Source organism: Sarcophilus harrisii, chromosome 2 (assembly GCF_902635505.1).
Source record: "Sarcophilus harrisii chromosome 2, mSarHar1.11, whole genome shotgun sequence".
Classification (NCBI taxonomy): domain Eukaryota; kingdom Metazoa; phylum Chordata; class Mammalia; order Dasyuromorphia; family Dasyuridae; genus Sarcophilus; species Sarcophilus harrisii.
In genome coordinates, this window is record NC_045427.1 from 526856551 (window position 1) to 527000729 (window position 144179).

At 36.1% G+C, this 144179-nt stretch overlaps 3 protein-coding genes across 8 annotated transcripts; 2 read left to right on the top strand and 1 right to left on the bottom strand.

Moving 5' to 3' along the window:
* Positions 1-29488: 29488 nt before the first annotated feature.
* BNIP2 (BCL2 interacting protein 2) lies at positions 29489-53559 on the top strand. 3 transcript variants are annotated; one of them, XM_003755607.4, is made up of 11 exons: positions 29489-29735; positions 35213-35319; positions 36116-36168; positions 41576-41752; positions 43205-43381; positions 44558-44660; positions 45065-45196; positions 45782-45868; positions 45963-46061; positions 46677-46712; positions 49318-53559. In XM_003755607.4, the coding sequence occupies exons 1-11, from the start codon at positions 29529-29531 to the stop codon at positions 49364-49366; spliced, it is 1227 nt and encodes a 408-aa protein (XP_003755655.3). In that variant the 5' UTR covers positions 29489-29528; the 3' UTR covers positions 49367-53559. The 3 variants fall into 3 exon arrangements, with proteins under 3 accessions (XP_003755655.3, XP_023353386.2, XP_012398414.2); XM_023497618.2 differs by lacking the exon at positions 46677-46712 and having other exon boundaries at positions 29495-29735; positions 49315-53559; XM_012542960.3 differs by lacking the exon at positions 46677-46712 and having other exon boundaries at positions 29495-29735.
* Positions 53560-62982: 9423 nt separating this feature from the next.
* GTF2A2 (general transcription factor IIA subunit 2) lies at positions 62983-77395 on the top strand. Of its 4 annotated transcripts, XM_023497635.2 has the most exons (6): positions 62993-63142; positions 63496-63609; positions 67539-67688; positions 70485-70589; positions 74144-74270; positions 77100-77395. In XM_023497635.2, the coding sequence occupies exons 3-6, from the start codon at positions 67617-67619 to the stop codon at positions 77123-77125; spliced, it is 330 nt and encodes a 109-aa protein (XP_023353403.1). In that variant the 5' UTR covers positions 62993-63142; positions 63496-63609; positions 67539-67616; the 3' UTR covers positions 77126-77395. The 4 variants fall into 4 exon arrangements, with proteins under 4 accessions (XP_031811316.1, XP_023353403.1, XP_003755654.1 ...); XM_031955456.1 differs by lacking the exons at positions 63496-63609; positions 77100-77395 and adding an exon at positions 74956-76756 and having other exon boundaries at positions 62983-63142; XM_003755606.4 differs by lacking the exon at positions 63496-63609.
* Positions 77396-127140: 49745 nt separating this feature from the next.
* GCNT3 (glucosaminyl (N-acetyl) transferase 3, mucin type) lies at positions 127141-129746 on the bottom strand. Its single transcript, XM_012542942.3, has one exon. The coding sequence runs from the start codon at positions 129110-129112 to the stop codon at positions 127796-127798; it is 1317 nt and encodes a 438-aa protein (XP_012398396.1). The 5' UTR covers positions 129113-129746; the 3' UTR covers positions 127141-127795.
* Between the last annotated feature and the right edge of the window lie 14433 nt (positions 129747-144179).

Here is a 144179-nt window from a genome sequence, read left to right on the forward strand (position 1 = left end):
GTATATATAGTGCATTAAGGTTTGCAGAGCATTTTCCTCACAAAAATGCTTAGTGGTAGATATTACAAATGTTGTATTTTATTGAGGGTAAGCAACTCGCCAGTGGTCATATTGCTAGTAAGTGTCAGAACTGAAATCTGGCACAAGTTTTCCTGATTTCAAATATTTATATACAACATACAATTACTATTATCTTCATTTTACCAATGGAAAAAAAAAAGTTTGAGAGAGGATAAGTGTAATGAGCTGAAGCTCGAGTTGATGCACTGAGGTCCCAAGCATGTGAAGCTAAATAGTAATTGGACCATACTCCATTAATATATATGCTTGGAGAAAGAATGGCCCCCGACTTTGTGCAAGTCCTGATGTGTTGTATAGGAAATGACGATTTTGGTGGGTGGAGGCAGAGGGGCAGGAAGAGAGGCGGGGAGAGACTGCTGGCTGGCTTCTTGTTGCAGCTGCTCAAATTGCTATCATGATCCCCCTTCACCTCCACTAAGAATAAAGATCGAAGATTTTCCCCTAACCTGAATTCCTGACTCTGGCTGATTTTAAATACGCGGTCATCACAGATAAGTGACTTATCTGAGATCATACAACTAAGTGGTAGAATCAGAATCTGAACTTAGGCTTTCTGAGTTCAGGTCCAGGATTCTTTTTGCTTTCTGTGCTGCCTTTCACAGGAGGGGCAGATTATTGTTGTCAGGCAGAGGTTGTATTTATCATTTGTTTTCAAAAAGGATCATAACATCAGGGAGGTGATGCCATGACATGCTAGTTGGAAAAATAGGTAAAGAAGGAGTACTGCCAAATTCCTTCTATGACACAAATATTGTACTGATACCTAACCAGAAGAATCAAAACAGAGAAAGAAAATTACAGACCAATCTCCCTAATGAATATTGATACAAAAATTTTAAATAAAATGTTAGCAAAGAAATTACAGCAACTAATTAGCAGGATAATACACTATGACTAAGTGAAATAAAACTATTAATGGTAATATCAATAACAAAACCAACATATCAAGCCATATATATAGGCCATATCAATAACAAAACCAACAGAAATCATATGATAATCTCAATGAATGCAGAAAAAGCTTTTGACAAAATACAGTACCCATTCTTATTAAAAAAAAAAAAACACTAGAGAGCATAGAGATAAAGGGAGCTTTCCTTAAAATAATAAGCAGCATCTATTTAAGTTAAGGTCTTCAACTGGATTCAGTTTGACTGAGGCCGCAGTCATTCAGTGATTAAGGCTAGATAGCAATTGAGCAACTCTTTCCTAGATGACACATTTTTGTATCATGAATCCTTTTGATAGTTTGGGGAAACCTATGCACCTCTCTTCGGGATAATCTTTTTAATGCATAAAATACATGGGATTATAAAAAAAATAATATTGAAATAGTTGTCAAAATATATTTTATAAGTTCAAAACCCCAAGGTTAAGATCCCTACTATATAGGGTTTTTGTATTAACTATATGGACTAGGTAGTTCTGGTATTCCTTTCCTTCTACCCATTGCCTTGTAACTGCAAGTCCAAAGAAATATGACCCTTTCCACCATCTGAAAGAACAAGGCAATTGTTTCAGTTTTCCATATTCTGGCACTCTGGTATTCTTTGCCTACATCCCTAAATAATTACATGGGATGAATCAAGCCTTAGGAAACCTTACAACAACATCTTTGTTAATATATTTTTATTCATATGAGATAGAGACACAATTATTTACATGGATTCAGAGCCTTATTTTCCTTCTTCCCAAAGATGCAATGGACTATTACAAGGCCAGCATTTATGCTTAGAGGAAAAGGAAAGAACTATCCCTATTCTTGTCTTCTAATTCTATGCACAGAACAAATGGACCTCTGAAATTGTAGTGTGTCCCCTTGAATATTTAGATGGCAAAGCACAGAAGATGAGAACTGAAAAGAACCCATGATGTAAAGACTTTATTTCCATTTTGAAGGGGGTAGAAAGTAGAGGGTGAAATCTAATGTGTCCTTTGAGCATATATTAGAAATTAAAGGCACTTCAGAGAGAGTACTGTAGGGACTGAATGTGGATCACAGCATAGTATTTTCACCTCTTTTTTGTTGTTTGCTTGCTTGTTTTTTTCTTTCTCATTTTTTCCCCTTTTCATCTGATTTTTCTTGTACAGCATGAAGAATGTGGAAATATGTTTAGAAGAATTCCACATTTAATTTATAATGGATTACTTCTATCAAGAATGAGGGGAGGGGAAGGAAGAAAGAAAAATTTGGAATAAAAGATTTTGCAAGGATGAATGTTGAAAACTATTTTTGCATGTATTTTGAAAAGTAAAAACCTATTATTTTTTTAAAAGAAGTTAAAGGCACAAATTCTCCAGTTTAAAGTGATGTTATCTGATACATCTAGAAATATTCAGACCTTTTAAAATGTATTAGCTATCTTGAGTTTTAGCTTTAAATTCAATGCTGGCCATAAGTCAGATAAATTTTATCCCCTTTCCATGTAGAAGAATTCAAAGATGAAATCACCAGTATTACCAATTTGCTAAAAGTTGAATGCATTCCATGTTCAATATTTTTTTAATAACTACAGTAAATAATAGGCCATCCTGAAGTATAATAAATGATCACTTCTAAATTTTAATGATAACTAGGCTTAGTTATGACTCTTCCAATAGCAATAGCCAATTAAAAAAAAGATCATACTTTCAATATATACATATAATTTTTAAGATGATAAAGTTCTGGATTGAGTCCATTCATTTAATTTATGGAAGTATGAAAGCCATTCTTGGTAATTTTTTATGATTTTTATGATTCTGATTCTCAAGAACTATACTGTGTTTTTTTCATTATCCCCATCTCCCAATTTCCATTTCTGAATGTGCTATAATATTTTCTTTTATTTATTTCATTATCGACCAGTTTTTTAAGTAAATTCACCTGTTGAAGAACCCCAGATAGAAATATAATTTTCATCTATCAAATAACCTTCCAACTCAGAGATTATAAAATCACTCTATTTCAGATGATAACCCTATTTACTTCAAAGTTACTAATGAGAATAAATCATTAAGTGACCTTTAAAAAGTAATAGCTATGGAAATGACATACTTAGAATTCTGATTGTGTTGCTTTTCTGTTATTTGCATACTATAAAGTCATTTGCATTCTGGTATGGAATTTTGAAAATTCCTATAATAAGATTCCTCCTTTTTTTTTTCTATTTCCAATATTGTTTTTACATTGTAAATAAAAATGTGCATTTTATTTGTAGTCTAAATATGTATCTTATCTTTTATGCAAAAGAATATGTAGAAATATCATCAGCCAACATTTGGAAGAAAATCTCTAGACAGTATATTATTAGCACCTGCTTGGTTCCTTTATGTTTTCTCATTATAATTGTCTTAATAAATCAGAGAGAAATTTTCAGACACAGCATTTGCAACTCACTGTCTATATATATATATATATATATATATATATATATATGTTGGTTCACTGGCTAAGTCACTTAGGAAAAAGAAATCTATTTTAGTCATCTTTTTGTACCTGTAGGAAAATTGTCAATGCCTTGAATTTTGGAAGAGGATATAAAAAAGAATATGATTTATTTTTATAACAAACATCATGTTGAGAAAAAAAATGACATAGTAGATAGGGAGCCAGATTTGGACTCATAAGATCATAGATATAGTGCTGAAAGGGATGTTATATCTAATCCAACTTCCTCATTTATAGATAACAAATCTTGTTGTACCACAGTTTCCTTTTATTGTCCTGCCTCAGTTTCCCTAAATTGTTCTGTCTCAGCTCCTTGAATTGTTCTGCCTTAAGCCCCATGGTTGCAACCCTCCTTTCCTGTTCATTAGGACTGAGATAATTAGGGTTGTGAAATCTGGCCACTTTGATATTCCAAAAGAATCATGAATTGTAAATGTATAATCTCATAAGGAATGATCTTCTAGTTTAGATATACTGGCTAATAAGTCCTCCTAAGTTATCAGAATTTATGATCTTCACCCCCCCACCCTGTTAGAACCATTTTTGATGGTCTGTTTCTGGAAATTCCTGTTGTGGGTCAGAACTCTGAACTTGAAACAAAGGATTTTTACAAGGTACTAAGTCAGTGAATTGACGGAGACAATAGTTATCTAATTTAGCATGGTTCAGTATGATTGATTTAATCCTACAAAGAGATGTTATGGGCCAGAACTTGAAACAAGGTACTAAGTGGAATTACTAAGTGGAATTGAGGAGACAATGGTTAAATCTAGTTTAGCATTGATTTAATCCTACAACAAATAACGGTTTCCTAGTGATATAATGATTGGTGTATACTCAGTGTATAGCATATAAGCAAGAAGCTCTCAGGGCCAGGAGGCACAAGTGCACTAGAAGCTCTCAGAGGCCGAGACAGATTCATTCCATCGTCCACCTTTGTGATGGCTAGAGGCTGAAGCACAAAACTTTGGAGTTGGGGAGATTCAGAAGCCAGAGTAGGCAGATGGGAACTCAAGCTCTCAGAACCAAGGAGAGAGATAGGCCTCCAGAAAAACTAGCCAAGCCCCAAGTGAAGGAGACAAGACTTTGAAGGAGACAATAAAGGATTTGGACTTTAACCCCTGGCTACTCATGTGGGGATTACTGAACTGAAATGAAGGCTGCTCCCAGAGACCCCAAGAAAACTTTAACAGAGAACAATACATTATAGAGAGAACATTAAAAATTGCCTTACTCACCAATGCTCGGACTCCATCCTTTGCCTTTGTCTTCTCTGATCTTGGAGCCACATAAATAAAAATCATTGGAATCTTACATTCGCTGCTAAATGATTTGAAACATCAGCCCTGGGACAAAAATGGATCCCAGGTCCCAGAAAATCTCTCCCTCTTAGAAATCCAAATAAAATATTAAAAACTCTCTAATCTCTATCTTGCCTCAGTTTCTCCAGCATTACAATTTGAGGTTTAGAGAAATGAAATGTCTTTCCTAAAGTCACAGAGGTTGTAAGTGATAGATCAGAGACTCAAATCCAGGTTCTGAAATTTCAAAGCCAACACTCTTCCCACACTCTTTTATACCATGATGTTCCCTCAAGAGTCAAAAAGATCTGATTTCAAGTCCATCTTCTGATACATACTAGCTGTCTAACTACTGATGAGTCACTTAACCTCTTAGTTGAGAAAAGAAAAACTCAGGAAGAACATGCTACCTGCAAGTACAGACAGTTCTCACTTTATGTAAATTTGCATTACACAAAATTCAGCTTTATATAAAGAATTTTAAAAGGCATGGGAAGATAGAAGAGTAACATATATGAAGAGAGTTTGGGGGGAAAAACAAGTGCCCACAGTTCATTCCCAGATTTTTGTGGATTTTATAAAGGGAAGACTTCAAAAAGTAAGTTAAAGAGATTGCAAATAAGCAGAAGCAGAACTAGAAATGGATGAGAATGATATGGAAGAGTTGATTAAGTCTCACGAAAAGAATTGTCAAATGAGGATCTTATTGAGCTGTTTATTGCAAAGATTGCAGGAAAAAAAAGGGAAATTTCAGAACCCCAGCTTAAACCAAAAAGATTCAGAACAAAACAGTTGACAAAAGCACTCCCTCATTTGAATGAATTTTTTTCTTATATTGAAAAGATAGATCCAAACACTTTAAGTTCAAGAACTAATTGAGAATGATATTGCCAGCTATCATCAGATTATATGAAGGGGAAAAGAAAGCCACTATCCAAACATCTCTTAATAGTTTCATTTTTTAAAAAAATTGCACAGCCAATCACCAGTGAAAAAAGTTAGGTGCAGTGGGTGGGAAAGGGGCAACATACTGCACATCTAAGTTAACTTTATTGTTTACTGTTATCATTAATTTTACTTTTCATTTCATAATTCCATTTATTATCATGGCATATCATGGCATGGCATTATCAACATTTCAGTTCATTTTATGTTTTAAAGAAAGGTATTATTTTGTGTATGCCTTTGTTTTATAGGCTAAGTGAAAGGAGTTGGTAGGAACAATTTTGCATTACATAAAAGTAGGGACAAAGAAAGAATCACTTACGTTAAAGTAAGAACTGTGTGTAATAATAGCAAAATACAAATATGATTTTGTTTTGAGCCTTACAAAGACCCTAGGAGGTAGAGGTTATTATTATCCTTATTTTATTGATTAAAAAGGAAGACAGAAGCTAAGTGTCTAGTCCAAAGTAACACAACTAGTATCAGAGGGAGGAATGAAGCTTAGGTCTATTTTACACTAAACTTAGTACTCAATTCTTTAAACCACATGTATTTGAAGAACTGTTATGTAGAAAGAAATGATACTTGTTCTTTTTAGCTCAAAGAGTGTCAGCAGCATAGGGACAACAGGTGAAAGTTGCAGAAATGATTTATTTAGGTTTGATGCCTAGAAAAAGCTTTCTACCACTTAAAGCTACCCTTCTCCCTCAATAGAATGGGCTTCCTCAAGAGATAGTGCCTTTACTCTCCTTGGATATCTTTAAGAACTGACTACTTTCTAGGAGTGCCATAACAAGGATGCTTCTCAGGACAGGATACCTCTCAACTATTATTGTAATAATCATGATACTTTTTCAGCTTATAAAATCTTGACCAACTCTAAAATTCTATTATTCTGTGATTCTCGATGCCCTAGGAAACTCTCTCAGGCTGCAAGTTACAGAAAAGTTGTTGATTTGCATCTGTAACAGTAGCTTCCATACCAATGACTTCACAAGTCCAGAGCAAAAAAAAAAAAAATCTTTTTGAGGAAAATTAGTGTACTGATATACAAAAGTTGGGTATGTTTTGGAATCATTTTCTACCATTAGTTGCATTCAGTTACTAAACTTTGCTATTCCAGTGCCTTATTTTTGTACAAGGTACAAAAGGTAGGTAACCTTAGGTTCTCAAAGTCATGGCAGCCAAACATAAATTCTAATAGGTTTTACCATTCTAGAAAGATCCAGATAACAAAGTCTGCTGTCCAGGGCCAACATTACTAAAGAGTAAGAGAGACTATGTTGGCCATTAGGTAATAAATTATGTGCACAGGACAAAGTTGGGAAAAGTGGCTAGACTAAATCAAAAAGACCAAGGAAATCTCTGCAAGAATCCACAAAATTGTGAAACTACTGAAGGATCATTTACTAGGATTTTTTTTTGATTGGTAATTAATATTTATATAGTGATCAAGGTCTGTGCAACAATTTATACACATTACATAAACTCCATAGCAATTTAGGAGGTAGGTACTACAGGTATTGTCACCATTTTATATATTTTATAGATAAGGAAACTGAGTATTTAAATAACATGCCCACCCATTATCACAAAATATCAGACAGTCTTTCTGATTCCAAGTACAGCACTCTATCCACTCTATCAATTCACAAAGTACAAGTAATCAAAGAGGAAAATAGAGAATGTGATGCAAGAAGAAATATTTAATCTCATACATATTAGTGACACTTGATGGGATGGTAGTCAGGCACTAAAGTTTGATGATGACATCTTCAACTCCTTCCTCTTCCTCACCTTACCAATTCAATTAGTAATCAAGTCTTGTCAACTATTCCTCCACAACATCTCACAAATGTTTCCTTCTCTTTCTTTGCACAGCCACTACCATCGTCCTGGTCTTTATTGTTTCTTGCCTGGGCTATTATTGCATTACTTTCCTAACTGTGTCCCTCTGTAGTTTCTGTCCTCTACAATCTATTCTTAACTATCATCAAAATGGTATCATATAGCATAGCTCTGACCACACCATTCTGCCGTTCAAAAAGCTCCAAGGGCTCCACATTACCTCTGGAATCAAATACAAATTCTTTTATATGATATTTAAAGTCTTTTACAACTTGTACCCAATCTACCTTTCTAATCTCATTAATCCCCTTCATATATTCTATGGACTAATCAAATTGCTCTTATTTCTGTTCTTCATCCATGACATATTCTTTTTGGTCTTTGCACCTTTGTATACACTGTTCCCCCATGTACTCCCTCCTTATCTCTGGCTCTCAGAATGCTGAGTATTTCTCAGGCTCAGCTCAAATGAATTCTTCTATGCAAGGCCTTATCATTTTTTCTTTGGTTGTTTTTTTCTTTTAGCTTTTTATTGACAGAACATATGCATGGGTAATTTTTCAACATTGTCCCTTGCACTCATTTCTGTAATAGAATTTCTTAAGGAAGAATAAAAATCAAGAGAATGGGGGGAAATCTCAGATGATATTGCTACCTAAATCTAAGGAATATTAAAAACTATTGATCCATATACTCACTTTATCTTTATGAAGTCTCTATAAGGATGATATACTTATCAAGTTGTCCCTGAAGAAATTATAAGAAGGAAATAAATAGGCTTTTGCAAATAATTCTCAATAGTATTTCACATATATACAGTCACATAATTGAATAAAAGGTTAAAAGAATATAAGATCTCACTGAGTTTGTTGTTTGCAAATTACAAAAGAGTATTGAGACAAATCAGTTTGAAAGGCTCTGTTCCAACAAGTCTTTTATGCTTAGATTACAGTCATACAAGTTTTTTTAATCTGCCATTTTGTATGGCATTGTATGCCATTTTTGTAATGGCTCTCTAATTATTAAAAATAAAATGATATATAAAGTAGGAATAAATATGCATGCCAAAGATATTTTCTATTTCTATCTTGAGCAAGGTCTAAATGGAAAAGAAATTCCTTATACATCAGGTAACCTTAACATTTGTGTCATGGACCCTTTTCAGAATAAATTCATTTTAACTGCATAAAATACTATACGTAAGACAAGGGAAACCAATTATATTGAAAGGCAGTTATCAAAAAAAATTTAAATAAATTCACAGATCCTAGATTAAAACCCCTATTATTGATGGTGGGATGCTATACATGCTTCTGTAAGTAGGTAATATTGTGCTGCTTGTGTCCAACTACAAAATATTATGGACTTCAGAGCTATAATTATTTAAAAGATAGTTACACCTAGCAATCCATGCAAGAGAAACTAAACAGACAAAAAATGTCCATTAAGCAGATGATTACATGCAATTGGATAGTTGGTTCATTGATTTTGTACATTAGTATATGAATTTAGTACAGACAATACAAAGGAACAATGAATTAGACTTAGTTGTGAATAGAAGGAACAGAGTAGGGGGGTTGATTTTGGAAAAATTAAGTACTTTTATGAATCCTAAGTGTGTATTTCAAAGACCCATCTTTTCTATGCAAATATCCTTCAAGTTATTCTCCATGATTGTGTATCTTAGAATACTACAGTTCCTGTGGTCTTAAAGATGAAGGTGGTAATGGAGAGGGAGAAACATGGTAGATACAAATAAATAGAACCCTATTTCCAATTGTGACCTACTCTAAAAATGATATAAAAATATCAGTGTAGAAATGTATGACTAGAAAGTGGAGTGGGTCCATCTGGGGCAACTGAGGTAACTGAGGGATAATAGAATACCCCACTGGGACTCTTAAAATGGAAAATACCTAGAAGACGACTTTCTGGCACCTATGGAGGACCTAGGAAAAATCATGGACAAAAATTATGCAGGATGAGAAAGTTTTAGATAAACACTGACAGTGGGACTACGCACAATCTTTTAGAACTTGATGTATTATTGTATTGCCTTCTAGACTTTAAAAAGTGATGGAGAAAACATGAAGATTAAATTTAAAAGTATATTTTGTAAACATTTTTTCTCAGAGTTGTTAAACATTTATCAACACACTCCTGTGATCTGATATGTTGACTGACATATGTCAATGTGATGTGGATTACTTCAACTTATTGTGTATATTATGTATAGGAACTATCTTGGTGCACTATATCTCTGAAGTCTGGATATTATACAATTTTCATCTGCTTTGTTTTTCTAGTCTACAAACTTAAACTAATCCTTTTCACATTTGTAACCGGAATTTTTAGCTATATCTGGTGCATTCTTTATCTCTTTGTATATGTAGAAGGAGAACACTAATTGCTGGAGAGAATGATAACCTTGGTGAAAGGCAGAGTTGATGCATGGTACTCTTTGAGCCAAAATTTCTTGGCAGGAGACATTTGTGATTGCATACATTCTTCAAGATAGACTCTAAGGGCAGGGAGATGAGAGGGGAGAGGAAGAAAAGGAAAAGTAGAGGAAGGAAGTAAACAAGAAGGGAAGGAAGAGGAGGGAAGGAAAGAAAAAGGGAAAGATTTTGAAAACTGAAGATATAGAAACAGTCAATTCTATATGTTGCTCGATTGCCTGTTTGTCTTTCTAGAGACTTTGGATAAATAATTTCCCCTTGAGTAAAATCAAGGTCTCAGTCTCTCTCTCTCTCTCTCTCTCTCTCTCTGTCTCTCTGCTTCTCTCTCTCTTTCTCTCTCTCTCAATTTGAGTTGAGATCTTAGATTGCTTCCATTAGAACAATTCATTCATTCTCAATGAATCTTCATTAACTACTTCAATTTCTGATTATTTTTAATTAGAAAAATAAATTTATTCACTTTTTTTCGCTATTTGTGATATTTTTAAATAAAAACTGTATATGGCAAAAGGACCAAATCCTCAAATTTTGATAGAGTTTTTACCAGTTTTAGTCTGTGGAAAGTGGGAAGGATGCCAGAACAGGCTTGAGTTGGCTATATTACCATGGAATGTGAAATATCCCAACATGTCAATTAGGTTTTTGTCCCTAAGATTGCTTTGAGGCCCCCTCCATCTAGGCCAAAGTTATTCCACATGGAAGAATCTAGCACCTTCATAACTTAAGACCTATGGAGAAGCATCCAAACAAGCAGACCTTTGCAGCCAACATTAAAAGAAGTTATTTCTTGTGGAGAAGGGATTTATTATTCCCACCAACAACCACCATCAATTAAATACTGCAGATAGGTAGGTAAATTCAAGAGTCCTAGGACCAGCAGAACCCCTAAGACTATCAGGGCCTCCTTCTGTCCTGTCTCCCATAGCCAGAGATATAGTGAGACTCAAATGAAACAACAGATATAGAACCCTTTGCAAATATTTAAGTACTAAATAAATATTAATCATTATTATTATTACTATTAGTCTACACCTAACTAGGCCTTGGTGATGACTTCATTCCCTAAACCTTTTGCTGTGCTCTTGCTGAGTTCAAAGAATATTTATAGAATAATACAGAAATATGCTGATAAATCATTTAACACTCATACTCTCCAGAACAAGAAAAAAAAAAGTATACCTGAAAACCGTTACATTTAATCTGTATTGTTTGCATTTTCATAAGTCAAGACAATCAACAAAACAAATCAAAGATTGATTTTTGTGGATTTCTGAGGGCAAATGCATACAGAAAAACAATAGATACTTGGAAGACAGAGCATACTACAATACTAGGCCATACTAATAGTCCAAAGAAGAAATCCTTATGCATTTGCAACCTGACTACTTCTTCCCTACTAGTATAACATTCTTATCGATCTTAGCTGTTACAGCTACTAAAGATCTAAAAATTAAGGTTCTCAGTGTCAAAGTCCCTCATGTTGATAAATAGTTCAACATCAGAAATAAATGACTTTATTAAATAAATTAATTATTAATTAAAGATGTTTTACTATATGACTTTTCATTGTACCTTAAAGTCCACAAAACTTTTTCAGCTTATTTGCAGCTTCTTAGAATCAATTCCCTGAGATCAGAGATTATATTATTTTTCTCTTTGGATGCCTACTGTTTAGATAGCAGAGAGGATACACATAGGCAGGAAACAAACTTAGTAAAATATAGTAAATATTTAGTAAACATAGCAAAAGCTTAGTAAACTCATAGTAAATATATAGTAAACATTTAATAAAGGATTTTTCATTCATTTCATTTATCTATTCATGAATGAGAAGGGGAAAAAAAATCCACCTCTTTATTTGTTTATCCAAAGAGAACCTGTGAGATATCCTTTCATTACTTCACTTCCTTTTGTCTTCTGGTTTAATTTATATTGAGAATTTCAAATTGAGATTGAGATTGATATTATTCAGTTCCTACGGTAAAATGCCCATCTATTACTCAACTGGGAAAGAACCTTATTGTTAAGAAAGCCATACTGAAGTTAATTTTTATATTAAAAATGTTTTAATTTTTTGTTCCTTTTTAAACCATTCTATCATCATAAATGCAGAATATATTCTAAAGCATAGCAATATCAAAGAGGTAAATAATCTTAGCCAAATGTGTTCCCTAAACAAGTGTCTCACTGCTATTTTACTTCATTTATGACTACTGTACTCATGGATATTATATTTATGAAAGAAGGCATCCTTAGGGGAGGATTATTTTGTAGCTACTTTTCTTACTATATCATCTTGATAAATGCCCATGCAAAGAGCTAATTTTATCTGCTGACTGAGGGGGGAGAGGACTCATGACCTATAGTTTTAGCCCAAAGGACCTGAAAGCAGCAGCTACCCTTTTCTACACAATCTATGTCTAAATGCAAACTGGAGGAAATGATCCATAGGAAATGCTATAACTATAAAGAAAATCTGTTTCTTTTCGTATCAATTTGTTGTCCTTTCAGTTCATCCACAAAAGTATCAGAATGATCTGGTTTAACTATACCTTTTATTCTTTATAAATTTCTTTTCTTCCCAGTTTTTTTCCTTAAACCAAAACTATATATTAAAGTTAGACTAATTATATTCATGCAGCTAGTGAATCTAAGAATTGTGAATTCTTAAGCACCTTATAATCCCATTACTGTCACTTTACTATTTTCAATGTGGTGGCAAGAAGAAATTACAGAAAACTAAATAGAATATTTGTGTCCATTTCAAACTGGTGTGACCACAATTCCCTCTTTTACCTTCCCTTCCTTCAATCAATCAATCATTAATTAGTAGCCAGTCTTCTGATGAAAAATTTCTTTGTTATTTAGCTAAGTTGGTCCTAAGAAATCAGACATTTAATCAAAGACTTTGCACTTTAGTAATGCTTAAGACTGATTTAGATAACTACCATAACTTTTGAAGAATCAATGTTATCTCCATGCAGTTCCACTAATGAAACATTGGTGTGGTACTTTTCTGGGAGAAACATTTTGTTATGTTGGGGGGGGAAAGAATGGAAATTATTTTTAACTAAAATAAGAACCCAGAGAAGCTGTGTTCGGCATTGGGTAATAGAGTTTTAATGTATTTCTCCTGTCGGGTTAGTGTATTTGTGTGATAATTTTATGTGACAGTGTAATTAAATTGTAAAACAATTCCCATTTCCTATGTATTTTATCTATTTATCATAATTTATTTCTTTACTTTTTTCTGCAATAAATATTATTGTAAGGAGAGTTAAATAAGTTAAACCAATGCAATTACTTTTACCAGCTAAAATTAACTTCATATATCAATTTATACTGCTTTATACAAAGTACCTACTACTTTCCCTGTACAAATAAATGTGTTTGTTGTGGTATATTTATGATGTCACAGTGGTTTCTGTGTTTGCATTCCTTTTGAATAATGATCTGTATTTTAAAACTTGACATTTTAACAGTATTTTCAAACAATTTCATTCATTATCAAATAACCATTTATTACAAGACGGCAATTTCATACCATTTACTGAACCTTTTAGACATTCCTAAACAATGATTTATCAACCAATGTACAGATTTTAATGCTTATCACAGCAAATGTAGAAAGTAACATTAAGTAGTGATTTGACAACAGATAACTAAATTATTTTTCTTTTTTAATCTTGATGAGTCATGGTCAGTAATAGCTGGTTTGTCAGTTTATAAATGCACTAGAAATTAAGAAAAGTAGATTAGATTGCAGTTATCTTCATATATTTTTTTTAAAGTTAATTATAAAATCCACAGGGATATAAACCACATAACTCAAAGTGGTATTTTTAAAATGTTTTCACTGTTTGAATGCTGGCCTACTAGCATTTCTTTCCCAGTTTCCCCAAAGGTGGTGGGGAGTAGGGCTAGAGGAAAATTCTAATAAAAAATTACTTATCTGGATAGCAAAGCTGGGGCTGTCATTTTTTCCCCTGAACCAGACAGAACGTGTGGTATGAAAAGACTAGCTACTTATCATAATCCTATCATCTTGCAACAAGCAGTTTATTTTAATCCACATGAGGTATAACTATCACATTTTCATAAGAATACAGCACAAAAGATTCAGTCTTAGGTAGTTTTATTGGAGGAAAAATCTGAATTTCTCCTTTAAATGGAATGTTCCATAGCATGATAGGATTGCACACTTGATTAAGTCATATAGACCTCATATAAAATTATATTGAGTGAAACCTGATGTCTAAAACCAAAACCAAAACAATACCGCCCTTCCTTTTGCTCAAAACACCAAACCTTTGAAAGTATCATTGATGAGGTTTAGATTTAGGGAACCAAAATGAAATTAGGGTTTCTGGTGGTCAGGGAGTTAAATGATAAGGTCTAGGGGCAAGTTCGGGGTTCAAGGAACCAAGTGGAGAGCTTTGGCTCCCCTGAAACCCCTTGGGATTCGGCACAACAGTACGGAGTTTGGGGGAACTCCTTTCTGGTAGCGCAGAAGTTCTCTGTAAAAGAATTTATAGACCCAAAAACCTAGACTGATAAAAGAGTTTACTATGGGGATTGGAAGCAAGGTTAGAAATCCTGACAAAGAGGCATAAAGTCTGGTTAGGGAAATAGGTGAGGATAAGGAGAGGATGACACTGGAAAAGAGTATTTCAGTGGAGAGAGGCCCTTGACATCCTAAGCATGGCATAGCTGGCATGTTTGGAACCTCTGCAAAGAAAGGATTTTAGTTTGGCTCTTTTTATAATGAGGGCTTTAACTAAAGGGGGCCCATGAGTGGAGTCCCAAGTTGGCTCCTTGCTGGGTTTCAGCTAGAGCTAGAATTTGAATTGAATTCAATGAGTTTCAACACTGAGCCAACCCCACCCAGATGAAACTGTTTGTCCTTGGGGCAGGGTCCCTTACTGAGGCAGAGCTGAAGGAGATTTTCTCCTTTAAGAATTTTCAGAGTTTTGGGGTCCCTCTTCACTTTTTTAGAAATTTGTTCTTTTATAAAAGAAGAGGCCAACAAAATGAGCTTTCTTTCAATAAGCCCAATGTTAATCTCAATAAAAGTTTTTGTCAAGATATAGAAGCTTTTTTGCTTCTGCTATGATACCTCCAAAATGGAGAATTTGATACTAATTAATAGAAAAATTAAATTTATACACACTCTCTAAGACTACTGTTTGTCCATTAAGATTCACAGAGAATATGAAATTGAATTTCTTTTCTAGATAAAAGAATTTTAAATGAAACACGTTAACTGGAACCAAAAAACTCCCTACATAATGTAACAGTCTTCCAAAATAATAAGTGAATCAAGAGTCTCATGATGAATTTAATTAATATACCCTTTTCAATATATATTGTACTTATTTATAAATATATGTATTTATACTACTATATTAATAAGTATGTGCCTTATAAATATTTCACAGAAATAGAAAATGAAGATGGAATAATATTTGATCCTGGAATCAATAGTCATTGGAATTTAATGAGTTAGAGAGTGATAAGGTCAAACCTATGCATTAGGAAAATCACTCTACTTTGTGGAGGATGGATTGAAGAAAGGAGAAACCAAGGCAAGAAGACAAATTAGGAAATTATTGCAATAGACTAGAAAGTAGGTAATGAGGACCTAAGTTAGAACAACAATAATAGAGAGGAGACAATTAATAGATATTGTAGGGGGCAGTGACAAGATTGTTTATATATGAGATGAATGGAAAAGAAAAGAGTTAAAAAACTTTGAGGTAGAGAACATGATTAACTGGGAAGGTGATAGTATCTTTCCTTGGGAATAACAGAGAAGTTCAGCAGGATAGATTTTGAGAAAAGAATAATATAAAGAGGTCTGGGACATCTATCACAACTCACCCATTTTTGCTCATCCTTTGAGATGAATTCTATACTATTCAAAATGAATAAGGCAAGGGTTGGGGGTTTTATTCACTGGTTGCTGCCCCAAAGCACACTGTCCAGCATGCAAGAGGCACAATTATCAGGGGGAAGCGAGCTATGCTTAAGAGAGAAGAAAAATCCTATTCTATGCAGCTAATGCTGTATACTCAGTATTCTAAAGTTATAGTTACTCTGGAGGAAGCACATCTGACTCAAAAAGTGAGAGTTGGAAACTTGCATAGCAAAGAGGGTAGGGAAAAATAGAGGAATGTTGGAGGATAAAGTTAGGTGTGGTTGTGTTAGAAAGAAATGCCATAATAGGGACAATGAGATGTAACTCATCTTCCAAGGACTTCCATCTATTGGGATCATGCCGGACAACTCACTTTGGATACTACTGATCTAGATCATTCCCCTCATTTTATACATGAGAAAAATGAAAAAATAAAGTTGTGTGATTTGTTCAAGGTTCTAAAGCCAACGGGTTAATGGAAGAGTCAAGACTACAAACCCAAATTTTCTTACTCCTATTCAAGTGTTCTTCCCATGTTAACATGCAGATTTGATGAGTTTTTGGAAATCTATGAATTCTCAATTTTATTCTAACAGTTCATTACCTTACAAAATAATGTTTATCCATTTGGACTAGCTATCATAAAGTCCTGATGAAGATTATAATCTCTATGTTCTGATGAGACATCAGTTCCTGAACTGGGTATACTCACCAGTAAAATCACACATCCTTAAAGCATTAAATTATTAAAGTATCTTTGTCGAGAGTTCTATTACATGCTAGACTATGCTTACCAATTTCCAGATATTTTATACCTAAAAGAATCAATAAAACTCTTAATAAGTTCCTATATTTTAAGTACTGCATTTGAATAAGAATCAAGGCCTTTAGCTAAGATAATGAAGTTGTCATTAGAGAAGGAATTTTTTCTAAAATTCCTAAAATCATACTACATCATAGATAGTCCCATGAGTAGTAACTATCTGGTCACTTATTCAAATTAATCTCAGCAAAATTAGAGGTCACATTGAGATGAAACCTAACTTCTTTACTACTAAACAAGGATCTGCTAGTGCTTTAGTACTCCCAGTAAGAATGGGAATTTGTTGTCCTGTATCTGGTATTACTTTGTCAGTAAAACATCTTCTGAAAACAGGAACTTATGCTAAAGTTTTAGAAGTAGAATAATAGAGTTGAAATGTATATTTAAGATCATATAGTCCAACCCTTTCATTTAAGAGATGAAGAAAATGAAGATGAGGAAAGTGAGGCAGGCAGGGATAAGTGATTTGCTCAGGATTACACAGCTCAGGAAGATGAAACTTTGATTCCAGGACATATACTTGACTCACTGCACCATCCAGCTGATTGCTGGAACTATGTTTCTAAGTACATCTAAAACTGAATACATATCATTCTAATGAATGTAAACCTATATACATATAAATAAACCCTAATTTTAGTAGCATTTCCACTCTATATAATAGCCTAAGTACATTCACTATCACTTATTTGATGTTTTGTTAATTCAGCTAGGAGAAAAAAACCCATTCACATAATAACTCAAAAAAAATTTCCCTTTTTATACTCAAAATACTAAGTGCGATGCAAATAGGATATTTCAAAACTTTTTAGCATTCCTAAATCAGCTGCTATTATGTTACTATTCTGTGAGTTCTCACTGGATTAAAACATTTATCAACACCAAGATGATCCCAGTGCATAAATTACTTTTTGGGATTGGGGCACTTTTGGAAGTGCATTAACTCTTTCAGACCCTTGTGGAGCATTTAATCTGTTACAAGAGTGCACTAAATGATACTAATTACTAATTTTTATATTTTCATCAAATTTATTCATTTGCCAATGATTTGTTTTGTTAAATATCACAATAGGATTCCTAATTGCTCACCATTTGCTAATTTGCTTTGTGTGCTTTTGGAATGCTATACTAAAACAAATAAGAATTTGTTTTTACTTGTAGGGGAAGAATGAATGATTAATGAAATGGTAAATGACTGTGTCACACTTAGCTTTATGCTGATCTGGATGAGAGAGTTTTTAACAAACTGAAGAACTGTTTACCTGAGTTGATTAGGTTTCATTTTAAATTTCCCAGAAGAAGAAGACAGAAAAAATCTGTAGTATTTTTGCGGGGCAGGAAAAAAGACCCAAATTCTATATTTTTTATAATTCAGAGGTTCTAATTTTAGGGTTCATGATTTTTTAAATATATTTTGATAACTTCATTTCAATATAATGTTTTTCTTTGTAATCTTTTGCATTCTATTTTATGCACTTAAAAGTTTTATTCTGAGAAGGGATTTATAGGCTTAACCAGATTGCCAAAGTTGTTTATGACACACATAAGGAAGCCAAGAATCTCTGTTCTAATGGAAAAACTTTATTTAATTGATATTTGCCTAATATAGGTAATCATATTAACCTGTCCTAATAATACTTCAAAAAATTTTTGTCCAGAAGGCTAATATTTGTTTCTGTTTTTTAAAAATTAATCTTAATAAGTCCAATATCATTCTGAAGCACTAATCTACTTGTAAGAGTTTATCAAGGTCAGGTAATGAAGTAAAATAAAAAAAGAAATGGCCTCTTTTCTCTTATAGAATATTGTAAAAATCTCTATTTTGAAATATCTAATTATATGATTCTAACCAAGTTGTTCCTTACTGTATAGATCTTTATGCCCAATTATCATCTCTATTCCAAGAGGTATTCATAACTTCTACTTTGTTTGCTATTATAGTTCTATTTCTCTTCCTAGTTTTCATTTTTCCCCATATGTGTTACCAAATAACTTACTAACAATCACTTTGCCATCTATAGCCAATGTATTTGAATTTGACCTCTAATATGTTTCCATAATTTTAGGGCTTCAAACATAAAAATAAGATAGTATTCTTTTTTCAACCTAGAAGTGAGATGAGAAATTAATTTGGAGTGAGAAGAGCTGACAATTTCCCCCTGTGTACTCCATGAGATATATATGTTATGACGAAATAAGTAATAACTATATGCAGCCCAACTTCGCTAGCTGAATTGAAAAAAAAAAAAAAAAAAAAGATGGATTTTCTCTGTAACAATTCCTTTGACTGGTTCATTGTAGAAGGGAAACTTGTCACAGTGCCAAGGATAAAAGTGCTGGCGGGCTTAGTTTTGAATTTTATAAAGTGAATAAGTGAAAAATGTATACACATTCACTTCAGACTCAAGTTATGAATAATTAAGTGAATATATAATTGTATCCAGTTTTGCCCTCAAGCTCAACCAGCAAAGACATCTTCAGTCCATGTAAAAGGAGTACTTCATGTTTTTTTCAAAAATTATGAGTGAACTGCCAAATATCACTGAATTTATATGCTTGCCAGTAAGAATAACAAGCTTATGATTAAATTATACAGCAGAGTGAAACAACATGCAACAGTTTTGTTTAATGTACCTTATGGCTTTTAAATTTTGAATTTACACAAGTATTGCTTACAGTGCTGTCTGAAATATCTTATTCTTAATCATTTCCCCCTAACTTTCAATTTAAGGTGAGGACAGACAGAATATCATCAAGTCATGTGTGTGAATACATAAATAAAATAATATTCTATATTTAGGACCACCTGTTCAGACATTTTGTTATTCTAATCTAGACAAAAAACAACTGAGTTCATCTCACAGCTTTTCTTGTGACTCTGTTTGACAGACTTGGGACAAATAATTTAACACTGCTAAATCTTGATTTTGCGTGGTAACATTCATATTTATGTTTATAGATTTAGAATTGGAAAAAAACCTTAAAGGTCATCTAGTCCAACCCCTTTATCTTACAGTTAAGGAACTGAGGCCCAGAGTTAAAAATGATTTGCTCAATATACACACATCAAATAGCAAAGTTGGGATTCAGATTCAGAGCTTCCTTCCAAATCTTATTACTTTCCATTGTGTCATGCTACCTCCTATCAACTTCAGTGATGATTAATTATAAAATAGTTTGAACAATTTCAAGTAAAAGATATCTGTAAAGATAAATTCAAATCTCTTGAATGCAAATGTGATTTAGGTGCTTTGGGAAATGCATTAACAAAATACAGATCAATTAAGTACTTTTTCTCTTATAAGTAGTGGACTAAATTGTCCCCTAATATTTCAACTTAGTCTCAAGGAAGGACTACTAAAGGACCAAAACACCTTATTTTAGTCCAACGTCCTCTTGAACCTATCTACAGAATGACAATATTTCAGAGTTGGTAATTGACCATTTAATTCTAAGCATGACTAAAAAAAGAATCTCCTCTACAATCCACCTGACAGATGATCATCCATCTTTTATCTTAAAAAAGTTCAATGAAGGGAAAGGAATTACGCCCAAGGAGGATTTTTGGATGACTGTAATTGTAAGGAATGTTTTCCTTATGGCAAGTCTAAATTGGCCTTTTGATAACTTCTACCCATTATTTTTAGTTCTTAAATCATCTTTGGGATAATACCTCTAGTTCCTTCAATATTTGCATGTAGTATGGACTCAAGAACCCTTCACCATTCTTGCTGCTTTCTTCTAAAGACAATGCAACTCATTAATGTTTTTTAAATTATTATTATAGCTTTTTATTTACAAAACATATGCATGGGTAATTTTTCAACCTTGACCTTTGCAAAACCTTCTGTTCCAACTTTTCCCCTGCTTCCCATCACCCTCTCCCCTAGATGGCAGGTAGTCCAATACATTTTAAATATGTTAAAGTATATGTTAAATCCAATAAATGTATACATATGTATACAGTTATCTTGTTGCATAAGGAAAACTGGATCCAGAAAGAAAGAAAAAAACCTGAGAAGGAAAACAAAAATGCAAGCAAACAAGAGAAAGAGTGGAAATGCTATGCTGTGGTCCACACTCATTTCCCATAGTTCTCTCTCTGGGCGTAGCTGATTCTCTTCGTTACTGAACAATTGGAACTGTTTTGAATCACCTCATTTTTGAAGAAGGCCATAATCGTTTGTTTTTTAATGTAGTGGCCAGAACTGAATGTAATACTATAGATGTAATCTGGCCAAAGCAGAGAATAGCAGAACTATCACTTCCTTCTTTCTAGAAGTTGCATCTCACTTAATGAAGCTTATAATCATGCTAGCTTTTGAGGTTGTCATTTCACCTCAGCTAAGTCACTTTATCTTGTTTGCCTCAGTTTTCTCATCTGCAAAATGAGATGAAGAAGGAAAAGGCAAACCACTCCTGTACCTTTGCCAAGAAAACCTAAAAAAGAGATCACAAAGAGTTGGTCGTGACTGAAAAGAAATAAAAATAATATATCGCACTGTTAAATTATGTTGAGCTCACAATCTATTAAAATCCCCAGATATTTTTCAAATAAATTATTGTTAAACTTTACCTCCATTTAAAATAATTACAAAATTAAGTTCTCAAGCTCAAAAGCAAAACTTTATATTTATCTCTAGCAAATTTTTTCTTATTAAATTCAGCCCAATTTTCTGGCATATTAAATTTTTAAAATTCTGTCTTCATCATCTACTATGTTAGACATTCCAGCTTTATGTCACCTACAAATTTGATAAGGATATTGTGCTGATAAGTTATATCTATTAAGTCTGACATATAGCCAATCTAAAAAGTCAAGGAAACAGTCTTTGAGATTTAACTGAATCATGGGACTAAGATTCAAACTGCTGATGTAGTATCTGTCACATAAAGTATTTAAAAAAAAAAAAAAGCCCCATACTTGTGTAGCTGGTGTGGATGAAACTTGCTTCATGTATCCCACTGCCTTCTAAATAAACACATCACTCTGACTGGGTGTACCACTGTAGAAAATGAGAAAGGGAGGGGAACTGCACTTAATTGAATCAGTGTTGTATCCTTGCATGTTCTTACATGCCATTATTAAGTAGCCTTTTAAAATTAAATTTTCCATGTTTCTAAAGTGATTCATTTCATTCCAATCCCAAGCCTGAACCCATATATGCCTTGGTCCAAATGACTGCAAAGAAAAATATTAATTAGCATATGACCAAGCTCAGATCCATAAAGCATTCAACTAGAGATTCCTTTCCAAAGTGACAAAAAAATTATTGACTATTGTTTTGAGTCCAGACATTCAACTTTTTAGCTGAATCCAGCCACGTTTCTATATTTAGACATTGCAGTATTTGAGGTGGAGTTAATAGGGGACAGAAAATGGAAGGATAATCTACAAATTTTTATACAAAATAATGTGCGACTCCCAAATGAGGCCAATTAACTTCTCTATAGTTAGAGTTACTGGCACTTTGCATTTGCTACTTCTGTATAATTTACTCTGTTTTCAGCAAGTGAATCATTGATTGGTCTTTTTTCTGTATACTATAGAATGTCCACTCAACATCTATTAAGCTAGTCTTTCTTAATGGCTTCTATTAGATTTAATTATCTTAAACCTAGAATCACTGAAACACAGATAAATGCTAAAGATACTGGATTTCCAGCCAAACTCTTTCATGATGTCTCTTCATTCATTCTATACCTTAAACTAACAAGAGTAAACACAGGATAAAACTCCTTCCTGCAAGTTTCATGTCCCAGTTACATATTTTAATTATCATTCATCTTCTTTGTGGTCCATATAATTAAGTCTATACGTCTTCTTCTTCTTCATCATCTGATTCACAGTCATCTATTGAATTCCAGGCTTTTATAGAGGATATATTAATGCTTGTACCTGATATGCTTACTTCATAGTTTTTGAGACCCATATCTATAATATTGGAAAATTAAGTTGAGTATTCATATGAATAACATCTTATTACTCATTTGATTATAATTTATAATCTGAATATTAATCTCATTTCACTAAAAAGATTTGACTATAATTAATAATGTTTTCTAATACATTGATTTCTACATGTTAAATTCAATTATCTTTGGCATGTTTCTATTTGTGAACCATTCCATCTTTTATTTTTACATTTATTTTTACTTTTGAATTTGCATTATCAGAAAACATTTTATGATTTTAAATGATCTTCTGCCACCCTGTGGGCAACATTATTTACTGCAGATAATTAAAAAAAAAAAAATTACCAGAATCATACAACTAGTTAAGTGTCTGGAGTCAAATTTGAATTCAGGAAGCTGAGTTTTCCTAAATCCAGGCCCAGTGCTCTATCCACTGTGCCACCTATCTGTCCCCATTCCTAATATTCCCTTCCCTTTCTAATATTTTACAGTCTTGGAAAGTTCCTTGGAAGCATCCTTTAAATGCTAGAAATGGAAGGGAACTTAAGCCCAATGCTCTCATTTTATAGATAAAGAAACTTAGGTACAGAGAAATCACTTTGATAATATAGAAAAACCTTAATTACTTCAGCTATGATCCAGACCTCTCAATATTCCTGTTTAGCCAAACTCCTGCCTTTCAACTTGCTTGTGATTCATTATTTCTAAGCCTATTCTTCTTCACTGTAAATTCCACTAACTTTACCTTTCTCTCCCTCTTCTCTCAGTCCATTATTCCTTCTCTGACCTGTTAACTTAATAATATTGATCTTTTTGTTTTTAGTTCTTTATTAGAATATCAAGTAAATTTTGATATTAAACTGACATGAGAGAAAGGGACTGGTGATCTCCACTGTATCCTTCTGTATCCCCAAAAGCTTTGGGGAATTTCCCTTTGTGGATGAGATCTGGGACTCTCTCTTGATTGAGCTGTTTCTTCAATTCCAATGGAGAGTTACTTCTTTTTTTTATTGTGTGATATTTTTTCATATATATATTTTCTCTGACTTCTGTTTTGCTATCAACTTGGAAAAAGGGATTTCTTTGCTAAAAATGACATCAAATATCAAAGTTAGAAGACTATTTCTGTAATAAATTAATAACTCTACAGACATGGTATCATTTAAGGAAGGTATTCTAATTTAAATTTCTTGATTCTATAATTAACAGCTAAACTATTCTATTAGTTTCTTTGTATCCTTGTCTTTTTGCTGCCTAGTTGTGTAAAACTCCAAATCTTCCTCCACTCCATATCCATTTCCTCTTTTCTTTCATTACTAAATACTATTGAAGAAAAATCATACAACTATGCTAATTGGGCCCAAGATAAATTTATGTTTTTTAATCACAACTGGGTTTTCACTGCTATATGAAAATACTTTTATTCTTCCATAATTGATTCTTTATTACTCTCCTCACAAGAATGTTTCCAAACATTCTTTTTTTCTCCAGAAGTCTCTTGCAGCCTTCCTTAGGCCCTCTTCCTCAACAAAATAAGCAAACCAACAACCATTTGTTAAGCTACTTCCACATACCAAATACTATAGTAATAATTAGGGATAAAAGAAAACACGAAAAGTAGTAATTTCTGTGCAAAGTAGCTAATATTTTAAAAGAATATACACACACATACATATATGGTTAGATGGAGACACGTAATCACAGATTATATAGAATAAATACATTTATAGAATAAATAAATAATGTTTAATAAAAACATTAAAATGCATTTAAATATAAACACAAGAGAGTCAAATAGGAGACTAGAAGTTGGGGAATCAGTAAAGTCTTGGTGTAGAAGATAGCCCTTAAATTGTGTCTTGAAAGAAATGAAGGATTTGATGGGACAGAAGTAAACATGTGAACTAGAGACAGCCAGAGAAAAGGCACAGACATGGGAAATGGAGTGCCATGAAGAGAGGTTAATTTGGCTAGACTCATAAGATTCAGGAAAGAGGGAAATAATAGATAATGAGACTAAAAAAGATAGATTGGGACCAGATTGTAAATAGCCTTTTAAAACATATATATTTAATATATATAATATTTTTAAAATATACTAGAATCAATAGGGAGCCACTTATATTTATTGAAAAGGAGAATGACTTGATTAGGTCTGTGCTTAAGGAAATCACTTTGACAATCATACAATGCATTAGAATAAAGACTTGAGGCAAGCATACTAATTAGAAGGCCATTGTAATGGTCCAGGGAGGCTTAAAGAGAAGAGTAGTTTAGTAGAGGTCATAGAATCTTTTTTTTTTTTTAAAGCTTTTTATTTTCAAAACAAATGCATAAATAATTTTTCAACATTGACCTTGGGATAGCCTTGTGTTTCAGATTTTCCCCTCCTTCCCCTCATTCCTTCCCCTAGATGGCAAGCAATCCAATATATGTTATACATGTTAAAATATATGTAAAATCCAATATGTGTAAACATATTTATATAATTCTCTTGCTGCACAAGAAAAAATCAGATCAAAAAGGAAAGAACATGGGTAAGAAAACAAAATGCAAGCGAACAACAAAAAGAGTAAGAATGTCATGTTGTGATCCACATTCAGTTCCCACAGTCCTCTCTCTGGGTGTAGATGTCTCTTTTCATCACAAGATCATTGGAACTGACCTCAATCATCTCATTGTTGGGAAGAATCACATTTATCAGAATTAATTGTCATATAATAACTGTGTACAATGATGTCCTGGTTCTGCTCATTTCACTTAGCAGGTAATAGAATCTTTTGATTCAATCTTCCTACAGCTCCACAGGAGTCAAAGGACTAGTAAACTGTCATTCCCTTCACAATATTCAATGCTGATTGTAAATCACAAAGAGATTGAAAGTAGGGTGGAGTAAGCTGGGTGTAACCAATGCCAATATCTAGTTTCTGGTTTTACTCACAGTCAAGACAAAGCTGAGTCAAGTACTGAGGCACAGTAGTTTTAAGAAAAGAAAAGCTCATTCTCCAATTGATAAAATGGTCAGATGAAGAAATTAAAGCCATTTGTTGTCATATGAAAAAATGCTCTAAATCATTATTGATCAGAGAAATTCAAATTAAGACAACTCAGAGTTACCACTACACACCTCTCAGATTGGCTTAGATAATTGGATAATAATTGGAAAAGATAATGATGAATATTGGAGGGGATGTGGGAAAACTGGGGCATTAATACATTGTTAGTGAAGTTGTGAACTGATGCAACCATTCTGGAGAGCAATTTAGAACTATGCCCAAAAGGCTATCAAAATGTGCATACCCTTTGGTCCAGCAGTGTTTCTCCTGGGCTTGTATCCCAAAGAAATCATAAAGAGAGGAGGGAAAGAGAACTACATGTACAAAAATATTAGTAGCAGCCCTTTTTTGTAATAGTAAGAAACTGGAAACTGAGTGGATGCCCATCAATTGGAGAATGGCTGAATAAATTGTAGTATATAAATGTCATGGAATATTATTGTTCTATAAGAAATGATCAGCAGGATGATTTCAAAAAAGCCTATAGAGATTTACATGAGCTGATGCCAAGTGAAGTGGGCAGAACCAGGAAATCATTGTACATGGCAACAACAAGATTATAAGATTTTCAGTTCTGATGGATGTAGCTCTTTTCAACACTGAGGTGATTTAAGTCAATTCCAATGGTCTTGTGATGGAGAGAGTCATCTGAACCCAGAGAGAGAGAGAGAACTGTGGGGACTGAGTTTGGATCAAAACACAGTATTTTCACTTTTTTACTGCTGTTTGCTTGCTTTTTGTTTTCCTTTTTGATCTGATTTTTCTTGTGTAGCATGATAATTGGAAATATGTATAGAAGAATTGCGCATGTTTAACATATTGGATTACCTGCCATCTAAGGGAGAGAGTTAGGGGAAGGAAAAGAGAGGAAAATATGGAACATAAGGTTTTGCAAAGATAAATGTTTAAAATTATCTAGATATATACATATTGAAAACAAAAAGCTTTCACCAAAAATAAAAAGTAAAGAAAAGAAAGGCTCTTTTGAGTTATTTATCCCTAGATAGAGGTAGCTTTGAGATGTTCTCACCCATGAATGTGTAGTAGGTGTGAGTTTTGCTGATGATTGGGCTGAGATTAGTTGAGTTTTCATTCAGGTATTGGTGGTTTATGAGAGAAGAGATTTGGCAGAGCGAATTTATCAATGGGGCTCTGACATCAAGAAGAGGCTATTCTCTCTCAATCTTTAAAAAACAAACAAATCTAAAAAAAATTTTTTCCTTCCTTCCTTTCTTTAAAACAAACACCCAAAACAAAACAAAACAAAATAAAACACACCACCTGAATCCTCTCAGTAGCAATTTTTAGACTGTAAGATTGCGAATAGTAGGAATTTATATTAGTTTATACTTTCTTAAGCACCTAAGTATAAGAGTTTGAGCTCAGTGATTTTTTCAATAAAAATTTTTGAGTAACATGACCTTATGAGTGACAGCTTATTTGTGTAGCAATATTAAAAATATATAGTGTAGTAGAATTAAAAAGTATTGTATCTATATTATTCCATTTAAACCTCAAATCACCTAAGAAAAGGTCAGTTCATGGATTTAACAGACTTAACTTAAAGGACATATAGTTCAACTCTACATTTTTTACATACACACACACAAACTCAACAAGATTAAGCAATTTGTAAATAACAGCTAGAAAGTCTTTTGATCTATGTATGAGAAGCAATGAGCAGGCAGGTTTCAGAAAAATTTGGACAGACTTACATGAACTGATGCCGAGTGAAGTGAGCAGAACCAAGAGAACATTGTATACTGTAACAGCAACATTGTATGATGATCAACTATGATAGACTGAGCTCTCCTTAGCAATACAGTGATCTAAGACAATTTCAAGACTTATGATGAAAAATGCCATTTGCATCCAAAGAACTATGGCGACTGCATGCAGATGGAAGCATATTTTCACTTTTCCCCCTTTTTTTTTCCCTTGAGGTTTTTCCCTTTTGTTCTGATTTTTCTTTTCTAACATGACTAATATGGAAATGTTTTAAATGATTGTACATGTATAACCTACATCAGATTGCTTGTTGCCTTGGGGAAGGGGGAGAGAAGGGAGGAGAGAAAAATTTGGAACTCAAAATCTTACAAAAATGAATGTTGAAAACTATCTTTACTTGTAATTTGAAAAAAAAAAGTATTAAATGAAAAAGAAAAGAAAGAGGGGGTAGAGAAAGGAAGAGAGTAAGAAAGTAAAGAAAAGAAGGGAGGAGGGAAGGAAAGAAGGGGGGAGAGAGAGAGAGAGAGAGAAGAAATGAAGGAGGAAGGAAAGAAGGAAGAAAGGAAAGGAAAGGAAAAAGAAAAGGAAAGGAAAAAGGAAAGGAAAGGAAAGGAAAGGAAAAAGGAAAGGGAAAGGAAAGGAAAGGAAAGGAAAGGAAAGGAAAGGAAAGGAAAGGAAAGGAAAGGGAAAGGAAAAAAGGAAAGGGAAAAGGAAAGGGAAAGGAAAGGGAAAGGGGGGAAAGAAAGGAAAGGAAAGGGGGGGGGAAAGGGAAAGGGGAAAGGGGGGGGGGAAAGGGGGGGGGAAAGGGAAAGGGGGGAAAAGGAAAGGAAAAAGGAAAGGAAAAGGTGAAAGGAAAGGGAAAGAAAAAGGGGAAAGGGGAAAAGGAAAGAAAGGAAAAAGGAAAGGAAAGGGGAAAGGAAAAAGGAAAGGAAAGGAAAAGGAAAGGAAAGAAAAAAGGAAGGAAAGAAAAGGAAAAAGGAAAGGAAAGGGAAAGGAAAAGGAAAGGAAAGAAAAAGGAAAAGGAAAAAGGGAAAAAGGAAAGGAAAGAAAGGAAAAGGAAAGGAAAAGGAAAGGGGAAAAGGAAAGAAAAGGAAAGGGAAAAGGAAAGGAAAAGGAAAGGAAAAGGAAAAGGAAAAAAGGGGAAAAGGAAAAAAGGGGAAAAAGGGAAAAAAAAAAGGGGAAAGGGGAAATAAAAAAAGGGAAAAAAAAAAGGAAAGGGGTTTTAAAAGGAGCGGGAAAGGAAAAAAAGGAAAGGAAAGGAAAGGAAAGAAAAGGGGAAAGGGGAAAAGGGGAAAGAAAAAAAAGGGGGGGGGGAAAGGGAAAGGAAAGGAAAAGGGAAAAGGGAAAGGAAAGGAAAAGGGGAAAAGGAAAAGCGTCTGGTGTGGGGGGAAAAGGGGGGGGAGGGGGGGAAAGGGGGTTGGGGGGGGGGGGGGGAAAAGGGAAAGGAAAGGGGGGAAAGGAAAGAAAGGGGAAAAGGGGGGGGGGGGGGAAAGGGAAAAGGGGAAAGGGGGGGGGGAAAGGAAAAGGGAAAGGAAAGGGGGGAAAGGGGGGAAAGGAAAAGGGGGGGGAAAAGGGGAAAAGGGGGGGAAAGGGGAAAGGAAAGGAAAAAAGAAAGGAAAGGAAAAAGGAAAGGAAAGGAAAGGAAAAAGGAAAGGAAAGGAAGGAAGGGAAGGAAGAAAGGGAAGGAAGGAAGGAAGATCTTCCTAAAGAGATGGTATTTAAAATGGGCTTTGAAAATTGAAAAAGAAATAAGGAAGTCAATCAATCAATAAACTTTGTCTTGCGAAAGCTTCAACAAGAGCAAGCGCACTTTCATAAATGCGCGTGCGCGGACCCTTCTCTACTACCTGGGCGACGGGACCAGAATGCCGAGCTTCGGTGTTAACAGCGCATGCGTAGCCCCTGGGAGGGCGTTGCAAAGGTGGAGTTTCCTCTCACTTCCTTCCTTCCTTCCTTTAAATCGGGCGGCAACGCTTCTGTCGCCTAGCTCGCCTCACTCCACCCCAGACAAGGGAAGCGGAGCGATGTCGTCACTTCCGCCGAGGGCTTCATCTACATCCAGGTCAGCGCTCTTGCCGCTGCCACTGCGGCTGGGGGACCTGGCTGGGGTCTCCGCCGCCGCCTCAGGGGCTCTGGTGGAGTCCCGCGTAGGACCTCGCTCCGGGCCGGTCGGCCCGGCTTCGCCGGCCTGGAGGGACGAAGAGGCCGGGGAGGCGGAGGCTTCCTCTCGGGTAAGTGCGGGCTGGGCCGGATTGAGTTGCGGGCTCTGTGCTCGGCGGGGTGGGGAGGAGTTGGCCAAACCGGCATCTTCGGACGGGGCTGGGCCCGGGAGCTGGACGGCAGGATCGGGCCGGTTCGGAATTGCCTCTGAGGCCAAGGGTCTGGATGATTGCAGCCCAGACCCTTCGGTTCCTGTTTGCTGTTGAGGCTGGGGTTAGGGGCCGCCGCCGAGGGAGGAGGGAGCACGTCCTTTCTCAGCATCCCGAGTCTTAGGTGGACTCTGTCGCATATTAACAAGATGGGTTTGGCTCCATAGTTTCCCAGAAGCCTCTTGGGGAATAGCATCCGAAGAGGCGTTTATAATCGGTCTCATTAGCTTACGTCGGATAAACGGGAGCTGTACATAATACTTTTTAGGAGCTTACTTTGCTACCGCCTTTGTTGCTTCCATGTCCTTAAGGAAAATGATGACCCATGTTCCCAAGATGAGTGACGTTCCTCTTTTAGAAAGTTTTAGACAAGCAGAGTCAAGCAGAGACACATCTGTGCCGGAAGGCTTGGACACTGAATCTGCCCTTATTATGTCAGTCTTAGTTCCTGTAAGATTACGTTTTAAACTTGAGTAAATCAGTTACAGTAAAAGCTACCCATTTTCCCTGCTTTCTTTGAGGCAAGTGGTGACTCGTGGATGGAACTTGCCCTAGTGTCAGAAAGATCCGAGTTCAAATTCTGATTCATACATTTAGTAGCTGTGGGTGACCCTAGGCACGTTCAACTTCTGTTTGCCGCAGTTTCAATCGTAAAAATAAGGATAATATAAGCACCTACCTCCGAGGGTTGTTAGAGTCTAATGAGACTTACTTAGGAAAAAGTTTAGTTCAGTGCCTGGCATAGTAGGTGCTGTAACTTATTTAGTTGAAAAACTCCCAGATAACTCAGTTTTGCAGATATTACAGTAATTAGTACTTGACTATGATGAATGCAAATCTATTTTATTTCTACTAGCACATGTACAAAAGTGTTTTATTTTACATCCAGAATATTTGCAATTTCAATTGCATAACCAAATGTTAGAAAAGTAATTGCTAAAAGTTATTTTTTTATGCATATCAGCAGTAGGGCCTTTTAAGTCCTGTTGTAGATAATTGTACTGTTTTTAGAAATACCTATAGATCAACAGTTAAGTGACCTCTTTGACTTTTCTGATTAGTTTCTGATTAGAAACTCCCTAATTTCCGTTTCAAATCTTTTTGACTTTTTACTGCTGTTTCCTTGCTTTATAAGTGGCACATTATAATAGGCAAGCATTTAAGATTTATCTTGGTGATTAGGTGATAGTTTGGGAGATGATTTAGGTAATGTTACCAAATTTATTGACTTTTAAGGTGGGGACATCTGAAGATATTTAAAAGGAGATAATGACACTCTTGTCTGAACATATTCTGTCTGCCCACCATGTAATTTATTTAAATATACACTACTATTATCAAAGTCTATTCTAGCAGTTAGGACTAGACCTTGGTAAGAATGGATTTGAGCAATCCTGAATATACAAGCTTAAGCTTTTGTTAGTTTTACTAATACTGGTAATGTGTAGCAATTACAGAATAGTCAGAATTAAAATTGTAGGAGTTATCAGAAGCTTCCTCACCCCACATACCCAAATTATTTGAAAAGTTTTGATTCCTCCTTTAAGTCATCATTGAACTTGAAGTGTGCCAGATTTTAAATGCTAGAAAGGCAAAGAAAGGCAAAAACAGTTCTTATTGAGAGGCATGCATTTCCAATAAGAGGATATTGTTTGCAAACAATGGTAAACTAGGTATGTATAGAGCAATTGGAAATGCATGCCTCTCAATAAGAACTGTTTTTGCCTTTCTTTCTGAGGGAAAACAAATTTTATTTAATTTAATTTTATCATTGAAAAGGAACCAAGAAAAGCCTCTTTGGGGAAATGTTTTGACCTGATTTAAGGAAAAGTGAAAAAGCTAAAAAAAGTAAAGGATTCTGTACCATTAAACTATCAAGGTTAAACTATAGGGTACCTCGAGGGGCATAAAGTGTAAGAAGACAGGAGAGACAGAAGGGGCCAGATTGTAAACAGGATTCTAAACAGGATTTGATTCAGGAAGGAATAAGGAGCCAATGGAGTTTACTGAATAGGAGGGTGGTGTGATTAGATCTGCATTTAGAAAGATAACTTTGGCTACTGAGTGAATGATAGACTGAAAATGTGCAGAGACTAATCAAAAGGCTATGAAATAGCTCAGGAATGAAGCAGTAAGAACCTATTCCAGTGGTAGCTGTAGCCAAGAAGAATGGGGGGGGGGGGGGGGTAATAGCCTAGAAGTCTTGTGAAGGTAAAATCAACAGGACTTTGGGCATTGTTCTTAGGTCTGTCCAACTCTTCATGACATCATGGACCATAATGACCCTTCTATCTTCTATCTCTCCCAAGTCTGTACAGGCTCATGTTTCCATTATCCATCTGATTCTCTGCCATTCCCCTTTTTTGCCTTCAACATTAGGGTCGTTAAGTATTTCTGACTTGATCCCCTTGCTACTCAAGTGATTCTCAAAATTCTTAAGCACCACATTTCAAAAGCATCAATTCTGCAGTGTTCAGATTTCCTAATAGTTCAATTCTCATAGGCATACATTGCTCCTGAAAAAACCATAGCTTTGACTATATTTTGACTATGTAGATCTTTTGTCAGCAAGGTGACGTATCTACTTTTTAGTATGCGGTCCAAGAAGCAAGCCATCTTCATTTCATGGTTGAAATGCTGTCTGCAATGAGCTTTGGGCCCAAGAATATAAATATAAAAATAAAGACACTCCATTCTATTTCCCAGGAAGTGTTGGGATCAGTTGCCAAGATCTTTGCTAAGTTTCAAGACAGCTTTTACACATTGCTTTCATCTCCATCAAGAGGCTTTTTAAATTCTCTTCTGTCAGAGTGGTATTATCTGTATATCTGAGATTTCTTGAAGAAATAGCAACAGTCACAATTCTGAGTTTTGATTCACTTAGCCTGGCATTTTTGCATGATGTACTCTGCTTATAAATTAATGATATACAGCAGGGTTGGGGAACCTTTTTTTCTCCACTAACCTTATTGTTAGGCATGTTTCCTAAATCACTTGACTTCATTTTCCAGGATATTTAGCTCTTAGAGCCAGATCATTATGGTTACAGATAATGTAAAGATCTTTCTTGCATGATATTTTTTGTGTTCTTACTACCTCTTAATCTTAGAGACAAATTCATTTATGTTTTTGACTGACTAGCATTTTATTTCAGTTGACATTCTTTACCTTTACATTGTTGACTACACTCTTATTTTCTACTCCCATCTTGAGACTTCTCTTAGACCATTAACTTTTCTCTGACCATTACTTTTCTCAGCCTCTTTTGTTGGATCCTCATTCTTTATGTCCCATAATATTCTGTGCCATTCTTTTCAGTATCTACTCTGAGGCTTTAGTGAGCATATAGAAGCAGAGTTTGACTTTGACTTTTCAGCAATAGAAAGGGCTTTAAATAAACTATGTGCAAGACATGGAAAATAACTTCAAAAAAAAAAAAAAACGGTTCCTTTTTTCAAAGCATGCATATTCTATTCTGGAATTGGTAGACATTTATAAAGCATTTTACAAATATTACCCTATAAGGTTGCTCCAGTTATCCTGATTTTATAGATGAGGAACCAGGCCTGGAGTCCCAGAAGACCCGAGTTCAAATTTGGCTCAGACACATATTAGCTGTGTGACTCTGAGCAACTCTTTTTACTCAGTTTTCAACTATCAGATGAACTGGAGAAGGAAATGGTATATCTAGTATTTTAAGTGGCCCTGAAGCAGAACCTTGCAAGAATCGGGTTACTCTAAAAGGTAGTGGGAGGAAGGAGAGGGGATGGCAGAGTGGAGTGCCAGAACAGGACAGTCTGTCATGTTTGGGAAACAACTCAATAATCCAGTTTGTCTAGAACAAACTAAAGGAAGTGGAGGAAATTTATGAAATAAGTCTAAAAAAGTATGAAGGCAAAAATTATGAGGGGGCTGATATTTCTCATATTGATTTCTTCTGCTGGATTCAACTTCTAAAGGTGCTGTGTCTGAGAATTCTTAATTTACTGGATTGTAAACTGGATTGTATTTTACTCCTGTAGTACCTTGTTTCTATGCATTCTTTGCCTAAGAAGAGGAATCTGTATTTTCTCAACTATCCCTTCATATAAATCTAAAGCATTTATCCAAGTGATTAAATGCCAACATCAGCCCCAATGTGTAGATTAACAAATCTTATTGTGTTAACTTTTTATTGCCGTCAGCCCTTTTTAATTATTAAAAAAAAGTACCTAGTGGCAGTTGTTAAATTTATGAGTCAGTAGTACTTTGATTTCCCTGTGCTTAAGCTTTTCTTGTTAGCTTCCTGTCTTTTCAATGCTAGTATTTCCAAGTAGAGAACTCTTGACTAAATTGGCTAATCTTGGTTGACTAGCGTACTTCCTTATCCAAAGATTTGCAGTGAAAGAGCAAAAATGTTTTGCTTTGGTCTTCTGGGTTTTTACCAACTACAAAATTAAACTCCCATGACATTACAAAATATATTGGGATATAGAACTTTTAAGAAATGACCTTTGAGTACCTAATCCTGACACAAAGTTATAATTCTGAATATTGGTTTTTGTGTTGTATAATTGTAAAGAAGTCTCTCCGTGTTCAATTCAGCAAACAGTTATTAAGTACTTTCTGTGAGTGGAACTCTCCTCTGAGAGGGAAACAAATTGGAAATGAAAGTTGTCTGCATTCATGGAGAAGTGGATATTAGTTGGTTATGATCAAGAGGCCTGAATTAGGGGGACTTGTAAAAGATCCTAGAAAAAGAAAGTACAGAACTTGGAAACTGGTTTGCAGGAGCTAAAGTAGAAAAGTCTGTTTTAAGTCTGGGTCGTTGAGAATAGTGAAATTAAGAGGGAGTAGGTAGATCTCTTATAGACATAAATTAAAATTTTTAGCAGGATATCCAGATGAAAACATTCAGCAGGTGGGCATTTTGAAATGGAATCTTCCACATAAACATTGGTAGTTGAACCTATAAATCAAGGGACAATGATTTTTGGTTTGTCTTTTTGTTCTTCATGCACTTGATAAATGCTGAAATAAATGTTAATGATAAATGATATTCATTGTCATGAAATATCCTAAGAACAGAAAGAACTTTGAGAGTTTACACCATTTTCTGGTCTGGAAAGAGGAAGAGAAACCAATAAGGGCGTTAGAAATCTTTCTGTTGGAAAGAAGTGAACCAACAGAAAAGATCATGGAAACCCAAATAGAAGAATATTTCCAGATGATGGGCATTATGTATTTAGATTAGAGTGGGTAAATTTTGAATCTTTTCTCCTGAGTAACTTTGCTTTATGACTTTGACCACATTCAGCTAAGAAAAGTGGCATAATATCTTTGTCTTGTTCCATCCATAGGTCAGTGGTTCTCTGGATTACCAGGAATCTCTAGTTGATATTGAGGCCAGGCTAAGGATGGAAGGTGTAGAACTTAAGGAAGAATGGCAAGATGAAGACTTCCCAATGTAAGCAATGCTTCAAGATAAAAAGGAAAAATTTTTTTAAATAAAAATAAATAAAAAAACTTTAATAAAAATAAGTAAATAAACAGGTTCTTTATATTTCTTTCATTCACTAGCACATGTAAAGATTTTATTAGTGTGGATGTTTCCTCAAGTGATTTTCAATTCTCTAGGATTGTAAATGGTCATTCAACCCGGCAAGAGGCTTCTAAACTGGATTAGGGTTGTGCTCAGAAAACAGGCCTGTTACAGTCCATCACCCCTCAGCCTGTCTGTACAGGCTGTTTTTTAACAATTGTTGTAACATAACTTCTGGCTTACATTAACTTGTTAATGTTTAATTTCTTTAGAATTTGTAAGGGATATTTTTTTATTTTTTTTATATTATATTTTATATTATATATATTATTGCTTATATATACTATCCACATTTATGGTAGAAACAAGTTTCAGAGTTAATATTGTATTTTTGTATTATTGTATATTGTATTATATCTTTTAAAGGGTATAAAGTCTCTAATTTATAGATAAGGATAAATTTGCTTAAACCAAAATTGGAATTTCTGATTAGTGGTTACTCCATTATACTTTAGCCTTCTGTTTATTGTAAATAGTTATTCCTGTTCAAATATATGATCTGCATACAGATTACTTAGATGGCTTTTTTGGTTATTGGCTAAATTTGCAGTATAACTCAATCCACATTGCATAAAGCCTTTACTTAATTTCATAGTCATTTTTATATTAAGTCACTTTTGTGGTTGAAGAAGAGATAATTACGGTATCTATTTCTATCCAGACCTTTACCAGAAGATGACAGCATTGAAGCAGGAGGACCAGAACACCAGCCAGGTAAGCATCTTATACTGGGGATTTATGTGAAATTACTTGATCACCTCATTTTCCTTAAGAATGGGCTGAGTCAGTTCATAGTTGAGTTCAGTAAATATTGGTTAAATATCTTTTGTTTGCTACACCAAGTACCAGATGCTGGAGATTCATTGGCACATTAAGAATCTCTGCCTTCACTAGCAAGATAAGCATAAAAACATGTGAGATAAGAAACTGCACTGGAGAAAGGATCCATATTACAAGTAGAGGCAATGAGTAATTTTTTTATAGGCCTTGGGCCAAGTAAAGGACAGGGAAGCAGTGCCTTGGGGTTGGCAAGGTCATTTGAGTTTTTTTTCCAGGGTGGGGTAGAACCTGAGAATGCTTGGAAGAAGCCAGGAGACAGGGAGAGTGGGTAATTTAGATGGAATTTGTGCCAAAATAGGAAAAGTTTCTGAAAGGTAATAGTATGTGTTAGCATAGAATAGATCCTCTTAGATGAAGCTTTGGAAGCAATTTGTTTTTTGCAAGGAGAATGATCTTCAGACTGGAAAGGACAGGAGAAAAGTGGGTAAAGGGAGTTGATAGGAGATAAGACCTAATTGCTTTTTGAGGTTGGATCCTCTGGTCCAGTTGAACCTCTCCTTGGCTAAAGTATTGTCAGATCAATGATGATAATGAAGAATGGGAAGCACCCCATGTGGGGTTTTCTTGTCAAAGATATTGGAGAGTGGTCTACAATGCTCTACTTACAAAACACTAACCCAGCTAGTAAATATCTGAGGCCAGATTTTGGCTCAGGAATATGAATCTTTTCCAAAAAGGAAAATGCAAAAATCTGCAAAATATAGGTCAACTAGCATAATTTCAGTTTTTGCATGGTTTCAGAATATATTAGAAAAGAAAGCAGGGCAGAGCCAAGATGGCAGATAGCAGACTCAACTTTCTGTGACCTCCTCTGACCTCTCAAGCCAACAGATTAAGCTTATAAACTGGTTTTGGAGTCACAGAACCCACAAATATTTGAAGTATAATACATTTCCAGAAGATACCTTGGAATAACTTCAGAACAAGTCTGTTTCAAACGGGCAGGGGGACAGTCTGCCAAGCCTAGACTGTAGCACAGGAAGACTGGGGCAAGGAACTGGGGCGGGGAGTGGGAGCATGGAAGCTTTCACAGACCTGGCAATCTTCTGTGAATCTCTTTCCTGGCTATCCTGTCCTGGTTGCAAAATCTAGCAAATGTTACAAAAGGGAAATTGTAAACCAGTGAGCCCCAGAAGGGACTTGGCCACCATTACAAAGCACCTGAAGTCAATCAGCAGAACTGCCCCAGGACAAAGCAGCTGTTGGTCCTTTTCATTAAAAGCAGATCTCAAGCCTTTAAAAAAATAAGCAAAAAAACCCAAAAAGAACTCTCACCATATAGACCTTTTATGGAGAGAACAGACCTCAAACCCTGAAGTTCCTAAAGAAAAGTTGGCTTCAGATGAAGTCCCAAAGGGACTGATCCCCATTTCTCAAAGCTTTCTTGAAAGATTTTCATAAAAGAGTTAGAAAGGAAAAGATTTTCATAAAAGAGTTAGAAAGGAAATCCTTTCTTTGCAAGAAGGGATAGAAAAAGCATATAACTACAAAATAAATTGAAATGGAAAAAGCATATAATTCCTTACAAAATAGATGTGAAAAAGATACCAAATTCGTTGGAAAACAGAATATGTGAAATGGAAAAGAATGAACAAAAATTCAATTGGCCAAATACAAAATGAGCTAAAAAAGGTAACTGAAGAAAATAATACACTAGTAATTACAATTTAACAAATGGAAGTGAATGACTCAATAAGACTTCAAGAATCAAACAAAACCAAAAAAATGAAAGAAAGAAAAAAACATAAAATACTTTGACTTAACATAACAATTAATAACATAATTAATAACAATTGACTTGGAAAATAGATCTAGGAGACATTGCTTAGTGTAGCATTATTGGACTTCGTGAAAGCCATGATGGAAAAAAAAACCATATTTAATATCTTACAAGGAATCACTGCCCAGATGTCTTACAAGGAAAACTGCCCAGATGTCTTAAAATCAGAAGGTAAAATAGCCTTAGATTAGCTCTTGGATAGATGTAAATATAATATCTGATTTGGCTTATTCTGTAGGTGTGGCACAAAGAATTGCCACAGCCCAAATAAAATTTGTAGCTTCCAATATATATCAGCTCTTTAAGGAACTTTTTAAAAATATATATCAGCTCAGTTCTCTATTTTGGAAATGAGGCCTTTATTGATCCTTTGACTATTTAATTCTCAGACAAAGAAATTGAAACATTTCTAGCCATATGAAAAATATGCTCCAAGTCATCAGAGAAATGCAAATTAAGACAACTCTGAGATACCACTACACACCATTGGCTAGAATGACAGGGAAAGGTAATGTGGAATGTTGGAGGGGATGTGGGAAAACAGGGACACTAATAGATTGTTGGTGGAATCTCCAGCCATTCTGGAGAGCAACTATGCTCAAAGTTATCAAACTGTGCATAACCCTTTGATCCAGCAGTGTTTCTACTGGGCTTATATAGGGAAAGGGACCTGTATGTGCCAAAATATTTGTGGCAGCCCTCTTTGTAGTGGCTAGAAACTGGAAATGGATGCCCATCAATTGGAGAATGGTTGGGTAAATTGTATATGAATGTTATGGAATATTATTGTTCTGTAAGAAATGACTAGCAGGATGAATACAGAGAGGCTTGGAGAGCCATGAACTGGTGATTGATTGTGAATTGATAATCGATCAGGTATGGACAGAAGCAGCTGCACCCAAAGAAAAAACACTGGGAAATGAATGTAAACTGTTTGCATTTTTGTTTTTCTTCCTGGGTTATTTTTACCTTCTGAATCCAATTCTTCCTGTGCAGCAAGAGAACTGTTCGGTTCTGCACACATATACTGTATCTAGGCTATACTGTGACATATTCAACATGTATAGGACTGAGTGCAAGGGATAATGTAAAAAAATTACCCAGGCATGGGTTCTGTCAATAAGGAACTTCAAGAACAAGTGAGACCACTCTCATGGGGCTTACAGGTCCTATTTTTTATGGAAATTCGAAGGCAGATGAACAAGTGAGACCACTCTCATGGGGCTTACAGGTCCTATTTTTTATGGAAATTCGAAGGCAGATTCAGGCAGCCCGAGAATTTCATTCTAAATATCACCAGGCTGCTTGAGCTTTACATTTGCAAATTGGGGTAACAAAGGACTGGTCATCTCCTGAAAGACCTGCAAAAAAAGAGTTAAAGAAGAAGATTGTTAAATTTCAGAACTGTCATACCAAGGAAAAGATTGTAAGCAGCCAGAAAGAAACTAAGGAGCCAAAATCGGCATTACCCAAGACCTAGCAGCTTCTACCTTAAAGGATCAAAAGGCCCGGAATCTGATATTCTGAAAGCCAAAGGAACTTGGATTGCAGTCCAGTTAAAGCGATCCAGTTAAAATGAGGATTATTTTTGAGGGAATAAGATGGCTATTCAGTGATATAGGTGAATTTTAACTGATGATGAAATGACCAGTACTGAATAAAAAATATGTGATCGCCAAACACAAATCAAGAGAAGCATAAAAAGAAGCATAAAGAGAAGGGTAAAAAGGAAAGCACTCTTATTTTTATATTTGTTAGAGAGTGGGTATAATATTTTATTATACTATGAAAAAGAAACATGGAAAGGAGATTGTACTGGAAAAACAGGAAAAAGGTAAATAGAGGGAAATAACATCTTAATGAAGAGGCAAAGAGGACCTATATAAATGAAGTAAGGGGGATGAGCATTGTGTGAATCTTGCTCTCAGATTTGGCTCAAAAAGACAATATCAGACATAATTGGTTTCAAAGAAATGATCAATTCTGATATGATTCTTTCCAATGATAATTGAGGCCAGTTCCAATGATCTTGTGATAAGAAAGCCATCCCTACTCAAAAGAGGGCTCTGGGAACTGAATGTAGATCACAACATAACATTCTCATTCTTTTTTGATGTTTGCTTCCATTGTTTTTTGATCTGATTTTTCAACAAGAGAATTGTATAAATATTTACACACACTTGCAGTGCTTGCAAAGTACAATGTGGTTGCATCAAGAATATATCATACTGGTTAAAATGCATTTTTTTTTTTGACGAGATTATTTAATGGCTCAATCTGAGAATGGTATAGTTTATATTTTACAAAAGCATTTGACAAGCATAATATTCATTATGCCTTGCTGAACTAGGGTATAGTAGCTTTAGATAAATTCAGAATTCTGAATTGATTGAACCAAATCCAAAAAGTAATCATTGGCATAACAAGCTTTCACAGTGGGACAGCCCCAGAGATCTGTGTGAGTGAAGGAAACGACCCTGATTGCTTGAGGTATTGTCCCTTGAGAAAACCAGTGGTAGAGAATTGGGAAAGTTAGGAGGAAGAACAGGTTGGGGCATAATTCTAATGGGAATTTGTCTTAAAAATATGGTTCTGGAATAGGGGAATGAGAATGGGGGTTTTGGTTATGCAGATTTTGGAGTCATATGACTATTAATCATAAAAATTGTAGATAAGATTGCCTAAGAGACAAGGTGGCTCAGGATTAAGAGTTGTTCAGCATTCTTAAATGCTACAGAGAGTTCAAGGATGGTGAGGCAAAAGGCCATTGAATTTGATGGCTTTAGTATAGTTTGGGGACATGTAGCAAATTGTTTAGAATTTAAAGAATGACTTACAAAGATGAGGTTTAATACATTTGTAGCATGTTAACTGGCACCATCCTTAAGACCTACATTTCATCCCCATGGGATTCTGTGGAATTGTAGTTTTTACACCTGTCATTGTATCCCCTTCCCTTAATTGCTACTCTCCCACACTTCTTTTTAGGGGCCCAGTAATTATCATCAGTTACAAAGGAATATTTTAAACATTTTACCCAGTTCCTTAGAGCATAATCTTATTTTATATTTCCCCAGTTCTGTGTATTTTTCTTTCTTAACGGATCCATTGTCTTAAGCAGAAAAATCTAACCTATAATTCTTCCCCATCCTTTTTTCCTTGCCCTTTATCTTCCTTTTCAGCTTTCTTCCTTTTTTCACATCTTTGATTCTGTTAATGACACGACACCAAAAAGATTGCCCAGTTGTCATGAGTTTATTTTAAAATACAAAAATATGATTCACAGGCAAAAAATAATGCTGGAAAGAAAAACCCCAGCATAGGAACAAAAATCTTACTTGCTCAGAACTCCTTGCTCAGAGCTAAAGCTTCAGGTTTACTTTAAATTGGCATTTTTTATAAACTCGCCACAGACTGGAGTTTTATTATATTATATTTATTATATTATATTTATTATATTTATATTATATAAAGTAACATTAATATACTTTGCATTTGCAGGCCTGCTAGAAGTAAATGGAAATAAAGTAAGGAAAAAATTAATGGCTCCAGATATTAGCTTAACACTGGATCGGAGTGATGGTTCCATTTTGTCAGATGATTTGGATGAAAGTGGAGAGATTGACTTGGATGGTTTAGAAACTCCATCTGAGAACAGTAATGAGTTTGAATGGGAAGGTAAATATTTTATCTTTTGTATTTTTGATATATAAATAACAAAATGTATAATGAATTTATTAAGGAAGTTGGAAGATAAATTTATACACTATATACATTTACACACTATATACATTCCCAGCATTTTTTGGTTGAGTATATTCTCAGAATATATACATTTCTGTACTTAAAGACTTTATTTATAAATAAAATTTTATTTTCAAGATATTTTATTTCATTTTTATTTTTATTTTTTATTTTCAGGGTAGTATCCCTTCTCTGGATGATCTTAACATATTAGCCAGCTAAAAGCTGGCTTCATTATAAAGTGGACAAAAATTGAACGTTTTGATATAAGTTCATTTCATTTATATTGATAGTTTTTTTTTTTCAATCAGATTATCGCCAAGGGGAGATACTAACATTAGACCTCCTGGTCCTTTAAATCTTTTTTTTTATATATTTTATATAACCAAATGAGCTATTTTGATAAAGTCCCCCACTGAACTATTATCAGCAACATAAAATGTGGGAGGTGGGGGGTTGGAGAAGATCTATAAGATAAAAAGAAATTTGTAGTAGAGGAAAACACTTGTCATATACTGACTAAAATTCAGTTCAAATTTGTTGTCTTGAACCTGCGTATTTTCACTTCTGCTACTTGGTTCAGGGAGTATTCCCATTTGCAGTGTTCTACAAAGATGCTGAAACAGGTTTCTGCCTATTTGTTTTGTCTTTTCTTTCTTTAATGCTGCTGCATTCATTTCCTGGAAGGATATTTTCCGTTAACAACTTTGTCTTGGAAACAGACAACTAACACGCAGTAGGTTTTTCCTTTCTACCCTTCCCCTTGTTTCCAATCTTTTTGGGTAAGGACTGTAATACTAAAATTTCAAGAAATCACTACTTTATTAAAAAAATCAACCAAAATGTAATCTAGAAACAAATTTCATTGAATGATTGGTGCTTATGCTTTTTAAATTTTAAATTTTTAAATTTATTTGCATGTACATTTCAGAATATTATTGTGTTAATTGCTGCTTCCCCATAAACCTGTGATCAAATGAAAAATAATTTAGTTAACCACTTTTTATCTATTGGATTTACATTTGAGGAATAATTTGCATGATATAAAAAAGGAAATTGGCTATCATTTTGCATAACTTACAGAAACTACAAATATGGTGAGACATTTTTTTCCCTTTGAATAGAACCTATAAAATTATGGTAGAAGACTTGTAGGTGTGTATCTGATAATAAAAATACCATTAAGCAATATTGACCTCTGAAAAAAAATATGCAATCAAATTAAACTTAGTCTCTACACATTGTAGAAGTTGTATGTACAGAAGTTGTACAGTTTCTGCAATTTGTAATTACAAAAAATGTATTCAAATCCAAATAGATAGTAAAGTGGTTAACCTTTAAATTTATTATTATTGCAAAAATAAATCAATAAATTTACTTTGACAGATGATCTTCCAAAACCCAAAACTACTGAAGTAATTAGGAAAGGATCAATTACTGAATACACAGCAGCAGAGGAAAAGGAAGATGGACGACGCTGGCGTATGTTCAGAATTGGAGAACAGGATCACAGGGTTGACATGAAGGCAATTGAACCCTATAAAAAGGTTATCAGTCATGGAGGTAAGGGTTAATATTATATAAAATTTATTATATAATATCATATCCCTAAAAAGAAAAATTGTGCTTTAGTTGAGACTCGTCATTCTCTCTCATGAAAGATACTCATCATGAGTCCTTTGGAATTGTCTTATATCATTGTAAGGATCCAAGTATCTCAGATTTGTTTTTGGTTCTGTTGACCAATCTCCCCTCCCTTAAATTGCTTTCTCTTTCTCTTATGCCCTTTCTATGTCCCGAGTCTGTATATTTTTTAGTACTATGTTTGCCTACCACTCGTACCCTTCATTTTCCCTCTAAATGCTCTTGCTTGAGTGCCTCTTGTATGAAGTTTCCCCATTTTTCTCCTTTACTCTTTCCCTCTTTGTTAACCCTTTAATTTTTTGGGGGGGAGGGTGGGGTTGAGATCTTCCTGACATAATTAACTTTTAACTGCTTTACAAATGATGACACCCATAGGAATGCCCCTTCTGATTTTCTTTTCTGATTTTTTTTTTTGGTCCCTGAAGAATTAGAAAAATTTTTGCTGGGGTGGTTATTCATGTTCATGTTCCTATCCAATTTTATGTTAGTAAAAGCTTCAAGCTTTTTCATACTGTTGTTGGGTCTAATCTCAAATTTTTGGTGTTCCAAGGTGCAATGATTCAGAAGTGTGGTCACTGTTCTCTTGGTCTTTTATCCTCACTCCACTGTGGCACTTGGTATTCTTCTCAACCCTGGAACTCTGCTCAAACAGGGGATATCTTGTGACTGAGCACAAGTGCTCTTCCCTCCACTGGAACTGTGATCCAGAATTACTTTGGGGCATTAGAGGTGCCAATCAGCATCAGCTAATTGTAACCTTTTTCAAACAGTTGTTTGACCACCTCTTCCTCCCCGCACCTGAAATCCCCTTTTTTCACTTCAGGACTTGTACCTTTCTTTGATTTCCCTTCTCTTTATTTAGCACATTACCTCTTACTCCTTTTTCCTTAGGAAATCTGAAAGAGGTATGTAGGGATTTATAAAAAAGAGGTATATAGGGATATTTCTATAAATTTTTATAAGAATCTTTTCTATAAATTTTGATAGAAACTATGGAAAAGAACTTTATGAATGAACATCATATGGCCTTTTGTTTCCTTGTTTTTAAGATTTCATTTTTTAAATGTTTTTATGAATGATTTTTTTCAATTTCAGGTTATTATGGAGATGGATTAAATGCAATTGTTGTATTTGCTGTCTGCTTTATGCCTGAAAGTGGTCAACCTAATTATCGCTATTTAATGGATAATCTGTTTAAGTAAGTAATATTTACCTTCATCTAAAGGATAGTTAGATTTTCTCCCTCATTTTCAAGATATGTTAAAGAATGAAGAAGAGTGCTGATTACTTTTATGACCTTGGTCAAATTGACCGCTGTGGGCCTCCCTGTATATTGAGGGAGATGGGATTAAATGACGTTTCAGCTTCTTTGTAATTCCAAGTCTATTAAGTCTATTCTTAATCTCATAGACCTAAAGTCAGTGGTAGAATTAAACTACAGAATATCTCTGTAGACTCACCTTTGAATATCTATGTTCATTTTAAACTATGACCATTTTTTCAAAATGTTAGATCTGTTTTTTTTTTTTAAGCGTAACTTGAAAGAAATAGCAAAATTTTCCCACCTTCTTTTAAATAAGATTTTTTCTTTTGTTTTGGCAGATATGTTATTGGCACTTTGGAATTATTAGTAGCGGAGAACTACATGATAGTTTATTTAAATGGTGCTACAACACGGAGAAAAATGCCAAGTCTGGGATGGCTTAGGAAATGCTATCAGCAAATTGATAGAAGGTAATATAAGGTTCAAGTATACTTCAGAAAAGTACTATTACTAGAATTACTATTATTAGAATTAGTCTAAAAATTAATCACATAGGAAGGTTCTTTTCAAAATCAATTACTTGGAACATAATATAGCTGCATATATATAGTGCAGTTCTTCCAAAATTCATATTTACATTTTAGTCAACACCATCCACAATTAATACTACCATCCACAATTAATACTGTTTTTTTTAAATGGAAGTGGTCAGTGCCATGTTGCATTTCTAGTATTTATACTCAGAATTGCTTAGTAAAATATTTGTGATATTTGTAGCCCCCTAAAATTTGGAGGTGCAGGGGTATGTGGAAATTAACATGTTTATACCTTCTCTTGACATGTATTGGTGATTGACATGACCCTATCGTGTCAAGTATGACATGTATAATTATGTTATGTATAATTTATGCTGAACTCTAAAGAAATAGAAGAAATATTGTTTGTCTTACAAGATATACATGAAAATATACATCAGGGATAAAACCAAGGATCAGATATAAGGCAGGAAGGGACCATAGAGATCATGCATATTTAACATTTGAAATTTTTTTCAGGTTAAGGAAAAACCTAAAGTCTTTAATAATAGTTCATCCTTCTTGGTTTATCAGAACACTTCTAGCAATTACAAGGCCTTTTATTAGGTAATATTTTGGAAATTTCTTTTTACCTTTGTTTTGTTAACCCAAATGGCCACAATCAATAACTAATTACATTTTTATGTTTTTTCTTTTCTAGCTCAAAATTCAGCCAGAAAATTAAATATGTCTTTAACCTGGCAGAACTAGCAGAACTTGTCCCCATGGAATATGTTGGCATACCAGAATGCATAAAACAGTATGTTTTCAGCTTTGTCTTTTTACCACTTAAATGATAGTGAATATCTTCCCCATCCTGTTTGCTGCTCCCCAAACCATTTTTCTCAGGTCTATTTGATTGGCAGTATTAAAATTGGGTAGAAGGGAAAACTCCCTTGGAAAAGAAGGAAATTATGGCAAAGAGTTACATTTTACCTATAGTTGCTTAAACATGCAGAGATTCTTGTACTTTTGACAAACTAGGTACTAGGTATTTCATTGCTGGAAATGCATAATGATCTTAATGATTATGCCTTTGGCCTGAAAAGTTTTTACTGAAAAGTTGATAGCTGTAAAGCAGACAATATTATGCCATAAGTCCTTTTACTCCAGTAACATATCATTTTTGTTGAATCTTTTTATTATAGATAATTATCACTTAAAATAGGTGGCAGTTTTGATATTTGTTAAACTAATGTAGTATAGAGCTACTAAAGAACCTATACATTTGACATTCATATTTCAAAGCTTTCTAAAATTTTGTCTGCAAGCTTTTTTGTATCAACATTTGTTTTTAGTTTCTTTTTGTTCTCAGTTTTTGTTGGTCCTTTCTATATATTCTATATATTTACTGAAATAACTTTTCCCTACCAAGGTATGAAGAAGAAAAGTTAAAAAAGAAACAAAAAAGGTATATGCACACCTTGACTGGGTTGCATCTAGACTAGTCCATTTGCATTGCACACACTAACTCTTTCCTGATTGGTTAGCTTACAGACAAGGATATGGCACTTGTAAATATAAATAATCCCCAGAATATCTTTTTTTAATCCCAGGCAGCCTCATGGTGCCAAATATATTATGATTCAGAGTCCTTGACATAGAATGACATAGGACTCATCTTGTGTTAACCAGTTACCAATACATGGCCTTCCTATTTTAGGAATTTTTATATGTAAATTATAGCTATTTAGAAAATATGTGTATTGGGATTTTGTATTATCCTCAAATGTCAGATTGTACAATTCAGAACAATTCAGAATTTTGAAAGCAATAGGAATTTGAATAGAATTTGAAAGCAATATACAGATTATTTTTCCCTGGGGTTGGATTTATATTTGCAATGTGTATTTTCCTTTTGCTAACCAATATTTTAAATTCTCTTGTATGCTTAAAATTAAATGGCCTGCTAACCAGTCAAGTAAATCATTAGTGTGAAAAACTACCTTAAGTTCAATAGTCACTGCTTAGCCACTGTACCACTTTTCCCACTTTTCTTTAAGTTTGATTCTGCTTTGAGCATAACAAACTGTTTTACATCAGTGTTTTCTCAGTAGGAAAGAAAAGGCACAAACATGAACTGGTAGGCATAATTTTGCTGTAACAAGCCAGAGTTCCCAGTCTTGATTAGTGTGCTGATAGGATCAAATATAGACATTTGAGTTATTTATTTGAGTTAGTCTGGAATTCTAGTGAGAACCATTTTTAGCAGTATACTTGTAAAGTATAGTTGTAAAGGCCTTCTAACTTTTTTGATTTTTTATTCATTTCTTCATGTAATATAATTTTATAGTTGATACTTTTCTAGTAGTAACTTAAGCTAATTTTATGTGCAAAGATAATATAAGCTGAGATTTAATATTCTCACAGGGCATTAAGACTCCAGCATATAGCTTTTAGTACAGCCATGCTTGGCAAATGCTAATATCTATCATAGCAAGGTATAATTTGGGTTCTAGATTGGAGCTTGTTTTTTCCTCAAACTTTTTAGAATCTCTGATATAAAGTACCGTGTGTGTGTGTGTGTGTGTATGCATGGAGCACATTGTATTTTATCATCAGGTTCTTTTATTTAGTTACAATGGAATCATGATTTCACCTTGTTCAAACTTAAAATTAACTTATAAAAATCCATATCAGCCTTAGATTTTTTAATATAGGAGTAACTTTTAAAAGATGGGAACTCTCATAAGCACTTAGCATAACATTCATTTATGTATATGTAAATATTTACAATATTTACTGTAAAATTTTAGTGGCAGAGGCAGGGGCAGCCCCTAGAAATCCACTAGTGTATTCCATATAGTTCTAGAATCCCAGGAACTTTTAGGGCCACTCTGGTGGCAGAGTGGATAAGTGCCAAATTTGTCAGGAAGACCTGAGTTCAAATCCAGCCTCAGATATAGCTATCTGATATGCCTATGACTAGGCAAATCACTTAACCTGTTTGTCATCCTTTGCCTTATTTGCAAAATGGGATCAAAAATGGCATATATTCTTCTTCTGAAGAGTAAATGAGGTATTTGTAAGGCACTTAAAAAATTTGAAAAATATTTATTTATTTATTTAAAAATATTTGAAAGATTTTTATATCCAAAACATTTATAAATGATAGTAATTTAAATATCTCATAACTTCTGGAAATGTTTTAATGGTAGAATAGTTTGATAAAGGGCTTTCTACTTCTAATTATATATTTTCAAAGTAAATATTAAATATTAAGCACATTAGATCATAATATAACAAAATATTAACATTATGTTCTTCTCAAACCTATCATAAATTGCAATGAGGTATTTTGGCAGGAAATAGTTCTATATAAGTTATAATAGATCTAGATAGAACATTTACTGGCTAGATAGAACATTTACTAAGTTAAGTATATACATTGCACTGTGGTGTAGTAGGTCAGACACTTCACTTACATCATCATGCAAGGGGAAGGATGCTTGATTTGAAGGTAAAAACTCTAGGACTCCAATCTTGCCTCCTTTATCTTTAGGTCCCTCACATCAGGTCTTAGTTTTCTCATTAATCAAATTAGATGACTTCTGAGATCTCTTCTTCCTTTCTATCTTTGAGGGTTTTGGACTAAGATCGGAGGCCCCATCCAATTTCACATACATAATCCAGGATTCAGCAAGCCATGATTTCTAATTTTAAGATGCTCATACTGGCCTTGGCTATTTTGCTTTTTTAATAGATAACCTCTAATAAACTTTTTTTAAAAATCAAATAACCTTTTTTTAAAAAATCAGATATGATTTAAGATTGTTTCTTTTATCTTCTCTTAACTGGTTTTCTCTTGTTATTTAAAGGACTCTCTTGGTTTGGGAAATGTTGTTTGGTAAACTTTGTATTATAACTACATCTGTTTCTTTGCAAAATTTTGTTCTTAACAGTATAATCTTTATACTAAAATATTCGTTGTAGTTCGCAATCTGTTAAAATTTGCTTTGGAAAATTAACTTGTATAAGTCTGACCCTAATTTTGCATTCCATTTTTCATTAAGCAGAGTTGATCAAGAATTGAATGGGAAACAAGAACAGAAGAGTGAACAGTAAACTTGGGAGTCCAAACAAAAGATCTGAGAATGTGCAGATGGAATGATGTGATGCGCTCTTTTTGCATTATAATGCATTTATAGGCCCTTTTTTTTTCTGTGTAACTTGTTACAACATTGACTTGATTTTCCTTAATGGACTTTTGTATAAGGAACTGTTCACTGCTGTATTGGTTTGCAAATCTTTTGAATTTAATTCTTTAATAGCTACTTTAATATTGTAATCATTTTGTATTTTATATTGCTAAATGTAAAAGAACCACACTTTTTTTATGAGGCATTTTTGCATTTGTTTGCAAAATTTGTTGTGATGCATGTTCTTCAGTAAAATATTTATAAACGTAAAATGGTAAAGGAGAGATAATATATATTTTTATGATTTCTTTTTTTGAACAATATTTTATAATATTGTATACCTGTATTATCGAGCAATATGCAGGTGAATAAGGCCATATAAATGACTGAAGTCATTATTTTGTAAAATGCATGATGGAATTTTTTTGTAAAAGGTTAAACACATTTCTTATGATTTTAGAAAATTAGGGTGTTTTTATGTATTGGACTGGTTAGACCAGTTGTTACAAATACATGAAGACTATTCTTGTTCATGTATTGGATACATGTAGAATATATTATGACAACCTTTTCCACTTTGGTGTATATTTCCCCTCCCTCATCATGAAAAAGCAACTACACAATGCATTGTACACTTTTTAGACAAGTCAAAAAGCCATTTTGTGAACTGGATTATTGAAGGGACTAGGAATTGGTGGGTGTGTTTGTGTGCATGTATAAAGAACCTTTCAACTTCGGGGCACAGATAAAAACTTTTCACATGTCTTAGGATTGTTCACAAATGTGACGGATATCCAGGATAGCATTCTACTTGACTGCTGAGGACTAGATAGCACTGCAAAAAGTGTGGCAAGTTGTATACTGTCACTTTGTTCCAGAGAGCTAGCAAAAGCTTACTTTTTAAAAATCCTGTACCATCAAAGTAGGCACTTTAAAAAAACAAAAAAACAAAAAACCTTCCTTATCATGTCATTTTTAAAACTAGGTTTTTGATTTAGTCCATAAGTTGTTTTTTTTGTTTTGTTTTATGCTCTATCATGCTTTACAGTATCATAATAGAACTTGACTGTAAATCTAATATTTAATTAAATTGTGATGTCAGTTAATCATTTGAAAATGTGTAAAATTTCTTGTTGAATTTGATAAGTACATTTACTCTATGAGAAATGGTACACACACAACTTGGAATGATTTGTTGTTGTCTAATGATTTTAAACGTTTCCATTACAATAATTCCTTGCTAATGTGTCTTGAGTTTTGTATATTTCTCCAACTTGTATACCAACTCTTCATAGGCTCCCTGGATTGGGTTTTGAATGAAGGTTTTAAACTCTCCTGGTCTGTGTGAGGCATTTGTCAGATTTTTATATCAAATGTCTTTCATTTTTCTTTCTGGGGAAAAAAAGGAATTCTTCCCTTTTTTTGTCAGTCACAAATTCAAGATAGGATTGTCTGTAAGGAAAAATTCCAGAGCATTTTCCTGAATTATCAGGATTGGTCTATAGGTCTGAGTGTTTCAAGATCATTGCAATGCGTTAGTATTTTAAGACAGATTCATGACTGTTAAAAATATAGATTATAGATCTAATTGGCCATTTTTTAATGCATAGAAATTAATAGATCCTTCTCTTTGTCTCACAGTAAGATGCCTTATTTAGAAATTAACTGCCTCATTCCTCTGTAGCTATTGAGAAACTGTTGGTTTTAATACATTTATTTTCCTCCCCAAATGCTATTCCCCAATTCAGTGATAGCTATATGTAAATATTTGTTAATTTTTTTACTCAATATTTCAAGCTAAAAGCAAGTCATTCTAGAAATAAGGGCATTTCCCCATGATACCAAAAATACTAAGTTTCTGAAAGGAAATTATATAGGAAAACAATAACAACATAGTTTTAATGAGGAAAGGCACATCATCATGTACAGGAAATAAAATTTGACACAATGCCATTAAATCTGTAGGACAATGATGTGCCTTTTAATGGTATTTCTGTGAGCATTTATTATCCCTACAAAACAATTTTAGTCCTTAGTTCTTGGACTACAGCTTTTTGGATTTAGATTACGGCTTTACATGCATGTATGTAGTGTTTTAAATTTTATTTAGTCCATACATAGACTTGTTAAATATGTGAATTAGTCTTTCCTTGTAGCCATATGGACTTATATATTGACTGTTTTGGTTCTGCTTCTCTTGGTGGTTGTGATATATTCTTGTCTTTTAATATCTCGGCTTAATTTGTTGATTCCACCTTATTAATTTGCTTATAGGAGCAGAAGGTAGTACACAGTGTTCATAAACAGGACTCATAATTCATTAGAATAGTATTACTTTTTTATGTTTTTATAAAAACGGCCTAAAGTCAGTCACTGTTGTATAGGGTATAAAGTAATAGGTAATAAAGGGCAGATATATTTATTAACGAAGCTGTTTTCTTGTGCTCAGCCAGCACCTCTAGGAAATGAAGAAGGGGGAAGATTATTAACCTATATTTGGTTACTGCAGTCAATGTTAATAAGCTGAGGAGCACAAGCAGTCATACACAGTGAAATAAGAGACAATGTTAAGAAATCCATTCAGATTTATCATTCGGCCTCTAATAAACATACTTTTTTGCTTCTGGAGGCAAGTTGGTGCTGGGAAATGAGAATCGGCAGTCATGTTTCCAATGCTCACTGAAATTGTAATTTGTTCTGCTCACCCCCTCTCTGCAGTAGATTATTAAAATCTGATCAATTCTAAACTTAGTGCTAATATGTATAAAAGAATATTGCACACCTAAAGCCAAGTGGCTAAGGATTTTAGTCTCTCACCATCCCCTTTTTTCCATATAATGGATATATAATGCATAATTTCCCATAGAACAAAGTATAGATTATGGCAGACTGAGAGGAAATAGTTCCCTTCACTACTAATTCATATCCCTATTCCCCCTACTCCCCCACAACTATTTGTAAATCTGATCAAAGTAAAATTTTATATTGAAGAGTATATTGAAAAATTGAAGAATGTGGTGAGTTAACTTTAGCCAAATATCCTATTGTATTAAAAGGAGCAAAAATTCTTGACAGACCTTACAGTAGAATAATTGGAAGAAGTCTAGAAACTTAGCTATGTGGGAAGGCCTGTGGCTTGTTTTCACAAAGACTTAAAAATGGTAATAATCCTGGCTTTGATCCCATTTTGGTTAGAGGAAATCGGGGAGAATGTCTGATTCATTTTTATGTACCACTAAAGTGTTTTTTGGGAAACATCCCAAAAGGGATTCCCTACACTGCCTCACCATTTTCCATACTTTTAATTTGGCATGTACCACAGGTATGTATGTTAGTTCTTCACAATTTTGCCCCTAAGGTTCTTAAATAATAGGAAATATTTCACTTTGCTTAGCAGCAAATATGATTGCAAGGGATTTCAGCATTAAGTATATGCATGCAGCTTTATTATATAATAGGCTCCTTGTTTAATTTACTACGTATGATTTGCATATAACTAAGGAAAATTCTGACATATGCTATATCAAATAATCAAGCATAAGATAAACTGAGTAAGTTTCAAATTCACAAAATTGAGCACTTTTTAAAAATAGATAAAACTTGATTGAATACTGTTTAAGATGTAATTGCATTTGAAGCTGTTTTGGTATTCTAAATATGGAGACTGATGACATACTTAGAATACCTCAAAATATATTTTCTTTTGCTGGCCAAAAAACCCCAAATACTTGTACCCCCAACTTTTTTTTGGCTTCATCTCCTAAATATGTAGTGGTCATACTTATTTAGAAGAAAATATATATGTAATATTGCTGGTATTCATTTTATGACCTGGCTTGACTAAAGCACTTTGATTTTTTTTTTTAATTTTTTTACTGCAAGGTCCATTTAATGCACTGTAACTTACCTAGATGTTATTCTTCAATATAGGGATTAATGTGTAGAAAAAGTACTGTCATTGTAAGAACAATTTGAGTGTATGTTTGTATTAAGGAAGTCTTTTAGCCAAGGAAACCTTTTGGGATTTTCTTTTGGCATGTTAGGAATATGGTAATTTCCAGTCTGTTACATTTCCTGCTATTACAAATTTAATGAACCTTAAATAAATGAATTGGAAAAGTAATGATATTTGACTCATTTTACCTCATTTACCTGACCCATTAAGCTAATTAATATAATTAATATGTCTTGCTACATGGCAAATGATCTCAAACCTTTTTTCTTATATCATACTTTCTATATATCTCAATTCCTAAGATTATCTTACTATATGCAGAAAGGTAATGCTCCCTCTGTATTTTGATTTAAAAAAATACTTGTATTCTTACAATATGGGATAATTAGATTTTTAAAATATGTTCCAATAAATGAGTAGCATACACAATTGAAAACTTAGCCTTATTAAGAATAAGTTATATTTTCAGAGGTAGTAAGCCTTTATGTTTGTGGTTTGTCTTCCTTTCCTTTTCTACACTGCACATTCATGCTGGTTTTCACCTAAAGTCAGTCTTTAGCGTTGTCAACTAGGGATCTTCACGGTTTGCAAATATACATATCTAGTCCTTGAGGGAGTCATGATCCCTTATTGGTAAAACTGGGATTTGGAATTAGATGACATCTGAGCCGACTTGGATCTATAAAACTCAAGATCGGGTGGAAAAGATATACCACAACTTGCTCATTTTTTACTATGGCTTCAAACTTCACCTGTCGTGCTATATCCTAGCTCAAAATTTTAGAATCATCTTTGCTCTCTTTTATTCCCAATCCCTCTTCAGTCTCACATCAGTTTTCCTTATACACTCATTATAGCACTGTCATTTAGGTTCCTTTTTTATACTTTTCAGGTTTAAAAGCAATAGAGTAAATCACTTCAAGAATTTCCTGCAAAATAAGCACTTGGTTATTAACTTTCTCACAAAGTTGATTTGAGAGAATAAAATGAGAGGAAGCTAGAACTTTGACCTAGGTCTGCAAACTCCCAAATGTGATACTTTCCAATTCTCCATTGCAGAAGGATTCTAAATAGTGCCCTTATTTTGTCTCTACTCCAATCTAACCTTGGTTGGAAGAGTAATTTTAGATCTTGCCTTTTACCCATAGGGAAATTGGCAGTGAAATAGTTTAAAGACAAACTAAATAGGTAGTAGACAGATGAGACTTGAATTCCGGTTGTAAGGCTTAACTACAATGTTTTCTTATCTCCACTATACATTCTTCTTGGATATACTTGGTTGTAGAATAGGGGCAGCTATTCTATAACTGTTGGAGTTACCTCCAACAGTTCATTTGAAGATTAAATAATAATTTCATTAGTTGAAAATAAAACTTTACGTATCTCAGGAATTTATTCTTGTCTTAGTCAACATCCTATTTGATTAGTTAATAGGGTTTAGAATGAACAGGTCCTTTGAGACTATCTAGTATAGTGTATGTCAAACTCGGGATCAGGCCACTAAACCGTACATAATGCCTGTGGGCCACAGATTAATTTAGAAAAGCACGTTTACATTTGGTTTGAATCGGATTTAATAATTTAAACTTGTGTGGGGATCACATGTTCATGTTCATCACATGGCCTACAACCATTCAGTTTTGCAGATGAAAGGGATCTATAAGTATATCAAGGTTGTGATGAGCTCAACGTAACTACAAACCTAAGTCAGCCTCCATTGGTTAAAGCACGTTTCTAATCTCTTAACTGCTAGTAGATGGATTCATGTAAGCAGATGAATTCAAGGAAATACATGTGTTAGAAAATAAGTTCTCCCCTTGTTAATTTGTAAACTTTTATATCTGTTGGAATCTTTACAAAGTCACCATTGGAGTTGATTTATCTTAGAGATATTTTGGGCCAGAACTTAAAACAAGGTACTAGGTGGAACTGATAGAAACAATGCTTCTGTTCACACCTCTAGAGAGTATCTAAGTACCCAATGGAGTTCACACTTTGGGAGGATGCAGGGCTTAGTAGTGATGCGGGAAAGATTCCAATCTTTGATTCCCAACCGCCCTAGCTAATGTAAATTACCCTTTGACTCACAAATCCTGGTCCCTTTGAATTCCAATAGAAGGTCCGGACCTGTCCCAGCCCCACCCGGATCTGAGCCAACTCTGGGGCTACACCCCAAAGCCCCTCGAGCTAAGTCTCCGACTTAAAAGGACCACACTGGGAACCTCTCTTGGCAGAGATTCCAAACATGGTCGCCATGTGAGGACCCTCTGTCCACTGGACCCTCTGTCCAGTGCCCTCCTTATCTCTACCTTCACCTATCTCCTACTTCTAGACTCAATAATAAACCTCTTATTAATCTAGCTCTCTGGGCTAATAAATGCTTTTATTGGGAATCCGCGCCGCTTCTAGACCTCATATACCGCCATATCCTTGCGCCGAATCTAAGGGGGTTGCAGGGGAACTCCCTCTACCCCAAACCTGCCACTAGACCTTAACTAAACCCTAATTTCATTTAGGTACCTCAAATGTACACCTCAACATGTGGTCTACACCTCATTCGGTTCGAGACCTCAACATTTGGTTCCCTGACGAAACGAACACCGGAAGCTAGATAATTTGGCAACCAAACCGAACCCCAACCTTTTTGGGGCACTCAGAACCAATCTGGGTTTTGAGCTGTTCAGGCAATATTCTTCTGGGAAGAATCTGTGTTCTTTCTTTCGTCTCTCTCTCTAAAGATAGTGGGGAGAATATCTGCGTTCCGTCTCACCCTATTTGGCTTTCAGGTGAAAAAGGCCTCTATTCTTACCAGGCAATCCGGAACTCTGGATAAGGTAAAAGACTTTTTCTTTCCTAATCTTGCAGTGGATGCCCAATGCCCTCGGGTCGGGCTTGGGTCTTCTGGGAGCTCTAAGCTCTGGCACAATTCTTGAGGAATTGCTCGGTTTGACAAAAGCTTCTTTGTGCTCTCTGTCTCTTAAGAGATAGGAGAGGGCTGCAAAGATTTGGAAAACTAAAAGTTTTTTTTCCTGTCCACAATCTAGACACTCCCCTGCCTCTAAAATCTTTCCTGGAGCAGATTCTTCACTTGAGGAAACTCCCTCTGTCCAAATCCTTTCGAGAGAGAAAGGCCCTTCCTTTGCATCTCAATGCATTTCTAACTAGAAAGCCCTGCTCTCAGACTGGGACTCCGAGACATGAGAGGAAGTGTCTCTTTAACACCGCCCCCCTCCAGACCTGGGAGACAATGGCCATTCTGGTGACCCCACCCTTCTGGGGTCCAGGCCAGTTCTTTGATCTGTGCTGGGGGATAACGGAGAAACGTAAGAGGAGCCGTGTTTGACCCTTCTCCCTCCACTGTTAAATGCAATGGAGTTTCTAATGGTCAGGCTCCAGCCACGAGGAGAAAGGTCTCTGACTTGGGGTGAAGTTAGAATGTCCTGCCTCGGCTGCTACTCCCTGGACAGGGTGGCGTCTCTCCTTCAGGTCTTGCTCTCCCAGCAAGATTTGGGGCTTAGATGAGCCCCGCCCTCAAGTTCCTGAGCAGAGTGCCAGAGGAACCCTGCGCCTTGGGGCCTTTGCTGGTAAGATGGCATCTCTTTCTCCCCACCCTCGTCTGGCCTTTCCTCCCCTCTTCCATGGAGTGGGGAGTGGAACTGAGGCCTGTTTCAGACCTCTCCCATGTGGCTTGGCAACCTGCCATTTAAATACTCTATCCTGTCCCCTTCTTGGGGTAACTATACAGTGGGATTGATTGGGGACTCAAGCCTTAAATCTTCTCAAATCTCCAGAAAGGTTTTCACCAACTTTTAAAACAAATTTTGCTGGCAATCTGAACTTCTGGCTCTAAAGCCGAGCTTCCAGCCCTCAGGAAGCGTGCTCAGCCATACATTTAAATGGGACTCGGTTTCCTGATTTGGTCATCCTGTGTTGAGCAATGCCCCCTGGCCCCTTTTTAACAGAAGCCTCAATTACGCTTTTGCGGGCTGTCTACAAAGACAGGGGATTTTAAACTGTCTCAGTTTTCAGCTTAGGGCACTACTTAAAACCTTTTCTCAGCTGCTTGTGGAAAGATAACCTAGGTAAACCAGGCTAGGTCTGTCTCTCTCACTTTCCTACCTAACCCTACAGGTGGGAACTCTTTTGCTCCTAATTTTCTGTCCTAATGAACAGACAATTCTCAGATGAAGAAATTGAAACTATTTCTAGTCATATGAAAAGATGCTCCAAGTCATTATTAATCAGAGAAATGCAAATTAAGACAACTCTAAGATACCACTACACACTGTCAGATTGGCTAAGATGACAGGAAAAATAATGATTGTTGGAGGGATTCGGAAAACTGGGACATTGATCATTGTTGGTGGAGTTGTAACAATCCAACCATTTGGAAGTAGTTTGGAACTATGCTCAAAAGTTATCAAACTATGCATACCCTTTGATCCAACAGTGTTACTACTGGATTATATCCCAAAGAGATTATAAAGAAGGGAAAGGGACTGTGTGTGACGAATGTTTTGGCAGCCCTTTTGTAGTGGCTAAAACTGGAAACCAATGGATGTCCATCAGTTGGAGAATGGCTGAATAAACTGTGGTATATGAATAATATGGAATATTCTATTCTGAAGAAATGACCAACAGGATAATTTCAGAAAGGCCTGGGAGACTTACAACGAATGCTAGTGAAATGAAGGCAGGACCAGGAGATCATTATACTTCAACAACAATACTATATGATGACCAGTTCTGATGGAAGGCCATCCTCAGCAACAGATCAACCAAATCATTTCCAATGGGCAGTAATGAAGACTAACCAGCTTATCCAGAAAAGAACTCTGGGAGATGACTAAAAACCATTACATTGAATTCCAATCCCTATATTTATGCACACCGCATTTTGATTTCTTCACAAGCTAATTGTACAATATTTCAGAGTCCAATTCTTTGTACAGCAAAATAACTTTTGTCATTATATTATTGTATCTAATTTATTTTTAATATATTTAACATCTACTGGTCATCCTGCCATCTAGGGAGGGTGGGGGGTAAGAGGTGAAAAATTGGAACAAGAGGTTTGGCAATTGTTAATGCTGTAAAGTTACCCATGCATATATCCTGTAAATAAAAGGCTATTAAAAAAAAAAAAATTTCTGTCCTAAAACCTTTTGTTCTTAGCACACTCTGTTCTATTTTCTGGATTGGCGTTCTATGTCCCTGCCAACAAAGGTTCTTTTTTGGGCTCCAACCCTGGCCAGGTTGCAGCTTCAAGAAAGACCTTTGGAATGATGCTGGGAATAAAATTCAGTCGAGGCAAATTAAATTCTTTAGAAGATGGCTCTTTTTTTCTTTTCTCCCTCATTCCTTGACTGCAGCAAGAAATGAGTTAATGGAAGAAAGAAGCCATTAGAATTGGTGAGCTGCTTAGGAAAGAAGTCTCTCTTTCCTGTTCTTTTCTCAAGCTCTCTAGACTTGTACCTGTTCCCTCCCCATTCCTTGAGAATACTTCACTCCAGGGACCCGGGCTATAGAATATGCATACTGTCTAGATGTTAAGTGAGGAGCTATTGAAGTGGAATCACACCCCTACACCACACCACTCTAGACACTTCTCCACTACCTTGCCCTTAATGATGGTGGCCCTCCGAAGAGGTTTCCCTGAGGCAAGCCCACCACAGCACCCTTCTATAATGAGGGCGCTCAAAGTCTCGAGCTAATTTGACTTTCTGGCAGACTCCGGAGTCTTGGGAAATTAGTTGCCCAAGACGTTAGGGCGAAATCCTGGTTTTCTTTGGCAAATGGCCTTCTAGGAGGTCCTTTGTGACACCTTCTAGAGACGTCTATGAAGGTTACGTTATAGAATGGGAAAGTCTTCGGGTTTGCTTCCCTCCTTCATCCTTGGAGATTTTTAAACTGTGTCAATGCACTGGCTTGAGAAAAATCCTTAATCTCAACACCTGAATTCTGAATAGATTAATGAATTCCAATCTCTCTAGGGACAAGTCCATCCCTTTAAAAGTGCTTTTTTTTCTAATCCTGGGACTGAATAACACTTGTGCCCCTCAGGCAAAAGCAGCGAGCAAAAACACCCAGCACACTTGTCTCTTTTAAAGCTGAAAAACGACCTAATGAAACCTAGGACCCACCCACCACCTCAACTTTTCGGGTCCAAAACTCATTTTCTTCCACTCTGCTGCTAAAACCTGTTTGTTGGTTTCCTTTATCTCCAAGTGAGACTCTCAGCTCTTTTCTTCTCAGGGCAACTTCTGCCTCATCGGAGCAGAAGCGCCTTTTAATACAAATCTCTCCAGACTTAGGCCTGTAGGTGTCCCGGAACCTGTCCGAGGAGACCCAGTCTCTGTCCTGAGTTCGAGCAGGAGGAACACTGGAGAAACTGTGTCACACCACAGGGGCTGAATTGGTCCCCGGCGTCCTGCTCCCCGGTGGGGGTGGGGTCTGGCCCTGTTTCCCCTTTTATCCCAGGACAATCCCAACACCCTCAGGGGCTGGTAAACTGGGTTGGCAGTGCTGGGATATTCTAACCACTCCCTCTGACCCCTTCACCCCTCCCCCATAAGAGTGGGGAAAGTGGGGAAGGCTCAAAGGTCTTGCTATTAAGGAACCAACTCTTTTAAAAGAAAGGCAGCACAGTTAAAAGATTTCTAAGAGCTTAAATTGCATTCTTATCTTGACTAGAGATATAGGCCTCTTGCCTATCCTGACTTCTTAGTCCACACCCTTTTAATACCATCCCCAGGAGAAATTAGCTTTCCTGGAAATTAAGAATGAAAGGGCTAAACTCTAAGCTACTAAACACTTTTTACTATAAACAAATAATCTTTTGCTTCCAGCATTTTCTCCTACTTCTCCTTGTTAGATGGGTTCTTACAGGCAGCCTGATGCATTTCCTGCTGCATCTCCACCCTGGATGACACCCCCGTTTTAGCCTGCTCCCGAGATCTGGGCTTCAATCTTTGGACTTGCAACTGCCCTTCAGCCTGGAGAACATGGGACAACTGACTGGGAACAACTGACCGGGACAAACACCCCTTAGATGCCCTCTGCCATCCCCAAATCCCACCTCCGCCTACCTCCTGGCATGAACCCCAAATCTCTCGACCCTTGCCAGCTCGAAGCAGTTAAGAGGAGATCAGCGCCCCTTTTCCCACATGCCTTTGGGGTGACTGCTTGAGGTGGGGGATGAAGAGGGACCCTGACTTGGAAAATCCTGGAAGGGAAAATCTTCAATTCTGTCTCAATAACTGACTTTGACCCATGTCTTTTCCTTAAATGAATTTAAGTTCCAACTGCTGAGGGAAATGATGTGGAAAGATTCAATCTTTGATTCCCAACCCCCTAACTAATGTAAATTATCCTTTGACTCACAAATCCTGGTCCTTTTGAATTCCAATGGAAGGTCCGGACCTGTCCCAACCCCACCGGATCTGAGCCAACTCTGGGGCTACACCCAAAGCCCCTCGAGCTAAGTCTCTGACTTAAAAGGACCACACTGGGAACCTCTCTTGGCAGAGATTCAAACATGGTGCCATGTGAGGACCCTCTGTCCAGTGCCCTCTTATCTCTACCTTCACCTATCTCCTACTTCTAGACTCAATAATAAACCTTTTTATTAATCAGCTCTCTGGGCAATAAATGCTTTATTGGGAATCCATGCGCTTCTAGACCTCATATACCTTAGTATCCTTGCGCCGAATCTAAAGGGGTTGCAGGGGAACTCTTTGACTCCTGTATCCAAACCTGCCACTAGACCTTAACTAAACCCTAATTTCATTTAGGTACCCCAAATGTAGACCTCAACATGTGGTCTACACCTCAACATTCGGTTCCTAACCTCAACAGTAGGGCTTAGTCCGAATTCACACCTCCCTTAGGGCCAGAAAGCACTCTGGGAGATAACCCAGAATCCCTCTCTGTCCAGAAGGCGGAGTTAACCTTTGGGAGATCACATATATCGGGAGCTTTTGAAGCTTGAGGTTAGTTGTTCTTGTGGGACTTAGGAGGCAGAGACTCTGGAAGAAAGCCTACAAGCCCTATCTTCCAGGCAAGAGAGATTCATCGTATCTTCTACCTTGGTGCTGGCTGGAGGCTGAAGAAAGCAGAGGCAGAAGCCAAGGACAAAGCTGCAAGAGCTCAAGCAGAGAGATAGGTCTCTGGGCTAACCGGGCTAATTTGGAAGGAGAAATAAACGTTTGCGTTTTTACCAGCTGGCTGCATTTTGGAATAATTGTTGATTTGCAACTGAAACTAAGGCTGCCTCCAGAAAACCTTCACATATATCTGTTGAATTGTGGCAACATTTTACCTTGTGGCTCTCCCTGTGGGGGTAGTGCTTTGGATAGCAGTACTAAAAAACTCCAATCATTGTCAAAACTCATTTTAAGCATGAATTAATGTCAATTTACAGGGACTTCGCTGACTCAAGAAAGTATAAAAAATATTCAACTTGCACATCTATGATGTTTTTGAAAAATATGTAGCAAGTTTCATGTTAGAATCAAAATTCAGAAATTTCTGCTGATTAGAATGCTAGACTAGATATAAAGGTAGTCCGACATCTGGATTCTTAAAAAAAATTTTATAGATAGCATAGAAGATGTACAATGTAACACTACATCCTCTGCTGTATCTCCATAAAACTTTTTGACCCCAAACGTAGGACATTACCTTTATATCTAGTCGATGTGATAACAGTACAAATAAAGACCTAGGAGTTTCAGTAGGCTATAAACTCGGTGTGAGTTGGAAATGTCCTCCGCCCTGCACCCATTATAATCTTGAAGCTATTAGTAGTGGAGGCTTAGAAATCTGGTTGGAATGTCCCTTACAACTCCACACGATGCAAGGAGACAACCTGGTTAATCATGCTAAAAGGATTTGAGATCATTTAGTCCAGTTCCCTTCGTTTTAGAGGTGAGAATACTGAAGTCCTAAGAGACTATCAGCGCTGGGATCCAAACCTAGAGCCTCTGAAACAAACCAATGCCCTTCGCGCTGTTGTAGTCTGGAGAACAGAAAAGAGGTCAGCATTAGGAAGGTCTTTAAAATTGTCTACATACAGGTGTTAAACGAGCAGTGGTGGGATCCAGCGCAGAACCCTAAGGAATGACTTAAAAAAAAACTTAGGACAAAGGCAAGAAGCTTCAAGAGCCCTCCGTGTGCTGGGCACTGTGTTAAGCGCTAAAGATACGATTTTTTTTAATGAAAAGCGAAGAAGCCTTGTTCTCAAGCTCATAGTTTAATGGAGGAAGCAATGTACAAAAAAAAAAAAAAAAAAAAAAAAAAAAAAAAAAAAAAAAACTATTAACTTTTTTTTAATGCTTTGGAGATCACGAGCAAACGACAGGCGTTGGAACGGAAGGCTCGGGGAAGACATTGCTGAAGGTAGTTTACAGCACGAAGCGGAAGCAAGCCGGAGGAGGAGACTTGGTGGCGCTGGCAAGACTCGGCAACGGCGGGCGTGTGAGGAGTAAAGACTGGCCCCTTAGGTGACCGGGAGGAACGCAAACACAGAGAAAGGCGTCGCACACGGGGGTCTGAGCGAACTAGGGAAACTGACGCTCACGTATTTGCGTCACTTCCTCCGGGGGCGGTGCCCTGAGCACATCCGGGTCGCGCGCCCGGGTTTTTGGTGACCGGGGCCGCGGAAGAGGCGGCGGGGACCAACGAAGGGACGGGCTCTGCGCCTCTTCGGCTCCCAGCGCTCGGCGGTGGAGGGCGTTTTCCCCGAAGGTACCGGAGGAGCTGGGCCGGGCCGGGGCGAGGAGAGAGAACCGCGCGGCCCAGCTCGCTCTGCCTCCCCCGCCCCGCACCCCCGAGGGCCCGCCGCGGAGCGGCGCGACTTTTCCTTCGGGCTCGGCTCAGGGGCCCGACCCGGCCCGTTAACCCGGGCCTGCGGGGGGGGAGGGAGGGGGGGAGGGGTGCGAGATGCTTTGTCCGGGGCGGGTGGTTGTAATCTTTCCTCCGGGCGGCGCCGGCCCCTGTGCGTGGGGGAGCTTCTCCGGCCCGGGACTCCCAGAGGCGCCTGGCTCCGCTGCGGGGACCTCCCCCCTCCCTCCCCCCAGTCTCCTCTCTTTCCTTGAAAGTACCGAAAACAACTTTGAACTGTGTGTCACGTCCTGACAACAAAGCGGCCCAACTGCTGGCGTATTTCCCGCGTTCTCACCTGCCCGGAGTAGTTTGTTGCTGTTTTTCTTCTCGTGGGTATAGATTCAGTTGTAGAATTTCTCATACGTAAGCCGGGAGGGAGCTGGCTCTGCTCTGCTGTCCTGTGCTTGCCGGTTGAACTAGTTGGTGTGTGTAGTCTCCGTCTTCTTCCTCTGCTGTCAGGGGTGTCATCCCCAAGGCTTTTTTTTTTTTTCCTAGATTTAATTCCAAGCAAAAGGCATAAGTGCTTTGTTTAGGAAGGAAGTTGGCAATATACAATTCAGCAAACATTAAGAACCAGTACCGAGTCAGTCTTTGGGAAAAGTACAAAGTAAGTTTTAGGATTCTGGAAAGACTGATGATTAGAAAAGAAAATCGTTAGCATATAAAACACTCAAGATACCTGCATGAAAAAGATTTTAATGATGGCGATGCCCTACTGTGGAGGAAATTGTAGTTCCCTCTGTCTGATGATTCTGTGAGACTTTTGTGCTTTGCTTTATCCACTTTTTTTTAGGGTTTTTAAAATTTGATGGGGGGAGAGGTTAAGGGGAGACAGGCAAGCTGGGTGCCAGTAGCACATATTAACTATATTTATAGGTTAACCTTTTTTCATAACCACTCCCCTTTTCCATTGACGTGTTTTTTGGATAGTTTTTTGTTTCTATGCATTTTTCATACACAACGTGCATCTCCTATGACTTTTTATGGGTGACTTGAAACTTTATTTCTTTGGAGTCTGGAGTCGCATGCTTTAAGCCATATATGTAACCAAAAGAACTGTTTTTGGCCCGGGCTTCTAGATTTGTGATTTCATAGGTAGGAAGAATTTTATCCATCTGTGAAAAAAGTGTCCATCATTGCAAAGTAATAACTCCTTGTAAACTTAATCTCGGAGTACTGCTTAGGCTACTGAGAAACTGAATTGCCAGTGGTCACACAGTTAGTATGAACCCCAGTTTTAAGGACTTTTTAACTGACTCTCTTTACACAGCACATTTCATCTCAGCAAATTCTCTCAAAAGAACATAGAAGATGGGTCTTTCAAGAAGCCTGGGGTCATTAAAAGCATTGTGACTTTACAGGTGCAGTCCAGACCTTTACCTTCTCTTCTTGGCCCAGTTCATTTTCCATCTGAATTGGCTTGTCAAAGATAGTGTCCTTATGGACCAATTCAATGGGCTGTTCATCAACTACATAGTATAGTCTGAACCATAGACATTTTTAAAATCATTTGGATTTTTTTAACCAGGTCATATAGACACAATTCTTAAGATATCAGATGTCATTTAGGAAGTTCCACAATTTAGGAGACCTTTTATTGTATGCAGAGCTTGATATACAATGTCATTTTAAAACATGTGAAATATTCCATCATATTTGTGTCTTCATCTTCCAATTTGGACTTCATACTGAACATTTTTAATGTAACAGACATCTTTGGTAAGGATTTCTCCATGTTATATGTTGCTTAACATTTTATTTTTTCCCTTAGTAGTATTTGTTTTTCCAAATACACAAATATGGTTTCCAATATTTTTGTAAGATTATGTTCCATTTTTTCTCTCTCCCCCTTAATTTTTCCCTTTCCCAAAACAGCAAGCAATCTGATATAAGTTAAGCCTTTTTAACATATTTCCATACTTGTCATGGAAAAATCAGACCAAAAGGAAAAAATTACCAAGAAAAAGCAAAAAAAAAAAAAAAAAAGTGAAAATACTATGCTTTAGTCCACATTAAGTCTCCATAGTTTTCTCTCTCTGGATAGGGATGGCATTTTCCATCCCATGTCTATTGGAATTATTTAGAATTCACTGTATTGCTGAGAAGAGCCAAGTCTTTCACAGCTGATCATCACATTTTGTAGTTACCATGTACAGTGTTCTCTTAGTTCTGTTCATTTTATTCTTTGCTTAATATTTTAAATCAGAACATCATAGAATGATGTTATCTCTTTTTTAAAGGTATTTTGACCAGCATACTCCCTTGCCTGGCACTCAGGCTGCTACCCTTTGGGGTGCCGTGGCTATTACATTCTTTTGCTAAGTCTGTCTTCCAGTTCAGGTAGATGGGCTCCAATACCTGACCTGGGGAACCTGTACCATGACGAACACCCAGAATATTGGCACAAGTGGCAAAGGATGGTGCAGTTCAAGAATGGCACTCCCAGCCTCCCTCTTCCTCCTCCCCCTCAATCCAACTATCCAGATATTAAATTTTGGTCTAGCTTTTCCCAATTCATGTCTTCCATTGTTCACTCTTTTCACTCTGCCTTTGAAACTTACTTTATTTTTTAAGATTCCATTTTGTCCTGAATTTCTTCCTTCGAATTCTTCTATCTGTGGGATATTTATTGGTACTCTTCCAAGACTAGCTATTCCTCTCACACTTTAGATACATAGGACTAGGAGAAAAATTAGTATAGTCTTTGTTTCATGCTGCTGCTCTCCTACTGTCACTTGTCAAAAACCTCTCGTTAGGGTTCACTTCATCTTGACCAGAGTGTTGATACTACCATCTATAAATCTACATATAGTTCATTCTTTCTTCTCCCCAATAAATTTAGTATCTGGCTTAGAATCAGCGATAACTAGATAATAATGGATTAAAACACTGTGTCTGGGAGTCAGGAAGATCTGAGTTCAAATTTATCCTGAGATACTTTATAACTGTGAGTCTGGGCACATCATTTAACATCTTAGCTCCAATTTTTTCAATTATAAAAGCTTCTTAAAGTAGTTGTAAGATGAGATTGCAAGGTGCTTAATACAGTGCATGGCTCATATGGTTATTCCATTTGAGTCATCTTTTCTATCCTAAACCCTTTCCAGTTGGAAAACCCTAGCTTCTGGGATCATTTTCTTCCTTAGCTCTCATAAAATTTGTCTCTAGACTACTTTAACCTTCCTTCTTCCCCCCACTCCACAATTTGTTTCAATTGCTAAGATAATTTCTAGGTATAGTTCTGCATATTTCTCAAAAAGGACTTCAGCTTTTAAACACAACTTCTCTCAATTCAGTTTTCTATTTAACATGAATTTTGTAGACATTTAAGTACTTAACTATATGCTTGACACTGGCTCTCAGATTCCTGTATCACATTATTTTTGTGTGTGTGTGTGTGTGTGTGTGTGTGTGTGTGTGTGTGTGTGTCCTCTACCCACAGAACTTGGAATCAGAGTTTGAAACTTGCATTTATTACTTGTGTAATTTTGGGTGATTCATACTCTTAAAGTCTCAGTTACTTCTTTAGTAAACTTAGTTAGCTTAACCTCACATCCATGATTCCATACAGCTCTAAATATGTGATCAAATGTTTAAAAACTCTCACCAAAACTCAACTTTTAGATAACTACTATATCCAAAGCATAAAATATTTAGTCATTTGTTTATGGCAAGTACTTTATTGTAATGTATACTGTTTGTTGTTTGATGACATTTTGTTCTGGTTATTTTTTTTCTTTTTAACAGCCGTATAATTTTATTGGTAGGAGAAACTCCTGACATGTGGAGGCACATAGTGGCAAGTGCCTGTAATCCTTGTCTTTAGGGAAGGCTGAAGTTGGTAGATTGCCTGACCTTAGGCATTCTGACTTCTGGTGGGAGTAAAGCTGATCCAGCCTCTACATGAAGTCCAACACTAAAATGAGGGTTGAGGAGAGGCTGTGGTGGTGTGGTATCATGGACCCAGCTTTCTTAGGAGCAGCAATCCAGCCCAGGTCAAAGTTTTCATCCAGTAGAATTCCATCAGCAGTAGAAGTCATTGCTTTAAAAAAGACTTGGACAAGATAAAAAGATCGCTCTAAAAAAAAAAAGTGTTTTTTGTGTTGCTGCATTTGTGAGAGGCACTCTTGAACCTACAGCTTCATGATCTTATGCTTCTAATCCCCTAAACTATGCTACTTATATGTCATATATATATATATATATATATATATATATATATATATATATATTTAATGCTAATTTTTTTGTTCTTTAGGACATCCATGAAACCCTGATATTTGTGGGCAGTTTTACAGCTGGATGATAAGAAAAATTGAACTCTTCTTCTTACGTCATGGCATATCAATTATATAGAAATACTACTCTGGGAAATAGCCTTCAGGAAAGCCTCGATGAGCTCATACAGGTGAGAAACACGTATTGAGCCCTTCTATTTAAATAGTTTTATATCATCTCATATCTCATTGGCAAAGCATTAGGCACAACTTTATCTCAGAAGTTAGTAACTTCAATATTTTAGTGCATCTTTGATCTCACTGGTGTGGGTGTTTCCCCCCGGGTGTGCTGGTCCATCCATGCCTTTCTATCCTATGCAACTCTTGTCCTCCTTAAATTGTACCAAGAGAATTGACCTCACATGTAGAGTTCTTTCTGTAAAATCTTTTTACAGTCTCTAGGTACCAAATGCAATCCAGAGACCTATCAGTTATCCTGGGCTTTCATTACAAGATTAACATACTCCCTTTTTCAGCCAGACATTTATAGATGATACTTTTCATTCCATTTTTTGCATGCAAGTTGTCACCATAACACTTCAGTTTTGTATCACCAACTGTGTCGTTAGGATTGATTTAATAGCTAGCTAGATATCATAAGAAGACTGGATTTGAAGTCAAAAGGACCGCAGTTCATATATTGCCTTGGCTATTTACGAGTAAGCTTTGTGACCCTGGGCAAGTCACTTTAACGTCCCTGCTCTTCAGTTTCCTCATCTGTAAAAGATGGTACCTACATGATAAACTCTGTCCTTTATGTACTTCAGACTTTATTTTGGATCTTGATGCAAGCTTATCAAATATTGTCTTTAATTTCATCTATAACTTACGGAAGTGAACTTGCAGTTAGTACAAAATATGAGAAACTCAATTTAGAACAAATGTGTCATTGAAAAATTTGGTATAAATCAAATTTACAAAATTGAATTATGGATATTTTTTCCACTGTTAGCTGTAGAAGGTGAAAACTTCTTCTGAGATTTTTTTTTTTCCCCATTTAAAGGAATACCATATGGAATCCCTAAGATTAACAGTCATATCCTGATAAAATCTTTTTTTTTTTTTTTTAATTAAATCTAAATGTCCCTAACTTGTATTTCTTTAAAGTGATATGTACTTAGAATCAGTATCATAGAATCATAGGATTAACAGTGTTATTCGAGATATTATTACCCAATCCTCTTATTTTATGCTAATAAACTAAAGCTCAAAAAATTTAACCTATCTGAGCTGTTAGTGGCTGACAGAAGACTAGAATCTGAATATTTTAATACCCTCACTTGATAACCTCAGCAACTCACTTGGATTTAATTCTTATATGATTACAGCCCTAGTCTCTTTTCATGAGCTTCAGTCTTAAATCACCTGTTGCTTGCTTATTGGATGACCCATAAATATTTGAAACATTAACATATATAAAAGTGAGCTCATTACTTTTCCTCTCATACCCACCTCTCTTCAGAATTTTTTTATTTCTGTTGAGAGACCAACATCCTTCTAGTTACTGAGCTTGTCAACTTTATGGTAAATGTCAATGTCTCACTCTCCCACCCGACATGTTGTGAGATCTTACTCCATAATTTTCAGTTCCCTTCTTTCTACACATATAAACATCACCCTAGTTCAGAAGCCTCTAGCCTGGATGATTGTTCAGTTATGGGATCATAGATCTAGAACTGTAAGGGAACTTGAGGGCCCTCTGATTTAGTTCAGTATCACTCCCCGCTCCCTGCCTCTGCCATCCACACTTTTCCTGCTTTATAGATGAGGAAAAGGAAAACCAGGGAAGTTATGGGATTTGTAGAAATTGACAGGGATAGTATCAGAAATAAAATTTGAATATAGATCTCTTACTGAATAATCAGTTCTTCTTTCAATATATCACTTCTTTCCCTCTTAATTTAAATTAAATAAATTTTATAAATTTTATTTTAATTATTTATTAAATAAATATTTATTAAATTAAATAAATTTTCTCCACACAGTTGATAATTTGATTTTCCTAAAGTATAGGTCTGATCATAATAACTTTACTAACTCCCTATAAATTGATACATCTACAATCAAGGGTGAAGCCCTCTGTCTGATATTATAAATCCCTTTCCATCTTGATCTTTAGTCTACCTTTCCAATTTTGTTATATATTACTCCCCTTTTTTGGCAGTGTCAAATTATTTTGCAAATCAAGTTAACCTTGTTGTTATTTCCCCTACACACTATTCCATTTCCCATCCCCACACTTTTTCATTGTCGGTCCCCCTTGGTTAGAATGTAATCTTCATCTCCATCTTTTAAAATTCTTGGTCATTTAAAAAGTCAGCTCATCTTTCCCTTTTGGCCTTTTCTGACTTCCATTTCCCACCTTTCTAATTACTAATGCCTTCCCTCTCAAAATTATTCTATTTTTTAAAAAATATGTAACTTATTATCTTCCCTGATAGAATGTAAGCTCCTTGAGGGCAGTAACTTTGATTTTGGTCTTTATCCTTTGGCATGTAGCACATAATAATCACTTAATAAATGTTTTTTGATTGATTTCCAGTACAACATTTGTTACTGACAGTATTGATAGTTGGGTAATTAATGTCATATGAACTAGAAAAAAATTTTGAGGAAGGAGAGCCAGGGAAAATTGTTATATTTATAACTTTGTATGTTTTCTTCTTTAAATGATATTTGTATCCAAATGTCTATATTTTGTCAGAAGATATTACACAATTCTCAAATTTCATTTTTTGCTTATCCTATTGTCATGGAAATAAGGAATTTTAATGTACTTGGGGTGGTGGTCAGGAGGGACAGTGGGAAACTGTCACTGTAGTAGAATTTCTGGCTTACTTTCAGATAAGCCTTAAGCATTAAATTCCTATACTTTGATATATTTGGAATCCATAATGAAGGAAATGAATTGTGGCCTTTTTACTCAGTCTCAACAGATCACCCCCCAGCTTGCCCTTCAAGTCCTACTTCAGTTTGACAAGGCTATAAATTCAGCATTGGCTCAGCGAGTCAGGAACAGAGTCAATTTCAGGGTAAGGATACTTATCTAAACCTAGACTCTTGCACATTGTTACACGGAGTATTTTTAAGGCCCTTACACACTTATGTATCTATAGTAAGAACAGAATGATGGCTGTGTAACATTTTGAGAACTCTTGTGTAACACTTCATAATATTTCTAACTGTTGTTACTTTTTTTTAGATGAGCTTATGTAGTACGTTCATCCTGTATACAAAAGGTGCAGTTCTTTTAGGTCTGGTTCTGTGTGTGGTGGGACCATATTGTGTCTTTGTAACTGAGTTATCATTTGCCCAGAAACTTTTCAATAGCTGCTGAATCAGAGCTATTCTTTAAGAAAAAAATTGTATTCTCAAACATCCACACTCTAGTATAAAAAGGCTGAGAATGATAATGGGACTTCTGGAAACTGCTATTTTTTCTGGCTTCCTTACCTAATTTGTGGGGCCCAGACAGATGGTAATGGTGGCCTTCTTTAATCAGTTTAATTCTGTCTAATCTTTTATACTGATGTTAATGTGTTAAGAGGATAAATTATAGCTGAATAGAGATGATCTTATTCATTTTGACTCTAGATTCAAAATGAAGAACATATGGGGAAGTATTTTTTCCTTTTGCTATGATGTAATATTATCAAACAAAGCAATATATTAAATAGTGTTGATAATGTGACTTTGTAGAATTTGTTTATTTCTATCTAAATTATGGTTATGCTGATATAAAATAGAGCAAATAATTTGTCATTTCCCTGCCCATTTAATGAAAAGATACCTAAGCAAAGTAGCCTACATACAAATATTCGGTAAATATTTGTTGATGATAAAAACCTGCCAAGTTAGTCTCCCTGTGCACTTATCCTAAGTGCTACATATGTGTTGAATGTAAATATTTCATTATATTAAGGATTTTTGTTTTCTTCAGTATGATCATTTGCTGATCTTAAGGAGTTGATAAGTTAGTTGCTAAGTCTTAGGGTATTGCTTGACACTCAGAGAAATTAAGTCCTTATAAATATTCTTGTGATCAGCTAAGAGAATGACTGAAAGTGAAACAAAATGTCCACCCACATTATAGTTTATGTGGTACTTTAAAGACCCCAAAACACTTTGCCATCTGTTTCCTCATTTGAGTCCGACAACAACACTGGACAGACTTAGGTACCACAGGTATCATGAACTCTGTTTTATAGGTGGGAAAACTGAGAGATTAAGCCTGTCTCTCAGGAAGTGTCATAGGGGGTTTGAACCTATGTCTTCCTGGGTTCCCACAGTCCTATACCATTTTGCTTCTCATTCTCAGTTGATGGCTCCACAAGCACACAAAAAGTTGAGTTCTTCTGCCACAGAACTTGATTGGTTTTGAGTTCAGGGTATTTGTATACATGCCTCTGTCACCTCTGGTGGGGAGAGATGTAGAAATGGCATTAGTGTCTAGGTAATGAATTCCAGCAGTTTCAGTCATTTTTAAAATTCCATTTTAAAACCTAGTATGTTGTTAATTATTCATAAGCATAACTTTTCTGTTGCAGTACTTTTGACTAAAATTCAAGGCCATTTTGCAAAAAATAAAACTTTAACCCTCAATTTTATGACATTTACATAAATGAAATCATTTGACTGTTAGAACAGGGTTGGTTTTATTTCTTTTGAATTAAAGTTCATTTTCCATAATTTTCATAATGAAGATTTCAGGATTCCTGAAAGTAGATAATATAAGGTAAAATCTTTTTAACTAAGTGCCCAAAAGTGATGTGTTGTTTTTAGAGGGAAAAAAAATTGATGTGGTAACAATATTTTAGTATCCTGCCTTTGTACAAAACCACTGCAGTACCTTGTAAAAATTTTGTAAGGCAACAGTTGTTTACCTTTTGACATTGCTTTCAAAATTATCTATTGAAATTATTTAAATGTTTTAAAAGTACTTAATGTTAGTACAATTTGTAGCAGGACATTTAAAAGGAGAAGAATTGTGAGTACATACAAATTGGTGCACTAAAAAATAAATCACAAAATGCTTCTTAAGTATTATGAAATTTTGAATAAGACCCTATAAATCCTTGTTGCATTTTCTCTTCAAAATTATCAACTATAGTTCTTTATCTTTACTAAGATTTCTTTTCACTTTAAACCCAGTTACATGTCTGACTTTGAATTTTAAAAGTATTGTATTATATTTGTATTATATTTTGTCAGCTGCCTTAGAAAGTAGATCCAGTGAATGTTAAGTTTTCCCTGGAAAATACAGTATGAGATTTTATTTCGGTTACAGAAATTAATAATGAAAATTTGTCAGGTTAAGTGAAAGTTATGATTGTTTTCACATATTAGCACCATGCTTCAAAAAATGTCCACTAAAATCTTTTAAATATTCTTTAAAAAAATTTATAATGATGAAAGTAAGTGCAAGTTACATAAGACATTGAAAAAGCAATAATTGCCTGATCTTTGCAGGGCACTGCCAAGTGCATTTTGATTTGACTCACCACATTCAGATTAGTTGTAATTTCTATTAAAACCTATTCCTTTTTTGCAGCAGTCAAGTGCACATAATTCTTTAGTTTTCTCAAGTGTAAGATTCTTAACTTTTTAGGAGAACTTACACATTTCAGCCACACGAGGGCAATCAAGATAAACATTTAGTATTTTGGAATTTTACAATTCTGCTATTTCATGTCCTTGAATTATAACTGGTAACTTTTAGTAAGTGACACAGTTTTTCACTTTATATCTAACTGAATTAAATTATCATGAAATGTTATTCCCATATTTCTACTTTTCCCTTCTCAATTCCATTCTGTATTCTCAGGTTTTTTTTTTTAATAGAAGTATAGGTTCCTTTCAAGAAAATAAAATTGTAAGTTAGGTTCACTCTTGACTACTACATTCATTGTTTACAATTTTAGTGTGCTACTGATAACTAAAATAAGAAGTTGGGTTCTTAATCTTCTAGCCCAAAAAGGTTAGTCAGAAAAATATTCACAAAATATTACAGGGCTAAAGGAAATTCTGCTCTACTTCTCTGCTCCTTCTCCACCCCTAATTCACATCCCTAGATACCAGTGTTTTCTCCCACTGCAACATGAAATGAGATGGAATGAGTCAGAATGGAATCAGGTAGGATAACTAAATCAGGTCAGCAGTTGTTTGCATCTTAGGGTCTACTGAAGCTGTCAGCAAGCCGGAACCCCTTTTCTTCAGGACTATGTTTCAGAACAGTTAACATTGTTTAGTGGGCTTTTATTTAAAAAAAAAAAAAAAATTTAAAGCACTACATATTAAACATGAAAAGTCGTCAGTTAATATGCATAATTTGTTAAAGATACTTAATTTTATATTATAAGAATCCCATTAATCTGAATTACTGTAAAAATTGTACCATAAAAGATTTCTTTGAAAGGAAAAAATTTATTGTAAACTATGCCCCAGTTTTATACCAGCTAGTTTGGGGGGAAAGGATGGCCTTATATTTGAACCAGTCACATGTTGACTTTTGTTGATTTTGTCTTAATGACCTTCATGAAAGGAAAGTGAATCTTTTCATGGTGAATGTAAATGTTTTCTTTTAAAGGGCTCTCTAAATACGTACAGATTCTGCGATAATGTATGGACTTTTGTATTGAATGATGTTGAATTCAGAGAGGTGACAGAGCTTATTAAAGTGGATAAAGTGAAAATTGTCGCCTGTGATGGTAAAAGTAAGTGTTCAAATGTCTTAAAAAAACTTTTATATCTTATGACTGTTGACTAGTTTGTTGATACTATATTGCATATGTCTTTAGAAAATGCTGTTGCTCAAAAAAATCCAGCTAGCCCCTTGCCACACTTAATTGTGGTAGTTATCTGTCCAGAAAAGAGTGGAGGAAAATAATGTGAACTTATAATGCATTCATTGTTCTGAGATGGAATGTCTAGTCTTCACTCTATTCAGTCCATTTTGTAAATATTTATACTTTCCTTCACCAAAAATCCTTTTTGTCTACTTATATGTATTTTTTACATGAACCACATTATTGTACCAAGTTCTATTTCTGCTTCAGTTCCAGTGATTTAATGTTCTTTTGTCTTGTTTGTTTTCTAAAACATGACAGTATGTTTCTTGGAGCTGATGATTCTTGACTCCCTTGTATGAAAGAGAAAGCTGTTGGAATGGAAATATGATTTCCTTTTCTAAGTGCTTGTTAATAGCCACTGAACTAATAAATCAGGAAAGAGAAAATTATGGCAATTAGTTAGAAAGAAGTAATTACTATATAACTATACAATTCCCTAATAAGGGAATCTGTTCCTTCATTATAGATTTACTCCCAAGAGTAAACTTAATATTCAAGTGTTTCCCACTGTACTCATTTATTTTTATTTGTCTGATTCTTTTGGGTACAGGGGACAGAATCTAAAGTGTGCCTCATAATTTTATTGCAAAGACTCCTTGTAAGTATATGATTGAATAGCAAAAGGAAGAAAGAAATTAAATTCACTGTCTTCAAAGAACAAAAAACAGATTACTTCCTGAGGTCTTTCAGACCTTAGAAGCATTCCAAGAAGGAACATTTATATTCTTTTACTGTAGCATTCCTAGGAACAGGTAGCTTTCCTTTAATTTCTGGTTTTAATGTCCTTGACAGATGACAGCTATTATAAGTTACAATTTACTTTGGTAATAATATTTTTGTCCTTGTAATACTTTGATGATGCACATAGGCACCTCAATAGAATGCAGGCTTTTGGGGAGTAACGAATGTTTCATTTTGTTTTTGTAGCTTCAGTGCCTTGCATAATGCTTGGCATAGAATAAACAGTTATAGTTAATAGTTCAGAGAATCTCTAAATGTGTAGAGGGGGTTTTTAAAAATAGATTCTTGTATCAGATTTAGGCTTATAACTCTTAACTTCATCAGTTTCTCTTGTTTTGCTAGCCGAATAACTTCACTGTTATAGGCTATTACAACAAAAGTAATTTCAAATATAGATATAATTAGAATAAGATCTCATTTTTTAAACGGTGACTTGTCCAGCAACTTCCACTATTATGAAAAATCCAAGAATCAGAAAATAAGCCTGAAAAAAGGCAGCCAGGGCCTCTGTTCTCAAGATTGTGTACTTTATTAGTAGTATGCCTTCTCTTCTCACCTAGCACCTGTTGATGCTTATATTAGACACATTCTCACAGAAATAAGATTATGTTTTTCAAATTAGAAACAGCAATTTAGGTTGGGCTACTTAGAGGCACATTGAGCATAATATATAATAGCTAGTAACAAGGAAAAGATACAAATATAAATGGAAAGAAAATATTTTAGAAAACTATTTGAATCTATTTCTTGTAAAAAATAAAGAGCCTCATATACTTATGTAGCCCTTGAGGACCTCACTGCTAACATATAAAAGTATTATGAAGTGATAATTCATGAAGATCCTAAGTATTCAAGAAAAGATGAAGTTTTGATTAGCATAGTATTTAAGAAGGTAAGGAAGTATATGATACATTTTGGAAAGAATTCTATCCTAATTAATCAAAAACAGGTTAGTGTTTTTAATTCTCTTATATAAAACACTTCTTTCTTTGACAGTGCAAGAAGTTAAATGAAACATTGCTGTCAAATAGATCTCATTTTAAAAAAAACCAACTGGCTGAAAGAAAAATAATCATCATTTCTGCTCAGAAACTTTTCATTACCCCTGAAAAAGGTCTCAGTTCTTTAGCTTGACATTTTGCCTTAATCTGATTTCAGCATAATACTTCCCAGTTATATACCCTTTTAAATTCTAACACTCTTTTTTACTTGCCATGTTCTCACTCACTTTCCTGATATTAATTCTGTTGTATCCCTGCCTATACAAAGATTTCTCTTATTTTTTCCATATCGAAGTGATCTTTCCCTCCTGTCTCAGCATTTTTTGTCTATTCCTTGGGTATGCACTATTCTTCCAATTTGTATTAAAGTTCTTTGTGTTTTCCTCTATTAGTCTATAAACTCTTTCATGACCATAATGATTAGTCATGCTTAAATATCCAGTGTCTTGCACAAAATAAATGGTTAGTAAATGTTAAATTGTTAGTCAACTAACTTTTTTAGATATATGTATGTAAATATACACACATGTACATGCACGCACACACATACACACACTGCTTCTGCACTGTCATATCTTAACAGAATCTATCCCTTTTATGGCCAAAAAAGAAAAAGTGGAGAACAGAACCTAAAAATGTAAATAATAAATAGTTTTGGAATGAGAATGTAAAATAACTGGTTCTTCACAAATACAAAATTATTCACAGAAATGTTCACATTAGATCTATTTGATTTTTTTATCTATCTCTAGCAATGAAATTGTTTTTGATAAAATGTATAAGTTATTATTTTACTGCTTTGAGGCTTTTTTCCTTAATAGCACCTGTTTCTTTCAAGAAATCTTTTTTGTACTGATTCATTTAATATACATGAAAATCAAGTTGCTCTATTCCTATTCAAAAAAAAAAAATGAATTTGTACTTTCTACCCCACCCCCCTCTGTTTTTTTAGACACTGGCTCCAATACTGCAGAATGAATAGAAAAATGGTTTGTCTGTGCCATTTTCTGTTAATATGCAGCACTTGGGAAGAGAAGCAAGGAAGAGACTGTTTAATTTATTCTAGCAATGCAGATACGACTACACTGTGCTAGACTATCTCTGAGAATGCTTGTAGAAAGCATATTTCTGTAGTGTTTTACATCACCTTTATTATACAGCATGAAGAGAAATACCTTTTTTAAATGACAAATCAAAAGTTGTTGCCTTCTTATGAACATTCTTTAATAAACTTATTTAAAAACTCAGCGTGAAATAGTAATTATTAAAAAAAAGTTGATGTAATAATTGAAAGTTAATGAGCAGATAAGCATTTTGAAATAATATAGATACATTACATTGTTATTCTCTTCAATATCTTCCTAACTTTAAACCTTGGAACTTCTTTTGTAAGTCTCAATATTAACATTCTTAAGTGTAAGTGGAATTTAAAGTAAAACTCATTTTAATCTGGAGAAAATTCTTTTTTTTTTTTTTCTTCAAAGGTACACAAGTTGTTGCAACCTATTCATAAAAATATTACTGTTGGGGACATCACAAAAGTAAAACTTGATAATGGAAATGCTTATGTTATCAAATGATTTCTAGACCAAACATTAAAATAGTCTCCAATGTTATTAAAAATCTCCAATGTTAATGGAAATCTAGAAATGAATTCTACTCTATTGACTTTACCATTCATTAGGTTCTAAAGCCCTTGCTGATAATTACTTGCAACAGATAGCCTAATATTGATCAGTTATAGTCTGAAGAGAGACAAGTGAGTAGCTCAGTGGATACAGCTCTGTGCCTCGAATCAGGAAGACTTGAGTTCAAATTCAGCCTCAGACACTTATTAGCTGTGTGACTCTGTGGAAGTTATTCAACCTCTGTCTTAATCTACTGAAGAAGGAAATGGAAACCACTCTACTTTCTTTCTACTGGAGAAGGAAATAGCAAATCACTCTAGTTTCTTTGCTAAGAAAACCCCATGTAGGGTGTGTCCCATGGGGTCACATGTCCCATGTTCAGATCTAACAATGGTAGGTGAAAGAATGTGAAAGAACCTTATTGTCCCTCTGTGTACTAATGACAAAGACAAATGAAGCACTTCTTTAAAAATCTGTGGTAAGCAATAAAAAGCTTGAAAATATTAATCTTTCAAAAGTGATTGGATGTGGATTAAGGTTAGTTATTTGCTGCAAATCAAAGTCAACTTAATTTTTCCCAACAAAGCACTCTGAATGGTTTTATTAGCACAAGGCTGTCTCTTAAAGATTCATTTTCCACTCCTGAAGAATGTAAGGGAAATATCACTAATATTCCTAATATTTTTGGTAGCAGTTGATTTAATAATGCATTTCCATGCACAAAATCACTTGAAGTTCTTCAAATATAAAAGTCATAATGAACATATGCCATATTCTGTTTTGAAAACATATTAAGTAATAATAGATATGATTATATAATGTGAGATAAGTTTCTTTCTGGTTCCTAATTGCTTTCTCAGATTAGATAGACAATATGAATTGCCAGTAGTTGATATAAGAAAAGCTTATAACCATAGTGATTTTGTTTTGAAAAAATACAGGCAATGTGGATCAGTGGATTGAGAAAGATCATTCTTGGGAGTGAGGAAAACCTAGTTTAAATGATACCAGTAACAATATCTGAGTGACAAATTACTTAATCTTTGTGTACCTGTCCCTATCTACCAGTTGATAAATTTGTGATCTTTCTCTGCTTGGAAGAGAGTAGGAGGCAGTTTCTGCTTGGGAAATTCACTAAGCAGTAGTTTAAAAATAAAGTGAGGGGAGCAGGGAAGAGACCAAAAGGCAGGAACTCATCTGAACTCTTCCCCAATCCCCTTCAAACAACTTAATGCTTCAAGAGTGGCAGAACCCAAAAAAGGATGGAGTGAAACATTTTCTAGCCCAGAAGGTGGGCTGGAAAAGTCTGTTGCATCATCATAGTCTGCACAGTTCATCACAGCCTGCACCCTAGCACATCAGCAGTAGGCCCTAAGAATTGAATCAGTAGCAACAATAAGCCTTCAGACAACTAGTCAGACATTATAGCGGTTCCTTTGCCAACCCATTGCTCAATACCTGGATCTGAATCACAGTCACAAGGCATGTAAGAACACTAACACATCAGAGGCCAAGGTCCCAGTTCTGGGGCAGAAAAAAAGTACTTGTGGTCAGTCACAGGCCACAGCAGAGGCTAGGAGAGGAGTAAATGCCTCTTTATAACATACCACCTTAAAAGAATCTAAAACTTAAAGGTCCCCAAATTATCTTTGAAAACAGCTGCACAAAAACTCAAAGCTTGAGTCTGGTTAAAAATCAAGTAAAAAGGGGAAAAAAATGGAAAGAGAAATGAGAATGATGCCACAAAATGAAGAAAAAAATTAACAATTTGGTAAAAGAGGCACAAAACCCAGAATAGACCTAATGGTAAAAGAGGTGTAAAAATAGAATGAAAAAAAGAAAGTCTTGAAAAGGAGAATTGGCCAAATGGAAAAGGAGGTACAAAAGCTCACTGAAGAAAATAAGTCCTTAAAAATTAGAAACTAATGGAAACTAATGATTGAGACATCAAGAAATAATCAAAAATTTAAAAAATTAAAAAAAATTAGAAATGTGAAATATGTTGTTGGAAGAACAACCAACTCAGAACATAGATGGGATGATTATCTAAAAATAAGTTAAATAAAAATTAAGGGATGAGAAAGGAATGTACTGAAAGAAGGAGAATAGAAGTGGTAGACTGGGTTAAATTCTCACATAAAAGGGACAAAAGAGCTTTTACAGTGGGGGGGAGGGAATGGGGTGGGAGAAGCTAGTGAACTTTACTCATCAGAATTGGATCAAAAAGGCATTAGTTCAGTTAGGAATAAAAATCTGTTCTACCATATAGGAAAGAAGGGAAAGAGGCTAAAGGGTGGGGGTTGGGTGGGTGATTAAAAAGGAGGGCTGAAAATTGGGGGAGGTAAAAGAAGGCACTTGAAAATGGGACAGGGTGAAGAGGGAGAGTAGGATATGTAGAGAAAATAGGATAGAGGGAAATACTTAATCATAACTGAAAAAAGTTATAGCAAGTTTCTCTGATAGTCTTTATTTCTCAAATATAGAGAACAGAATCTAATTTATAGAAAGACATTCTTTAATAAATGGTAAAAAAAAAGTGAATAGGCAGTTTTCAAGTGAAATAAAGCTATTTATAGTCATATGAAATAATGCTCTAAATGCAAATTAAAACATTATCAATCTACACCCATTGGATTGGCCAATATGACAAGAGAAAAATGACATTGGAGGTGATGTGGAAAAATTGAGACACCAATACACTGTTGATTAAGTTGTATACTGATTCAACCATTTTGTAGAGCAAATTGGAACTATGCCCAAAAATATTTAAAAGAAAGAAAAGGACAACCTATGTGTACAAAAATATAATAGCTCTTTTAAAGGTAGCTGAACAAATTGCGGTATATGATTGTGATGGAATACTGTTGTGCTATAAGAAATAGACAAATAGGATGATCTCAAAAAAAAAAAAAAGCTGGAAAATATACATGAACAGATTAAAATGAAATGAGCAGAACCAGGAAAATATTGTGCACATTAATGGCAGTATTGCAAAATATCAACTGCGAATGACAACTATTCTCAGCACTAAAAAGATTCAAGACAATTCTGAGATTTGTGATGAAAAAATGCAGTCCATCTCCAGAGAAATAATTAATGGAGTTTAAATACAGTTTGAATCACACTCCTTTATTTTTTTTGGTTTGTTTTTTTCCTTCAAACTCTAACATAGGGTTGTATTTTGCATAATTGCACATGTATAATCTGTATCAAATTGTTTACTTTCTCAATGGAGATTGATTAGGGGATGCATGAGAGAGGAAAGGAGAGAATCTGAAACTTATAAAATTTTAAAAATGAAAGATGAATTGTTTTTGCATGGAATTGGGGGAAATTAAATTGAAAAGAAAGGACTGATATAATGGTACAGAATAATTATAATTGCATTTATATAGTGCCTACTGAACACTTTCCAAATCTCTCATATGATTCTTACAACAACCCTGGAAAGATAAGTGCTGTTATTAACCCTAGTTGAGAAATTCAAGGCAAACAGGTTAAATTGCCCAATAGTAAATATCTGAGGCTTTATTTGAACTCAGGTCTTCCTGTGAATGGAGATAATAGACTCAAGAACCTGGAGACAGCATGCTAAAGAACTATATTCTATACGGTTTAAGCATTTTTCTCTGCCTTCAATGTTAGCTTTGACTCTTAATAAGTATCTCGATTGAAATATTTGCCCTTCGCTAAGCTGTTTGTGGTAACTAGATGACACAGTATACTGATAGAGCCCTGAACATGGCATCAGGAAAACACATCTTCATGAATTCAAATCCAGCCCCAATTCTTATTCTGTGACTCTGGGCAAATTACCTCACCTTGTTTGTAATGGGCTGAAGCTGGAGTTGATGCATTGAGGTCCCAAGCGTACATGAGGCTAAATAGTAATTGGACCATACTCTATTAATATATATGCTTGGAGAAAGAATGGCCCCACCCACTCTTTGTGCAAGTCCTGATGTGTTGTATAGGAAATGCCGATTTTGGTGGGTGGAGACAGAGGGGCGGAGAGAGAGGGCTGACTGGCTTTTTGTAGCAGCTACTCACATTGCTATTGTGATCCCCCCTTCACCTCTGATCCTTCTTCATCTTTACTGAGAATAAAGATTGAAGATTTTCCCTTAACCTGAATTCCTGACTCCGGCTGATTTTAAAATATGCAGTCATCACACTTGTTCACCTCAGTTCCTCTTCTTGTAAATAAGCTGGAGAAGAAAAAGGCAAACCACTCCTGTATCTTTGCCAAGAATACCCCAAAATGGGGTCACAAAGAGTGGGACACCACTGAAATGACTAAAGAAAAAAATTGCGAGATTTAGATCTTTAAAACTCTAAACTTACACCAAAAGGTTTCTGTGAGTAAGTTCTAGCCATCTTTCAGTCCAAAGGCAACCAGAGCTTTAGTGAGCATGAAACAGTTAGCTACTTTATGAAAGATTTTGAATTCAAGGGATCTGGATACAAAATACACTGCATTAGGATCTCTATAATTGCCTAAGTCACATAAGATCAGTTCCCATTCTATTAAAATCTAGTTTTCTATGAGAAATGTATAGAATTGCTGCTGTTCCATTCTCTGAGAGAAGACTATATAGTAATTACCTGTCTCTCTTAATTATGGTATCAACATTGTGTTTTCTCTCCCTGGAATGAGTGTGTTTTTTTTTTCCTACATCTACATAGTAATTGAGAAAGGCTTTTAAAATAAATTAAAGCTGATCAATAGCTAGATTTTTTTTTTTTTTGGATTGGCCATGGCAAATGAATTTATTCCCTAATTCTCCTCCAGAAACAAACTTGTCTAGGGTCAGAAACTGTCAGGCAATTAGGTACCTCAGGATAAATGCTGGGCTTGGAGTCAGAAAGATTTGAGTTCAAATTCAGCCTCAGACACTCATTAATTGTACAACCCTGGGTTAATCCATAGACCTGTTTGCCTTAGTTTCCTCATCTGCAAAATGGAGAGAATAATCTCCCATACGTTTTTGTGAGAATCAGATGATATAAAGCATTTAACACAGCATCTGGCAGTATTACCTATTATATAAATGTTAATTTTTATTGTTATCACTGCTCTCATAACAGGTGCTACAATGTTATTGAGTTTGCTACTGCTATTCTCCCACAACCCAGTTCTTGCTTCAGCTACGCTAATTCTCAAGTGTCTAGTTTCCTGCCTTGGATATAGTAAGTCCCTAATAAATACTTGCTGATTTGCATGGAATGCAATGCTGATTATCTAGATATCTCTCAATGACAAATTATAATCCATGCTAAATCTGCCAGCTCTGGGTATTAAGAGAAGTGGGACAAGAAAAGCTTATAATGCCTCCTATATATCCACTGAAGTTCCTAGTTACCCCCAACTTATTCTAAGTTGGCTATTTCCACTGATGTTATGTGTATTTGTTAAGAAAGTGAGTTCTAATTTATGACAAAATGTGTTGTTGCTATCTTTTATTCTATCCTATTTCCAATACTGCCTTTGCTTTGAGCTAATTATGTCAACTAGATGACAATTAATTTGAATGCAGTGGTGGGGACTCATAAGTTACCATTTTAGTAGTGTAGACCCAAAAGATACTTAGAACCTGAGGACAGTCATCCCCTAGAGAATCCATCCTACTAGTGCAAGTTGGAGGGCACTGTTTTCAAGAAGGATTTTCTTTTGTGAATATCCTAGTTACTATATAGAGAGCCATTGGAGAAAATTTAGTATTTTTATATTGTTTTCAAAATGATTGGATTGGCAGTTTTCCTTTTCAAAGTCAGATTATAAAGTCAACTTTTGTATAGTTAATGATTTAAGTACTATTTGTTGCAAACCTGCATTTTTTATGATTATGAAAGTCAATGAGCAATATGTATATTATATTCCTGAAATGTTAGTGCCTGGCAATACATGTAGTATATCCTGGGGACTTGGCTTATCTGAGATCCTTATGAATTTATGGTCCATAAGGATTGTCCGATGGGCTTGAAATACAAAGTAGTCAATTCCAAGGGCTTAATCCCTTTGGGACAGATTGTTACCTCTTTGTGACTTTTTTTGTGTTCTATATCATTTTAAGCTGACCTCTTTGTCCTCTTGAGGTGTGAGTTTAGACCTCATGTAATACCCTGTATGTATTTATACCCATTAAAGGAATTTTCCTCACAAGACATTGCAATTTCATATCTAAAAGTGAGAAATGAATTTTCAGTTGAACTCAGGTCCCTAGTCCCTGTTAGAAGAACCAAACCCATATGCTCTGAGAGTTCCTTTGGACCAGATTTTCCTTGGTAGTGGGGGAAGATTATAAGAACCTCATTTTCCCCCTTATGTTATTTTGGGGGTAGGGCAGGCCTTTTCATATACTAGAACAGTCTACAACATCTGGATTGTCAAAAAAAAAAAGATTTAATTTATTGCATTGTGTAGAACTGTATCAGAAGGATTTTGCTAAGACTTTATGAAAAAACATGAGAGAGCCACTTAAAAGAATAATGCATAAACCTCTTTGAGATATCCAAAATTAGGAATATGGACAAATATACCCAAAAAATACCAGTGGATTTAGTGGGAATAACAAAAATTTACCTGAGGAAGAGTGTAAAGGGAGGTATAAAGGAAATAAAAAGAAATGTTTGTTTTGTTGTTGTTGCTCCTTTAGGAAGTGTGAAGTTCCTTCATGGATTATAGGATAGATATTGGATAGATGACCATATCCTCTGGTGGCTTTTTACAAAGTAAGCTTGTTGCTCTGGAGTCAATTGAGACAGGAGAAATTCTGTTGGAGAGAATTAATACTGGCAGTTAAATTAAGCTGCAAAGAGGAATAGGCCTTAGAACCCAACTAAGCATCTCACCCAGTATAAATGCTATAGTAGGGAGGGAGTATGAAGTTATCATGAGGTGAGGACATCCAGTATTTACAGATGGTAGAATGAATTGCTTTGGCCACATTTATTCCCCAGCTGTTTATATTTCTATTAGTAAACTCTGCATGCCCACTCTTCCTATGACATTGTGTGTCTGTAAGAGTGCACCCCAGTTTATGGGGGAGTGAATATTTAGTTTATATTATGCTAATGCCTTTGCTTTTAGCAAGTTGTGTCAACCTGAATGGCAAAGGTGAATGTACTTGTGGGGGTTAATGAAATTTAGAAATGTGGACCCATAAAATATCTTAAACCTAGGATCAAAGAGTAAATAGTTCTTTTTATTTACTTTGATACTTCCCTTTATATTTTCCTTCAGTCAATCCCAGTAAATCCACGAAGGTCTTTTGGACACATTTGTCCATATTCTCAATTCTGGATATCTGAGAGATGCTAAAGCATTTTTGTCCTTTTGAATGGCTCCATCATTTTATTAATGGAAATTCATCCCCCAGAGGACTCACCTTACTAGGATAGGGAGGAGAGGGTGATCCAAGAATGCTACAAGTTTATACTATAAACTCATGTCTCTTTGTTTCTTTATTTGATGAAAAAATTAAATGTTTTCTGGCTGGGGTTTTATTTGTGCCTTTGTGCCCTCTTCCTATAAGAAATAGTAGTATAGTCACTTTTTTTTTAAAATTTAACTTAATTTTTAAATTTTATTTTTATTAAAGCTTTTTATCTTTAAAACAATATGCATGGATAATTTTTCAACATTGAACCTTGCAAAATCTTGTGTTCCAAATTCCCTCCCCTTCCTCTTACCCTCTCCCCTGCATGGCAAGTAATCCAATATGTGGAATTCTTCTATACATACTTCCACAATTATTATACTACAAAAAAAAAAAAAAATCAGATCAAAAAAGAAAACAAAATTCAAGCAAACAACAAAAAAGTGAAAATACTATGTTGTGATCCACACTCAAACCCCACAGTCTCTTTCTGGGTGCAGATGGGTTTCTTCATCACAAGACCATTGGAACTGACCTGAATCATCTCAGTGTTGAAAAGAGTCACATCCATCAGAACTGATCATGGTATAATCTTTCTGTTGCTGTGTTCAATGTTCTCCTGGTTCTCCTCATTTCATTTAGCATCAGTTCATGTAAGTCTCTCCACATTTCCTGCTGATCATTTCTTATAGAATTATAATATTCCACAACATTCATATACCATAACTTATTCAGCCATTCTCCAACTGATGGGCATCCACTCAGATTCCAGTTTCTTGCCATAGTCACCGTTTTTAACCTTGATTCACTTTTTATTTCTTTTCTTTTTCTTCCTTCTTTTTTTTTTTTTGGCAAGACAATTGGGGTTGTGACTTGCCCAAAATCATACAACTAATAAGGGCTAAGTATCTGAGGCTGGATTTGAACTCAGGTTCTTCTGGCTTCAGGGCTGGTGTTCTATCCACTGCACCATTTAGCTGATACCACTTCTTATTTCTTTTAGAAACAACAGGTCATTTGAATAAGTCAGATTGAGCCATTGGTGGAACCTCTCATCCTTATCCTTCTAATTGTATAATGGGTTTTGAACTTTTCAACGAGTTTATCATCTTCCAAAAGTAGACATAGATATGCTTTTCATGTCAGTAACCTTTTCATTAGTATCTCATTTTTAACTTTTGTGATTTTTTAATTTTTATATATTTGCCTAACCCACACCTACTGACTCATTCTGAAGAAAATATTGAATTGTTTTCTGTCTTGGGAAAGGGGGAGGAGAGGGAAGTAGAAAGAAAAAAAATTTAATTCAGACTTAGAAAAGTGAATGTTGAAAACTGTCTTTATATGGAATTGTAAAAAAATAAAATATCATTAAGGGGTGGGGGTAGTGGGAAAAGATATTCTTATCAGTTGAAACAATTCTAAGTAATCTACAAACTTCTGCTTCTCCTTTTAAAATCCTAAACCATATAGTTCAACATACCCATGATATTCTTCTCTAGTTTACTTAATCTACTTGAATTGACAAGTATGTTGATTCTTGGAGATTATTGTCACTTCTTCATATATTCACCCTCTACAACAGATAATTGTAGCAAAAATTATGTTAGAGATAGATTGCTTGTGCTCATTATAAATATTAAAAATGAAAGTGAACCAACAGTCCCATAAAATGATGTTTCTTTGGGTGTATGAACTGCCAACTCGTTTATTTGCCTTTCTAGAAGGACCTGTGAGTCATTCTTCTGTTTAGTTGCAATTTGATCTTTAGATTTTAATTTTGATGAGAATGTCAATATTGATGTGCTTCAGTTCCTCCAATAGAGTAATAACTCATTTGTCACTGGACAAATACCTCATATTTAGAGGACTGATAGTTAAATGAGTGTCCTTAAATAGCTCGATAACTTAGTAAACTCCATTTGGTCCTTTTTTTGCCAGTATGTCACTATTAACTATGGTAGAAGTTTAAAAAAAGGACTACACAACAAAAGCACTAAAGACTATTTTGTCTTTTCCTTTGTTTTATGGGTTGTCTTGACCAACTGATTGCATATGGAAGTCAACAGGAGCAATTATAATTAGGCCTGAATTCAGAGCTTTTCCAACTTGGTTTTAAAAAAAAAGCTTTGGTCAAAACTTATACCTTATTAGCATAGTCCCAGACAATCCATCTCTGAGCCTTAAGGCATTAAGATAGTACTCTAGTGAAGACTTCCCCGGATATGTTAAATTTATTCGTTTGTCCATTTTTTCCTTCTATCTATAACATTTAACATCTTTTATTAGACTATTTGCTGGGAAAGTGATACTTGTAACCCATAAGAACTTTCTCATTTTGGGGACAATTAGAAGAAGACACAGGTGTTAGTTGAATGTGAAGGGATGATGTCTTTTTAAAAAAAATAAAATGAAGGGGTGAGAGAGGAAATTAAGGATGGAAGAAAGGGAAAAGGAGATATAAAATAGGGCAAATTATCACATGCAAAAGAGGCAAGAAAAAGTTTTACAATGGAGGGAAAGATGGAGAAGGGAGGATGCTAAGGAAGAGTGACTGAACTTTGCTCTCATTAGAATTGGCTCAAAGAGGAAATAACATATATACTCAATAGAGTATAGAAATTTATCTTACCCTATAGGATAGTAGGAGGGGTAGGGAATAAGGGATGGGAAGGGGAAGGGAATAAGGGAGAGCAGATTAGGGGAAAGGGTAGTCAGAAAACATTTGAGGAGAGAAAATGAAATGAGAAAGAGAAAAAGAATTAGCATGAATAATTGGGGGGGGGGGGATTGAAACAAGAAAGTCCTCATTTCTCAAACATAGAGAACTGAATCAAATTTATAAAAATAAGAGCTATTCCCCAATGATAAATGATCAGAAGGTAAGGACAGTTTTCAAATGAAATAATCAGCTATCTATAGCTATATGGAAAAAATATTCTAACTCACTATTGATTGGAGAAATGGAAATTAAAACAATTCTGAAATACTATCACATACCTATTAGATTGATTAATAGGACAGAAAAGGAAAGTGATAAATATTGGAGGGGATGTCCTACTGCTAAGTCTGTATCCCAGAAGAGATTAAAAGGGGGATAAAAGAGAAAAGGATCCATATCTACATAAAACACCCTTTTTTAGTGGCTCTTCTCCCCCCCTCACTCATTTTTTCCACCTTACTTTCCCTTCTTCCCTCCCTTCTCTCCCTCTTTCCCTCTACTCTTTCTCTCTATTCCCTCTCTCTTCTCCTTTCTCTCTCTTTCCTTTCCTTCATTCTCTTCCTCTCTTCTTCCTCCCATTCCTCAGAAAATCAGCAGTTCCCAGAAAATCGATACCCACAATGATTTCAGTGATATTATAAGAACAAACATTAAAACAATGTTATGGAATTAATTACACTGACTAAATATGACCCCAAAGAAAATATGTAAGAATTTTATTTTTTACTTGTTTGTAGAATTGGAGAGACTGGAATGGAATGTTGTATGTGCTATTAGATTTGAGGGATATTTAGTGAGTTGTATTCTTTGTTTTAGTTTTAGTTTTCTCTATATTTTGTATTCTTTGTTGCTAGGAATGACTTTCTGGGTAGGACTGGCAAGATACTTTGGGAAGTAAAAGCGATATAAAAACAAAATAATTTACCTTTAAAATGAAGTCCATCATCACCCTTAAAGAGTTTAGGGGAAAAACAGATTAAGTACACAAATAAGTAGAATATAGGGCAAAAAAAGTTGCATGAAAATGCAAAGGAAGATAAGGGAAAGGAGAAATCACATATGGTTAGAGGGTTGGGGTATTAATTATATTAAACATATTTATTGGAGTTCTGTCCAAAAAATTCCATCCTATGCAACTAGCTTCCAAATTCTCCCAAAGTTATCAAATGGCCTGAAGACTTCCTTGCTTTCACTGGACACTGGGAGGATGCCAGTGGAACACTCATCCTGTCACCTCTAGTACACATTTAGTGACTCATCATCTTCTCTTCCTATCCCACTATTTCTCTAGGATGCCCTTAATACCTTCGGAGTTGGATTTTGGTTATGTGATGCAACTTACAATCCCACCCCACTGTGAGCCTCTCCAATGCATGCTGATAGTGATCTTCACTTTTTCATAAGCAGTGGTACTTGTCTTGTTGCCAGATAGCAATATCTCTAAATATTAGCATTGAAATGATGAGGTTTTGCTTGTATAGGAAGCTTGGAGTTGGCAAAAGAGCTTCACAGTTTCTCAGAAGCAATCCACTTTATATTGTTTTCTTTTAAGGTTAGCCTATTGGACACTGGTACTGTCCCAGGTATACACACCATTGGACAAGTTCTCTGGGGTGTCCATGCAGATACATTGTTGTTTGGGTATATTTCATGTAGTTGTTCTTTCCTGTATATCTCAGTAATATCCTGGGTATTCCAGGAAGACTAGCACCTTCAGTTTGAGAGCTTGCTAAGCCCTTTTCAGGTCTGCCCATCTACTTTTAATATCCACTTTTCAACCAAATCTTACCTGTAGCTCCAAGAAGCATATACAACCGCTATTTTGCAGTAAACTATCTCAGCAGCTTGAGGGCAACCAACAGGCCTCAAGACCTTTTGGTGAATTAGGAGTATATCCATCCCCAAGCTTGCAAAGACTTCCCCTGTTAGAAAGGGCAAATGAAAACAATGTTTCAATGACCATGAAGGTGGATGAAGGAGACATTGTGAACCCCGATAGTTGGGTCACATATTGAAGATGCAAGATCATCCACTGCATCCTAGGCCATTGCCAGTTGTCTTGACTTTAATCCTGCCATTGGACTTTGATGACTCAGGGAGAGAGAACAAAACTTACAATTCTGCCTCACTAAAATCTGATTCACTCATAACCTATGACATAACCTATGATGTCACTGGTCCTCTTCAAAAACAAAGGACAAACAACAACATCTCTCAGGAAGAGGAAAAAATGTATGACTTAAGGGTATGGCGATTGCAAAGTGTGAATTGTATTTGAAGGAAAAAGTAGTAATGTTTAGCTAGAGCTTGGTGGTAAATAAGAGGGAGTAATGGGTGATAAAAATGGAAAAGGGCCAGAACATGAAAGACCTTAAATGATAGGATAATTTGTAAACTTTCAGGAAGAGCTATAGAATTTAGATCTAAATGGGGGGGGCGGAGCCAAGATGGCGGAGAAGACACACGGGACTTTCTAAGCTCTTCTCTTACCCTCTTTATCAATATTATATCGAGCCTCAAAAATAGTCTTGACTGCTACAATTTGTAAAGATAAGAAGTAGAACAACTCACCGGCTGAAGAAAATCTGCAGTCTCGCCAAAAAAAAGGTTGGTTCCGGGGCCAGGGGGGAGATCGGCGCAGACGGGGAGAGAAATTAGGTTCCGAGGAGAGTCTCAAACCAAGGATGAAGGCACAGATCTCAGCACAAGCGCACAGCCCCAAACCGCAATACGGCTTTTCCTTGGGGCAGTTGTGATCCTGCACAGCAGGAGGACGCAGCCCGGGTTAGCCTCCAATCTGCAGTGGGAGCTCGGCTTAGCCATAGAGTTTTCCAGGGCCGATTGCATCAGGCCGAGACACTGGGCAGAGTTTGTGGCGGTCTGAGGTCAGCTGCAATACTCACAGTCCACAAGAGGCTCGGGCCTGGGGTGACACTTTCACCACTTAGTCTCTAGCCTAGGGCAATCGATAATCCACTCAGCCCTACTAAGCAGTTTGATACTAGGCCAGTGCTGAATCCACTCTCCTGTTGGGGAAGGGAAAACTCTCACCCAGAGCACTCCCATACCTCCGAGCGAAATCGGTTTACATCTTTCCTGCTCTGCAGAGGAAGCTGTAACCCCCTTGCCTAGGAGACCCACCCTAAAGGCTTTAAAACATGAATAAAAAGATGAAAAGAACAATCAACAGCTTCTATGCAGAAAAAGAGCAGGTCAGCAAACCTGAAGAGACCTCAAACAGCAAAATGCATCAGACTGTCCTCCTTCACATAATGCTCTCATAGAAGAGACCATTAAAAGTCTCAAAAGAGAGTTAGAAGATAAATGGGGAAAGGAAAGAGAAGCCTTACAAGAGAGCAACAACTTCCTGAAATACTAATTGAAAAAATAAAGAATTCACTACAAAGTAGGATTTGTGAATTGAAAAGACAAAGAACTCACAAGAAAGTAGGATCCGTGAATTGAAAAGACAAAGAACACGCAAGAAAGTAGGATCTGTGAATTGAAAAGAAAATAATTCACTAAAAAAAAATTAGTGAAATGGAAAAAAATTCACAGACCAAAACAATACATTCAAAAACTCAATTGACATATACAGAAAGAAGTAAAAAAAGCTATTGAAGAAAATAATTCTTTAAAAATTAGAACTCAACAAATTGAAACTAATGATTCATTGAGACAGCAAGAATCAGTCAGGCAAAACCAAAAAAATGACAAACTGGAAAAAACCACGAATTATCTACTTGCAAAAACCACAGACTTGGAAAATAGATCTAGGAGAGATAATCTGAGGATTATTGGACTTTCTGAAAACTATGATGAAAAAAGAACCTAGATACTATTTTACAAGAAATCATCAAAGAGAACTGCCCAGATGTAATCGAATCTGAAGGTAAAATAGGCATTGAAAGAATTCATCGAACACCTTCTGAAAGAAACCCTAAAATAAAAACCCCAAGGAATATTGGCAAAATTTCAGAACCATCAGATTAAGGAAAATTTTACAAGCAGCCAAAACCATTTAAATACCGAGGTGCCACAATAAGGATCACCCAAGATCTGGCTGCCTCTACATTAAAGGAAAGAAGGCCTGGAATCATATTTCAAGGCACAAGAACTTCAGATGCAGCTACAGAATAAACTACCCAGTAAGCTGAGCATTTTCTTCCAGGGAAGAAGATGGAATTTAATGAACAAATGAATTCCATTTGTTTCTGAAGAAAAACCAGAACTAAACAAAAATTTGATCTCCAACATAGAACTCAAGAGATGCAGTAAAGGTAAAATAACTCTTGAGAATTGTATTTCTATTGTGGATATACAAAAAGAATACATGTATAATTTGATTGAACTGATATAACATAAAAAGGAAGAAGATATGGAAAAGGGACGATGGCAGAATCAAGGTGGAAGGAGAGATAAAAGAGGAAACCACATCCCACAAAGAGGCTAAGAAACTTACCATATCTGAGGAATTTAGAGAGGAGGAACATTGTGGAATCTTACCTCATCAGAGTTGGCTCAAAGAAAAAATATATGACATTTGTTTTAGAGAAAATTCTCTCTACCATTAAAATGGGGAGAGGAAAAGGAAAAGAAAAAGAGTAATAAGGAAGGAAGGGGAAAGACTCAAGGGGAGGGAGGGATTATAAAGAGGATAAGATCATGATACAAGAGGGTACATGTTAAAAGGGGAAAGAGGGTTGGGGAGGCAAGAATAAGTAAAGCACAATCTGGGGTTATTAGGATGGCAGGAAATACAGATTTAGTAATTCTAACCGTAAATGTAAATGGGATGAACTCCATAAAGAGGAGGCAGATAGCAGACTGGATCAAAAGTCAGAACCCTACAATATGTTTTTACAAGAACACATTTAAAACAGAGGGATACATATAGAGTAAAAGTAAAAGGCTGAGCAAAATCTATTATGCTTCAGGTGAAAGTCAAAAGCAGGGTAGCCATCCTTATCTCAGATCACAAAAGTAAAAATTGATCTAATTAAAAGAGATAGGAAGGTAACTACATCCTGCTAAAGGGTAGCATAAACAACAAGCAATATCAATATTAAACATATATGCACCAAGTGGTATGGCACCTCAACTTCCTAAAGGAGAAGTTAAGAGAGTTGCAAGAAGAAATAGACAACAAAACTGTAATAGTAGGAGATCTCAACCACATCTCAGAATTAGACAAATCAAACCACAAAACAAATAAGAAAGAAATTAAAGAAGTAAATAGAATATTAGAAAAATTAGGTGTTTGGATCTTGGAGAAAATTGAATGGAGATAGAAGGAATATACTTTCTTCTCAGCAGTTCATGGAACCTATTCAAAAATTGACCATATTAGGACATAAGACCTCAAAATTAAATGCAAGAAAGCAGAAATAGTAAATGCTTCTTTCAGATCATGATGCAAAAACTACATTCAACAAAAGTTAGGGGAAATAGACCAAAAGTAATTGAAACTAAACAATCCTCATCTTAAAGAATGATTGGTGAAGAAGCAAATTATAGATACAATTAATAATTTCACTAAGATAATGAAATGATGAGACATCATCCAAAATTTGTGGAATGCAGCAAAGGGTAATAAGAGGGAATTTTATATCCTTAGAAGCTTACTTGAATAAAACAGAGAAAGAAAAAGATTATTGAATTGTTAACTAAAAACTAAAAAGACCAAATTAAAACCCCCAATCAAATACTAAATTGAAATTCTAAAATTAAAAGGAGAAATTAAAATATTGAAAGTAAAAAACTATTGAACTAATTAATAAAACTAAGAGTTGGTTCTATGAAAAGCCAATAAAATAGATAGTTCCTTTGGTAAATCTGATTATAAAAAGGAGGGAGGAAAATGAAATGAGTAGTCTTAAAAATGAAAAGGGAGAACTTTCCACCAATGAAGAGGAAAGTAGAGAAATAATAAGGAGTTATTTTGCTCAACTTTATGCCAATAAATTTGATAACCTAAGTGAAATGGATGACTCTCCAAAATACAGACTTTCCAGACTAACAGAGGAAGAATTAAATTGCTTGAATAGTCCCATTTCAGAAAAAGAAATAGAACAGGCAATTAAACAACTCCCTAAGAAAAAATCCCCTGAACCAGATGGATTTACATGGAATTTTACCAAACATTTAAAGAACAATTGGCCCCAATGCTATATATAAATTATTTGATAAAATAGGGAAATGAAGGAGTCCTACCAAATTCCTTCTATGACACAGACATGGTAATTGATACCAAACCAGGTAGGCATTGAAAACAGAAAGAAAATTATAGACCAATCTCCCTAATGAATATTGATGCTAAAAATCTTAAATAAGATATTAGCAAAAGACTACAGAAAATCATCTCCAAGATAATACACTATGATCAAGTAGGATTTATACCAGGAATGCAGGGCTGGTTCAATATTAGAAAACTATCAATATAATTGGCCATGTTATAACCAAATTAACAAAACTATATGATCATCTCAATAGATGCAGAAAAGCATTTGATAAAATCCAACATCCATTCCTATTAAAAACACTTGAGAGTATAGGAATAAATGGACTTTTCCTAAAATAATCAGCAGCATCTATTTAAAACCATCAGTAAGCATCATATGTAATGGAGACAAACTGCAACCATTCTAATAAGATCTGAGTGAAAACAAGGTTGCCCACTATCACCAGCTTATATTTAATATTGTATTAGAAACGCTAGCTATAGCAATAAGAGCTGAGAAAGAGATTAAGGAATAAGAATAGGCAATGAGGAAGCCAAATTATCCTTTGCCGATGACATGATGGTATACTTAGAGAACCCCAGAGATTCTGCTAAAAGTTATTAGAAATAATCCAAACTTTAGCAACATTGTTGATTATAAAATAAACCCACATAAGTCATCAGCATTCTTATATATCACTAACAAAATCCAACAGTCAGAGTTACAAAGAGAAATTCCATTTAAAGTAACTACTGATAATATAAAATATTTAGGAATCTATCTGCCAAGGGAAAAATCAGAAACTTTATGAGCAAAATTACAGACCACTTTTCACACAAATTAAGTCTGATCTAACCAATTGAAAATATTAAATGCTCTTGGATAGGCTACCAAATATATAAAGATGATAATATTACCTAAACTAATCTATTTATTTAGCTATACCAATCAGACCCCAAAAACTATTTTAATGACCTAGAAAAATAACAACAAAGTTCATATGGAAAACAAAAGGTCAAGAATTTCAAGGAATTAATGAAAAAATCAAATGATGGTGGCTTAGCTGTACCAGATCTAAAACTATATTATAGAGCAGCAGTTACCAAAACTATTTGGTATTGGCTAAGGAATAGATTAGTTGATCAGTGGAATAGATTAGGTTCAAGGATAGAACAGTCAACAAATATAGCAACCTAGTCTTTGAAAACCCAAAGATCCCAGCTTTTGGGATAAGAACTTACTGTTTGATAAAATTGCTGGGAAAATTGGAAACTAATATGCAGAAACTAGGCATTGATCCATACTTAACGCCGATCACCAAGATAAGTCAAAATGGGTTCATGACCTAGGCATAAAGAATGAAATTATTAATAAATTAGAGGAACATAGGATAGTTTACCTCTCAGACCTGTGGAAGGGAAGGTTTTTATGACCAAAGCAGAACTAGAGATCATTACTGATCACAAAATAGAAAATTTCGATTATACAAACTGAAAAGTTTTTGTACAAACAAACTAATGCAGACAAGATTAGAAGGGAAGCAATAAACTGGGAAAATATTTTTACAGTCAAAGGTTCTGATAAAGGCCTCATTTCCAAAATATATAGAGAATTAACTCTAATTTATAAAAAATCAAGCCATTCTCTATTTGAAAAATGGTCAAAGGATATGAACAGACAATTCTCAGATGAAGAAATTGAAACTATTTCTAGTCATATGAAAAGATGCTCCAAGTCATTATTAATCAGAGAAATGCAAATAAACAACTCTAAGATACCACTCACACACCTGTCTGATTACTAAGATGACAGGAAAAAATAATGATGATTGCTGGAGGGATGGAAAACTGGGACATTGATTCATTGTTGGTGGAGTTGTGAACGAATCCAACCATTTTGGAGAGTAGTTTGAACTATGCTCAAAAAGTTATCAAACCGTGTATCTTTTGATCCAGCAGTGTTACTACTGGATTATATCCCAAAGATTATAAAGAAGGAAAGGACCTGTATGTGCACTGAATGTTTGTGGCAGCCCTTTTGTAGTGTTAGAAACTGAAACTGAATGGATGTCCACAGTTGAGAATGGCTGAATAAATTGTGGTATATGAAAATTATGGATATTACTGTTCTGTAAGAAATGAGCAACAGGATGATTTCAGAAAGGCCTGGAGACTTACACAACTGATGCTGAGTGAAATGAGCAGGACCAGAGATCATTATATACTTCAACAACAATACTAGATGATGACCAGTTCTGATGGACCTGGCGTCCTCAGCAACGAGATCAACCAAATCATTTCTAATGGAGCAGTATGAACTGAACTAGCTATACCCAGAAAAAGAACTCTGGATGATACTAAAACCATTACATTGAATTCTAATCCCTATATTTATGCACACCTGCATCTTTGATTTCCTTCACAGTTAATTGTACAATAATTCAGAGTCTGATTCTTTTGTACAGCAAAATAATGTTTTGTCATGTATACTTATTGTGTATCTAAGTTATATTTTAATATATTTAACATCTAAGGACATCCTGCCATTTAGGGAGGGCGTGGGGGGTAAGAGGTGAAAATTGAACAAGAGGTTTGCAATTGTTAATGCTGTAAAGTTACCCATGTATATATCCTGTAAATAAAAGGCTATTAAATAAAAAAAAAAAAAAAAAAAAAAGAGAAAGCTAAAAAAAAAAAAAGATCTAAATGGGTCCATCTGATAGAACTGTTATTTTAGTCAAGGTGACATGGAAGCTTAGAAAAATCAAGTGACTTCACATCATAAAGTAGGTTAGCATTAAACTCAAGGACTCTGGCTTTGAATCAAATGTCCTTTTTCCTCCATAGAGTTTTACTAGGTATTAAAGTAGAAAAAGCACTAGTCCTGCAGTCAGGAAGACCTGAATTCAAATCCGACCTCATACACTTAACCAACTATGTGACTTAACCTGTCATTTTACCTGATGGCCTAAAAAAAAAGAAAGAAAAAACAGTACCATATTTATCTCAGGCAGGCAATGGGAAGTCATTGTAATAATAATAATAGCTAGCATTCTATAATGCTTTAAGGGCTATTAAGTTACATGTATTATTTCATTTGAACCTTATAACAACTTTGTGAAGTAGGTGCAATTACTACCTCCATTTTACATGGAAGGAAGCTGAGGCTAGTTAAATATCTTCCCCGAGGTCACACACTTAGTAAGTATATGAGGCAGGATTCAAACTCAGGAGTTCCTGACTCTATCCACTGTGCCATTCAACTACCCTCAATTTTGTCCAATTTTCAAGAACAATTTCTTCTGCTAAATTCACAGGTCTCCTTTTTTTCTAAACTGACTTAAAGTTCAAAAGATTTAGTGCATCTCCATATATGCTTTCCTTAAATCAAGTGCACTAGGATTCACTAAGCACATATTATGTGCTCAGCACTGAGCTAAGTACTGAGGATAAAAAGAAAAAAATATAATTCCTACATTTTAAGAACTCCCAATCTAATGGGGAGATAATGTATAAATAACTGTAAGCAAACGTGATATGCACAGGATAACTTGAAGATAATCATCAGCTAGAGACTCGGGGATTCAAAAGAGATTTGGCCAGAGGCTTCCAGTAGAAGGTAAGAATGTTACTGGAAAGAAGCTAGAGAAGCCAGGAAGAGGGAAGGAGGAAGAAAATTCCAGGAAAGAGGAACAGCAGGGAAAATTCCTGTGTGAATGACAGCAGGGAAGCCAGTGCCCCTGGCTCAAAGATCGTGGAAATTAGAAGAGGAGGGAAAGATCAGGGGTGGTCTGGGAAGGGAAGATAGAAAGTAAGATTCTGGAAGACTAGAAAGGTCTAGGGGAAGAAATAAACATTTATATAGTGCCTACTGTATACCAATTACTTTACAAATATTATCTCTCTTGATCCTCACAAAAGCCCTGTAAGGTAGGGGCAATTATTATCCTCATTTGTCAGAGGAGGAAACTGAGAAAAATAGAAGTTAAATGACTTGCCCAGGAGTCATATAACTAATAAGTATCTGAGATCAGGTTTTTCACTCAGGTCTTCCTGACCAGCCCCAGCTCTCTCTATCCACTGCACCATCTCAGTGTTAGAAAGTGCTCTGAATGCCAAGAGAGGATCTTATATTTGGTCCTGAGAAGGATAGGGAATCACTGACTAGGGGACTTGGCATATAGTCAGACACATGTCTTAAGAAGATCAGTTTGACAGCCAGATGGAGAATGAGCTGGAATGGGAAGAAGCCAACCAGAAAGTTATTATCATAATCCAGGTGTGAGGTGATGAGGAGCTGAACCAGAGAGGTGAGGAGGGTGGGGGAAGAAGTGGTGGAGCATACTAGAGATGTTAACAAAGATGGAATTGGCAGGATTTCACCTCTTTACTTGAACATTTGAACATGGAGAGTGAAAGAGAATGAAAAGTGGGTGATGAGTTGTGAGCATTGGTGACCAAGGATTATGGTACCTTTGATGGTAGTAGAAAAGTTAGAAAGAGAGGAGGACTTGGTGAGGGTAGGAAGGTGGATCAAAGCTTAGTTTGGGATGCATTGAGGACATTTACTCTGAGATGCTAATAGACAGCAGAGATAGGATACTGGAAATCAGAAGAGGTTAGGGCTGGATCTAAGAATTAGTAGCTTTCAGGTAATAAATTAATACGAGCAAATTAATAAGATCACCAATGTAACTATATCCAGGGATAAGAAAAGAAGACCCAGGACAGAACCTTAATTACTCCTGTAATTAGTGAATGTGAGTTGGTGAAGATTGAAGAGTGATCAGATAGATAGAAAGGAAACCAGGAAAGAGTAGTGATCTGGAGGTTGGCAGACAGCAACCACTTTTCCATCTTTGAGTATTTATCTAAAGATTATCACCAACCTCCCCTTCTATTCCTCTCCTCCCCCTTCCCCAACTACTGCTAAGTTTGATGATAAGATACCAGCACCGATTCATATAGCCATGCAATGCCTTCTATATTTTTAAATTAAAATCCATTCTAGCTAATGTTTTGCTTTCATAGAGAAGTAGTAGATAAGAGTTGTGGGATTAGTCAGATTTGGCCTGGATTCCAATTTTATCTCTAGCACAAGCTCTGTGATTTTAGGTAAGTCACTCATTTAACTTTTCTGTGCTTCAGACTTTACACTTTCATTCCATGTTGGTGGTTCTCAAAAGGTGGTTTGGGGGTTCCTGAGACTTTTTAAGGGGACCTTGAGCTCAAAACTATTTTCATAATAATACTAAAATGTTTTAATTTCTAATATGGTAAATAGTAATGGTTATAACCTTCAATAATTTTTAAGAATAAAAAGTGTGTGTGGGGGGGGGGAGGATTCTGGAAAGATGACAGGGTAGGTTGGTAAATTTCAATTTCCCCCACAAATAGAACAAATTTGCACCTCAGGGTGAACATAGAAAACCAAGAAGACGTGGGGCAGAACTGGGGTCCTCCTGATATAACCTGAGAAGATCTGAAGAAAGGTCCTAGCTGGGGATTAACCTGTCTGAAGTGCAAATACCTCCAGGCTATCTCTACCGAAACTCAAGTGGGGACCCCTGGGGCTAGCTGAGTGTGGCTGGAGCCTCAGCAAGAACCACAGAGACTTTCACTTCCAGGACTGTTTGTCTTTTCAAGATTTGAACCCAGGAAGACATTGGGAGCCTCCAGCTCAGCTGTGCTTTTAAGACTATGCCCTGGGCTAGAAGAAACCAGCATCCCATAACTGCAGAGGCAGTGGGGCCTCTGAATTATGGATGAGAATAATTATGGAATTATGAATGAGAAAAAAATGGACCTTCAATGAACCTTGCATATTTTCAGGACTTTCTAACAACCAAATCAGACCTTAACAGAAAATTTAACATATAAGGACCAATATCAAAGATCAATTTTAAGGAATTCAACATAGACAAACTGTTTATTTTTTTTTTTTATTAATAGCTTTTTATTTACAAGTTATATGCATGGGTAATTTTACAGCATTGACAATTGCCAAACCTTTTGTTCCAATTTTTCTCCTCCTTCCTCCCACCCCCTCCCCTAGATGGCAGGATGACCAATACATGTTAAATATGTTAAAGTATAAATTAAATACAATCGGACTCTGAAATAGTATACAATTAGCCTGTGAAGGAAATAAAAAATTCAGGCGTATAAAAATATAGGGATTGGGAATTCTATGTAATGGTTCTTAGTCATCTCCCAGAGTTCTTTCGCTGGGTGTAGCTGGTTCAGTTCATTACTGCTCCATTGGAACTGATTTGGTTCATCTCATTGCTGAGGATGGCCAGGTCCATCAGAATTGATCATCATATAGTATTGTTGTTGAAGTATATAATGATCTCCTGGTCCTGCTCATTTCACTCAGCATCAGTTCGTGTAAGTCTCTCCAGGCCTTTCTGAGATCATCCTGCTGGTCATTTCGTACCGAACAATAATATTCCATAATATTTATCTACCACAATTTATTCAGCCATTCTCCAATTGATGGGCATCCACTCAGTTTCCAGTTTCTGGCCACTACAAAGAGGGCTGCCACAAACAATCTTGCACATGCAGGTCCCTTTTCCTTTTTTAAGATCTCTTTGGGATATAAACCCAGTAGTAACACTGCTGGATCAAAGGGTATGCAGTTTGATAACTTTTTGAGCATAGTTCCAAATTGCTCTCCAGAATGGCTGGATGTATTCAGAGTTCCAACAACAATGTAACAGTGATGGACAAACTATTTAAACATGGGGAAATTGTTTGGGCTTTTTTTACATGGAAAATGTATACTGTATATTTAAGATTCACATCAAAGTAGGGTAGCTCAAAAGAAAGATTAGCAGAATTAAGGTAAAAATAATAATCATATTATACAAATGAGCTGCAGAGGAAAAATAAACACAAAGCCATTAGAGGGGGGAAGTGGACTCACAGTTCTGAAATCTTAGTCACATGGGGATTGGGTTCAATAGGTAACACTACATATCGTGTAGGGAATAGCACCCTCCAAAATCTATAAAGAAATAAGAGGGGGAAAATGGGTGAATGGGGAAGCAAAGAGTGAGGGAAGAAGACAAGGGAGGGATCCTAAAGGTGAGGGGAGGTTAAGTAATAGTAAGGCAAGTTATGCAGCAGAATTTAATTAGAGTCAGCAGGGATAGGAAAGATGTGTGTGTATTTGGGGGGGGGGGTGTGTGTGTGTATGTATATACATACATATGTATACATAAATATATCTTTTCTTAACTGTAGCTTGCTTTGGGGCAGGAGAGAGATGAAAGGGAGAGAAGAGAATAAAATAAAGAAGGTGGGCAGCAGAGAACCAAAGAACAATTTACAAGGAAGTAAAGAAAAAAATGGACTTTGATGAATATAATTTCTCATACTAATATATGTACTTTCTTGGTCTAGTAATTTGTGTTATATATATATTGAATCCTCTCTGATGTTCTCCTGAGCACATGGCAATGTTCTCTTTGTTTTGCTTTATTTTGTTTTATATTCTTTTTCTGTTTTTCTTACTGTTTTTTCAAATTAAAAAAATGTTTAAAGAATATAAAGTAATCCTGAGACCAAAATATTGAGAACTGTTGCTCTATATAGCCAATCTCTTGCCAATCATGTTTCTTCCTTGAAAACATGTCTCCTATCCACCTCCTATTCTCCATTCGCATACCACAACCCTGGTCCAAACTCTCATCTCTTCTCATTTGAACTTTTGCAGAAGCCTTTTCTTTTGGTTCTTCCAGTTCAAATCCATCCTCCACTCAATAGTGAAAGTGATTTTTTTAAAAAGGTAACTCTGACTATGTCATCCTCCCTTCCACCATACACATCCTACACACACAGAGTTCCAGCATCTCCCTCTTACTTCCAAGATCAAGTTCTCTTATATTTAAAACTCTTCATGCTGTTTTTGTTCAGTTATTTCAGTCATATCTGACTCTTCATAACACCATTTAAGATTTTCTTATCAGAAACACTGGAGTGATTAGCCATTTCCTTCTCCAGCTCATTTTACAGATAAAGAAAATGAAGCAAATAGAGTAAAGTGACTTGCTCAGGATCAGACCTGATAATAAGTATCTGAGGCCACAATTGAACTCAGGAGGATGAATCTTTCTGACTCCAGTCTCATACTTTGTGCACTATGGCACCACTCTGCTCCCAAAGTTCTTCCTAAGTGAGCCCTGTCTATTCTTATATTTGACTCTCCTTTACATATATAGGCCTACTTTCAATTCAGCTCCATCTTCTATCTCTATTTCTTTGCACTTTTCATTTTGACCTACATATTTGTTATGCTCTTCCTCTTCATCTCTATCACTTGAATTCTCCAATTCAAGTCAGCTCAGTCTCACCATGTGCACAAGGATTTCTCCTGGCACCCCAACCCTGACTAGCTGCTAGGGCCTTCCCCTCCCATATTGCCTTCTATCTACAGTTATTTACATATTCTCTCATACCAATATATGCTCCTTGAGGACAAAGACTAGCTTTGTCTTTTCTTTTTATCCCCAGTGTTTAGTATAGTACTTGGCATATATTAAGTGCCTAATAAATGCCTGTTGACTCATTGACCACTAAATCATTTTTTATGACCAGTAAATCATTAAAAGATTTCTGTCCTATTTGAAAGAATTCTCTTTGGTTATCTTGCAGTTCTCAAGCATATTCTCTTAATATTCCACAGAATATTTCCTTTTTCCACAGAAAGCAAATAATTAAATATGAGAATTCCTATTACCTTCTCTTCTCCCTCACCCTCAAAGCTGGAGGCAAAAATCCCTACCCTGAAACATGAAAACACTCACAATGAGCAATAGTTCCAGATGTTCCCAATGGCTTTTAGTCAAACCCAATTGTTTTCCTTGATTGAGGGTTTGCCATTTGATCCAGGTTTACTGAACTAAAATGGCTTTGACTATGCTTTGTGCAGTAAATCAATAGTAAATGTTTAATATGTTCACTGCATTCCAGTACCTGCCAAACCCAAGTCTTTTTCTTCTTTAGACTGGGTGGAGGGTTGGGTGAGAGGATGATGATTTGGTGGGTCACTGTCATATTCTGACAGTTCCTCTTATCATTTATAATTAGCAGACTTGAAATTAGAGTGAAAATATTGGCTTCCTAGTCTTCACACAGCTGTTACCCCAAACATTTCTGGGATTACCAGACCCATTTGTTTAAAACACAGAAGATAGGGAAACTTATAGTTTGAGACACTCCCCAGTGACTTGCCCCACCAAAAGTTCACAAGTCAAAGTCAGGGTGGGTTTCAAAGCACACATGCTGAAAAATGTAACTTGCCTCCAAGTCATCAGAGAAAACTGATGAACCCTCAATGCAGATTAAAGCATACTTTAAATATATATATATTATTATCTTATTCTATTTGTGTTTTCTTTTGCAACACAATATAGAAATATGATTGTAGGAGTTCACATGTAAAATCCATATGAAATACCTTGTGCTATTATCATCATCCACATTTTACAGTTGAGGAAATTGAGGAACAAAGGTTAAGTGAATGAGCATTTGAACTGGAAACATGCTGACTCCAGTTCAGCGTTCTATCCCCTGAATCACTTAGTTTCTTGCAGTACATTTTTATAGCTGAAGCAGAGGGGTTAATCAATTTATCCAAGGTCATCAATCTTGGCAGGGCTAGGACTGAAAGCTTTCAGACTCCGGGTTCATTGTTCTTTTCACTACTCCACATTTCTTCTTTTGAGAAAATAAATTCGGCATTATATTGGAAACACTCAGTTATACTCTCTTTTCAGTCTAAACAACTGGAAAAATAATATCTTAACCCCAAAAAAAGGGAAAATGAAAAAAAACCTCTCTTTTGACTTGGTGCCAAGCCTCCCTGAGTGTGGCTTGCTCATTATCAGATATCTACATGCCAATAAAAAAAAAGACAGTGCTACAAAGGTTCTTGAAGATCTTTTAGTTCAATTTCATCCTTTTATGGATAAGAAACTCAAGACCGCAAGAGATGAATGGTCTTATCTCCAGTTATAGAGTTAATGTTAGATTCCTAATTCAGCACCCACCCACACAAGTGAACCCACTCACTCACCCTGTGATGTCACCTCTTGTGTGAAGATAAAAATAGATGTGCCTTTTTTAGTTGTTACCTCCTAAGCTAAATTACCTGAACCTGTAGCCTTAATGATGTGGGGGAGGCTAAAGCTGAAGGTAAGATTGAGCTTTTGAGCTCAATTCTGTTTGGTGAGTGTTTTTCTTGGCTTATTTTGGTGTCTAAATAACAAAAGGTCATTTATATAGCACCTGAAGGTTTTTAAAAAGCATTTTCTTCATGACATCCAAGGAATTTGACTGTTAATACTGCTACTTTAGGTCTTCCTTTCATCAGGAAAAAATAAAATAAAATGTTTTTGTGTTAAAAAAAAAAATTACTGCTACTTTGCAGAAGGGGAATCTGAGATCCCAAATGACTTGTCTAGAAATACATGACTAGTATTAGAGCCAAAACTCAAAGCTAGGGCTTTCTAAAGTCTAGTGCTCTTTTTGCTACCTCCCCATTAATAATTTTTATTTATATGATACTTTTCAATTTTACAGAGTGCTGACTTTGCCTATTAGAACAAAGTTAGTAATCTAAATAGTATTATCCCCATTTTATAGATTAAGAACCTGGGCATATAGATTAAGACTAGGTATGTGACTTGGTCAAAGTCATGTTGTTATGCCACAGTTTCCTTTAATTGTTCTACCTCAGTTTCCATGAATTGTTCTGCCTCAATTTCCCTGAACTGTTCAGCCTCAGTTTCCCTGAATTTTTCTGCCTCAGTTTCCTTGAATTGTTTTACTTCAGTTTCCCTGAATTGTTCTGCCTCAATGGCAACCCTCCTTCCTAACCATTAGACCAATATAAATTAGGGCTGGGAGCCCTGACATTAGCATTCCATAGAGCCATAAATTGTAGATAGATTATTTAGAGATAAGTAAGCATATCTTCTATTTCAGACATCTTGGCCCCTAGGTCTCAGAATTTATTGTCCTCACCCCCAACCCATCAGAACCAAATTTATGATCCATTCCTGAAAAGTTCTGCTCACCAGTGCTCTCTGCCTTCTGCCTATGTTTACCTTATCATTGAAGTCCTATAAAAATCCTTGGAAATTCACCATTCTTTGCTGGATACTTTGAAACTTATTCAGCCCTGGGGGCAACATGGATCTTGTCTTGCCCCCTGAACAATCTCTCCCTCTCAAATAAAGTATTAAGACTCTCTAATCTCTATCTTGCCTCAGTTTCTCCAGCATTGCAATATAACTAAAAATGTGTCAGAATGGAGACTAGAAGAAACCAATGCTCTCACCACCTCACCGTGCAGCATTTAGTTATAATCTAGGAATGGGAGTTCATAGTATTGTCTAAGCAGGGGAACTGGAGGAACAAAGAAGGAGGCTGGAACTGGGACAAATTATCTCTCATTAAATGTTTTGAAGTAGTGACCACATATTCCAGGGCTGGAAAATCTGTTGTCTTCCTTTATAGGGACCAGGGAATAAAATGAGATAATTGTTTATCCTATAGCCTTTTACAAAAGGACATTTACTTAACAATTGCAAGAGAAAGATACTTGGCAAAGATGAAATGTTGGTTCAATTAAATCTATCTCCTCTGGTCTCCATACAGAGATGTAACTGGTTAAGTAAAATTCAATGAGAGACTATCAAGTCTGAGGTCCAGTAGCTAATCAAGGAGTCAAGTCTACTATTTGAGTCTTTATTTCCTGATCTAATCAAGGACATTTTTATCACCTATTTAAGGGAAAAATTAACCTAAGCCTAAGCCTTGATGCAAACTGAATGTGGGACTTGCAAAATTATGATTTATTATCAGTAATTTTTGGTTTACATACTTAAAAACTCAGGGTCATGTAAAAATTTCTCAGTTGAAAAGGGGTTGTGAATGGAAAAATTTTAAGGAAGCCTGGCCTAGGCTCCTTGACAGGGAGGAATGTGGGATAGAGAGCCCTGGGTCTGGAGTCAGCAAGACCTGAATTCAAATGTGACTTTAAATGTTTACTAGTTGTGTGATTATGGACAAGTCATGTAATCCTGTTTGCCTTAGTTTCCTCATTTGTAATGAGCTGGAGAAAGAAATTCCAACATATCTGCTAAGAAAACCCCAGGTGGGATCATGAAGAGTTGGAAACAATTGAAATGACCAAACCACAACACTTGGCAGGAAACTGAGAAGTGGCTATAAAACTAGCCTAGCTTAGATGGAGAATACCACAAGTGACAACCACCAGTGGTAATGTGGAAGAAAGAAGAAAGAATGGAGGACAAGTCATTTATTAAACTCCTACTATATGCCAGGGACTGCGTTTAAGCACATAGGAGATACAAAGAAAGGCAAAACTCATTCCTCTCCAGGAGTTCACAATCTAATGGGAGAGGCAATAAATAAAATAGCTACCTCCAAGCAAAATAGACAGATACAGGATAACTTGGAGATGATCTCAGAAGGAAGGAAGAACCCAGAAAGGTTCTTTGCTGCAGGTGGGATTTTAGTTAAGACTTGAAGGAAGCCAGAAATGAACTATTATCTGATAATAATAATGTCACTGGATTACAAATTACAAAGGGAATAAAGTGGAAAACTAGTTAAGTAGGAAGGTACAAGGTTATTTTGGGGGGCTGTGACTTGCCTAGGGTCACATAGCTAGTATCTGAAGCCAGATTTGAATTCAGATCCTTGACTCCAGGGTCAGTGCTTTATCTACTGCACCACCTAGATACCTGGGTACCAGCTTGTGAAAGACTTTAAAAACCAGGATTTTTATATTTGATCATGGAGGTAATGGGAAAATGCTAATTGGCTGGTTGGTTGTTGTCCTTTCTTCTCTAAGAGAATCAAATGTCATAGTATGTTATGTTATAGTGTGTCCATCTGTGGCTGATCAGACCAATACAAGCTTGGAATGCTTATAAGTCAGACACAAATAGTCCCTATGAACATTTGGAGTGGACTCTCTAACTTTGCATATCTCTCCTTTCTTCTGAGCTAATTCAATTCTGCTTTGCTCATGGAGCACAGCACCTTCTCTGATGAGGACCGTGCTGGGCCATCCCGTGTCAATGTCATCCATTCAATTCTAAGTTCTTGTGGCTCCAAGAGAGATTGCTAATAGGAGTTTGCTCAGATTGGGGAAGGGATGACAAGGTCAGAGCTACCCTTTAGGAAGAACATTTTGAAAGCTGAGTGGAATGAGGAAAGACAAAAACAGGGAGGCAAGTCTTGATTTCTACACTTCACACTGCTACACTGCTCCCAGCCTCAAGGGTATTTCCCCACCTCTTGAGTCAAAAGTAGTTCCTTAGTGTCTCTGTGGTTGAGTCATGTCTGATCCTTCATGACTCTATTTTGGGTTTTCTTAGCAAAGACACAGAATAACTTGCAATTTCCTCTTCCCAACTAATTTTACAGAGGAGGAAACTGAGGCTAATAAGGTTAAATGACTTGCCCAGAATCAGAGAACTAGTAAACATTTGAGGTCAGATTTGAAATCCAGCCTCTAGGCAAGGCCCTCTATCCATTTTGTCATCTCTCCCCTAACTAATTGTTTTTCTTAAAAGTTAATTTGAGAGTTCCTCTTGTTTCCTCTGATACCAAACCAGGACTCAGAAGTTTCTGAGTTGCTGAATTCTCTGAAAATGTGATTGTGTTAATGGTCAAGCAGATATACAAGTTTTGTTTTCCTTTTCAAGGAAATGAGGATGCTCCAAATTGCCCCAGTACTCAAAGCAATAATATAGGATGTCAAACATATAGTCCAATAATGTAGGACTCCAGAGAAACACTGTCTTCATATAATAGTTCTTACCTGAGAGGAAGTTTTCTTTATAAAACACAAAGAATTTTTGCTTTCTTGGGGTTGACAGATAAGAGGCAAAAATAAGCAAAACTTTTTGGATCACAGGTGCAAAAAAAAGGGAAGTTTTGTATTAATTTCCCCATCATATTCAAATTAATAGTTTGGTAGCAGCAACAGGAATGTAAGTCAAAGCCAAGCCCTAAGTAAACAAACACCCTATCCTTTATGCATAGATCCACTGGGCTGGGGCCTGGAACTTGGGACTGATTTTCATTGGACAAGATTTATTGGATCATGCCCTTGAAGTGAGAATTACCAACACTGTTATAACTTAATCCTGCTATGAGTCCTGAATCTGATATGCTTGATTTAGGAGTTGTCAAATAGAAACCTAAAGAATAACCAAAAAGAACACATTTGTGATATCTCTTTCATCAGTGTTTTACTTAGCCCTCCTATTAGAAGCTTTTCATAGGCAGAAGGAATATCAGAACTCTTTAATCATCATTACAGGTGAGGAGATTAAAACACCAAATTCATAATCTGGTTAGTGGTGAAACTGGGATTTTAAAACTCAAAACTAGAGTGCTGATATTTAGCATATGACCTTGAGCAATCCATGACTCTTGACCTCAGTTTCCTTGTTTGGAGAGTAGGGTAGTACAGCTTGGAGTACTGTATTCAGAGTTTAAAAAATAAAAAAGCAATCCCAACCATTCCAGCCCTGTCTCTGTGATCTTGACCAAGTAAATGAACTGTTCTGAGCTTCAGGTACCTTCATCACTACAGTGTAGGGGTTAGATTGGGTGAACTTCATGTCCTTGCAGATCAATAACTTTTTTTTCCTGTAAAGGCCTCTAAATAGTTCACAATGGGCCAATCAACTTCTTAGAGGTTTGTAATTGTTCAATTGTGTCTGTCACTTTGTCACCCCATTTGGGATTTTCTTGACAAATATACTGGAATAGTTTGCCATTTCCTTCTCCAGCTCCTTTTTCAGATGAATAAATTGAGGCAAATAGGGTGAAGTGATTTGCCTAGGATCACACAGCTAGTAAGTATCTGAGACCAGATTTGAACTCAGGAAGATGAAGCCTCCTGACTTCAGACTCACTGCTCTATCCACTGTGCATCCTAGCTGCCCTTTATAAGTGTGCTCCTAGATCAGATGGATGCATTATTTAATTTTCACTGTTATGCTATCAAGGCACAGTTATCAGTTATCCAGTTATCTCCATGAAAGAGAAGATATGCTGTTATTACTGGTGATACAGGTTTACTTCTCAGCTTTGTCAATAGAAGCAACCAGATGGTGGTGTGGAAAAACATTGAACTTTGGAGTCAAAAGTTCCAGGCTTGAGTCCTGCCTCTCCTTAAATGGATGACAGGCAGTATGGTATATTAAAAAGAGAGCCCTGGCTTTGGAATCAAAGCACCCAGATGCAAATCTTGGCTATTTACTGTCTACATGACCCAGGCCACCTCATTTAATGTTTTCAAACTTCAGATTCCTTCATCCACAAAACAAGGGAGGCAGCTAGATAGCAGCTAAGCAATGCAGGAGATAGAATTTTGGGCCTAGGGCCCAAAAGTTCTTAGTTCAAATCCAGTTTCAAATATTTTACTAGCTGTGTGATACTGTCCAAGTCACTTAATTATTTTCTCTCTGTCTCAATTTCCTCAAATGTCAAATGGGATAAAAAGAACACTTGCATCCCAAGGTTGTTATGAAATCAAATTTGTAAATCCCTTACAAATAAATGCTTATTCCTTTCTCCCACTCCATTCCATGAAAGAGGACTACATAATGTCTAGGGCCACCCTATATCAAACAATTTGTCAGAGAAAAGTAAATTAAAATCTATCGCTGCAAGAAAAAGAAAGGATTCCTCTGTTATCCCAACTTTCCCCATAACCTTCTTCCTGCTTTTTCCCAAAGTAGCTTCTCTACCTGATCTGCTATAACTTTGGGTTGCTTAATAGCCCAAAGGTAAAACAAAAAACAAAAAATAAACAAACAACAACAACAACAAAAAGAAGAAGAAGAATAGTCATATCAAGTGGAAGCTATTTCTTAAAGGAGTGTTCTTGTGGCTGTATGTATAGCTACTATCAAAAAAAAGCTTCTGCAGATCTACTGATGAGGTTTAGGAGTGTTGGAATTCAAAAGCATATTCGGGCTATGAGTCATGTTTCAAGGATCTCAAAAGAATTTGTAGGTTTAGATCTTCAAATCAAGAGGCAAAGATTGTAGTAGGCTAAATCCATGGGGGGGAGAGGGTAGCAAAGAAAAAGGGTTTTATCAGCTGACAAAGGGAAAGACAAGAGCTAAGTTCCCTAGCAGAATTCATAATTAACCAGGGAAAGACACCATTCAGGAACTTGCCATGCAAGTTCCAAATGAACTCTAGACTGCTTAAAGAGGACTAAATTAGCTTTAGCAAGCCACCTAACCCTAAAAAAGGAGGGGGGTGGGGGTAGGAATTATAATAGAAGAGGTCTTTTATAGGGGAAATATAATCTGGAGGTTGACTTTTCAGACTGTCATAAACAGTGGGGTCATAATAATTTTGTCAACGCAAGATATTGGACAAGAAACAAAAGGCCTACTAGATAACAAATTAAGGTAAGATAAATCCTACAATACTCCCCCTTCTTGCTTTAGCTTAACTTCTAGATTGTTTACAATAATTCAGGCTAAGTCAAATAACCACCTTCCTACCAATCTGGCCACATCACCAACACAAAATTATAAGTTATAGTCTTTTTATTCCCCCAGAGGCACTTGGGGTTAAGTGACTTGTCTAAGGTCACACAGCTAGGAAGTGGTAAGTATCTGAGGCCAGATTTGAACTCAGGTCCTCCTGACTTCAAGGTGCTCTATCCACTGCACCAACTAGCTGCCTCATAGCCTTTGGTTTTTAAGTCAAAATACAAAAATTCTCCTTTGCCCACCTCTCCTCCAACAAACTGCTTTGAAAGTCTAGCAATTTGATATTGGTTTGATTTAACAAGCATTGCCTTTTAAAATTCAAAGAGGATGATGATGAGGTACAAATGATGAGATGTGAGAATAGAGAAAGAGATCCCCTAACAGCAATGGGATTCCCTTGGCCTGTGGCAGGCTTTGTGAAAGAATTTGCAAACCCCAATGAATATAGGTACAAGGTTTGTGGAGAGAATGGGATTTAATTACACTAAGAAGCCAGCTTGTTAGGAAGTCAACCTTCTTAGTGGGCAAGGAATATAGCAAAGGTGGGTTACACTGAGAAGAAAATATCTTCAGCTGTGGGCAAGGTCCTGTTAGGATATTAGTGAAGATTCAGGGTGTAGAGTAGCCTTTTATTTAGCTTTCTGAGGCTTCTTTGGTCTCTGAGTTCAGGCCCCAATCTGGGAGCAACTGCTCTCAGGAACTAATCTCCAATTCACTAGAGGGTGGTGATCATGTCCCTGGCCAAGATCTCCAATTGAATGAGACCACTTAATTTAAGGGTGTTGTCTGGGAAAAGTATGCTTTTCCTAAGGGAGAGCTTGAGACCCTGAATCACTTTTCCCCCACAGATTAAAAGGGACACAGTTTCAGCGCCCCCCCCAAGGTTAAAGAGGACACAATTTTCATTACTGAGACGTTTTATACACACACACACACACACACATATAGAGAGATATAGATATAGATATATACATACATACATATACACTTAGGCAAAGGATTGGATTACTTTTGAGAAACTATACAAAATTGTTAATGGCACCACCTTCTCTCTGAAATAAAAACTTGGTCTATAACATATTAATTTATGTTATAATATATTATATTTATTATATTATTTAATATATTAATATCTAATATATTATTATTTAATATATTATATTATTATTATTATTATTATATATTATGTTAAGAGATCTACATGATGACCAAGTAGAATTTATACCAGGAATTCAGGGCTGGTTCAATATTAGGAAAACCATTAGCATAATTGACTTTATCAATAACCAAATTAACAAAAACCATATGATCATCTCAATAGATACAGAAAAAGTATTTGATAAAATCCAACATCCATTACTATTAAAATCACTAGAGAGTATAGAAATAAATGGACTTTTTCTTAAAATAGTCAGTAGGATCTATTTAAAACCATCAGTAAGCATCATATGTAATTAGGATAAACTGGAACCATTCTCAATAAGATCAGGACTGAAACAAGGTTGCCCACTATCACGATTACTATCAATATTGTATTAGAAATGCTAACTTTGGCAATAAGAGTTGAGAAATACATCAAAAGAATTAGAGTAGGTAATGAGGAAACCAAATTATCACTCTTTGCAGATGATATGATGGTATACTTAGAGACCCCAGAGATTCTACTAAAAAGCTATTAGAAATAATTTACAACATTAGCAAAGTTGCAGGATACAAAATAAATCCACATAAATCATCAGCATTCTTATATATCACTAACAAAATCCAACAGTTAGTGATACAAAGAAAAAATCTATTTAAAGTAACATCCAGTAGTATAAAATATTTGGGAATCTATCTGCCAAGGGAAAGTCAGGAACTATATGAGCAAAACTACAAAACACTTTCCACACAAATAAAGTCAGATCTAACCAATTGGAAAAATATTATGCTCTTGGATAGGTCAAGCAAATATAATAAAGATGACAATACTTTCTAAACTAATCTATTTATTTAGGGCTATACCAATCAGACTCCCACAAAACTATTTTAATGACCTAGAAAAAATAACAACAAAATTGATCTGGAAGAACAAAAGGTCAAGACTTTCAAGGGAACTAATGAAAAAAAAAAATCAAATGAAGGTGGCCTAGCAGTACCAGATCTAAAACTATATTATAAAATCAGTGGTCACCAAAACCATTTGGTACTGGCTAAGAAACAGACTAGTTCATCAGTGGAATAGATTAGGTTCACAGGACAAAATAGTCAATAACTTTAATAATCTAGTGTTTGACAAACCCAAAGACCCCAGCATTTGGAATAAGAATTCACTATCTGACAAAAACTGCTGGGAAAATTGGAAATTAGTATGGCAGAAACTAGGCATTGACTCACACTTAACACCGTACACCAAGATAAGGTCAAAATGCATTCATGATCTAGACATAAAGAATGAGATTATAAATAAATTAGAAGAACACAGGATAGTTTACCTCTCAGACCTGTGGAGGAGGAAAGAATTTGTGACCAAAGAAGAACTAGAACAAAACTAATCCAGACAAGATTAGAAGGGAAGCAACAAACTGGGAAAACATTTTTATAGTCAAAGATTCTGATAAAGGCCTCATTTCCAAAATATATAGAGAATTGACTCTAATTTATAAGAAGTCAAGCCATTTTCCAGTTGATAAATGGCCAAAGGATATGAACAGACAAAAGATGCTCCAGGTCATTATTAATCAGAGAAATACAAATTAAGACAACTCTGAGATACCACTTCACACCTCTCAGATTGGTTAAGATGACAGGAAAAGATAATGCTGAATGGTGGAGGGGTTGTGGGAAAACTGAGACACATACATTGTTAGTGGAATTGTGAATGCATCCAGGCATTCTGGAGAGCAGTTTGGAACTATACTCAAAAAGTTATCAAACTGTGCATACCCTTTGATCCAGCAGTGTTACTACTGGGCTTATACCCCAAAGAGATCATAAAGAAGGGAAAGGGACCTGTATGTGCAAGAATGTTTGTGGCATCCTTGTTTGTAGTGGCTAGAAACTGGAAATTGTATGGATGCCCATCAATTGGAGAATGGCTGAATAAATTGTGGTATATGAATGTTATGGAATATTATTGTTCTGTAAGAAATGACCAACAGGATGATTTCAGAAAGACCTGGAGAGACTTACATGAACTGATGCTGAGTGAAATGAGCAGGACCAGGAGATCATTATATACTTCAACAATAATACTATATGATGATCAATTCTGATGGAGTGGCCCTCTTCAACAATGAGATGAACCAAATCAATTCCATTTGTTCATTAATGAAGACAACCAGCTATACCCAGCAAAAGAACTCTGGGAAATGAGTATGAACCACAACATAGCATTTCCACTCTTTCTGTTCTTGTCTGCTTACATTTTTGATTTCCTTCTCATGTTATTTTTACCTTATTTCTAAATCTGATTTTTCTTGTGCAGCAAAATAACTATATGGATATGTATACATATATTATAATTAACATATACTTTAACATATTTAACATATATTGGTTTACCTGCCATTTAGGGGATTGTGGGGGGAAAGAGAGGAAAAGTTGGAACAAAAGGTTTTGCAAGGGTCAATGCTGAAAAATTACCCATGCATATATCTTGTAAATAAAAAGCTATAATAAAAAAAAAATAAATTAAAAAAAGAGAGAGAGAGAGAGCTACATGAAAGTCCCCAACCATCTTTACTGGACCTTCTATGAGCAGTTTATTGAAGGGTATAGATGTTTCATGAGGGATGAAAAGGCATGAATGGGGTGTGCTTTGTACTACTGGAAGTGTAACAGGCCCCTTCAGTCTGCGAGTGTAATGAAATGAAACATTCCTAATTCATTCAAAAGTTAGCCAAGTTTTATTTAGTTGTAACAGGGGAAGAGCATTCCCTATATTCCCAATCCCTATATTTTTGCCCACCTGCATTTTTGATTTAGGAATAGGGTAAGGATATGTTTGACAAAAATTGCTGGGAAATTGGAAACTAATATGGCAGAAACTAGGCATTGATCCACACTTAACACCATACACCAAGATAAGGTCAAAATGGGTTCATGACCTGGGCATAAAGAATGAGATTATAAATAAGTTAGAGGAACACAGGAAGAGGAAGGAATTTATGACCAAAGAAGAACTAGAGATGGTCAAAGGATATGAACAGACAATTCTCAGATGAAGAAATTTAAACGATTTCTAGCCAAATGAAAAAATGCTCCGTCATTATTAATCAGAGAAATGCAAATTAAGGCAACTCTGAGATACCACTATACACCTTTCAGATTGGCTAAAATGACAGGAAAAGATAATGCGGAATGTTGGAGGGGATGTGGGAAAACAGGGACACTAATACATTGTTGGTGGAGTTGTGAATGAATCCAACCATTCTGGAATGGTAGTTTGGAACTATGCTCAAAAACTTATCAAACTGTGCATACCCTTTGATCCAGCAATGTTACTACTGGGCTCATATCCCAAAGAGATCATAAAGAAGGGAAAGGGACCTGTATGTGCAAGAACGTTTGTGGCAGCCCTCTTTGTAGTGGGCAGAAACTGGAAACTGAGTGGATGCCCATCAATTGGAGAATGGCTGAATAAACCGTGGTATATGAATATTATGGAATATTATTGTTCTGTAACAAATGACCAGCAGGATGATTTCAGAAAGGCCTGGAGAAACTTACACAAACTGATGCTGAGTGAAACGAGCAGGGACAGGAGATCATTATATACCTCAACAACGATACTATATGATGACCAATTCTGAGGGACCTGGCCATCCTTAGCAATGAGATGAACCAAATCAGTTCCAATGGAGCAGTAATGAACTGAACCAGCTACGCCCAGCGAAAGAACTCTGGGAGATGACTAAGAACCATTACATTGAATTCCCAATCCCTATATTTTTGCCCACCTGCATTTTTGATTTCCTTCACAGGCTAATTGTACAATATTTCAGAGTCTGATTCTTTTTGTACAGCAAAATAACGGTTTGGTCATATATACTTATTATGTGTCTAATTTATATTTTAATATATTTAACATCTACTAGTCATCCTGCCATCTGGGGAGGGGGGAAGGAAGGAGGGGAAAAATTGGAACAAGAGGTTTGGCGATTGTCAATGCTGTAAAGTTACCCATACATATAACCTGTAAATAAAAGACTATTAAAATTTTTAAAAAAACAAAAAAAAAAAGGAATAGGGTAAGGATAGTCATAGAGGGTACTTGCTTACTTGTTCTAAGTATTCTGAATCTGGTTCAGCTAGTGAACTCTAGACAGAAGGCTGGCAAGGGAGCTGTTTTTGTATTAAGGTAAGCAGAAAGTTATGTGACTGGCCAAAGTCATAGTCTCCAGAGCTAAATGATTCTTTAGGACAATTTCAATACCTTTTAAAGAAAAAATAAGTATAACCTGAACCTGGGGTTTTTGGCCACTGTTTTCAGTTCTAAGAGAGAACTCACCTCTTTTAAGATTACATATCCACCGAAGCATTAAGTATGTGAGTCATTGATTCATCAGTGCAAACTATTTAAGATTACTTTCCTCTTAAACCATCTTGAAATTTTCTAATCATAGGAATTTTGTTTTTTCTTGTTGAGGAGCTAAAGAGGGAGCAAGAAGGAAGAGTGCACAGTGCCAAAAAGAGAGGACAAATCTAAATGTGGCACTACAGTGAGGGACACTACACCTGAGGGAAGTAAAAGAAATTCAAAGTGATAAAAGAGTCTCAGAATAGCCTGGAGTCAGAGAAGAGCCTTTCTGGCAGAAAGGATGGCCAACTTGAACATGGAAGGATCACCCCCACCACCACCACAATAACCATCACCAACCACCACTACCCCACCACCACCACAACAACCATCACCAAACACCTCACCACCAACAACCACCACTCACTCCCACCCCTCACCCCCCAGCAACAACAACTTAATGAAGAATTGGGAGACTTGGGTTCTAGTTCTAATCGCCTCTCAGAAATTGCTACCGTCCCAGTACAGACCCTCATAATTTTCTGCCTGGACTATTCTAGTAGCCTTCTAGTTGTCATTTCCTGACTCAAGTCTTTCCTCACTCCTATTCATTCTCCACTCAGTGTTCTTCCTAAATCAAAGTTCTATGTCAACCCTCCCACCCCCATTCATTGGATAGTCATTACTTGTCCAGGATCAGATATATAAAATCCTTTGCTTGGCTTTTAAAACACTTCAAAAACTTAGCCCCTTCCTACCTCTCTAGTCTTCTTATAATTTACTCTCTTCCACTATTCTGTGATCTAGTAACACTGGCCTCCTTGCTCTTAGATAATAAGATTCTAACACCCAACTGAATTGTCTTTGGGGGGATTGAAGGGGAAGAGGAGAGGTAAGCTCTTCTAGCTAGCTAGTAAGTGTCTGAGATCACATTTGAACTCAGGTCTTCTTGATGCCAGGGTCCATGCTTTATCCACTGCACCATCTCTGGGTGCCTTTCACTGGTGTGTCCCCCATGCCTGGAATTCTCTCCTTCCAAATCTCCTTCGTTTCCCTGACTTTCATTGAGTCTTAGGTAAAATCCCCCTTTCTGCCAGGAACCCTTTCCCAGTCCCCCTTAAATGCTAGTGCCTTCCCTCTGCCCTGTATATATTTTGTTTGTAGCTAATTATTTGCATTGCATTTTCCCCCCTCTTCCATTAGAATGTGAGTTCCTTGAAAGCAGAGATTGTTGTTGTTTCAACTTTCTTTACATTTTCTATAGGTTTAACACAGTATCTGACCTATACTGGGTACTTTACATAAGGCTTGTTGACTTGATTTGGTTATATGACTTTTAAGTATTCCATCTAAATATTCAGTTTTCACACCTGTAAAATGAGGGGACTAAATTGGATAAGACCTAAAATACTTCTTTCTCAATGATAAAGTCTTGTAATTACAAATTTATTTTATCATTTCCATGGACTTATTTTACAAGTCTATCCTTATCCTACAAAGTTGATTCCCAGTGCCACAGGAGATGAAACAGTGGTTATAGCCCTTAATTTCTTCTGTTTGGTACTTAGGAAGTACAAATAATTCAAATGGCCATAGGTGAGAGGGGAGTAACCAATCAAAAACTACTCTTTAGGAGGGACTAGAGCTGGCAAAGAAAAGACTAATGTTTGAAGGAAGCAGCTTTACTAATTTGTGCTTCCTAGATTTAAAGAAAGCATGAGAAATAATTCATTTGGATCCCTCCTTTATTGATCCCTCCTTTATTCTAATCAGTATTAATCACTTTAATAGAATTATATCAAAGTTTTGTTTATAAAGCCCTAGACCTGTGAGCTACAAATTCTAAATTCACTTACTTAACTATAGGAAATTAGACAAAAGCCCTCCACCCTTGTTTTTCCTTGTTATGGTAACCAACCAACAGGGCAGAGATGACAATTACATATAAAGTCCCCCCAAATATTTTTGTTTTCTGGACCAATACAGACCAAGTTCTTGCCCTAAAGGAGCAGGTGACCATCTTATGACCACTTAGACCACTGACTGTCATAGCTTGTATGAGTTCCTCCTTTCTAACCTAAGGAGAAGTCTATCCATGCTGTGTGGAAATATTCCTTACTTCACCAAACATGTGACTTTGCTAACATATTATTTTGCTTATTTTAACTTATGCATTCTATATCAATCAATAGAATTATTATTTATTTGTATAGCTGTTTTTGAATGACTAGAAATCCAGTCCTATTAAAAAATAAGGTCTTAGAAGAAGGAGGTATTACAGATTGGGAGGAAGATCTGAGATCCACTTCATTGGAAGACACTATGGACCCTATAATAAAGTGCTATTGGCTCGGGGCTCTGCCTCAATAACTTTTATTGTAGTGAGATAATTTTAACCCCTACAATAATGTGGAGGCATGTGTAACCTACATCAAATTTTACAGAGGAGGAAACTGGGAGCAAGGGTGATTTAGTGGTCTGCCCAAAGTTACATAGTAGTAAGTATCAGAGCCAAGATCTGAACTCTGGTTTTTGAATTGCATATCCTTTGGTCTTTCTGTTGTGTCATGCTACCGAATCCTATCCCAGCTCAAATAACCCTTCTTCCAGGGGGTGAGCCACTCATGGCTTGCTTTTCAAGGCACTCATCACATAATTATAATTCCTCTAGATTTCCTATCTAATTATTTCATGTGTCTATTGGTTGTACTTTTCTTCAATTAGATTGCAAATTCTCTGAGGTCAGTTGTTTGTTTCATTTTCATTCTAAACTTAGCATAAGACTAACCCTGGATAGTCCAAATCTGCTTGCCTCCTTACCTGCCTAATTGAGAGTTTTCCAAAACTTGGCAACAAAATAGAGTATAACTCATGATGAGGTCCAACAAGTCATGAAGGTGAGAAGTCATCTAGAATGAATTCACAGGCTCAAACCATCTCCAGGTCAAAGGGCAAATATCTCTTGTAAGGTAGGCAAAGTTCCTAATCAACTCTCAATTAAAGAGTGGAGAGGTGGAGCCTTTTGTGGGTGAGTACCTAGAGCAAGGAATGCTAACTATGCTAACAGTGTGAGCCAGTAAATCAACTAACTGGTGGACATGGTTGTCCCATTTCTACAAGATGACTTGGGAGTTGGTCTATAGCTTAACTTTCAGACTGTATAAGGTAACAGTAGGTGTGTCAGTACAGGATAGCTCGGTCAATATGAGACAACTCCACAGGGTCAGATGACTCCTCACGGGGCCCACTCAGTTGGGTGCTGCCAGGGACATGGTCTTTTGTTGGGATCTATTCACCCCATATTTATATACAGCAATTTGCTTGCATCTAAGAAGAAAAATAACTCCATCTAAGAGGTATGTGTTCCCTAAAGTTTCCAAGAAAATCCAACCTCAATTTAGATGTGATATTTCAAGGAAGGGAATGAACATAAGGCAGGAGACCCTGAGTACAGAATTCAGCTTTCCCGATCCTAGAAAGAATCCCAGATTTTGAGAGGCTGAGGGAACTCTAATGGTCATCTGCTCCAATCTATATACTTACCATAACAACATGACCAACAACAAGTCATCAAGTGGTCATCAAGCCTCCTCTTGAAAAATCTCTAAAAAGGGGGAGCCTCTACCTCTTGAGGCAGCCCATTCCACTCTGGAGCAGGAACTCATCTTCATGAGCGCACATCCAACCTAAAACACTTCCTAGCTGTACTTTAATGCTTTTTACCTCAGCTTACTCACTTACAAAATGAACTAAAAAAGGAAATGGCAAATCATTCCAGGATGTTTGCCAAGAAAATTCTACGGAGTCATGAAGAGTCTGACAGAACTGAAATAAATGATTGAACAATAACACTATCCTAATGGCCTTCCTCTGGAGTTTACAAGAGGTATGGTATATGTAAACATTTCAAAGGACTTATTTATGCAAGAGGTGAGAGCTCAACTAGATAATTCCAATGAATTAATTTTCAAACTCTGACCTCCTCCTACAACTTCTAAAGTGTGGAGACTGTGTGGCCCTGCATATTGGTCAAAACAGATGTACCAGACCTGGATAATTGTTTTTAAAACCCAGCTCTTTGACTTCCATCCCTTCACTTTATGCTTGCTTACTTCCAGACATTTTTTTTCTTTTCTTCTTTGATTGCTTTTGCTATCAGAAAAAAAAAAAAAAATGCAAAACCACACAGCCCAAGATTACATTGAGAGGAATTATGAATGAAACTGTGGACTTTATGTGATATGACTCATAATGGAGAAAATGCAGCTAATGTGGAGAAAATACATATGGTCATCCTTTTCATTCATTGACAAGTACTCTAAGAGGAGAATAAAGAAAAGATATGGTGTACAGGAAAAAAAAGTCATGGGTTCATTGATTAAATAAATAATAAGATCTCTTAAACACATTGAGAAAATGAGAAGTATTTGGCCGTTCTGATATGGAAACGTTATATAATTCTATTCAACAAACATTTATGTAATATCTGTATTAGCTAAAATTATAATAGCTAACATTTATATTTTAAGATTTGCAAAGCACTTTACAGATTATTTCATTTGATCTTCACAACAATAATTCTTCAAGGCAGGTGCTATTACTATCCACAGTTAATGGATAAGGAAATGGAGGTTAAGAGAGATTAAGTGGTCCAGGGCCAAAGTCAAGTTTTGCCATTCTATCCACTCTGTTACTTAGCTGCCATATAAAAGGCAACTAAATAACTGCTGGATGTGGGAATCAGCAAACCCTGAGTTCAAATCACTTCTTTGGAAGTGCTAATTGTATGGGTCTGGGCATAAATGCATCTATTGATATTTCAATTTAAAATATCAATGTTGCAATTTAAGATAATTTGGCAGTCTTCTCTCTTCTAAGCCCTCTGTAATCTGGTTGCCACCCTCATCACTCATTTGAGATTGTTGTCTCCAAAGTTATCCATAAAGTCTTAATTGCCAAACCTAAAAGCCTTTTCTCAGTCTCTTTTTTCTTGACCTCTAAGTAGTATCTAACATAGTTGTCATCTCATCCTGGCTCCTCTCTCCTTTCCAGGTTGTCATGATGCCATTCTCTCTTAGTTCTGTTCTGTTAGTGTCTATTAGCATCTGATCACTCCCTAAATTTTATATCATTTCCATAACTATGAGTTACCTCAAAGTTCTGTCTTTCTACTCTCTCTCTCTCTACTCCCTGTCCACCTGGAAATCTCATCAGTACTCCTTTGTGCAAATGGCTCCCTGATGTATATATCCAGAGCTAGTCTTTCCAGTTGTATTCCATCTTAAAATGCCTGTTGGACATTTTGAACTATAGTCATCTTAATCTCATCATGTCCAAAACAATTCTATCTTTCTCCCAAACCTACTCCTTCTTTACTTCTGTTGAAGACATCTCGATTCTTCTTTGTCACCTACATTCTTGAAATTGTATTCCCTCCAACACCTTATTCCATTGGATATGGATTGACATATCCAATCAATTGCTTGTCTTGTTTCAACTTCCACATATCATGCATCAAAATGATGATCATTATGGCAGTTCCATTTCTTTCCCTCCTCCATAAATTCCAGTAGTTCCCTCTTACATACAAATATAAAGTTACTATATTTGGCATTTAAAGATCTTTACAACCTGGCCACATTCTTCCTTTCCTGTATTAGCCATTACTTCACTCCTTGCCCAAACTGCCTAGCTTATTCTTCCTCACTCACTTATGACTCCTACCTTTGTATTTTTGCTGTCTTCCATACCTGGAATGTGCTCCCTCCTTCCCTCTTTGGAATCCTTGTTTTGCTTCAAACTTCAACTCTGTCTCTAACTTTACATTAAGGCTTTCCTGATCCCCTCAGGTGCTAGATGATATAATTCAACTTAGCATTTATTCACATTATTAGTTGTATCTCTCTGTTTGCCTTTCTTTCTCTCCCCTTCTCCCCTCTGTCCCTTCCCACTGCCCTCTCTCACATTTAGTTTGACTTGCATTCAGTAAAACCACAAAGCTACACAATCTTTCTTTGGACAGTTCGGAATATGATGAGACATAGTCTCTCCCACCCCCATCCCCCCAAGGCAAGGTTGCCTTCAGTCTTTTTATATGTGTTTTTTAATACTTGTATACAGGATATATAGCTAGATGGAGCTTAATCCTGCACTAAGACTTTGAGGGTGCTCTGTCCCTCTCCTGTTGTCTCCTCAGTAACAAACTCCTTGAAGGTTTGAATTGTTTTTCTTTTGACTTTGAACAGTGCCTGGCATATAGTAGGTGCTTAATAAGTACATACTTTTGAATGTGCTATAATTACCAAGGCAATGCCCACTTGGTGGGTCCCCTAATACCCACCTCTGTCTCTAGTAAAAGTAATACTTGTATGTGTATATGTATGTATATAAAGATATATGTATATAGTATATATGTGTGTACATGCATTTGGCTTTATTCTTGATATTCCTGAAACGGTCCCATCCTATATAAGATTGGATAATTTGTCAAGATTATGCAAACCTAGATTATATGTTGAATGTATATGTATGTCTATACAGATATGTATGTGTTTATATATGTGTGTGTATTGTGTGTATAGTACATGCATGCATATTTATGTATCATGTGTGTATGTTTATATGTAGTATATGTAGTGTGTGCTATGTATATATAGTATATGTATAAATATATACAATGTATGTGTATATTATTCAGTATATATATAGTATGTGTATGTAGTATATATAGTATATTTGTGCATATATATAAAATTATGTTTAAAATGTATGTGTGTGTATAAAATCCTTTTAATAAGATACAAACCTATCTAGAAGTAAAACAAACAAAAAAACCCCAGAGACAGAATAAATATACACCCCAAATTAGAGTATGAAATAATAGATACTTAAAATTAAGCTGATTCTCTCCATGAATAGTATTTTGGGTGGATGTGGGACCACATGTAGCCAGGAGATACCTCCCATTCCCACTCTACCCTTTGCCCAGGGGAACACAAACAGACAAGGGCATCCAAAAATGACTGTGTCTCACTCTAATCTGGCTTGTCCAATTAGGGATTGTGTAGCTTTGTGGTATTACTCAGTGCAAATCAAACTAAATTTGAGAGAGGGAGAAACAGAAACAGACAAAAAGAGAGAAAAAGAGAGACAGACACAGGGAGAGAGACACTACCTATAGTGTGAATGCTAAATTGAATTATGTCAGCATATAAACTCTAAATTTTTATAAAACTTAGGAGTTGTGAGGAATCTTCCAATCTCCTTATTTTAAAGATGAAAATGAAGTATAATAAGGTGGGGATTTGAGATTTAGGATTCATAGTCAGGTTTCTTGACACCAAAGCTAGCACTCTAACATTTATATTGCTTGGCAAACATTAAGCATTTAATAAGTCTTTATTGATTGATAACATATCTATTAAGTAAGATACTATACTTGCTTCCTGGGATACAATGATAACAGTGAGATTTGCATTTTAATTTTGGAGGAAATGAAACATACATTACATATCTATCTGGAAATTTGAAAAGGAAACAGACACTAGCAAGTGGGATGTTTGTGTATGATTAGAAGGAAGGGGAGGTGAGTCAATTAGCCCTGGAGTTGAAGACAGATTCTTGAAATATGAGAAGGAAGTCTACTTTAGGACTATGGGATAGCAAATACACAAAAGTGAAAAACAAAACTTTTTTAGTTCAGTTTAGCTGTAATGCTGAGTGTGCAAGGAGTAATAAAAAATGAATATGGAAAGGCAGGTTGGAAAAATTTTTGAAGAGTTTTAAAAGCTAGGTTCAGGAATTTGCATTTTGTTTTGGAAATAATAGGGAGTCACTGAAATTTGGAGGGCAGAGGAGTGAAGTAGCCAGAAAGTTATTTTGACGGTTATATGGAGAATAGATTGGAGAGGAGGGAGAAGCAGGGATATCAATTACGAGACTCTTAAATAAGAGATCAGCAAGAATTGAAGATGGAGTAAACTGGGATGGGGGTTATGTGAATAGACAGAAGGGAGGTTATAGAGGTAGACTGAACAATTGTATGAAAATAGGCATTTCTATTTTACATTTTCTTGGTTTGGGCTCATTGAAAATTTGTGGATCCTTGACTCCAAGTAACATTTTGACATTTCCTCCTATTTTTAAAATTGAAAATATGAAAATGCAAATGATTCGAGCAAGTCTAGCTTATTTCATATCAACATTTTCACAGCTATGTAGCAATCTGTACTCGGGCAGCATCAAATCTAGACCTTTATCCTTGAAATATTCCACAATAATGCAACCCATTATTGTGCAAAAAATAATAACTCACATTTATATAGTGCTTTGATCTTCCTAACCATCCTATGAAATAGGTACTATTATTTTAATTTCCACTTTACAAGTGATAAAATTGAGACTGAGAGGTTAAATTTCTTCTTCAGGGTCACATGACTATCAAATGTCAGAGATGGGATTCCACTCAGTTCTTCCTGACTTTAGGTAGTATGACATGTGGGAGACCAAGTCATGAAGTCCATGGCTACTCTGCTGGAGAAGTGTCATCTTTTAATAACAGATGTTAGAGGAGATGTGGGAAAACTGGGACACTGATGCATTGTTGATAGAATCGTGAACAGATCCAGCCATTCTGGAGAGTAATTTGGAACAATACTCAAAAAGTTATCAAACTGTGCATACTTTTGATCCAGCAGTGTTATTACTGGGCTTATATCCCAAAGAGATCTTAAAGGAGGGAAAGGGACTGTATGTTCAAAAATGTTTGTGGTAGCCCTCTTTGTAGTGACCAGAAACTGGAAACTGAGTGGATGCCCATCAATTGGAGAATGGCTGAATAAATTATGGTATATGAATGTTATGGAATATTATTTTTCTGTAAGAGACAATCAGCAGGATAATTTTAGAGAGGCCTGGAGATACTTACGTGAACTGATGCTGAGTGAAATGAGCAGGACCAGGAGATCACTGTACACGACAACAACAAAATTATGCGATGATCAATTCTGATAGACGTGATTCTTTCCAACAATGAGATGATCGAGGCCAGTTCCAATAATCTTATGATGAAGAGAGCTATCTACACCCAAAGAGGGGACTGTGGGAATTGAGTGTAGACCACAACATAGCATTCTCACTCTTTTTGTTGTTGTTCACTTGCATTTTGTTTTCTTACTCATTTTCTTTCCTTTTTGATCTGATTTTTCTTATGCAGCAAGATAATTGTATAAATATGTTTATATATATTGGATTTAACATATATAACATATAGTGGATTGTTTGCCATCTACAGGAGGGGATGGGGAAAGGAGGGGAAAATTTGGAACACAAGGCTACTACGCAAGAGTCAGAGTTGAAAAATTATCCATCCATATGTTTTGAAAATAAAAAGCTTTAATTAAAAAAAAATTAAAAAAAAAATAAAGAAGTGTTATCTTTGCCCCAGTGGGCCACAGCTTAAAATTCCCATTATCAATTTTTATTCATTATTGTTGTTTTTTTTACTGGGCTTTTGATTTCACTGATACAGGAAAGTCTCAGCAGGGAAACTTCCTCTCTCTAATTCAGACCCTGCAATTTTTAGAGAACTACTAGGGACCCAGAGAAATTAGGGCTTAATCCGGTAACACAGTCTGTAGTATCAAAAACTGAACTTCAAATCAGGTCTTCCTGATATACCACCAGCTCTCCCTTCTTCCTTATACCACAAATGGATAAATTGGCTTGGGGAAGGGAGAGAAGAGGGGACATTAATGCAATGATACATATTACAAAAGGATTCGTTACATAGTTATTTTCAAGAGGGAATATATGAATGGATACATAGAGAAATTTCAAGCTAAAGGATTAGGAGTCACTACCAATGGAAAATCATTTTAAAGTGAAAATAAGAATACCTCCACAAATATGCTATTAATCATTATAAATGTGATTATTCAATATATTAAAAAATACAACTTTTTTAGAAAAATTGATGCTACAGGATGAAAGACATGTATTCATAAACAAAAGACAGCATAAAATTTATATTACACCATTATCCTCCAAAAGTTGGCTATTACCAGTAGTAGTAATAATAACATATATTATATTTTAAAATTTAATACGTGATTCACATATATCATCCCAATTGATCCCCACAACAACCCTGTGAAGTAGGAGCTATTATTTCCCTCTATTTCGGAAGAGGAAACTGAGATAGACTAAGTTGAATGATTTGTCCAGTAAGAAACTTAAGAAATGCTTAAGGAAGGATTTGAACTCAATATATCTTTAATTTCATCTGAAGCTTCAGAAAACAAAATTTCTCTGAATGGACTTCAAAAAATAAATATATGTACATATTGTCTCCACAGGAGAAAGGCAATTCAGTAGGCACTGAGTGCATCCCAATCTCTCTCAAAAATAAGTTATAACTTAAAAGACCTTACCAGACAATTTGGATCTCAAAATTTCATGCTCTGATTAAGAAAAACAGCAGAGCTTCCCCAAGAGACAGATTATAACACTCTTCTTTCTCCTTCATTCTATTCACAGGTGGCTATGTAAACACATTAGAAAAGTTCCACCTCAATCCTCTCAAAATGAGCTTTTTCCTTTTTACTTCTTCCCAAGTGCCTCAACATCTAGACTGGCTGGAAAGAGCCAGCCACAATTCGTGTTCCAAATAGCAATATAAAGCCCAAAGTTTAATTTAAGGGGAATTCCCCCAACCAGATTTTAAAACTTTGTTTCATCATTTCTCTTAGGAGATTAAGGAGTGCTTAAGTGACAAAGTGACAAAGAAACAAGATAGGGAAAAGTCCTTATCATCTATCCCATCTTGGATTTAGATCTAATTTTCTCTTCCCCCTCTGAGAATCCCTTAAGCTGGAGTTGAGGAAGGAATGATTTCTTAAAGGGGGCTGTCCCTACAAAGAGTGTAAGTTACACCTTTCTAAATGACTAATAATTGCATTGTATTTTATACTTTCTAAAAAAAAAAAAAAAAAAAGGCTCATAACACTTCTCTGAGGTAGGTAGTGCTAACAGGATTATTATTCCCATTTCACAGCTCAAGTATGTGGGGCTCAGAGATGTCATTTATGCACACAAAACTATTACATTTTAGACCCAGGGCTCGAATCTGGACTGTTGCATTCCAACAATCTAATGCTCTTTTCACAACACCAAATGGACAAAACCCATAACTCACTTGGACTGCTATCCAAATTCTTGGTTCCTGTCCACTAGTGAGTCAGGTACCCCAAAAAACATCTTTTCCATGAGAATATCATGTCCTGGAGACAAGTGGGATGAGAATAGTAACTTAAGTGGAGGTCTCCCTGTCTCCCTCCCTTACATTTTTGCTCCTTGGCTCCCCCCCCCCCCTTCTTTACTATATCACCCACTCTCATAAGAAGGACATAATATAAGCAGCAACCATAGAGAGCAGAAATCACCTCTTAGTTCCAGTCCTGCTTATCACCGATTCTAAACGCTGATCCGAAAGAAGAAATCTCTCATCTTTGGGGGTGCCACAAAAGTTCAGGATTAAATTTCTCCACAGCCATGTCACACTGTGCTAAGGGATTCCTTACATGCTTGAGTTTCTTAGACTCTGCCCAATAGGTGGCCACATTTTCTCCCTCAGAGGTCCTTCCCATAAATGGCTTTGTACCGCAGATATTCTTCCAGGCACTGGAGTGCATTGTCATCTACCTTCGGGTCAAACTTGTTGGCCAGCAGATGGTGACTTTGGAGCATAAAATGCAAGTCTCCAGCCCCATACACACAAACACCTCGCTGGTAGATTCCGGTGCAGAGGGGATAGGGATGCCCCTGGCTGATATCACCATCGATGCCTTGCCACTTCACAAACCGGGCAATGGCATTCAGGTCAGAGATATGGTACTTTTCATGGTAGGAAACAGAGCCAGGCATCCAGGGCATCCTATGCAGAGTAGCCCAGAGATGTTCATCAGGGCTATAGGTGTCCTTCACCCATTCTATGAACTTTTGAGCATCTGGGCTTTTAAAGAGGTGTTGAACAAAGTCTCGGGAAGCCACAATATAGGCATTCCCTGTGAACATAGGCAAGCCATGGGGCGGGGGCTTCTTTTCTGTTTCAGTCCTGTATATCTTATTCTTGACCTCATAGTGATACTTCCAGCGTCTTATTTTGAAGGGAGAGGGTATTTCTGATTCCATATTATTCTTCCCGTTCAACAGTTTGAGAGACTTCACCATCTCAGCATTGGTCTTTATGGGGAAATCAGTCCCACAGGTATTCAAAAGGTATTTCCAGGGCACAGAACTCTGGAGCAATTCCTCCATGCAGTTCAGATCTGCTTGTACTCTGGACCAGGAAGCATACACCACTTGGACCAGATTTTTGGCCACAAAGACATTTGAGAAACATGAACTAATGGCTCTGACTGCCTCCTGGAAGGCTTCTGGAGACTTCTTATCCACGTGGATGCAGTAGATGTTCTGTGGGGCATACACAGCTCTCAGGAGCCTCTCAAAGTTTTCAATCTTTTCATGAATCACCATGGAATATGCAATGGGGAAGTCGGCCTCCTCCTTGCTCAAGGGGGTTTGAATGAACCTCTGACTGGTCCTGAAGTGAGCACAGTCACGAGTCAAGTTGAGATAATGAGTTTCATTCAGAGGCTGCCTTCTTAACTTGATCTCCAACTTGGACAAGGCTGCCTCCGCCAAAGCCTCAGGGTTCCCTCTGGTGATCAGAGAGCAGTTGATGGAGTTCTTGGGTGGCAATTTCAGGGATTGATAAAGTTTATCTTTGCAGGTTTTCTTCCAGAAGTCTAGAGACTCCATCCCCAAGTCACTGAAGTCACATTCCCAGTTGTCAGACAGTTTCAAAATAGCTGTGAGCAAGAGCATAAGACATCCAAAAGCCCACAAATACTGTTTTTGGCAGAAAAATAATTTTTTAACAATCATTATGGAAAACTGAAGTCCATGGGCAGAAAACTAAGTTCTTAGAAGGCAGAAATATATTTCAAAGCACAAATGATGATCAGATTCTTAGTACATCAAATCTTATTCCAAACCAGCTGCAGAGATATTTTTCTTCTTTAGTTTCTTCTTATTGGCAGATACTCTCATAGCCAGCCTCCAACATCCCTTATGTTGTTGATCTAAGGGAAATTTAGTATAGGCTGGGCACTCCAGCTGTTACTAAGCATTTGTGCTAGCTAGAGCAAGAGCCTTAGCATCATACCTGGAACTACTACAGGAGACAGAAGGTGAATAAATGCTACACTTGTGTATCCTCAGTAAAGTATAAAGGTAATTAGCAAGAGGAAATCCCCACCCCTCATTCTTCACTCTTCTCTCCCTCCTCCCTCTTACAGTGCAAAGTTCTGTCTTATCTGTAATCTAGAAATTCTGGTAAATCAGTGGACAAAGTCCAGGAAAATTTATCTCTTTGTTCGGAGGTCCAGTTTTAGAAATGGAAAAGCTCATTTAAATATTTTAAAATATCCTTTAAAAGTTGGAATAAATAATATTTTTTCTGGCAAACACAATTGTCTCCAGTTTTTTCTTCAATCACTTGGGTAATATGATATATAGTCATAAGTTCAGGCACCCATATTAAAAAAATTATATATATATATATACATATATATATATATATATATATATATATATAATCACAATCTGTTTGAGTTGTGGGTTGAGCTGAGGGTCAGAGACACCCTCAGCATCAAGAACCCAGTTCCAGTTTTAGGATTGTCACACCCATGAGGATCCACTTCTCTTGCAGCCACCCCTCCCCCATTCCCACCAGATATTTAGAAAAATGGGCATGTGGTTAGCTATTTTGTTCTACTTAAGATTTTATCTCTCGTTTTACAGCAGGTGTTGAAGTCAATAAAATTTTATTAACATAATAACATGTTAAATTAAACATTCTGCTTTCTTTCTAGTCCTTCCTCAGAAATAAACAAGATCCCTTCTAAAGAAAATCTGTTTGCAAAAGGGAATTTGGGTTCAAGTGAGACAAATCCAAACCCTATGCTTAGTAGCCTAGAGCCAGAAAGCATTGAAACCTGGCAGAGTCCACCGATAAAGCCTTCCAAAAGTTAGCTCTCAAAACAAGAATTCCCTTTCTTTTCAGCCCCCACCGGCTCCTAAGCTACCTCCAGGGGTTTCTCAAAATCTGCTATTTTAGCTACTCTTTCCAGAATCAACTCTCCTTCCCCCTCCGTCTCCCCCTTACCTCCGTTCAACTTTATCCAAGAGAATTCCTTCCCTTTTATCTTTTTACTTCGTACCTTGGTGTCCTCTAAGCATCCATCTCTCGGGAGTGAAAAGGTCCTCCGGATTCTCCATTGAGCTCGATACCCACTCCCCCAACTCCCCCCCCGCCCAGCCCTACCGCGCCTCAGTCACTGGGAAAGTTTACGAAATCATCGTGGGTCTTCTAGATAGCTTAGTCACCGGCACCTGGGAGGAGCTATATAGAAAAGAGGTTATTCTGATCTGGTCACATAATTTTCCAAAAAATAGTAGGCAGTCTGGTTGTTTGTCAGAATAATGTCTAATTACCTAAAACACCTGAATGAAATTTCTTTCGGTCAACCATAGGTGACTGAAAAAAAAATCAAATTTTTTGGCTCTGAACTTAAAATTCCAAAAAAGGAGAAACATTTACACATGGACAGGAAAAAGGGATTATCTGAAACCATGAATTACATAGTTGTTGGGGGGGTTTTAGGTACAGAATAAATTCAACAAGTTTTTTCCAAGGCTGCTTTGCGTTTCCTCTAGAACTTCTTCTGTAAATTTGGAAAAAAATGCTTCAACGACTCTTTTTTTTTTGAAGGGGGGAAGTAAACAGTCCTATCTCTATCTGCTACAATGTCCCCAATCTTTCCCTTACAAAAAAAAAAAAAAAGACACTAATTCTTGTAGCAAATAAGCAAAATTTAGCAAAATAAATCATGCTCAAAAATGTATATTTCCTTCTTCACCTTGAATCAGTGACCTCTCTACCATTAACATTTTTCAACATTTATTCTGTACTTTTCCTGGGCATCTCATTTGTCACATAATTTCCTTGGTGAGAACGTAATACAACAATGATTTTAACTATGATTTACATACACACACTTTTAATCTTTAATTTTTTTAAGATTGCATTTTTTAAAAATGATACCTTAATTTTTTTTTTCAAAACACCATTTTACCAATATCCAAGAGTCATGAAAATTAAGTCAAGGAAAATAAAACAAACCACTTTATTTCCAATTCATTCTGTTCGGTGAAACGTCATTTTACCAAGTGTTTGATATCGGGACTTTGTTTTCTTAGAAGGTAAAAATTCCACAAGTCACAGATTGTCTACGAAATTCTCTCCAAAGCTTATCCTCATGGCCCCTGGCAAGCGACAAAGGTAGCAGGTAAAAGTATTACAGAGTTCTTTGCAGTTCCTGGTACGGAGGAGGAACCCGGCTCTGAGAGATCTAGGAGATGTGCTCTCTCTGGAGGAAAATGATTGGACAGGTGAGGAGGAAAGACACTAGTGAACTCAACAAAGGTTCTTAGATTTTTAAAAAGTTATGAAAGCTGGTTTAGACTTCCTGACTTGAATTCTCCACTATCTGTTCCAATTAAGAAAAACAACAACAACAGGAAAAACTCTCCGACTGGTTTTAAAAGACTCTTTAGGAAATGACTGACAACAGCTCTCTCCCAGGCTGGACCCCTTACTCTGTCCCTTTTAGGTCAGAGGCAAAAAAGAAAAAAAAAAAACAAAAAAAAAAACTCTCCATTGTCTCTAGTTTGTTTGCAGAACATTTTCTTTATGCAAATAAAGATAACTCATCAATTAATCATAATGACAAGCATTAATTACTGCTTTAGTATGTACAAAAGGGTAGGTCAACTCATTCCATCCATTAATTCTTCACAAGACTGACTGCTAATCAATCATATAAGATCAAAAGACAAAAACAAGCAAACAAAAACACCTTGAGAGGCTTACATTCAGATACCTGACTCCCAATTGCCTGGCTCCTCTTCTCTTACCTCCTTATCCCCAGAAAAAAAGAAACTAGGAACAATAATGATATATACATAGGTGAGTTCTTCCACAAACACTAAATATTCTATAAACTACTGTCTCCACTACATTTAACTTGCATTTCCATAGTTTTCCGTCATGGTAATCAAAGGAGGCAGGCACTTGAAATATTACCCCCAATTTAACCACTTAGGAAACTGAAGCACAGAGAAGCTGAAGAAGGCACATAGTTTGTAAAGTGCTGGATTAAGGGTCAGAGGTTCTGAGCCCCATTGTGTTACTTAATATCTGCCAGATCTTGGGCAAGTGCAACCACTGTCTGGGATTTCTCCTCTAAGCCCCATTTTAGAGTCTTCCTCAGGAGGTGATTTCTAATTGCTCCTCTATATATCTTTTGCATTCATGTAATTTCCCCTACCGTACTCTGAGATCCTTCATAACAATAGTTAACATTTTCACAGCACAGATTGGTTTTGTACTGGGGGGTTTTGTTGTCTGATTCTTCATGATTCTTCGGGAGGGTTTCTTGGCAGAGATACTGGAGTGTTTTGCCATTTCCTTCTCCCTCTCATTTTACAGATGAGGAAACTGAGGCAAACAGAGTTTAAGTAACTTGCCCAGGATTACACAGCTAAAAGTGTCTGAGACTAGATTTGAACTTAGGCCTTGTTTCCAGACCCAGGCAACCACCTAGCAACCCACTAAGTGCTTTACATTTATTATTATTGTTATTATTATTATTATGTCATTTGATCCTCACAAATAGCCCACGAAGATAGGTGCTATTTTATTATCCTCATTTTACAGATGAGGAAACTGAGGCAAACAGAGTTAAGTGATTGCCTAAGTTCACACACAGCATCGAAGGCAGGATTGGAACCCAAATGCTCCAACTCTAGAGTATGTGTGCTCTTTCTATGCTCTTTCTACCCCACAGAGTTGCCTCAGTCACTTTGTTGTTTCTCTGGCACTCATTCCCCCAAGTAATTTTCCTTTAACTGAAAATTGCAGCTTGTAGAAGGATATGCCATGTGGCTTGTTTTCTTTTTCATCGTTATTTTTCCAGTTCAGCTCCTGGAAGCTTCTGAATATGTTCAGTACTAGGCTATCCTGACTCTAGTAGGCGATGATTAGAGTTCAGGTATAAAGGAATGGAAAATTGCAAGGTTGACCAAAGAGGAATCCAGCAAATTTTAGTTGTTCTGCAGATTCCCCTTCCCATTTAGTCCTGGACCCCACCACAAAGTTGCCCAACTTGAAACTCTGGAACCATGTGAGACTATGAAAAGACAGACCAATTCTCACCTTTTTCCCCCCATTACTATCCTTGTTTAGCTGGTCAACAATACTCTTTCTCATCTTTTCTTTCTTCCTAATTTTTTATGCTATATGATAGGCATTCCTGCTCTTTTGGTGTCACTTTCAATAAACCTATAACCTCTGTCCAGTATGAATGGAAATAAATTCCAGCGTTTTCATGAAAAAGAATATAAGGAGAAAATTAATGATATTAATCCATTCAAAAATATTATATTTTATTAAATATTTTATTTTATTTTAAAAACATTTAATTTTTCTCCCTCCTGTGCTTTTCCCCAACCACTACTGAAAAAGAAGATAGAAACTGTCATATTTAAATGATGAAAATTTCCCCCTCTTCTTCCTATATAATCTCTCAGGGTTCAGTTTAAGTCCTTCCTTCCTCAAAAAGCTTTTTGCAAGTTCCTAAGCGGTAAACATTCAGATGAGTAAGAAAAGGAATAGAATTTCTACTAGATTTCTTTTGAGAAAAGCTATCCTTTACTAATCAGTGTCATGTGCAGGTCCCTGTTTAATACTATTTAGATTGGATCTCCCTTTCCTGACTCTTGTCTTGCTCTCTGTATTTATTTGATACTAACACAGCATTCTATTTATTATCTAAGTTGGTGCAGCAGACACAACGTCTAGGTCTGGAGTCAGGAAGACTTCAAATCCTGGCTCATATACTTACTAGCTGTTTGACAGTAGGCAAATCCATTGACTCTGCCTTAGTTTCCTCTTTCTGTCAAATAAGCTGGAGAAGGAAATTGATGGGGTACAGTTTTGGGGGGAAACATAGCAGTGATGAGATCCCCTGACCTTAGAGTGCTTTTGTTCTAACAATTGGTCTGTTAAAGATTCTTAAGTTTTTTTTTGGCCTTAGGAAAGTCCTACAAACACTGCTGACTGTCAGAGAGATAATCTGATGGTCAGTGATAACCAAGTTCCTGAAACAATAGTGAATAGATCATCCCTCAAAACTACCTGTAAGTCATAAAATTAGCTCTGGTCTCTCTAACTTTGTCCTATAAATTTATCTTCTTTCTCTGGGTTCTTTGCTAAATCCTTTTGGAAGTTAGCCCACTTCCATTGGTATTGCAATTACAATACACTTTGCTCCTTGACTTGGAGATGTATTCAACCTAACAAATTCTTTTGAGACATCTTACAACACTGATCTGTGACAACCTTTTGGGGTCTCCTTTTGAACCTCAACATTTGGTGACCCTGAATAGAGTCTGGCCTCCTCTAGCTGCAGCCCCTCCTTGTCAAGGTAAGCACCCATTTTTTTTTTCCTCGATCCTGGGACACCCTAACCAACTGGGAGAAGGCTTGTCTGGGTCATCTTAAGCTTCAGGCTCAGCAAATTTTCCTTGACTGGGGATACCCAGACATGGAAATTCTTGCAATTTTCAGCAAAGTTCCTAAAAAACCTTTGCCACCTTTCTACCTTTTCTGGAATGCCAGAGGAAACTACTATAGGATGACTTTTGGCAAAGAAATTTTATGGCTTTTTGTCATTTTTATTTATATCTGCATCTCTGTGCAGAATATCTTTTGTTTGTTTTGTGAGCTAGATTTTGTTACCTGGAAAGATTTAAAATGCAGCCAAGCAATAAAAAACCTTCTATGTTATAGTTTGAATGCTAGGAAAGATTTCTTAACATCCTTGAATCCCACCTTAAAAGAAGAAAAAGTTCTGTGGACCCCAGCTCTGGCCAAGCTGGGAACTACAGAAATAAAATTAGCTAATTAAAACTATAGAATTTCTAAAATAACATCTTAGCAGATTCTCAAGGTTTTGAGACCAATGATTAAGGAGTCTGGCAATTAGTCATTTTAAGATTACAAGAAAAAATTTCCTAAGCTACTGGGGATAATTCCAGGAATTTACCTCATTCTGAAAGAACAGTGAAAAAGAAAAAATAGGTAAATAGAAATTTTTTGCTAACCCTTCCTTGACTCCTGTCTTGTCCAGAGTCCCCTTCTGCTCCATTGGGAAAGTGCTCCCAAAGGTATTAAGGGACCCTCTCTACAACCCTGATCACTCAGCATGCTCCACTCCCTAGAGTCATGAATGCCCCTCAGTTGTGGGGATTCCTAACAAGATCGACATAGCTCAAATCCCTTCAAATCCCAAAACCCAGCTTAGGAGAATGGGGATGGAATGGGGGTCAGGCCCCATGGTCAGCATTCCCTGAGCCCTAGCACCTGAAATTATCGTCAAAGGGAAATCCTGGCACCAGTCACCCCAGTCTTCAGCAGGCTCTATCCAGCAACTGCCTGGGAAAAATCCAGTGCCTCTGGCAGCAAGCAGAATGGCAGTGTGAGGTGAGAAAGCCAGTCAACCTCTGCATTTGGTAAGCCCACTATTCTCTGTTTCAGGTGCAGAAACATTTTAGCTGTGTAATTTATGGCAAATTATTTTATCTCTGCTTAGTTTTCTGATTTGTAAAGAGAAATAATGATGATTATTGTGAAGATCACATGATTGCAAAAGAGTTTTAGCATAAAACATGCTATATGAATGTTAACTGTTTTATTGGATATAATTGCTTCATATTTGATAACTTTATATAGGTTTTTAGATGTGACCAACATTGTTGAGATAAAAGATTTCTCTGTGTGTGTGTGTAAAGTAATTTGGAAGCAAATTCAACTAAATTAAGACCTCTTCAGGACTAGGAGGATAGTGCATAGAAGAAAGAGAGTCTCTTTCTCTTTCTTTCCTCTTCCTTCCTTCCCTGACTGTAGCAGGGATATATGGATGAAAGGGTGAGAGGGAAAAAATATATATATACTCAGCTCAGTGAAATTGGTTATTTTGCGATATGATAATAAAAGCAGTTTTAAAGAAGTTCTAATTAAAGTCCACTAAAGGGATATGTAAATTGTAATCATTTGCACTGACTGTGTTAACAGAAGATTTAAGAGTTTGAGAACTTTAAGAAAACAGAAAGCAGTTTGCTGCTACTTTAAAAACTCTGGCAACAAACAGCCTGCTTTTGAGTTATCAAGAGTTAGATTTCTGAGAGACCCGATCTGTAAAAACTGGCACCTTAACCCTTTCCTGGCTCACAAAAAAGAATTGGTTTGTGTGAATTGAAAAATACCCAAATGGCAATTCAGTTTGCCTGGAAACATTTCATTAGAATTTAGGGAATCTCATGAATTAAAGTTAAATAACTTTTAAAATCTGTTCTATCTCAATTTTAAGACTTGTTTTATTTTCTCCCTAAAACAAAAGGAAGACTTATTTAAGGGAATAGAAATTTTTCCTGAATACTTCCAAAACTGTAACAGCTTGGGGACAGAATAAACTGATCAACTAAAAGAAAGTGGAAAATTTATTTTGTCTTGCTAATCTTATTTTATAATATTTTGTAAATGTAATTTAGGAAATTAGGTATTTTCACCTTTGCTAGAAAATGAAGAGAAAATTACAGCTAAGATATTTGGCTATTACTTAAGAAAATTCTAAAATTGTTCACTAAGTTATTTGAAGTTTTGTCATTATGTTAAACTTAAAGTTGGTAATTACTGTATGTGAAACGAGAGGGATGAGATGAAAGCCTTATCAGTTTGCCTTCAAGTATAAGGGGATGCATCACCTTTTTCCCCCTTCACAGTGAGGGGAGAAGTATCAAACAGCACTGCCCACAAAAAACACTAAAAATAGTTGGGGTGGGCTCCTTCTCTGGGGTTCTGTCAACTCCCTTTAATTTGTAAGTTTTCTTGAAACCATCAGGATAAGCAAGGTCATCAGCCCTGAGAAATGAGCCTGTTTAGGATGTTTAACTCCTAAACAAGGAATATGTTTACTGAGAATCTATAAGCTTGTTTAATGATTGATCCTTGCATCAGGATGAGTTTAACCTCCAGAAGAAGAAAAGAAAAACACGTTGAACAAAATCTCCTATGTGTGTAAGTTCTGGTAAACTTTAAAAAATAGCATATCTAACTCTAAGTATCTAATGGATATTCTTTTGAGCTTTGAATTTGAGTATGATTGTCTGATAAATTATTGTCAGTAACCCACCATTTGAGAGAAATGCCATAAGTTACTCAGGGGTGTTATCCTGAACTGTCACAGATGGACAGCTTATCTGGGCAAGAGCTGGGAGGACATTCTTAGCCTCTTCTCAAGGTCGGATCCTTTTGACTCAGTTTCCCAGTTCTGTTTCTTTGTTTCCTACCTGATTATTCCTGAGTCTGGCTATGAGGTGGAATTGTTAATGCATGATTGGTTGTCAAACAGAGCTAAGAATGCTTTATGTGACACTATTATAATCACGTCCCTACTTTTTCCAATTATAGCAAATTTCTATAATCAGAACAAATGGTCAGTAGAAGCCATGAGCCCAATACAAGTTATCTGGGAGCAGGGGGAGAGGGGGGAACAGCACCAAATGGTTTTCTATTTTAGATCCTAAAGATGCTTTCTTTTGCATACCATATCATAAAGACTTTTTTTTTTTTTTTTTTTTTTTGCCTTTGAAGGGGCAATTTCAGGGCAACATAACTCCACCAATTATCATGGGTAGTCATATCCATAACATGGGCTTCCATGACAGCCCCCACATATTTGGACTGATACTGACTATCCAGTATGTAAATGATATCTTGATCTGCAGCCCAACTTCAGTCTCCTCTGGCTACAGCTGTAAAAATCCTTAACTTTCTGACCTCCTGGGGCAATGGTTTCTTTGACTAAAGGCCCTCATTGCTGATCAGTCTATTAAGTATTTGGGCCATGAATTAACTCCCCTTTATTTTGCTCACAAAGGAGAGGAAGCAGACAATCTTATTACTCACTGAACTTTCTTCAAAGACACAACTGTGAACTTTCCTGTACATGGTCATATTTTGTAGAATCTAGATCCCTAACTTTGGTCAAGCTCCTCTATTGTCAAGCTCCTCTATGATTCTATTCAAGACCCTGACATAATTCCTCTGGAATGGGGCCCTGATCAAGCCAAGGCTTTTAAAATACCGAAAGCTAAACTAACCTCTTGCCTCAGCCTTACCCCTACCTAAAGCATTTTACATTGTATGTTGATGAAAGGCGGGGCCAGGTCCTAGGGGTCTTGACTCAGACCCTGGGATCCTATTCCAGACCCCTTGCTTACTTCTCAAAGAGCTTAGTGTCTTTGGGGTGACCTTCCTGCCTTAGAACTAGCTGCTACAGCCTTTCTAATTGAGGAAGCATCTAAGCTCACCCTAGGCCAATCATTGGAGGTGCAGAGCATTTTTGTCCTCACTAGAGCTTCAGAATTGGGGAAGGAATGAGAGTGAATATCTGTACTAACTCCAACATGTTTTTCATGCTCATGGGGGCTAAATGGAAAGAAAAAAGATTTTTGACAGAAAAAAAAAATTTCCCCCACTAAACATGCAGGGGAAATTCTACAACTATTAGCAAGCTGTCCATGGACCTAGAGAGGTTTTTGTTATGTTTTGTAAAGGACCCTAGAAGTGGGATTCACTTCAGGCCAAGGCTTGCAAATTCAGCTGCCCCTTCTGTTCTGTTTGCTCCTGACCATGTCATTTTTAATTCCCCAATTCCCCAACTTTTATACTCTCTCAGAGCTGCCAGGAAAAAGCTCTTGCTAAAGAAAGAAGGTATAACCTTTCTCCTTTTAAGTGGTTTCAAACACCTTCAGGCCAACTTGTGATCCCAGAGGCCAGCCAGTGAAAACTTCTCTTTGGCCTACATCAAGCTACTCACTTGGGGGGGAAAATGCTCTACAATCTCTTGTGAAACCTATTTTCACTGGTCACAAACTGGGAGAAACAATTAAACAGATCTGTCAGGTCTGCCCCGTTTGCAAATCCTGAAAGGGCTTTTAAATCCCCTCCCATCATGAAGCCCATCTGGAGGAGGGGTACCCAAAGGGAGCCTGGCAAATAGATTTTACACATATGCCCTCTTTGCAGGGGCTTCAATTGCTTTTGGTTTTTGTTGACTAATTAGGTAAAAGCCTTTCCTTGCAAGACTGAAAAGGATCATCTTCCGTCTTCCTGTCCTCCTCTCTACCCAGTGTCTAACACTTTTAAATATTATGGTGTTTGTACCCTAGGCTACCTGAGCACTCCTTTCACTGTGTATAATACCAATTTTTCATCCATTGCCCCTACTCCTTTGAGGAAAGAAAAGCAAGGATTTTGGGAAAATGTTCTTTAGTATTTATCCTAGGAAAAGCTGTCTGGATGTGAGATTCTCATGAATCTCATCTACCCCCCCTCCAAGTCTTCCCCCCCGCCCCAAGTCTTCCTCTGCGTGGAGTTCCTGGTTACTGTCCCTAGTAATCCCCATACTAATTTCACTTTTGTTTATTCTTTATTTTACTCATTTTTGACCCCTGCATTTTTAATCTACTTGTAAAAGTTGTTTCTTCCAGACTCCAAGCCATGAAATTCCATCTACTTGGTCATCCTGAATATCTTTGATACCTGATTCTGTCACCCAGCAACCCCCTGGATGCTGCTGTAGCCATCTTCAAGTCACCTGTCTCGTCTTCTCAATCTTAGGTAGGGCCAGCTCTTTATCAGCCTGAAGCAGCTCCACAAGATGAGATCCCCGTCTCTTTGTCCCAGATGAATTTTACTGGTTGAGAGGAGAAATGATGGAGGACAGCTTCTAAGGGAAACATAACAGTGATAAGGTCACCTGACTTTAGAATGTTTTTGTCGTCTATCAACTAAAGTTTTCTGTCCTTAGGATGGTCCTACAAATATTGCTGACTGTCAGATGGATAATCTGCTGGTCAGTGATAACCAAGTTCCTGAGACAATACTGAACAGATCACCCCTCAAATCTTTCTGCAAGCTATGAAATTTATAAATAACATGAAACTCTGGTCTCTCTAATTTTGTTCTATAAAATTATCTTATTTCACTGGGTTCTTTGCTAAATCCTTTTGGCATTTGACTTCAATTGGCATTACAATTACAATAAACTTTGCCCCTTGACTTGGAGATGAATTCAAGTCTACACATTCTTTTGAGACACCTTATGGATACCAGTCTGTGACCCAACCTTTTGGGGTCTCTTTTTGAACCTCAACAAAATGACAAATCACACTAGTATCTCTGCCCCAAACCCCCCAAATATTAAGGTCACAAAGAATCAGACAAAAGTGAACAATTTACTAGAGTTTGATCCAAGCCTCTTCCCAGTTCAAAAGCATGTTTACTTTCTTCAAGTCTCTTTATTGCTCTTTTTTTTTTTTGATGAGGAAATAGGGGTTAAGTGACTTGCCCAGGGACACACAGCAGTTGGAGAAAGTACATAGGTTCCTAATTTCATAAATTATTCTTATTAATCAGTTGCTAAGATCAGTTTTTCCTCTTAAAGAAGGAGGAATATTATTGGCATCTACTAACTTCTGGTGCCCTGTATAAAAGCCATACTTGTTCCACCGAGGTTATAACTGTGCCCCAAAGGGTTAAAAAGATTATGACTGTATTATGAGGGCAGCAGTAGCTGCTTCCTTCTGAGCACTTCCCTGTTCTCTTTGAGATTTCTATGTCAGAGGTCATTGATGCTGACAGCCAGAGTTTAGGAGATCCTGACAGTCTCCTGGTTTAGAAAATGGATAACTCCCAGGAGTGGATAAACTCCTGGCCATACTGCAAATCCTCGCTAAGGCTGGAGACTCAAGGATGATGAGCCTAAAACAGGACAGTAGCTCCAGCTACAGTAGATCAATGGTGTCAAAGTCAAATAAAAACTCATTGGAGTGGAGATGGGAGTGGGGATGGAGAAGATGGAAGGGAACCATACAGAAAATCTCTGCAGCTGCTTATTGACTTTGAAAACCATATATTAATGCTATCTGTGTTCTATTGTATTTCATTTATTTTATTAAGGATTTCCCAATTACATTTTAAACTGGTTTGGGCTTTACTCAGGAGTATTGAAGGTCACGATGCCCAAAGGCTATCGGTTTAACTGGAACTAGACTAACTGAAAAACTGACAATACTTGGGAGTTTTTTTGTTGTTTGTTTTTGGGTTTTGATCTTTCTCAGAAGCAAGCAATTAAAGTGCATCAATTTAACTACCTATTTGCCAGCAGCTCAGGGAGTCCCTCAGTTTTTTTCATGTAAGCAAGTGAAAGACTTTATAGGATTTCTGGCCTAACACAAACCTGTCCCCTCTCCTCTCCTCTTCCCAGTCCCTCCCTTTCCTTTTTCCTCCACTTCTCTCCCCTCCCTTTCTCTCCTCTTCCTTCCTTTTCTCCTTCCTTCCCTTCCTTTCCCCTCCTTCTGCTCACTCTACTTTGTTTCAGTTTGTGTAAGTCTATCCAGGCTTTTCTAAAATGAACCTGCTTATCATTTCTCATAGCACAATAGAATTCATTACAATCATATGCTATATCATTTATAATCATATGCTTATCATTTCTCATATCACAATAGAATTCATTACAATCATATGCTATAATTTGTTCAACCATTCCCCAATTGATGGGCTTCTCTTCAGTTTCTAATTCTTTGCCACTATAGAAAGAGTTGCTATAAATATTTTTATACAAATAGGTCCTTTTCCCTAATGCAAAACTTTTATGGACATCTACCAACAAGGCTCTCTGCATACTGAATCTAAGTAGCCTTTGCAAGATCTGACTTAACAGGACAGTCCTGCTTCCACCTGAAGCCACTCTTAGCTCACAGGAAACAGCCCCCTATTGAAGAATAAAAAATTGTTTGCTTCAGGAGACCAAGGAGAGTTTTGGCATACTATTTTTGATCCAAAATTTTTAATTATCAGATTTTTTTGGTATTAAATTTAATCAAGGGAAAGGAATTATGTAGAATATGTCAGTTCTTTCCAGACTTCAAATTGGGACTTGGCGTGGAACATCCCTGTCTTGGTGACAGTCTTGGTAGGGATTGGATCAAACAGTTGACAACAAATTGGTCCATGAAGATGGGGCTAAGAACCTGTTGATCATGTGCCTAATCTTTGGTTGTGACCATAATTGTAGCAAATCTGTAGGAGACATGGATCCTAAACTAAAAGGAATCATTGATGACTTCTTGTTCTGAGGAATCGATCATCTTTTGAAAGGGTTGGTTGTACCTGAGCTAGAGAGCCCTCTGTGATACAAAGACTTTAAAAGCATGTTTGGATTGTCAAGGCAGAGGAGCTATCTCTATATCATCTATCTACTATTAGCGGCATTCCAGAAGCCTTATAGCAGGTAGGCAGCCACAGTTCTGGTCACAAATGAGGATGGATTCAATGCACAAACAGAACATGGACAAGTATGAAAGAGAACTTTTTTAAAATGGGCTTATCTAGCTGTCCATCTTTCCAGTCTAGTGCTATTTGTAAAAATAAAGAATGGTGAAACTGAATAAATTGCTAGAGAGAGACCCGACTACTTCATCAGAGATAATTATTTTTGTATTGGTTATCTGACCTCATCTGATAAACCTTTTAGCTAGTGGTGATTTTATGAGTGAGGATACTAGTAGAGCTGATATTTAACTCCTTATACTTTCATAGTGCAAGCCACCACTATTGTGAATGAAGGAGCATAAGGGACATTTGGTAATTTAAGTGTACTGATCTGGGCCCCAACTATGTATACTATTTTTCATATAATAGTTTTTTTTTTTTTTTACTTTCAAACTATATGCAAAGATAATTTTCAACATTCATCATTACAAAACCGTGTGTTCTACAATTTTCTCTTTCCCTCCCTCCCACCCCCTCCCCAAGTCAGCAAGTGATCCAATATATATTAAATTGCATGTGTTTAATTGCGTATGTTAAACACATGCAATTTTTCTATACATATTTCCACAATTATCATTCTGCACATGAAAAATCAGATCAAAAAGAAAAAAAATGAGGCAGGAAGAAAGCAAGCAAACAACAATTTTACAAAAGATGAAAATATTATGCTGGGATCCACATTCAGTCCCCAAAGTTCTCTTTCTGGATTCAGATGCTCTCTTCATCACAAGTCTATTTATGGGTACTATTTTGAATAAGAAGAACCTGAAAGTGAATTTTGGGGCTTTCGTGGTGCCTGAACCATTCCCTAATTGATGGGCCTCCACTCAGTTTCCACTTTCTTGCCACTACAAAAAGGACTGCTACAAACATTTTTGCACATGTGGGTGCTTTTTCCTCTTTATCATCTCTTTGAGATACAGATCCAGTAGTGAGACGGCTGGATCAAAAGATATGCACAGTTTCATAGCCTTTTGAGCATAGTTCCAATTCATTCTCCAGAAGGGCTGAATCATTTCACAACTCTACCAACAACAATACGTTAATGTTCCAGTTTTCCTATATCCCTTCCAATATTTATCACTATCTTTTTCTGTCATCTTAGTCAATCTAAGAGATGTGAAACGGTAGCTCAGAGTTGTCTGAATGTGCATTTCTCTAATCAATAGTGATTTAGAGCATTTTTTCATATTTCTAAAATGGCTTTAATTTCTTCATCTGAAAATTATCTGTTTGTATTCTTTGATTATTTACCAATTGGGGAATGATTTATATTCTTATAAATTTTAGTCAATTCTCCACATATTGTAGAAATGAGTTCTTTATCAGAAATACTGGTTATAAAATTTTTTCCCAGCTTTTTGCTTCCTTTCTTTGTTGCATTGGTTTTGTTTGCATAAAACATTTTTAATTTAATGTATTCAGAAT

What these genes read in the sequence shown, in the direction of transcription:
- BNIP2 (XM_003755607.4), top strand. Translation starts at nt 29,529, where the DNA reads ATGTCGTCACTTCCGCCGAGGGCTTCATCTACATCCAGGTCAGCGCTC. An exon ending in ATTACAAGGCCTTTTATTAG is followed by an intron (nt 45,869 to 45,962) that starts GTAATATTTTGG and finishes TTTCTTTTCTAG; the next exon opens with CTCAAAATTCAGCCAGAAAA. An exon ending in ATACCAGAATGCATAAAACA is followed by an intron (nt 46,062 to 46,676) that starts GTATGTTTTCAG and finishes TTCCCTACCAAG; the next exon opens with GTATGAAGAAGAAAAGTTAA.
- GTF2A2 (XM_023497635.2), top strand. Translation starts at nt 67,617, where the DNA reads ATGGCATATCAATTATATAGAAATACTACTCTGGGAAATAGCCTTCAG. An exon ending in GCCTCGATGAGCTCATACAG is followed by an intron (nt 67,689 to 70,484) that starts GTGAGAAACACG and finishes CTTTTTACTCAG; the next exon opens with TCTCAACAGATCACCCCCCA. An exon ending in TGTCGCCTGTGATGGTAAAA is followed by an intron (nt 74,271 to 77,099) that starts GTAAGTGTTCAA and finishes CTGTTTTTTTAG; the next exon opens with ACACTGGCTCCAATACTGCA.
- GCNT3 (XM_012542942.3), bottom strand. Translation starts at nt 129,112, where the DNA reads ATGATTGTTAAAAAATTATTTTTCTGCCAAAAACAGTATTTGTGGGCT.